The sequence below is a fragment of the Oncorhynchus nerka genome, linkage group LG13 (genome assembly GCF_034236695.1).
Source record: "Oncorhynchus nerka isolate Pitt River linkage group LG13, Oner_Uvic_2.0, whole genome shotgun sequence".
In the NCBI taxonomy this organism is placed as follows: Eukaryota; Metazoa; Chordata; class Actinopteri; order Salmoniformes; family Salmonidae; genus Oncorhynchus; species Oncorhynchus nerka.
This window is the reverse complement of record NC_088408.1, coordinates 15,472,193-15,616,371: the sequence shown is the minus strand read 5'-3', so window position 1 is coordinate 15,616,371 and position 144,179 is coordinate 15,472,193. Positions and strand designations below refer to the sequence as shown.

Below are 144,179 nucleotides of genomic sequence, written 5' to 3'. Positions count from 1 at the left end.
CTATATGAGAGACTACTACTACCTGAGAGACTACTACTATCTGATAGACTACTACTACCTGACAGACTACTACTACCTGAGAGACTACTACTATATGAGAGACTACTACTACCTGAGAGACTACTACTACCTGAGAGACTACTACTATCTGAGAGACTACTACTACCTGAGAGACTACTACTACCTGAGAGACTACTACTATATGAGAGACTACTACTACCTGACAGACTACTACTACCTGAGAGACTACTACTATATGAGAGACTACTACTATATGAGAGACTACTACTACCTGACAGACTACTACTACCTGAGAGACTACTACTATCTGATAGACTACTACTACCTGAGAGACTACTACTACCTGAGAGACTACTACTATCTGATAGACTACTACTACCTGAGAGACGCCACTCTGCATCTCAATAAACTGGCCCTGCATGGTATTCAGCTTCCCCTGCATTAGGTTCATTGCCTACTGCTAGTTGTTTACCTGTCTGTGGGCCCTCTGCATCATCTCATCACCTTGCAGACATCAGGAGGGTTTATCAGACTGAGGTTAAGAGACTTGGACTATCTTTAGGATTCTTTCTCACCCAATTCTCATTTCATTGGAAATGCACCTCAGTGCAGATGTTACATGTGTTACGTAGAAAAACCTTACCCTAATATGGGTCCATCATGGAATGATACTATACAATCATTGGGATGTCGACCTGCTCATGGCTTACTGATGGAGGAACATGAGCAAGATTTCAGGACAAAGCCTTGGTTTACCAATGATATGTTCATCACACCACAACTATTGAACTGTACAAATGAAGTCAATCCTTACTCCATTGGTGGTTGTTCATAGAGGACTTTTGGGAAAGTTGGCAGAATTTTGCAACCTTACATCAGACCAATCAGAAGCGCAGTGTATAAATAGTTACCTCGAGGAGCGTTATCCATGGTTTGCTTTCTCAGATAAAGCCAATTTAGTGATACACAACCCTTCAGGCAACTTTCTATCCTGTGCCTGGATAATGGAACCACAGAACTAGAATAAGATTATATTTCTATGGATGGAACATCAGAGGTATCCCTTCGTATTATGGCATCATAATCATAACTGCATCACCAATAGTTAAATCTAATCATAACTGCATCACCAATAGTTAAATCTAATCATAACTGCATCACCAATAGTTAAATCTAGGTCATCAATGTCATAGCAACCAGAGACTCTTCTATTGATTGTGACATAATCAATGAATAGTTCCATACAATTCCATATCATGTTGAATTCAGATTGAATAAGGAACATGTAGGATACTTAAACTAGTGCCTACAATCCTATGAGGATTAAATGTCCAATGCCAGAATCATGACACAGGACAGCACAAGGTCTAATGGAACACTGAGTATCAGGCATTTACACAGCGGATCTTTAAGATACATTCTAAAATCCACAAACTCAATACATAGAGCCATAAAATGTGCACGTTCTAAAATCCCCTGAAACTAAATACATAGAGCCGTAAAATGTGCACGTGTACAGAACCATCTTTGTTACACTAGCAATCTATAGTATAGTCCTTACTGCACATCTGCCTCCAACTCTGTTTTAGGCCCATCAATGTCTTAAAGAAATGTCATCACTAAACAACTGAATAAGTTCCTCTATAAATAGACCTGCAGCACATTACAGTTAGTGGATAGACATTGGGTTGAATTACAGTATTTTAGGGCATCACAGATTCCAGTTGGTGACCTGGATAATGTGGCTGCTGTTGGAATCCTCCTGCTCCTCCTCCTATGGAACAGGACCCAGCTGACCTCAATACATGTTATTATCATATCACAGTGTCCTCTTGGCATGATGCAGACATATCACTGTGTATATGTTTTGTCACTGCTATGGAACACAGTCTAAAGGCGTGCCACATGCTAGCCCCCTGGGAGCAGCATACAGTCAAGTGTTGTTGCTGTATGTTGACACCAAAACATCCCCAATGGGACCCCATGAATCCCCCATCACGACACACACTTATCACCGACAGATACAATTTGCACACTCACACATATACACACATATACACACGCACACACATGCACACACACACGCACACACACATTGTAGTGGCTGTGTGATGAGGATGCCGTGTCTCTCATAGAAAGCAGCAGGGTACGATGTGCCTCTAATCCTTTGTTATTAATTGTGTCTTAAACAAGCGGCGCCTACTCAGTCCTCCTGGTGTCAGCAGCACCCAGAGTATCCATGGAAACTGCAGGCTGGGCCCAGCTCATGGAGAGATGCAGTCTGTTGCCTGACAGGCAGAAAATGCCTCATGTAAATAGTGTGAATGAGAGTGCCCTCTAGTGTTATGTTCTTGCAAGTGCATGGAAGAGAATATAAAACAAGGGTCTTGATCAACTCAAACAGGGGAAATATGACGTATGGAGCATTGTGCTCTAGAATCAGAATTAGTTTGTTAGATATTTGATTGGTTTAGTCTAGTTTTAAAACACAAGTGAATGTGCATGTGAGAGCAAAAACAATGCTAGAGCAAAGGCCAATGTAAACAACACAAACCAGTGGAAAAAAATCATCTGCCATTTTGTATCCAGCAACACCATCTACCGGTGAGATTTGTTAATATATAAAAACATGAATCAGTCATTCACATCTATTACAGTTCATATCAGGAAATCAGTCAATTGAAATAGATTCATTAGGCCATAATTCATGGATTTCACATGACTGGGCAAGGGCGTAGGCCCACTTGGGAGCAAGGCCCAGTCAATCAGATTGAGTTTTTCCCCACAAAAGGGCTTTATTAGAGACAGAAATACTCCTCAGTTTCATCAGCTGTCCGGGTGACTGGTCTCAGACGATCCCACAGGTGAAGAAACCGGATGTCGAGGTCCTGGGCTGACGTGGTCTGCGGTTGTGAGGCCGGTTGTACGAACTGCCAAATTCTCTAGAACAACGTTGGAGGCGGCTTATGGTATAGCAATGAACATTCAATTCTCTGGCAACAGCTCTGGTAGACATTCCTGCATTCAGCATGCCAATGCTCCTTCAAAACGTCATACATCTGTGGCATTGTGTGTGTGACAAAACTGCACATTTTATTTTCCCCAGCACAAGGTGCACCTGTGTAATGATCATGCTGTTTCATCAGCTTCTTGATATGGCACACCTGTCAGATTTATAGATTATCTTGGCAAAGGAGAAATGCTCACTAACAGGGATGTACATTTGAGAGAAATAAGCTTTTTGTGTGTATGGAACATTTTTGGGATCTTTTATTTCAGCTCATGAAACATGGGAAAAACACTTTATATATTGCATTTATATATAGAACCCTTTAGGTTCAGTTACAACTGAAAAAATAAACAAAACATTGTGTATATTCAGCTGTAAACTATTTGGAACACAACGCCTGACACGTAACATTTTACTCGTGAAACAGATATGTTGAACTAGCTTGCTTGAGGTTTTGATATAACATATAGCCTAATACAGCTTTACTAAGAGCAAGGTGAGGTTTCTTGCATCTAAAAACAAGTATTATTAAATGTAATAAGAAAATGAAATAGATTAGAACAATGCATGGATAGTAAAGGGGGATTGAACATTAAAGTTTTGCTTCTAAAGTTCAGTACATTTCAGACAATATTTGTCGTGCTCACGAGCCAAAATGGGTCCCCGAAAAATATGCACAATTGTGTACTACATCATCCATTTTGTGTGATGTCATGTCCTGCAAAAAAAAAATGCAATTCGTATAATATGGTACGAGTTTGTAAGTGCTTAAGATCCCGACTGCATCTAAGTGTAAATAATAAATAAATAAATGATGTGTTTTGTATGGTGTGCAGTAAAACCTAAACGCATATTTTTTTGCAGCGCTTCATATCAATAACCATTCTACTTGGTAAGTGCACTAGAGTGCACATATCTAAAGATATAAAATACACTTTGCCAAATATACTTTCATGTGTAAAATTTGAACACCCTATGACATTTTCATTTAAAAAAAATACATATTTTACCAAATACTATTAAAGACTATAAGTGATTGCGATGAGGATTGTAGGAAAGTGATCCTTTCTCTCCTCATGACAGAGAACATTAGGTGACATTGGTCCCTGATGTGAGTATTACATCTACAGTAAAACTGTGTTTTTGTCTCCTGTTAATATAACATTTTCTGGTAAACATGTTTGTAATAAAATGTAAAAAAGAGAAATAATATAAAATCCTGATAAACAATAAAGGTCCTACAGCTGATGACAGGGTTGTGTGCAACTAAGCATTTGCATAACGTATGATATCTCCCCACCACTAGGAGGCTCTTTACTTCTTGTCTTTGACAGGCTGCTCAATAAGTTCCCCCTTGTGATACTTCTGTCCGATCCCATAAGGCACGTGTGCAGCGATGGTCCCCAGCTCCTTGGCTCCCTCAATGTGGAACATCTGGTCATCGAAAAATATGTGGGGACGGATCATTTGCAGGAGAGGCCCTTTGGGGGCCCCGGCTAGGAACAGGGCTTCGTCGATCTCCAGGCCCCAGCTCCTGAGGGTCTTGAGGACACGAGCCCCTGAGCTGGCTGCACTGCGGGCTGTTACCAGGTAGGTACGAATGGGGCAGGTCATACGCTCGTTCTTGGCGTAGAACTTTCTCTGGAGCTTCCCCAGCGCCTCCAGGAAACACTTCAAGGGACCCTGAGAGAAACAAATGAGACATAGGGTTAGCATAGTATTGTTTTTACTTTTTTCCAAAATCAAAGTAAATAATACATATCAATGGGTTATTGGGATAGTCCCCTATTATAGATGGTCTTTAGTTGTTCAAACTATCACCAAGATATTAACTGCCAATGTTGATATGCAACAACTTGGTACAATTAAGGGATTAGGGATAGTGTGACAGTTAGTTAAAAAGGTGGTTGCTAGTTAGTTGAAAATCTATAACCCCTGTATACACTCTTATAAAAAAGGGTCACAAAAGGGTTCTTCGGCTGTCCCCACAGGATAACCCTGTTTGGTTCCCGGTAGAACCCTTTTTGGTCCCGGGTAGAACCCTTTTGAGTTTCATGTAAAACCCTCTGTGGAAAGGGTTCTACCTGGAACCAAAAAGGGTTCATCAACCGGTTTCCTATGGGGACAGCCAAATAACCCCGTTACATTGTAGATAGCACATTTTTTCTAACAGTGTAGGAGACTCCAAATAAGGAAATCTGAAGAAAAAAAACAATGTCAAACATTTACATAAAATGTAGGTAGGTAGTACTTCAGAGTCCTCTCGTGATTACCTTTTTAAGAGGTATGTTCTCAAACTCCTGCTCGTGCTCAAAGAACTTATCCAGGCCACGTTGTTTCGCGATGATCTCTGACTCGTCAGAGAAGAGGACTGCGTCCCCGTCAAAAGCTACTTTCAGCTGTGTGTCAGAAAGCTGGTTCTCCACATCTCCAGATGCAAACATGGTCGCTGCAGCAATGCCTGTTTATAAAATATTATTTGGGTTTTATACATTCTCATAACAAATAATCTCATAATCTTTAAATATTAATAATAGTTAATAATCTTTAAATATTTCTGTTCCAAAGAAACGTGTCCATAAACCAGAATACACATTTTTTTGTTGCTGGAATTTATTTGTTGCTCGAAGCAGCAGTCCTTGTCCTAGGAATTGATTTGAATCTGGATTTGAATCTGGATTGGCCATTTCAGGCCTCAGATCAATCTAAGAGTATAACTATTGATTTTAAGATGACTCAACTGATCTCAAAATGTGAAAAACCTTGTTATATTCTTATTCATTGATTTAATTCTTACTAATAACCCCCATAAGTAGTGTCTAGTGCAGGTTTTCCCAAACTGGGGTACACGTAATGCCGTCGGGGGTACGACAAATAAATATCTGATTCACAATTTTTTAAATGAAAATAAAAAAAACAATTAGTAGCCTCGTTTCACTGGCAAAAATAAAATTAAACCATTTAGTGATCAGCGAAGTAACACAATGTCAAATACAGGTAGCCTAGTCAAATTAACATCCAATCACATTAACCCTTACTCTCTAACGGGAATTCCACTAACGGTCCGTATGTAGCCAAACATAGCTGCTGCTCATTCCGTTGACTTGAAAATGTATAAATGGTTAAAAAAAAAGTAAGGCCCGCGTCCATAGAGACACATACCAGCTCTACTGGTAGTACTGCTACTACCAGCAGTACTACATCTGTACCTGTCGACGACACAATTTGTTCTGCTTCCACAAGCACATCCAATGCTAGCATCAGTAATTTTACATTTGTTGTTAGCTCAGCTATTATGAACACTGACAGTTGTGAATCCGATGCAGCCGAAGAGCTACTGCCCCCTTGCCTGGGAAAGCACTGAACAACAGGACGTTGGACCATTGAGGAGGCGCTAATATGATGAGAACTACATTGATTTGTGGTTCACTTATATTGGGAGTAGTGCCTTTCCTCATCCACATTGTGTTATATGTGCAAAATTACTATGTCACAACTCAATGAATCCTTCACTCTTGCGCAGACATTTAGAAACAAACATGCCAATTTGAAAAATAAGCAGCGGGAGTTTTTGGAACAAGAATTAAGCAGCTCAGCGTTCAACACCAAAGTGCCCTCAAAGCTCAACACTAAGCTAAGGATCCTGGGTCTAAACACCTCCCTCTGCAACTGGATCCTGGACTTCTTGACGGGCCGCCCCCAGGTGGTGAGGGTAGGTAGCAACACATCTGACATGCTGATCCTAAACACTGGAGCTCCCCAGGGGTGCGTGCTCAGTCCCCTCCTGTACTCCCTGTTCACCCACAACTGCATGGCCAGACACGACTCCGACACCATCATTAAGTTTGCAGACGACACAACAGTGGTAGGCCTGATCACCAACAATGACAGGACAGCCTATAGGGAGGAGGTCAGAGACCTGTCCGGGTGTTGCCAGAATAACACCCTATCCCTCAACGTAATCAAGACTAAGGACATGATTGTGGACTACAGGAAAAGGAGGACCGAGCATGCCCCCATTCTCTTCAACGGGGCTGTAGTGGAGCAGGTTGAGAGCTTCAAGTTCCTTGGTGTCCAAATCAATAACAAACTAGAATGGTCCAAACACACCAAGACAGTCGTGATGAGGGCACGACAAAGCCTATTCCCTTCTAAGGAAACTAAAAAGATTTGGCATGGGTCCTGAGATCCTCAAAAGGTTCTACAGCTGCAATATCGAGAGCATGTTTGCATCACTGCCTGGTACGGCAATTGCTCGGCCTCTGAACGCAAGGCACTACAGAGGGTAGTGCGTATGGTCCAGTACATCACTTGGGCTAAGCTGCCTGCCAACCAGGACCTCTACACCAGGCAGTGTCAGAAGAAGGCCCTAAAAAATGTCAAAGACCCCATCCACCCCAGTCATAGACTGTTCTCTCTACTACCGCATGTCAGCGGTACCGGAGTGCCAAGTCTAGGACAAAAATGCCATAAGACTCCTGAACAGGTAATCAAATGGCTACTCTGACTATTTGCATTGTGTGCCTCCCAACCCCTCTTTTTACGTTGCTGCTACTCTCTGTTTATCACATATGCAAAGTCACTTTAACTATACATTCATGTACATACTACCTTAATTGAGCTGACCAACCAGTACTCCCACACATTGGCTAACCGGGCTATCTGCATTCTTTCACGCTACTGCTACTCTCTGTTCATCATATATGCATAGTCACTTTAACCAAATCTACATGTACATACTACCTCAATCAGCCTGACTAACCCGGTGTCTGTATGTACAGTGCCTTGCGAAAGTATTCGGCCCCCTTGAACTTTGCGACCTTTTGCCACATTTCAGGCTTCAAACATAAAGATATAAAACTGTATTTTTTTGTGAAGAATCAACAACAAGTGGGACACAATCATGAAGTGGAACGACATTTATTGGATATTTCAAACCTTTTTAACAAATCAAAAACTGAAAAATTGGGCGTGCTAAATTATTCAGCCCCTTTACTTTCAGTGCAGCAAACTCTCTCCAGAAGTTCAGTGAGGATCTCTGAATGATCCAATGTTGACCTAAATGACTAATGATGATAAATACAATCCACCTGTGTGTAACCAAGTCTCCGTATAAATGCACCTGCACTGTGATAGTCTCAGAGGTCCGTTAAAAGCGCAGAGAGCATCATGAAGAACAAGGAACACAACAGGCAGGTCCGAGATACTGTTGTGAAGAAGTTTAAAGCCGGATTTGGATACAAAAAGATTTCCCAAGCTTTAAACATCCCAAGGAGCACTGTGCAAGCGACAATATTGAAATGGAAGGAGTATCAGACCACTGCAAATCTACCAAGACCTGGCCGTCCCTCTAAACTTTCAGCTCATACAAGGAGAAGACTGATCAGAGATGCAGCCAAGAGGCCCATGATCACTCTGGATGAACTGCAGAGATCTACAGATGAGGTGGGAGACTCTGTCCATAGGACAACAATCAGTCGTATATTGCACAAATCTGGCCTTTATGGAAGAGTGGCAAGAAGAAAGCCTTTTCTTAAAGATATCCATAAAAAGTGTTGTTTAAAGTTTGCCACAAGCCACCTGGGAGACACACCAAACATGTGGAAGAAGGTGCTCTGGTCAGATGAAACCAAAATTGAACTTTTTGGCAACAATGCAAAACGTTATGTTTGGCGTGAAAGCAACACAGCTCATCACCCTGAACACACTATCCCCACTGTCAAACATGGTGGTGGCAGCATCATGTTTTGGGCCTGCTTTTCTTCAGCAGGGACAGGGAAGATGGTTAAAATTGATGGGAAGATGGATGGAGCCAAATACTGAAAGAAAACCATTCTGGAAGAAAACCTGATGGAGTCTGCAAAAGACCTGAGACTGGGACGGAGATTTGTCTTCCAACAAGACAATGATACAAAACATAAAGCAAAATCTACAATGGAATGGTTCAAAAATAAACATATCCAGGTGTTAGAATGGCCAAGTCAAAGTCCAGACCTGAATCCAATCGAGAATCTGTGGAAAGAACTGAAAACTGCTGTTCACAAATGCTCTCCATCCAACCTCACTGAGCTCGAGCTGTTTTGCAAGGAGGAATTGGAAAAAAATTCAGTCTCTCGATGTGCAAAACTGATAGACACATACCCCAAGCGACTTACAGCTGTAATCGCAGCAAAAGGTGGCGCTACAAAGTATTAACTTAAGGTGGCTGAACAATTTTGCACGCCCAATTTTTCAGTTTTTGATTTGTTAAAAAAGTTTGAAATATCCAATAAATGTCGTTCCACTTCATGATTGTGTCCCACTTGTTGTTGATTCTTCACAAAAAAATACAGTTTTATATCTTTATGTTTGAAGCCTGAAATGTGGCAAAAGGTCGCAAAGTTCAAGGGGGCCGAATACTTTCGCAAGGCACTGTAGCTTCGCTACTTTTATAGCCTCGCTACTTTTATAGCCTCGCTACTTTTATAGCCTCGCTACTGTATACAGCCTCGCTACTGTTATTTTCCACTGTTGTTTTATTTCTTTACTTACCTATTGTTCACCTAATACCTTTTTGCACTATTGGTTAGAGCCTGTTAGTAAGCATTTCACTGTAAGGTCTACCTGTTGTATTCAGCGCACGTGACAATTTTGATTTGATTCTTCAAACCACTGGAAACCAGGACAACAGGAGAGGATATTTTTCAAGTAATGGACAGCTTTGTGACATCAAATGGACTTTGGTGGTCAAGATGTGTTGGTATCTGTACTGATGGCGCAAAAGCCATGACAGGGAGACATGGTGGATTGCTCCCGACGCCACTTGGGTACACTGCAGCATCCACCAAGAGGCTGTTGGGTACACTGCAGCATCCACCAAGAGGCTGTTGCTAGAAAATGAATACCTGACAGCTTGAAAGATGTTTTGGACACTACAGTGAAAATGGTTAACTTTGTTAAAGTAAGGCCCCTGAACTCTTGTGTATTTTCTGCATTATGCAATGATATGGGCAGCGACCATGTAACGCGTTTGCAACATACTGAAGTGTGCTGGTTATCACGGGGAAAGGTGTTGACACGTTTTTTCTAAAATTGAGAGACGAGCTTAAAGTTTTCATTACTGACCATAATTTTCACTTGTCTGACCGATTGCATGATGACGAGTTTCTCACACGACTGGCCAATCTGGGTGATATTTGTTCTCGCCTAAATTATCTGAATCTAGGATTACAGGGACTCTCCGCAACTATATTCAATGTGCGGGACAAAATTGAGGCTATGATTAAGACATTGGAGTTCTGCTCTGTCTGCATTAACACAGATTAAACACGGGTCTTTCCATCATTGGATGATTTGTTTTGTGTGCAAATGAACTCAAGTTTACGGACAATGTCAAATGTGATATAGCGAAGCCTCTGAGTGAGTTTGGTGCGCAATTACGCAGGTACTTTCCTGAAACGGATGACACAAACAACTGGATTGGTTATCTCTTTCATGCCCTGCCTCCAGTCCACTTAATGATATCTGAACAAGAGAGCGTCATTGAAATTGCAACAAGCGGTTCTGTGAAAATTTCATTGAAATCAAAAGCCACTGCCAGATTTCTGGATTGGGCTACGCACAGAGTATCCTGCCTTGGCAAATAGCGCAGTTAAGACACTGATGCCCTTTGCAACCACGTACTGTACCTATGTGAGAGTGGATTCTCAGCCATCACTAAACTAAATACAGGCACAGACTGTGTGTGGGAAAAGACAGAGACTCTTTCCAATACAACCCAACATTGCAGAGTTATGTGCATCCTTTCAAGCACACCCTTCTCATTAACCTGTGGTGAATTATTCACAATTTTCAATGAACAAGTAAGGTTTTATATGTTAGATGGCTAAGTAAAGAGCAAAATGATTGATTATTATTATATTATTATTTGCGCCCTGGTCCTATAAGAACTCTTTGTCACTTCCCACGAGCCGGGTTGTGACAAAAACTCCCACTCATTCTTATGTTTAATAAATATATGTATAATGTGTGTGTGGCAGGCTTACAATGATGGCAAAAAACATTTGAGAGTGCGCTGACCCTTGTACTGGAGGGGGTAAATAAACACACGTTCAACTGTAACACACACATACACAAACATATACACACACATATATACAGTTGAAGTTGGAAGTTTAGATACACCTCAGCCAAATACATTTAAACTCAGTTTCACAATTCCTGACATTTAATCCAAGTAAAGCTTCCCTGTCTTAGGTCAGTTAGATCACCACTTTATTTTAAGAATATGAAATGTCAGTATAATAGTAGAGAGAATTATTTATTTCAGATTTTATTTCTTTCATCACATTCCCAGTGGGTCAGAAGTTTACATACACTCAATTTGTATTTAGTAGCGTTGCCGTTAAATTGTTTAACTTGGGTCAAACGTTTCGGGTAGCCTTCCACAAGCTTCAACAATAAGTTGGGTGAATTTTGGCCCATTCCTCCTGACAGAGCTCGTGTAACTGAATCAGACTTGTAGGCCTCCTTGCTCGCACATGCTTTTTCATTTCTGCCCACAAATTTTCTATGGGATTGAGGTCAGGGCTTTGTGATGGCCTCTCCAATACCTTGACTTTTTTGTCCTTAAGCCCTTTTGCTTGGGGTCATTGTTCATGTGGAAGACCCATTTGCAACCAAGCTTTAACTGATGTCTTGAGATGTTACTTCAATATATCCACATAATTTTCATGATCTCATGATGCCATCTATTTTACCAGTCCCTGCTGCAGCAAAGCACCCCCACAACATGATGCTGCCACCCCCGTGCTTCACGGTTGGGATGGTGTTCTTCAGCTTGGAAGCCTCCCCCTTTTTCCTCCAAACATAATGATGGTCATTATTGCAAACAGTTCTATTTTTTGTTTCATCAGACCAAAAGACATTTCTCCAAAAAGTACAATCTTTGTCCCCATGTGCAGTTGCAAACCGTAGTCTGTCTTTTTTATGGCGGTTTTGGAGCAGTGGCTTCGTCCTTGCTGAGTGGCCTTTCAGGTTATGTTGATATAGGACTCATTTTACTGTGGATATAGATACTCTTGTACCTGTTTCCTCCAGCATCTTCACAAGGTCCTTTGCTGTTGTTCTAGGATTGATTTGCACTTTTCGCACCAAAGTACGTTCATCTCTAGGAGACAGAACGCGTCTCCTTCCTGAGCGGTATGACAGCTGCATGGTTCCATGGTGTTTATACTTGCGTACTGTTGTTTGAACAGATGAACGTGGTACCTTCAAGCATTTGGAAATTGCTCCCAAGGATGAAGCAGACTTGTGGAGGTCTACAATTTTTGTTCTGAGGTCTTGGCTAATTTCTTTTGATTTTCCCATGATGTCAAGCAAATAGGCACTGAGTTTGAAGGTAGGCCTTGAAATACAGGCACACCTCCAATTGACTCAAATGATGGCAATTAGCCTATCAGAAACATCTAAAGTTATGACATCATTTTCTGGAATTTTCCAAGCTGTTTAAAGGCACAGTCAACTTCTGACCCACTGGAATTGTGAAACAGTGAATTATAAGTGAAATAATCTGTCTGTAAACAATTGTTATAAAAATGACTTGTGTCATGCATAAAGTAGATGTCCCTCCTACTTCCCAAAACTATAGTTTGATAAACAATACATTTGTGGAGAGGTTGAAAAACTAGTTTTAATGACGCCAACCTAAGTGTATGTAAACATCCGACTTCAACTGTGTGTGTGTGTGTGTGTGTGTGTGTGTGTGTGTGTGTGTGTGTGTGTGTGTGTGTGTGTGTGTGTGTGTGTGTGTGTGTGTGTGTGTGTGTGTGTGTATGTATATATACACACACACACACACACACACACACGTATGTAATTAAAATCCTCGATCACACTTGCAGGCCGTGTCATGGTGACATTGGCTAACTAATCTCATGCGTAAATACATGTCATCAGGTCTAAGTTGTCTCACGCCGAACTGCACATCTGCAGGATGTCAAATCAAAGCCACTCCTTCAATTTAAAGTAGGTTTTGACGAAAATTTAAATGTGTCATTTTCACAAAGTTAGGATAATAACACGTTCAACTACTTAAGACATTGGCTCCAATCTAGGATGTGCCTTAATGAACAACTAAAGGAATAATTCTTCACTTCTCTCATTGACTTCTCAAACCCCGGCCTGAACTGTTTGGTCTGTTTCACAAGCTTTCCTGGAAGTGTCGTGATGTTGTACAAGGAGCTACAGGAGGACAGGCTCATTGTAATGACTGGAAGGGAATAAACGGATGGGTAGCGTACACATCACACATGGAAACCACATGTTTGACTATGTTCCATTAATTCCATTCCAGCCATTACAATGAGTCACAATCTATTACAACAGCATCATCCATGCATTATATCCGTAGGCAATACTATAACGTGTTACCACAATGTACATCTACAGTTGTTTACTTAGTGCCATTGCTAAGCTAAACAAGTTAAATCTCTAGAGGCAAAAAAACAGTGTCATCACCACCTACCCTCCTCAATGGCCTCAGTGACTTTCTCTCCATCCTTGGAGAGGTACAGGTTGGTCATGTAGGCCTTCAGATATCCAATGGGGCTTTTCCCTCCAGTCATACAGAATCTCTCAATGGTTAAATCTGTCAGACGAAACAACAAAAACATTATCACCGTATAGAAATGTGATGTAAAGTCATCAGGGTGGTGGCCAAAGATGGCCACTACATATCAAGAACAAGAGGCCTAAACAATAAAAACAACATATTTGGTCAAAGGAGCAGCATTAAAGCTGCAATATGTAACTTTTTGGTGACCCAACCAAATGCACATAGAAATATGAGTTATAGATCTTTCCTTCTCATTGAAAGCAAGTCTAACAAGCGGTAGATATCTTCTATTTGTATGCTTCCTGTTAAGTACATTTTTTTCATCTTTTACTTTCGGTTTTGTATACCAGGTGAAAATACAATATTTTTGTTTATGGAAAATGTATTTCACAGCAGTTTAAATACTGACTGTTTGTTTCAAATTGTTTCGAATTTTAGCAACGAGAAAATGACGGAGCGATTTCTGCATATTGTACCTTTTAAATTGGATGTCCAATCATTCAATGGACCCCGAGAAAGAGCACCACCAACTGGTGCTGGTTTAAATATATAGGTACAACTGTCCAGGGCCAGAGAGAGGGATTGAGATAGGGTTTTTAACAGGCCCCATACTTTGCATTACAAAACAGGTGTGTCTTATAACATCGTAGGCGTGGCTGTAACATTGCAGTAAGAGTGGCAAAGCATGTCGGCGTGTTGTGCTAAATGACTTAAATGTAAATGTATGCGTGTTTTACGGACCGTAGTGGTTGATGCTGTTGATGAGGCGCACCCCGACCTGGGCGTGGTTATTAGTCATCAGGACGATGTCAAACAGCTCCTCACTGTCGGGGTAGAGCTGCCTCAGTCTGGAGTTTACCGTCATCAGAGCCTGCAGTGTGTGTGTGTGTGAGTGTGTTTTCAGGGATTAAGAAACGATGACACAACCTGGCTGGTTTGTATTAGACTAGACCAACTACAACCTGGCTGGTTTGTACTAGACTAGACCAACTACAACCTGGCTGGGTTGTATTAGACCAACTACAACCTGGCTGGTTTGTACTAGACTAGACCAACTACAACCTGGCTGGGTTGTATTAGACCAACTACAACCTGGCTGGGTTGTATTAGACTAGACCAACTACAACCTGGCTGATTTGTATTAGACTAGACCAACTACAACCTGGCTGATTTGTATTAGACTAGACCAACTACAACCTGGCTGGTTTGTATTAGACTAGACCAACTACAACCTGGCTGGTTTGTACTAGACTAGACCAACTACAACCTGGCTGGTTTGTACTAGACTAGACCAACTACAACCTGGCTGGTTTGTACTAGACTAGACCAACTACAACCTGGCTGGTTTGTATTAGACCAGCTATAACCTGGCTGGTTTGTATGAGACTAGACCAACTACAACCTGGCTGGTTTGTACTAGACTAGACCAACTACAACCTGGCTGATTTGTATTAGACCAACTACAACCTGGCTGGTTTGTACTACACTAGACCAACTGCAACCTGGCTGGTTTGTATTAGACCAACTACAACCTGGCTGGTTTGTATTAGACTAGACCAACTACAACCTGGCTGGTTTGTATTAGACTAGACCAACTACAACCTGGCTGGTTTGTATTAGACCAACTACAACCTGGCTGGGTTGTATTAGACCAACTACAACCTGGCTGGTTTGTATTAGACCAACTACAACCTGGCTGGTTTGTATTAGACCAACTAAAACCTGTCTGGTTTGTATTAGACCAACTATAACCTGGCTGGTTTGTATTAGACCTACTACAACCTGGCTGGTTTGTATTAGACCAACTATAACCTGGCTGGTTTATATTAGACTAGACCAACTACAACCTGGCTGGTTTGTATTAGACCTACTACAACCTGGCTGGTTTATATTAGACCAACTACAACCTGGCTGGTTTGAATTAGACCAACTACAACCTGGCTGGTTTGCATTAGACTAGACCAACTACAACCTGGCTGGTTTGTATTAGACCAGCTATAACCTGGCTGGTTTGTATTAGACCAACTATAACCTGGCTGGTTTGTATTAGACCAGCTATAACCTGGCTGGTTTGTATTAGACTAGACCGACTACAACCTGGCTGGTTTGCATTAGACTAGACCAACTACAACCTGGCTGGTTTGCATTAGACTAGACCAACTACAACCTGGCTGGTTTGCATTAGACTAGACCAACTATAACCTGGCTGGTTTGTATTAGACCAGCTATAACCTGGCTGGTTTGTATTAGACCAACTATAACCTGGCTGGTTTGTATTAGACTAGACCAACTACAACCTGGCTGGTTTGTATTAGACTAGACCGACTATAACCTGGCTGGTTTGTACTAGACTAGACCGACTATAACCTGGCTGGTTTGTATTAGACTAGACCGACTATAACCTGGCTGGTTTGCATTAGACTAGACCGACTATAACCTGGCTGGTTTGTATTAGACCAGCTATAACCTGGCTGGTTTGTATTAGACTAGACCAACTACAACCTGGCTGGTTTGTACTAGACTAGACCAACTACAACCTGGCAGGTTTGTACTAGACTAGACCAACTGCAACCTGGCTGGTTTGTATTAGACCAGCTATAACCTGGCTGGTTTGTATTAGACTAGACCAACTGCAACCTGGCTGGTTTGTACTAGACTAGACCAACTGCAACCTGGCTGGTTTGTATTAGACCAACTACAACCTGGCTGGTTTGTATTAGACTAGACCAACTACAACCTGGCTGGTTTGTATTAGACTAGACCGACTACAACCTGGCTGGGTTGTATTAGACCTACTACAACCTGGCTGGTTTGTATTAGACCAACTACAACCTGACTGGTTTGTATTAGACCAACTACAACCTGGCTGGTTTGTATTAGACCAACTATAACCTGGCTGGTTTATATTAGACTAGACCAACTACAACCTGGCTGGTTTGTATTAGACCTACTACAACCTGGCTGGTTTATATTAGACCAACTACAACCTGGCTGGTTTGAATTAGACCAACTACAACCTGGCTGGTTTGCATTAGACTAGACCAACTACAACCTGGCTGGTTTGTATTAGACCAGCTATAACCTGGCTGGTTTGTATTAGACCAACTATAACCTGGTTGGTTTGTATTAGACCAGCTATAACCTGGCTGGTTTGTATTAGACTAGACCGACTACAACCTGGCTGGTTTGCATTAGACTAGACCAACTACAACCTGGCTGGTTTGCATTAGACTAGACCAACTACAACCTGGCTGGTTTGCATTAGACTAGACCAACTATAACCTGGCTGGTTTGTATTAGACCAGCTATAACCTGGCTGGTTTGTATTAGACCAACTATAACCTGGCTGGTTTGTATTAGACTAGACCAACTACAACCTGGCTGGTTTGTATTAGACTAGACCGACTATAACCTGGCTGGTTTGTACTAGACTAGACCGACTATAACCTGGCTGGTTTGTATTAGACTAGACCGACTATAACCTGGCTGGTTTGCATTAGACTAGACTGACTATAACCTGGCTGGTTTGTATTAGACCAGCTATAACCTGGCTGGTTTGTATTAGACTAGACCGACTACAACCTGGCTGGTTTGCATTAGACTAGACCAACTACAACCTGGCTGGTTTGCATTAGACTAGACCAACTACAACCTGGCTGGTTTGCATTAGACTAGACCGACTATAACCTGGCTGGTTTGTATTAGACCAGCTATAACCTGGCTGGTTTGTATTAGACCAACTATAACCTGGCTGGTTTGTATTAGACTAGACCAACTACAACCTGGCTGGTTTGTATTAGACTAGACCGACTATAACCTGGCTGGTTTGTACTAGACTAGACCGACTATAACCTGGCTGGTTTGTATTAGACTAGACCGACTATAACCTGGCTGGTTTGCATTAGACTAGACCGACTATAACCTGGCTGGTTTGTATTAGACCAGCTATAACCTGGCTGGTTTGTATTAGACTAGACCAACTACAACCTGGCTGGTTTGTACTAGACTAGACCAACTACAACCTGGCAGGTTTGTACTAGACTAGACCAACTGCAACCTGGCTGGTTTGTATTAGACCAGCTATAACCTGGCTGGTTTGTATTAGACTAGACCAACTGCAACCTGGCTGGTTTGTACTAGACTAGACCAACTGCAACCTGGCTGGATTGTATTAGACCAACTACAACCTGGCTGGTTTGTATTAGACTAGACCAACTACAACCTGGCTGGTTTGTATTAGACTAGACCAACTACAACCTGGCTGGTTTGTATTAGACTAGACCGACTACAACCTGGCTGGGTTGTATTAGACCTACTACAACCTGGCTGGTTTGTATTAGACCAACTACAACCTGACTGGTTTGTATTAGACCAACTACAACCTGGCTGGTTTGTATTAGACCAACTATAACCTGGCTGGTTTATATTAGACTAGACCAACTACAACCTGGCTGGTTTGTATTAGACCTACTACAACCTGGCTGGTTTATATTAGACCAACTACAACCTGGCTGGTTTGAATTAGACCAACTACAACCTGGCTGGTTTGCATTAGACTAGACCAACTACAACCTGGCTGGTTTGTATTAGACCAGCTATAACCTGGCTGGTTTGTATTAGACCAACTATAACCTGGCTGGTTTGTATTAGACCAGCTATAACCTGGCTGGTTTGTATTAGACCAGCTATAACCTGGCTGGTTTGTATTAGACTAGACCGACTACAACCTGGCTGGTTTGCATTAGACTAGACCAACTACAACCTGGCTGGTTTGCATTAGACTAGACCAACTACAACCTGGCTGGTTTGCATTAGACTAGACCAACTATAACCTGGCTGGTTTGTATTAGACCAGCTATAACCTGGCTGGTTTGTATTAGACCAACTATAACCTGGCTGGTTTGTATTAGACTAGACCAACTACAACCTGGCTGGTTTGTATTAGACTAGACCGACTATAACCTGGCTGGTTTGTACTAGACTAGACCGACTATAACCTGGCTGGTTTGTATTAGACTAGACCGACTATAACCTGGCTGGTTTGCATTAGACTAGACCGACTATAACCTGGCTGGTTTGTATTAGACCAGCTATAACCTGGCTGGTTTGTATTAGACTAGACCGACTACAACCTGGCTGGTTTGCATTAGACTAGACCAACTACAACCTGGCTGGTTTGCATTAGACTAGACCAACTACAACCTGGCTGGTTTGCATTAGACTAGACCAACTATAACCTGGCTGGTTTGTATTAGACCAGCTATAACCTGGCTGGTTTGTATTAGACCAACTATAACCTGGCTGGTTTGTATTAGACTAGACCAACTACAACCTGGCTGGTTTGTATTAGACTAGACCGACTATAACCTGGCTGGTTTGTACTAGACTAGACCGACTATAACCTGGCTGGTTTGTATTAGACTAGACCGACTATAACCTGGCTGATTTGCATTAGACTAGACCGACTATAACCTGGCTGGTTTGTATTAGACCAGCTATAACCTGGCTGGTTTGTATTAGACTAGACCGACTACAACCTGGCTGGTTTGCATTAGACTAGACCAACTACAACCTGGCTGGTTTGCATTAGACTAGACCAACTACAACCTGGCTGGTTTGCATTAGACTAGACCAACTATAACCTGGCTGGTTTGTATTAGACCAGCTATAACCTGGCTGGTTTGTATTAGACCAACTATAACCTGGCTGGTTTGTATTAGACTAGACCGACTACAACCTGGCTGGTTTGCATTAGACTAGACCAACTACAACCTGGCTGGTTTGCATTAGACTAGACCAACTACAACCTGGCTGGTTTGCATTAGACTAGACCAACTATAACCTGGCTGGTTTGTATTAGACCAGCTATAACCTGGCTGGTTTGTATTAGACCAACTATAACCTGGCTGGTTTGTATTAGACTAGACCAACTACAACCTAGCTGGTTTGTATTAGACTAGACCGACTATAACCTGGCTGGTTTGTACTAGACTAGACCGACTATAACCTGGCTGGTTTTGTATTAGACTAGACCGACTATAACCTGGCTGGTTTGCATTAGACTAGACCGACTATAACCTGGCTGGTTTGTATTAGACCAGCTATAACCTGGCTGGTTTGTATTAGACTAGACCGACTACAACCTGGCTGGTTTGCATTAGACTAGACCAACTACAACCTGGCTGGTTTGCATTAGACTAGACCAACTACAACCTGGCTGGTTTGCATTAGACTAGACCAACTATAACCTGGCTGGTTTGTATTAGACCAGCTATAACCTGGCTGGTTTGTATTAGACCAACTATAACCTGGCTGGTTTGTATTAGACTAGACCAACTACAACCTGGCTGGTTTGTATTAGACTAGACCGACTATAACCTGGCTGGTTTGTACTAGACTAGACCGACTATAACCTGGCTGGTTTGTATTAGACTAGACCGACTATAACCTGGCTGGTTTGCATTAGACTAGACCGACTATAACCTGGCTGGTTTGTATTAGACCAGTTATAACCTGGCTGGTTTGTATTAGACTAGACCAACTACAACCTGGCTGGTTTGTACTAGACTAGACCAACTACAACCTGGCTGGTTTGTACTAGACTAGACCAACTGCAACCTGGCTGGTTTGTATTAGACCAGCTATAACCTGGCTGGTTTGTATTAGACTAGACCAACTACAACCTGGCTGGTTTGTACTAGACTAGACCAACTACAACCTGGCTGATTTGTATTAGACCAACTACAACCTGGCTGGTTTGTACTAGACTAGACCAACTGCAACCTGGCTGGTTTGTATTAGACCAACTACAACCTGGCTGGTTTGTATTAGACTAGACCAACTACAACCTGGCTGGTTTGTATTAGACTAGACCAACTACAACCTGGCTGGTTTGTATTAGACTAGACCGACTACAACCTGGCTGGGTTGTATTAGACCTACTACAACCTGGCTGGTTTGTATTAGACCAACTACAACCTGACTGGTTTGTATTAGACCAACTACAACATGGCTGGTTTGTATTAGACCTACTACAACCTGGCTGGTTTGTATTAGACCAACTATAACCTGGCTGGTTTATATTAGACTAGACCAACTACAACCTGGCTGGTTTGTATTAGACCTACTACAACCTGGCTGGTTTATATTAGACCAACTACAACCTGGCTGGTTTGAATTAGACCAACTACAACCTGGCTGGTTTGCATTAGACTAGACCAACTACAACCTGGCTGGTTTATATTAGACTAGACCAACTACAACCTGGCTGGTTTGTATTAGACCTACTACAACCTGGCTGGTTTATATTAGACCAACTACAACCTGGCTGGTTTGAATTAGACCAACTACAACCTGGCTGGTTTGCATTAGACTAGACCAACTACAACCTGGCTGGTTTGTATTAGACTAGACCGACTATAACCTGGCTGGTTTGTACTAGACTAGACCGACTATAACCTGGCTGGTTTGTATTAGACTAGACCGACTATAACCTGGCTGGTTTGCATTAGACTAGACCGACTATAACCTGGCTGGTTTGTATTAGACCAGCTATAACCTGGCTGGTTTGTATTAGACTAGACCGACTACAACCTGGCTGGTTTGCATTAGACTAGACCAACTACAACCTGGCTGGTTTGCATTAGACTAGACCAACTACAACCTGGCTGGTTTGCATTAGACTAGACCAACTATAACCTGGCTGGTTTGCATTAGACCAGCTATAACCTGGCTGGTTTGTATTAGACCAACTATAACCTGGCTGGTTTGTATTAGACCAACTATAACCTGGCTGGTTTGTATTAGACCAGCTATAACCTGGCTGGTTTGTATTAGACTAGACCGACTACAACCTGGCTGGTTTGCATTAGACTAGACCAACTACAACCTGGCTGGTTTGCATTAGACTAGACCAACTACAACCTGGCTGGTTTGCATTAGACTAGACCAACTATAACCTGGCTGGTTTGTATTAGACCAGCTGCAACCTGGCTGGTTTGTATTAGACCAACTATAACCTGGCTGGTTTGTATTAGACTAGACCGACTATAACCTGGCTGGTTTGTACTAGACTAGACCGACTATAACCTGGCTGGTTTGTATTAGACTAGACCGACTATAACCTGGCTGGTTTGCATTAGACTAGACCGACTATAACCTGGCTGGTTTGTATTAGACCAGCTATAACCTGGCTGGTTTGTATTAGACTAGACCGACTACAACCTGGCTGGTTTGCATTAGACTAGACCAACTACAACCTGGCTGGTTTGCATTAGACTAGACCAACTACAACCTGGCTGGTTTGCATTAGACTAGACCAACTATAACCTGGCTGGTTTGTATTAGACCAGCTATAACCTGGCTGGTTTGCATTAGACTAGACCGACTATAACCTGGCTGGTTTGTATTAGACCAGCTATAACCTGGCTGGTTTGTATTAGACTAGACCAACTACAACCTGGCTGGTTTGTATTAGACTAGACCGACTATAACCTGGCTGGTTTGTACTAGACTAGACCGACTATAACCTGGCTGGTTTGTATTAGACTAGACCGACTATAACCTGGCTGGTTTGCATTAGACTAGACCGACTATAACCTGGCTGGTTTGTATTAGACCAGCTATAACCTGGCTGGTTTGTATTAGACTAGACCGACTACAACCTGGCTGGTTTGCATTAGACTAGACCAACTACAACCTGGCTGGTTTGCATTAGACTAGACCAACTACAACCTGGCTGGTTTGCATTAGACTAGACCAACTATAACCTGGCTGGTTTGTATTAGACCAGCTATAACCTGGCTGGTTTGTATTAGACCAACTATAACCTGGCTGGTTTGTATTAGACCAACTATAACCTGGCTGGTTTGTATTAGACCAGCTATAACCTGGCTGGTTTGTATTAGACTAGACCGACTACAACCTGGCTGGTTTGCATTAGACTAGACCAACTACAACCTGGGTGGTTTGCATTAGACTAGACCAACTACAACCTGGCTGGTTTGCATTAGACTAGACCAACTATAACCTGGCTGGTTTGTATTAGACCAGCTGCAACCTGGCTGGTTTGTATTAGACCAACTATAACCTGGCTGGTTTGTATTAGACTAGACCGACTATAACCTGGCTGGTTTGTACTAGACTAGACCGACTATAACCTGGCTGGTTTGTATTAGACTAGACCGACTATAACCTGGCTGGTTTGCATTAGACTAGACCGACTATAACCTGGCTGGTTTGTATTAGACCAGCTATAACCTGGCTGGTTTGTATTAGACTAGACCGACTACAACCTGGCTGGTTTGCATTAGACTAGACCAACTACAACCTGGCTGGTTTGCATTAGACTAGACCAACTACAACCTGGCTGGTTTGCATTAGACTAGACCAACTATAACCTGGCTGGTTTGTATTAGACCAGCTATAACCTGGCTGGTTTGTATTAGACTAGACCAACTACAACCTGGCTGGTTTGTACTAGACTAGACCAACTACAACCTGGCTGGTTTGTACTAGACTAGACCAACTGCAACCTGGCTGGTTTGTATTAGACCAGCTATAACCTGGCTGGTTTGTATTAGACTAGACCAACTACAACCTGGCTGGTTTGTACTAGACTAGACCAACTACAACCTGGCTGATTTGTATTAGACCAACTACAACCTGGCTGGTTTGTACTAGACTAGACCAACTACAACCTGGCTGGTTTGTACTAGACTAGACCAACTGCAACCTGGCTGGTTTGTATTAGACCAAATACAACCTGGCTGGTTTGTATTAGACTAGACCAACTACAACCTGGCTGGTTTGTATTAGACTAGACCAACTACAACCTGGCTGGTTTGTATTAGACTAGACCGACTACAACCTGGCTGGGTTGTATTAGACCTACTACAACCTGGCTGGTTTGTATTAGACCAACTACAACCTGACTGGTTTGTATTAGACCAACTACAACATGGCTGGTTTGTATTAGACCTACTACAACCTGGCTGGTTTGTATTAGACCAACTATAACCTGGCTGGTTTATATTAGACTAGACCAACTACAACCTGGCTGGTTTGTATTAGACCTACTACAACCTGGCTGGTTTATATTAGACCAACTACAACCTGGCTGGTTTGAGTTAGACCAACTACAACCTGGCTGGTTTGCATTAGACTAGACCAACTACAACCTGGCTGGTTTGTATTAGACCAGCTATAACCTGGCTGGTTTGTATTAGACCAACTATAACCTGGCTGGTTTGTATTAGACCAGCTATAACCTGGCTGGTTTGTATTAGACTAGACCGACTACAACCTGTCTGGTTTGCATTAGACTAGACCAACTACAACCTGGCTGGTTTGCATTAGACTAGACCAACTACACCCTGGCTGGTTTGCATTAGACTAGACCAACTATAACCTGGCTGGTTTGTATTAGACCAGCTATAACCTGGCTGGTTTGTATTAGACCAACTATAACCTGGCTGGTTTGTATTAGACTAGACCAACTACAACCTGGCTGGTTTGTATTAGACTAGACCGACTATAACCTGGCTGGTTTGTACTAGACTAGACCGACTATAACCTGGCTGGTTTGTATTAGACTAGACCGACTATAACCTGGCTGGTTTGCATTAGACTAGACCGACTATAACCTGGCTGGTTTGTATTAGACCAGCTATAACCTGGCTGGTTTGTATTAGACTAGACCAACTACAACCTGGCTGGTTTGTACTAGACTAGACCAACTACAACCTGGCTGGTTTGTACTAGACTAGACCAACTGCAACCTGGCTGGTTTGTATTAGACCAGCTATAACCTGGCTGGTTTGTATTAGACTAGAGCAACTACAACCTGGCTGGTTTGTACTAGACTAGACCAACTACAACCTGGCTGATTTTTGTATTAGACCAACTACAAACTGGCTGGTTTGTACTAGACTAGACCAACTACAACCTGGCTGGTTTGTACTAGACTAGACCAACTGCAACCTGGCTGGTTTGTATTAGACCAACTACAACCTGGCTGGTTTGTATTAGACTAGACCAACTACAACCTGGCTGGTTTGTATTAGACTAGACCAACTACAACCTGGCTGGTTTGTATTAGACCAGCTATAACCTGGCTGGTTTGTATTAGACTAGACCAACTACAACCTGGCTGGTTTGTACTAGACTAGACCAACTACAACCTGGCTGATTTGTATTAGACCAACTACAACCTGGCTGGTTTGTACTAGACTAGACCAACTACAACCTGGCTGGTTTGTACTAGACTAGACCAACTGCAACCTGGCTCGTTTGTATTAGACCAACTACAACCTGGCTGGTTTGTATTAGACTAGACCAACTACAACCTGGCTGGTTTGTATTAGACTAGACCAACTACAACCTGGCTGGTTTGTATTAGACTAGACCGACTACAACCTGGCTGGGTTGTATTAGACCTACTACAACCTGGCTGGTTTGTATTAGACCAACTACAACCTGACTGGTTTGTATTAGACCTACTACAACCTGGCTGGTTTGTATTAGACCAACTACAACATGGCTGGTTTGTATTAGACCTACTACAACCTGGCTGGTTTGTATTAGACCAACTATAACCTGGCTGGTTTATATTAGACTAGACCAACTACAACCTGGCTGGTTTGTATTAGACCTACTACAACCTGGCTGGTTTGTATTAGACCAACTACAACCTGGCTGGTTTGAATTAGACCAACTACAACCTGGCTGGTTTGCATTAGACTAGACCAACTACAACCTGGCTGGTTTGTATTAGACCAGCTATAACCTGGCTGGTTTGTATTAGACCAGCTATAACCTGGCTGGTTTGTATTAGACTAGACCGACTACAACCTGGCTGGTTTGCATTAGACTAGACCAACTACAACCTGGCTGGTTTGCATTAGACTAGACCAACTACAACCTGGCTGGTTTGCATTAGACTAGACCAACTATAACCTGGCTGGTTTGTATTAGACCAGCTATAACCTGGCTGGTTTGTATTAGACTAGACCGACTACAACCTGGCTGGTTTGCATTAGACTAGACCAACTACAACCTGGCTGGTTTGCATTAGACTAGACCAACTACAACCTGGCTGGTTTGCATTAGACTAGACCAACTATAACCTGGCTGGTTTGTATTAGACCAGCTATAACCTGGCTGGTTTGTATTAGACCAACTATAACCTGGCTGGTTTGTATTAGACTAGACCAACTACAACCTGGCTGGTTTGTATTAGACTACCGACTATAACCTGGCTGGTTTGTACTAGACTAGACCGACTATAACCTGGCTGGTTTGTATTAGACTAGACCGACTATAACCTGGCTGGTTTGCATTAGACTAGACCGACTATAACCTGGCTGGTTTGTATTAGACCAGCTATAACCTGGCTGGTTTGTATTAGACTAGACCAACTACAACCTGGCTGGTTTGTACTAGACTAGACCAACTACAACCTGGCTGGTTTGTACTAGACTAGACCAACTGCAACCTGGCTGGTTTGTATTAGACCAGCTATAACCTGGCTGGTTTGTATTAGACTAGACCAACTACAACCTGGCTGGTTTGTACTAGACTAGACCAACTACAACCTGGCTGGTTTGTACTAGACTAGACCAACTGCAACCTGGCTGGTTTGTATTAGACCAACTACAACCTGGCTGGTTTGTATTAGACTAGACCAACTACAACCTGGCTGGTTTGTATTAGACTAGACCAACTACAACCTGGCTGGTTTGTATTAGACTAGACCGACTACAACCTGGCTGGGTTGTATTAGACCTACTACAACCTGGCTGGTTTGTATTAGACCAACTACAACCTGACTGGTTTGTATTAGACCTACTACAACCTGGCTGGTTTGTATTAGACCAACTACAACATGGCTGGTTTGTATTAGACCTACTACAACCTGGCTGGTTTGTATTAGACCAACTATAACCTGGCTGGTTTATATTAGACTAGACCAACTACAACCTGGCTGGTTTGTATTAGACCAACTACAACCTGGCTGGTTTGAATTAGACCAACTACAACCTGGCTGGTTTGCATTAGACTAGACCAACTACAACCTGGCTGGTTTGTATTAGACCAGCTATAACCTGGCTGGTTTGTATTAGACCAGCTATAACCTGGCTGGTTTGTATTAGACTAGACCGACTACAACCTGGCTGGTTTGCATTAGACTAGACCAACTACAACCTGGCTGGTTTGCATTAGACTAGACCAACTACAACCTGGCTGGTTTGCATTAGACTAGACCAACTATAACCTGGCTGGTTTGTATTAGACCAGCTATAACCTGGCTGGTTTGTATTAGACTAGACCGACTACAACCTGGCTGGTTTGCATTAGACTAGACCAACTACAACCTGGCTGGTTTGCATTAGACTAGACCAACTACAACCTGGCTGGTTTGCATTAGACTAGACCAACTATAACCTGGCTGGTTTGTATTAGACCAGCTATAACCTGGCTGGTTTGTATTAGACCAACTATAACCTGGCTGGTTTGTATTAGACTAGACCAACTACAACCTGGCTGGTTTGTATTAGACTAGACCGACTATAACCTGGCTGGTTTGTACTAGACTAGACCGACTATAACCTGGCTGGTTTGTATTAGACTAGACCGACTATAACCTGGCTGGTTTGCATTAGACTAGACCGACTATAACCTGGCTGGTTTGTATTAGACCAGCTATAACCTGGCTGGTTTGTATTAGACTAGACCAACTACAACCTGGCTGGTTTGTACTAGACTAGACAAACTACAACCTGGCTGGTTTGTACTAGACTAGACCAACTGCAACCTGGCTGGTTTGTATTAGACCAGCTATAACCTGGCTGGTTTGTATTAGACTAGACCAACTACAACCTGGCTGGTTTGTACTAGACTAGACCAACTACAACCTGGCTGGTTTGTACTAGACTAGACCAACTGCAACCTGGCTGGTTTGTATTAGACCAGCTATAACCTGGCTGGTTTGTATTAGACTAGACCAACTACAACCTGGCTGGTTTGTACTAGACTAGACCAACTACAACCTGGCTGATTTGTATTAGACCAACTACAACCTGGCTGGTTTGTACGAGACTAGACCAACTACAACCTGGCTGGTTTGTACTAGACTAGACCAACTGCAACCTGGCTGGTTTGTATTAGACCAACTACAACCTGGCTGGTTTGTATTAGACTAGACCAACTACAACCTGGCTGGTTTGTATTAGACTAGACCAACTACAACCTGGCTGGTTTGTATTAGACTAGACCGACTACAACCTGGCTGGGTTGTATTAGACCTACTACAACCTGGCTGGTTTGTATTAGACCAACTACAACCTGACTGGTTTGTATTAGACCAACTACAACATGGCTGGTTTGTATTAGACCTACTACAACCTGGCTGGTTTTCTATTAGACCAACTATAACCTGGCTGGTTTATATTAGACTAGACCAACTACAACCTGGCTGGTTTGTATTAGACCTACTACAACCTGGCTGGTTTATATTAGACCAACTACAACCTGGCTGGTTTGAATTAGACCAACTACAACCTGGCTGGTTTGCATTAGACTAGACCAACTACAACCTGGCTGGTTTGTATTAGACCAGCTATAACCTGGCTGGTTTGTATTAGACCAACTATAACCTGGCTGGTTTGTATTAGACCAGCTATAACCTGGCTGGTTTGTATTAGACTAGACCGACTACAACCTGGCTGGTTTGCATTAGACTAGACCAACTACAACCTGGCTGGTTTGCATTAGACTAGACCAACTACAACCTGGCTGGTTTGCATTAGACTAGACCAACTATAACCTGGCTGGTTTGTATTAGACCAGCTATAACCTGGCTGGTTTGTATTAGACCAACTATAACCTGGCTGGTTTGTATTAGACTAGACCAACTACAACCTGGCTGGTTTGTATTAGACTAGACCGACTATAACCTGGCTGGTTTGTACTAGACTAGACCGACTATAACCTGGCTGGTTTGTATTAGACTAGACCGACTATAACCTGGCTGGTTTGCATTAGACTAGACCGACTATAACCTGGCTGGTTTGTATTAGACCAGCTATAACCTGGCTGGTTTGTATTAGACTAGACCAACTACAACCTGGCTGGTTTGTACTAGACTAGACCAACTACAACCTGGCTGGTTTGTACTAGACTAGACCAACTGCAACCTGGCTGGTTTGTATTAGACCAGCTATAACCTGGCTGGTTTGTACTAGACTAGACCAACTACAACCTGGCTGGTTTGTACTAGACTAGACCAACTGCAACCTGGCTGGTTTGTATTAGACCAACTACAACCTGGCTGGTTTGTATTAGACTAGACCAACTACAACCTGGCTGGTTTGTATTAGACTAGACCAACTACAACCTGGCTGGTTTGTATTAGACCAGCTATAACCTGGCTGGTTTGTATTAGACTAGACCAACTACAACCTGGCTGGTTTGTACTAGACTAGACCAACTACAACCTGGCTGATTTGTATTAGACCAACTACAACCTGGCTGGTTTGTACTAGACTAGACCAACTACAACCTGGCTGGTTTGTACTAGACTAGACCAACTGCAACCTGGCTGGTTTGTATTAGACCAACTACAACCTGGCTGGTTTGTATTAGACTAGACCAACTACAACCTGGCTGGTTTGTATTAGACTAGACCAACTACAACCTGGCTGGTTTGTATTAGACTAGACCGACTACAACCTGGCTGGGTTGTATTAGACCTACTACAACCTGGCTGGTTTGTATTAGACCAACTACAACCTGACTGGTTTGTATTAGACCTACTACAACCTGGCTGGTTTGTATTAGACCAACTACAACATGGCTGGTTTGTATTAGACCTACTACAACCTGGCTGGTTTATATTAGACCAACTACAACCTGGCTGGTTTGAATTAGACTAGACCAACTACAACCTGGCTGGTTTGTATTAGACCAGCTATAACCTGGCTGGTTTGTATTAGACTAGACCGACTACAACCTGGCTGGTTTGCATTAGACTAGACCAACTACAACCTGGCTGGTTTGCATTAGACTAGACCAACTACAACCTGGCTGGTTTGCATTAGACTAGACCAACTACAACCTGGCTGGTTTGCATTAGACTAGACCAACTTTAACCTGGCTGGTTTGTATTAGACCAGCTATAACCTGGCTGGTTTGTATTAGACCAACTATAACCTGGCTGGTTTGTATTAGACTAGACCAACTACAACCTGGCTGGTTTGTATTAGACTAGACCGACTATAACCTGGCTGGTTTGTACTAGACTAGACCGACTATAACCTGGCTGGTTTGTACTAGACTAGACCGACTATAACCTGGCTGGTTTGTATTAGACTAGACCGACTATAACCTGGCTGGTTTGCATTAGACTAGACCGACTATAACCTGGCTGGTTTGTATTAGACCAGCTATAACCTGGCTGGTTTGTATTAGACTAGACCAACTACAACCTGGCTGGTTTGTACTAGACTAGACCAACTACAACCTGGCTGGTTTGTACTAGACTAGACCAACTGCAACCTGGCTGGTTTGTATTAGACCAGCTATAACCTGGCTGGTTTGTATTAGACTAGACCAACTACAACCTGGCTGGTTTGTACTAGACTAGACCAACTACAACCTGGCTGATTTGTATTAGACCAACTACAACCTGGCTGGTTTGTACTAGACTAGACCAACTACAACCTGGCTGGTTTGTACTAGACTAGACCAACTGCAACCTGGCTGGTTTGTATTAGACCAACTACAACCTGGCTGGTTTGTATTAGACTAGACCAACTACAACCTGGCTGGTTTGTATTAGACTAGACCGACTACAACCTGGCTGGGTTGTATTAGACCTACTACAACCTGGATGGTTTGTATTAGACCAACTACAACCTGACTGGTTTGTATTAGACCAACTACAACATGGCTGGTTTGTATTAGACCAACTACAACCTGGCTGGTTTGTATTAGACTAGACCAACTACAACCTGGCTGGTGTGTATTAGACCAACTACAACCTGGCTGGTTTGTATTAGACTAGACCAACTACAACCTGGCTGGTTTGTATTAGACCAACTACAACCTGGCTGGTTTGTATTAGACCAACTACAACCTGGCTGGTTTGTATTAGACCAACTACAACCTGGCTGGTTTGTACTAGACCGACTATAACCTGGCTGGTTTGTACTAGACTAGACCAACTACAACCTGGCTGGTGTGTATTAGACTGAAAGCCACGGCTCCAATAAGCCACGCATCCAATCTGATAGACAGGCACGTCTACAATATATTATCAAAAAGGCTCAACATTGAATACCTCCCATCACAAAAATATTCCTTTTCAAACCTTTACACAAGGGTTCCTCGAATTAACTTTTCAGAGGGGTTCCTCAAGGAAACCTTTTTCAACTGGAAAGGTTCTGTAGGTGTGGCAACCCTAAAGGTTCTTCCAGGCACCTTTACTTCTAAGAGTGTAGAACAGTTTAAATAGGGGAAAACAAGAATATTCTGCCAAAGTGTCATTTATGCATTCATGTATAGAGGGTGTGCATAATTGTGGGAAACAATATTGCCTATTGTAATTCTGAGCAAAACACTATTCTAGATGCATTACACAAATTCCATCTAGGCCTAAAGACATTGGCATCACAGTGAATGAAGTTTCCTTTTCACCCACAATACAGAATCTATATGAAGTCGTAGTGCAACCCCACCCTCTTATACTCCCATATACAGACATGCAAGTTGTCCAAATCTTTAGTTAATTCAATCCCTCTAATATACCTTCACAAGGGGAAACGCAACACCTGGCATGAGTGGCTCATTCTCGTGCTCCTGTTGATTCATGTAGGCCATATACTTCTCGACTCCCTCTTCCTCATAGATCTTCCGTTCCTCATCCATGTTGAAAAGTGTTCGAGAGGAGACGGCGATTGTCACGGCATTCTGGGGTTTGGGCTATTTGGAAAACAAGATTATAAAGCAAAAGTTTTTGTCAAATAAATTAGCAATATTGTATACGTGAAGATAGTGATTTTATAGGCAAAAGGCAAACAGCTGCATATGTAAAAATGTATCACTTACGGGTTTAAGTTTCTTTGTTTTTAAACTGTCAGAACAGGCTGATGCTGTCCAGTCCTTTTCCTCTCCAGCGTTAGTGTCTGCTGGATCGGTAGGTTTGATTTCACTCATATTTGGCCTGGGATGGAAAAGTTTTAGGTCTGGTAGATCCGTAACACTGATTCCAAATGTAGATGGACAGACCAAGCGATGACACCTTTATGGAAATGTTTGGATGGGCGTGTCTAACTCTGTTGTTCAGCATCCTCTTACAACAGATCTGATATGTCATATAACTCGCAAACACTCATGGGATAGGCTAAAGGTTGCTTTGACTATCACTGCTCAAAAATGCAACTCCTTTGCCAGTTGACTTCACCTATATTGTGGTCTGTCTAACACGTTCTGACAGAGCTCAGAATGTGTTATGGACAGCTATATATACAAGCACTTCGCTACACTTGCATTAACATCTGCTAACCATGTGTATGTGACAAATACATTTTGATTTGACCTGCTTACATATTGGAAGCAAAATATTTTTATTTAGTTAAAAGATGAGAAATAATAATTGTAATCAGAATAAACAATTAACATTTAAATATTATTAGTAACAGAATAAATAGCAGAAGAATTACTGCATATTAAATAATGCTGTAATTTAAATCTGTATACCCCATGTAGGCTACTGCCCCTTTAAGAGCTAGAAATAATTTTGTACCCTATTTTGTGATTCTCACTAAATATATTGTTGTTTTCTCACACTATTCAAACCCAAAAAGTGAATATCGCGATTATAAAGCTCTCTTTATAGATCACATATTTCAAACAAATAATCTGAACTAAAAACTCCACACATATTTTGGAATTTATTTGCATCCTTGAAAATCGCTAATCAATATCCAAAAACAGTACACAATTTTCTCTGCGAACCTATATACATCGTCATCTTCTCTTTTTTTGTGGCACCAATGTGAGGGTTTATGGCAGGGGAAACGGTGCTGCAGTATTCTAGTGTGTGGTGCGGGTGTGATGAGAGATCCGGTGGAATTACGACGATACGAGCGCTGATGCCTTGATCCACAGGCGAAATCCCAGGTGGGACGGGGGTACACAAGCCCCCCATCCTGGGAAAAATATGATTTGTACCCCCCAATATATCACTGGAAACATAACTATGTAATTTCAATAATATTCATAATACGCAATGAAAGCACTTGCGCTGATTGTAGACACTTATTAGCTCGTTTATACGTTTCAAAAGATTGCGACCCCCACCCTTTGCCTCACAATGGTTTGATCCACTGCCTCCCACCCCCCAACCCTCAGCAGTGGCACAAGATGCAGGTACTGTGCATGTGTGGGAATCTGACGGAATCTACCACTCAATACAAGAAAACACATTTAATAACCGTCACCAGTCTTCATTTTCGCTGCATTCTATTACAGGTCACACTATGTTAGCTGATGTTTGCTAGCTAGCTACAGTAACATCAACCAGTGTGTGCAGCTCTTTGAATTTGAGTCAATGAGAGAAACTAGCAATGCAATGTTGTGTGTTCCTTAACTGGCAAGGTAACAGGGTTCGTGTTTACCGTCTGAAAGTCACTTAATACACGTAACTAACGTGATGTTAATCCAGTCAATCGCACCATAATGATGTTTTATGTTGTCAGGGTTCACACACACACAATAGCTGAATTTGCACAGCCAGCGAGCAAACTAAAGCAAACATTAGCTAGCAAGCTAGCTAGTACCTATTCAATTTACGTGGAGTCGTCAAATATTCCATCTTTGACATCGTGTTTATTCCAAGATCAGCATGTAGCTGTAGTGCTTCGACGTCCCTGTGATAAGGTTAGCGATAAACTGAACTCCAAACGGACATTACTCTTCTGCCATTGTCTTAAATATATTTAATGGTCTCGTTGCAAAAGCTAAATTGTCGTTTGGGGAATTTGAAGCACCTGTGTGCCGATCTTGAGTAAACTGACGATAGCAAAGATTATAGCAAACGCCACCGAAACGGAATTAGTGCTCGCTAGCTCTGCAAATTCAGCTATTGTTGGAAGCCAGCCACTAAAAACTATATTACAATTCCAAAAGGTTGCAGCATACGTTGTGTAAATGGTGAACTCATACAGCTGTCAACCCTTATCACTGCAATCCGTTTGATATTTGCTAGCTGACCAGCTAGCTACCTTTTAGATTGAAGCCCATCTAGAATGATAGAAGATGATAGAAGCCCATCTCCTACTGGTAATAACCTGAACACTGTGTGTGTGTAGCCAGCCAGGTAGAAAAAGGACAGAGTACTTTTCAGGACACTAAAACGCAAAGTAAGAACCCTAGTAGCCTAATATCTCAAAAACTAGTTGATAAAATGCTAATAAGAAAGTGAAATGCTAATAGAAATGTTTCAAAATGATGTCATTAGGCATATCAGGCAACAGATGGCACACAGACAGCAGAGCTGGGGACAGATGGGCAGAGACAGGGATTCTCAGGTAAGTTTGTTGAGTCTTTGTTTGGCAACATTATGAAAGGTTTTTTAGACTTGTAAAATAGGACATAATTGGAAAATGCCATGGACACCCCCACTCTCAACTTAAACTGCTGACTGAACTAAGATTTGTTTAAGGCAATGGTATTGCCTTTGTGATTAATTGTGTAGTTTTGGGTACCGGTAGTTAGGAGTATGGCAAACACCTTATTTATTTTCTAGGATTCAGACTGTGAGGCAGTGAGGGTGGTGAAAGGGGAAGAGCCAGGGAGAGAGACTTCAGAGGACGGTGTCACAGCTACGGCAGGACCAGGTATCAACCTGGTTGCCAACAGCACCAGTATAGGGAACAGTGGCACTGCATTGTCCAGTTACCTCAGTTATGGAACAAAACCATATCAGCCACACCCACAATTTATAGAACCGCAAACTCTTGCCAACAGAGTGTTGACGTTTCAAGAGAGATGGCTTTGCGATTTCCCCTGGCTACCTTATAATCCATCAATGAAAGGAGTGTTGTGTTTTCACTGTAGCCAAGGGTTTTCAAGCCAGCCATCTTTTGGCCAAAGAGCAGATGCTGCCTTCATTAGTGCAGGATTTAGGAACTGGAGAAAAGCCATTGTAAAATTCACAGCACGTCAAAACTGCCAAACCCACCACCACTGTGTAACTGTAACAGCACATCAAAACTGCCAAACCCACCGCCACTGTGTAACTGTAACAGCACATCAAAACTGCCAAACCCACCGCCACTGTGTAACTGTAACAGCACATCAAAACTGCCAAACCCACCACCACTGTGTAACTGTAACAGCACATCAAAACTGCCAAACCCACCGCCACTGTGTAACTGTAACAGCACATCAAAACTGCCAAACCCACCGCCACTGTGTAACTGTAACAGCACATCAAAACTGCCAAACCCACCGCCACTGTGTAACTGTAACAGCACATCAAAACTGCCAAACCCACCGCCACTGTGTAACTGTAACAGCACATCAAAACTGCCAAACCCACCGCCACTGTGTAACTGTAACAGCACATCAAAACTGCCAAACCCACCGCCACTGTGTAACTGTAACAGCACATCAAAACTGCCAAACACACCGCCACTGTGTAACTGTAACAGCACGTCAAAACTGCCAAACCCACCACCACTGTGTAACTGTAACAGCACATCAAAACTGCCAAACCCACCACCACTGTGTAACTGTAACAGCACATCAAAACTGCCAACCCACCGCCACTGTGTAACTGTAACAGCACATCAAAACTGCCAAACCCACCGCCACTGTGTAACTGTAAAAGCACACCAGCGAAATCCAATCAGTGTCCAGTTATCCTGTGCATGGGGTTAACAGAAGAAATGATGAAAGCTACCTTGCACTGTATGAGAAAGCAACAACATTGATTGACTCCATTGAGACACACTCAAGACGATTTGCTGGCAAAACAGTGGATCACTATAAGGCAGAATTTTTTCAAGTGTTGGATGGTGTGGAGGTTCAGTTTGGCGACTGTTTTGACCAGGACAATCTAAATGTCCTGCAAACGTTGGAAAGAGCGCTTCTCACGGGGAAATTGGATGAGTCTCTAGATCAGTACCCAGAGCTGAACATAGATTCTCTTTCAATGCAGTTGCCTCTCTTTTGCAACAAATCCCCCTGTAGCAGCAGTGGAGAGGCAGCAGAGGTCCTCAGGAAGCTTCCAGTGGAGGTGTGGGGGTTGGTTGACCAAGTTGAGGTGCTGATCAGAATTTTTTGTTTGTGGTGCCAGTGTCTTCATGTGAGGCTGAGAGGAGTTTCAGTGCACTCTGCAGGTTAAAGACTTGGCTACAGGCTAGCATGGGCCAAGAGAGACTCAATGGCGTAGTTGTCTATAATGTACATAAAGACAGGCTGGGCAAATGTTCGGTTCTTTTGTTCAGTAGTGTAGCAGTGGTTCTCAACCTTTTTTGGGTACTGGAACCCCTGCATATTTTGAGGCAAGGCAGGCAAGGTTTTGAGTGGTCCTCAGGGACCTCCACCCCCTCTATATTATATGTGAAGTTACTGGTATCCTTGTGGTGATGCATACGTTCATTACACTTTTTTTTTTCATGGAACCCTTGCAATTACACCACTGACCAATAGGGGTCCACGGACCCCTGTTTGAGAACCCCAGGTGTATAGTATATTTGTTCTTTTGTTTAGTAGTTTTCAGTTTTTAGTACATGACAGTACACATACTAATTATTCATTTTGTTATTCTTATTTAAAATTGCATATTTTGTGTGACATACTTGTCCATAGCTGCTGTTTGAAGAGTTGAGACACTGACTGAACAATAAATCAGTATTTTTGAAGGATATTTTGGTAAATTTTTGGGGGTTATTCATTGAAGTAGTTCTTTCACTTTTATAATTGTACTTATTTTGAGCTTTTTGTTCTTGTAAAGCTGTTGTAGTAGACTCAGGCCAGTGGCACATATTTAATGACTATATAAATGTATCAGAAAAAGTCTAATGAAAAGGTCAATTCAATACGGAGACCAACTTTGTGATGGTTCTCAATGGAGATTCTTTTAGATGACATCACACCATATTCATTGTATTTATGAAAACTGCACCCATACACAGTGTACAGTACCATTGCCACCTACTGCCCTTTCTTGGTATTGCTGGTTGTAAGTACAAATACCTGCATACATACTGTACTGATAAGGAACACTGCTATAACTATTATTATTAGTAGTATGATTTAAAAATGTGAACAAGTTGGGACAACCCTTCATTTAACTAGTGTACCTGTCAATTATCCAGTTGTAGTAAATATGGTTCCATACACACACACGCTATAACAAATGCTCTATACACACGTACACATGGATTTTGTGTTGTAGATATGTGGTAGTATAGGCCTGAGGGCACAGACTTAACACGTTGTGAAATATGTTGTGAATGTATTGTATTGTTTTTAAAAATGGTGTAACTGCCTTAATTTTGCTGGACCCCAGGAAGAGTAGATGCTGCCTTTGTAGGATCTAATGGGGATCCATAATAAATACAAATACAAAGATATTTACCTTATTAAGTCACAGGCAAAATTCAAATATATGAGCATTTTTGCTCAATTGTGAATTGAGTTTGAAAAACAATAGTGTGAGAACGTAAATATTGAAGTTTGCCTTTGCAACAGAAATAGCCGTGTTGATCAAACAAGAGAGTTTAGTTTGCTGAGACCCACAATTTAGAATACTGTGTTGGTTTAAAATACATCTGGCTTTCGGCATGTATTTTACTTTATTTGAGTTAATTTACTTCTCAGGAACCAGTTTACAATTAAAACATATACTGGTTTTCACAGGCTGAAATATGATGCATTAAACCAGATATAGCAACAAAAAAGTGAATGGATTTGTTTTGTAGTCTGTGGTTACTCAGGACAGATTTGAGAACCCACTGTCTGGTCTAGCCTGGACAAATCAAGTTTGTACTGTATGTGCTAACGTTCCAATCCTTGCCCCTTTTTGTCATAACAATCATGTTGCTCCATTGTTTGGCAATGACACGAGTACATGGAGTGGAATTTGGCCTTAACAGATTCTGGATGTCTGGTCCATTGTTTGGCAATGACACGAGTACATGGAGTGGAATTTGGCCTTAACAGATTCTGGATGTCTGGTCCATTGTTTGGCAATGACACGAGTACATGGAGTGGAATTTGGCCTTAACAGATTCTGGATGTCTGGTCCATTGATCGGATTTGGACTGAAACAGGAGAGGAGTCAAAATGGACTCTAAGTACAACAATTAACAAACCTGTCTCAACCAAAGTAAAAAAATATATAGCAGCCATCTGTCAATAATGAAATCATTTCCATAGTTGAGAATATTACTATATTATTATAAGGACACAAGGTGAGACCCAGATGCAAACACAGGAGGCAGATGGTTAGAGTCCAAGATGTTTATTCACAATCCAAAAGGGGGAGGCAAGAGAATGGTTGTGGACAGGCAAAAAAACAAAACATGCTGGTTGACTTGAACGTACAAGATGAACTGGGACAGAGACAGGAAACACAGGGATAAATACACCAGGGAAAATAAGCGACAACTGGAGGGGGAGGAGACAATCACAAGGACAGGTGAAACAGATCAGGGCGTGACAATTATAGCTCATCCAACTTAAAACGTATACATCTGTAAATTGAGAGGACTTGTCAAAAGTTTTAGTTAGCCTATTAAGTTTACTACAACTTGTAAAGTAAGGTATTTCAGCTCTGTCCCATGAAATCTGAATTCCCTTCATCCGTCTCAGTGATATAAGGTTATTATCAGCAACAAGCAGAGGTTAGACACCAAGCTGGCTAAAAGATGAACCAAGATGGCGACGTGCCTGTAACATTGCTATGGAGAAACTGAAGGGAGGGAGGAGAGGCCAGGGGTGTGATGGGATGATCAAGCAGGTGATTTAGAAAGATTAGAACACATAGAATGTGGTTGGAATAAGATAAATATCAGGTTTCAGGTAAGACCCAAGTGCAGACTGTGTTGAAGTAACAATGTTTATTGTAACAACCGGGGCAGGGAAACTACAGGTCAAGGCAGGCAGGGGTCGGTAATCCAGAGTAGTGGGCAAAGGTACAGTACGACAGGCAGGCCCAGGTCAGGCAGGGGTCGGTAATCCAGAGTAGTGGGCAAAGGTACAGGACGACAGGCAGGCCCAGGTCAGGCAGGGGTCGGTAATCCAGAGTAGCGGGGCCAAGGTACAGGACGACAGGCAGGCCCAGGTCAGGCAGAGGTCGGTAATCCAGAGTAGTGGGGCCAAGGTACAGGACGACAGGCAGGCCCAGGTCAGGCAGGGGTCGGTAATCCAGAGTAGTGGGGCCAAGGTACAGGACGACAGGCAGGCCCAGGTCAGGCAGAGGTCGGTAATCCAGAGTAGTAGGCAAAGGTACAGGACGACAGGCAGGCCCAGGTCAAGCAGAGGTCGGTAATCCAGAGTAGTGGGCAAAGGTACAGGACGACAGGCAAGCCCAGGTCAAGCAGAGGTCGGTAATCCAGAGTAGTGGGGCAAAGGTACAGGACGACAGGCAGGCCCAGGTCAAGCAGAGGTCGGTAATCCAGAGTAGTGGGCAAAGGTACAGGACGACAGGCAGGCCCAGGTCAAGCAGAGGTCGGTAATCCAGAGTAGTGGGGCCAAGGTACAGGACGACAGGCAGGCCCAGGTCAAGCAGAGGTCGGTAATCCAGAGTAGTGGGGCCAAGGTACAGGACGACAGGCAGGCCCAGGTCAGGCAGAGGTCGGTAATCCAGAGTAGTGGGGCCAAGGTACAGGACGACAGGCAGGCCCAGGTCAGGCAGAGGTCGGTAATCCAGAGTAGTGGGGCCAAGGTACAGGACGACAGGCAGGCCCAGGTCAGGCAGAGGTCGGTAATCCAGAGTAGTGGGCCCAATGTACAGGACGACAGGCAGGCCCAGGTCAGGCAGAGGTCGGTAATCCAGAGTAGTGGGGCCAAGGTACAGGACGACAGGCAGGCCCAGGTCAAGCAGAGGTCGGTAATCCAGAGTAGTGGGGCCAAGGTACAGGACGACAGGCAGGCCCAGGTCAGGCAGAGGTCGGTAATCCAGAGTAGTGGGGCCAAGGTACAGGACGACAGGCAGGCCCAGGTCAGGCAGAGGTCGGTAATCCAGAGTAGTGGGGCCAAGGTACAGGACGACAGGCAGGCCCAGGTCAAGCAGAGGTCGGTAATCCAGAGTAGTGGGGCCAAGGTACAGGACGACAGGCAGGCCCAGGTCAGGCAGAGGTCGGTAATCCAGAGTAGTGGGGCCAAGGTACAGGACGACAGGCAGGCCCAGGTCAGGCAGAGGTCGGTAATCCAGAGTAGTGGGCCCAATGTACAGGACGACAGGCAGGCCCAGGTCAGGCAGAGGTCGGTAATCCAGAGTAGTGGGGCCAAGGTACAGGACGACAGGCAGGCCCAGGTCAGGCAGAGGTCGGTAATCCAGAGTAGTGGGGCCAAGGTACAGGACGACAGGCAGGCCCAGGTCAGGCAGAGGTCGGTAATCCAGAGTAGTGGGCAAAGGTACAGGACGACAGGCAGGCTCAGTCTGGACAGGCAAGGGTCGACACCAGGAGGACGAGAAAACAAGAGAAGCGCTGGTTGACTTGAACAAACAAGACGAACTGGCAACAGGCAGACAGAAAACACAGGTATAAAAACACTGGGGATAATGGGGAAGATGGGTGACACCTGGAGGGGGGTGGAGACAAGCACAAGGACAGGTGAAACAGATCAGGGCGTGACAAGAAATGAGGAAAGAGAAGAGAAAATGAAATACGTGATGACATTGTAAGCATTCCAAACTAAAAGGGAGATACAGCAAAGATTATACCCAACCTGATCTGACAAAAAGACATACCAACTGCAATACAATTCTTCGTTTGCTTAACTGAATCAGAAATGTATATTAGCAGAACTTTCCTGTCCAAAAGTAGGGTAAACTAGAAAATCAGCGTACTAAGGAAATGTAAAGCCACTGTAAAATCCACTGAACAATATGCACAAGTGTGTACAGAGCTATATCTACTACACTAGTTTGTAAAGAAATAGCATATATTTTTTTTATGTTTTATTGTATGTGCTCTGTAGTGAACATAAGGAATAGGTCAATAGAACATATGAACCATTTTACATTACAGTAAAAGGGTACAGTATAGAAAACATAGACACATCCTGATGTACAGTAAATAGGACATTACAGTAAAAGGGTACAGTATAGAAAACATAGACACATCCTGATGTACAGTAAAAGGCTACAGTGTAGAAAACATAGTTGACACATCCTGATGTACAGTAAAGAGGACATTACAGTAAAAGGCTACAGTGTAGAAAACATAGTTGACACATCCTGATGTACAGTAAAGAGGACATTACAGTAAAAGGCTACAGTGTAGAAAACATAGTTGACACATCCTGATGTACAGTAAAAGGCTACAGTGTAGAAAACATAGTTGACACATCCTGATGTACAGTAAAGAGGACATTACAGTAAAAGGCTACAGTGTAGAAAACATAGTTGACACATCCTGATGTACAGTAAAGAGGACATTACAGTAAAAGGGTACAGTATAGAAAACATAGACACATCCTGATGTACAGTAAAAGGCTACAGTATAGAAAACATAGACACATCCTGATGTACAGTAAAGAGGACATTACAGTAAAAGGCTACAGTGTAGAAAACATAGTTGACACATCCTGATGTACAGTAAAGAGGACATTACAGTAAAAGGCTACAGTGTAGAAAACATAGTTGACACATCCTGATGTACAGTAAAGAGGACATTACAGTAAAAGGCTACAGTGTAGAAAACATAGTTGACACATCCTGATGTACAGTAAAAGGCTACAGTGTAGAAAACATAGTTGACACATCCTGATGTACAGTAAAGAGGATATTACAGTAAAAGGCTACAGTATAGAAAACATAGACACATCCTGATGTACAGTAAAAGGCTACAGTATAGAAAACATAGTTGACACATCCTGATGTACAGTAAAAGGCTACAGTATAGAAAACATAGTTGACACATCCTGATGTACAGTAAAAGGCTACAGTATAGAAAACATAGACACATCCTGATGTACAGTAAAGAGGACATTACAGTAAAAGGCTACAGTATAGAAAACATAGTTGACACATCCTGATGTACAGTAAAGAGGATATTACAGTAAAAGGCTACAGTATAGAAAACATAGACACATCCTGATGTACAGTAAAAGGCTACAGTATAGAAAACATAGTTGACACATCCTGATGTACAGTAAAAGATGAAAACATAGTTGACAGTAAAAAAGGCTACAGTATAGAAAACATAGTTGACACATCCTGATGTACAGTAAAGAGGACATTACAGTAAAAGGCTACAGTATAGAAAACATAGTTGAAAAAGAGGACATTACAGTAAAAGGCTACAGTGTAGAAAACATAGTTGACACATCCTGATGTACAGTAAAGAGGACATTACAGTAAAAGGCTACAGTATAGAAAACATAGTTGACACATCCTGATGTACAGTAAAGAGGACATTACAGTAAAAGGCTACAGTATAGAAAACATAGTTGACACATCCTGATGTACAGTAAAGAGGACATTACAGTAAAAGGCTACAGTATAGAAAACATAGTTGACACATCCTGATGTACAGTAAAGAGGACATTACAGTAAAAGGCTACAGTATAGAAAACATAGTTGACACATCCTGATGTACAGTAAAGAGGACATTACAGTAAAAGGCTACAGTATAGAAAACATAGTTGACACATCCTGATGTACAGTAAAGAGGACATTACAGTATAAACAAGCTCTTATTTTGCTCTAATTGTATTGAATCAAATGTTACACTGCTCTGAAAACTCACCATACTATTTCTGAGATATTTTACTTGCTAGAAGCAGAATAGAATATCAAACTAACAAATAATATAATGACACAACAACACACACTTAGGCCAGGATTGAATCTGATTGTAGATTTGGACAATGCGCCATTAGCCGACATATGTCGTGTTTACTGTGAATATGGTCTCCACGAACGTGGGCACATTGCCTTTAAAACCTGCATTGCTGACAAAGCACGATCAAATTGAATTCCGGCCTTACCTTTCTTCTTACCATAAACTGTTCTAATTAAGTTGGCAGCCATTTTTTTAAAACAGAAAGATAAAGTTATCCAGGTCACACATGTGATATCATTGAAAAGCCCAGAATGTCTCTCAAAGGGAAAACAGGACCTAACACAGTGGCATATATGTCCTCAGAGATTAAGACCAAAAACAAATGTCTATTAGAGTGGACAAAATGTAATTGCTGGGCCTCAGGAAGCTATAAATAGACATGTCATTATCATATCAGTTTCCTGTTGGCATTATGCAGCCATATCACTGTGTGTGTGTGTCACTACTATGTAACAGTCTAAAGACGTGCCACATGCTAGCCCCCTGGGAGCAGGATACAGTCAAGTGTTGTTGACATCCCCAATGGATCCCCATCCTGACACATACGTATAACCAACAGATACACTATCCATGTCTGATCATCTCCTAACATTCAGACTCTAGGGGAATCCACACATTATATTCAGTGCCCTAAAAAAGTATTTCCCACTTTCTGATTTTCTCTATTTTTGCAAATCTTCAACCAAAACCTAAAATTAGATAAGAGGAACAAATAATAAAAAATGTGATACTGATTTCATTTTTTTTTTATAAACAGTTATACAACAGCCAATGTCCCCGTGTGATAAAGTCATTTCCCCTTTACAATCAATAACTGCTTGTGCCACATTTTGCTGCAATGACCACAACCAAACATTTCCTGTAGTTGTTGTTCAGCCTCTCACATCACTGTGGAGGAATGTTGTCCCACTCTTCCATGCAGAACTGCTTCAACTCAGCGATATTTGTGGGTTTTTGAGGATGAACTTCTTGTTTCAGGTCCTGCCACAACATCTCAATTGGGTTTGTATCAATGTGTGGATAATACATAAAAACATGAATCAACCATTCACATCTATTTTAAACCTTTATTTAACCTTACTGCAATATGCACATGATAAATCTTTATGTTAAGTTACAAGTGAAAAAATACAGACTGGATATTCTTAAAAATAGACATTTGAATAATTCCTAAAATATGTGTTAACACACAAAGAAGAAAACATACAATATAGACTGTCCTTATACATACTGTATATTCAACTGTAAACTATTTGTAACAAAATACCCGACATGTAACATTTTACTAGTGGAACAGGTATGTTGAGCTTGCTTGTGATGTTGATATAACCATCATATAGCCTAATTCAGCTTTACTAAGAGCAAGGTGAGGTTTCTTGCATCTAAAAACAAGTATTTTTAAATGGAATAAGAAAATGGAATAGACTAGAACAATGCATGGATAGTAAAAATAATGATTGAACATTAAAGTGTTGCTTCTAAAGTTCAGTACATTTCAGACAAGTTTTTAAAGTCGTGCTCACGAGCCAAAATGAGTCCCCGAAAAATATGCACAATTGTGTACTACATCATCCATTTGGTATGATATGTCATGTCCTGCAAAAACAATTATTTAATTGTTTGCAATTTGAAAATTTTACGAATTCCAATTCGTATAATATGGTACGAGTTTGTAAGTGCTTAAGATCCCGACTGCATCTAAGTGTAAATAATAAATAAATAATGTGTTAATGTCTGTTTTGTATGGTGTGCAGTAAAACCAAAACGCATATATTTTGTTCAGCGCTTCATATCAATAACCATTCTACCTTGTAAGTGCACTAGAGTGCACATATCTAAAGATATAAAATACAATTTGCTAAATATACTTTCATGTGTAAAATTTGAACACACGATACAAAATTTGATCACACTGACATACATTTTCATAAAAAACTACATATTTTACCAAATACTATTAAAGACTACAATGTGATGGTGATGAGGATTGTAGGAAAGTGATCCTTTCTCTCCTCATGACAGAGAACATTAGGTGACATTGGTCCCTGATGTGAGTATTACATCTACAGTAAAACTGTGTTTTTGTCTCCTGTTAATACAATATTCTCCGATAAAGATGTTTGTAATAAAGTGTAGAAAAGAGAAATAACATAAAATCCTGATAAACAATAAAGGTCCTACAGCTGATGACATGGTTGTGTGCAACTAAGCATTTGCATAACGTATGATATCTCCCCACCACTAGGAGGCTCTTTACTTCTTGTCTTTGACAGGCTGCTCAATAAGTTCCCCCTTGTGATACTTCTGTCCGATCCCATAAGGCACGTGTGCAGCGATGGTCCCCAGCTCCTTGGCTCCCTCGATGTGGAACATCTGGTCGTCAAAGAATATGTGGGGCCGGATCTTCTGCAGGAGAGGCCCTTTGGGGGCCCCGGCTAGGAACAGGGCTTCGTCGATCTCCAGGCCCCAGCTCCTGAGGGTCTTGAGGACACGGGCCCCTGAGCTGGCTGCACTGCGGGCTGTTACCAGGTAGGTACGAATGGGGCAGGTCATACGCTCGTTCTTGGCGTAGAACTTTCTCTGGAGCTTCCCCAGCGCCTCCAGGAAACACTTCAAGGGACCCTGAGAGAAACAATGAGACATATTTTTTACTTTTGTCCAAAATCAAAGCATATAATACATAAATGGGTTCCACTTTATTGGGCTAGCCCCCTATTATCGATGGTCTTTAGATATGCAACAACTTGGTAGGCATAAGGAAAGGGTTAGGTCTAGTATTAGGCATAGTGGGATAGTTAGTTAAAACGTTTGTTGCTAGTTAGTTGAAAATCTATAAGCCCTCTACAGGGAGATAAGGAAATCATGGAAATCTGACAAAAACGACCATGTCAAAAGCTAACATAAAATGGAGACGTATTCTGCTTCAGAGTCCTCTCATGATCACCTGTGCAAGTGGTTTGTTCTCAAATTCCTTCTCGTGCTCAAAGAATGTGTCCAGGCCGTGTTGTTTCACGATGATCTCTGACTCGTCAGAGAAGAGGACTGCGTCCCCGTCAAAAGCTACTTTCAGCTGTGTGTCAGAAAGCTGGTTCTCCACATCTCCAGATGCAAACATGGTCGCTGCAGCAATGCCTGTTTATAAGACATAAGGGGCTTATACATGCTCATTACAAGTCTTACAACGCTTTACAATAGTTATGGCTAGATGGTATAAAGCTACGGAAGTTACGCAAAAATTGCCATTCTCTCGCTGTGCGATTTGCCAGTTTCTGTTACTATGGCAACAGCTAGCTAGAGAGTTAGGTTAGTTAGCTAGCTATGAGTCACGAGGCGATGACAATTAGCTGACAGAGGGCAATAACGACAACACGCCAAGCCAGTGTGAATGACCAGTGCACCGGCATTGTGCTTCTCACTGGACAGCTGTACTTTCACTGAGTCGCCGGTAGCTAGTATAACGTGAACAATTTGTGTTTATTTTTGTCTAGAATTTATGTCTTGTACTACCCAAGAAATAACTCATACTTGTAAGCATCTAGATGTCACTGTGATACAGTCTACCCAATGGGGTGAACATGAATGGCAACAACACCGGGACACGATATACTTCATCCTGCAACTACTGTGGAACTAGCTACCTAGGATGACAGGGGGATGACATTAGGAGGTGACAGTTACAGCAAGCACACGCATACAAGCAACAGTATGAGTAATTTCATCAAAAATAAACAATCGTCAGTTTTATTAACTGAAACTGCACAATTATGTTGTGCGTAAAACTAACAGTGAAATCCGACTCATCCTCTCCAGAATTAAGTCTGAACTCTTATGGTAGTTCAATTGTAAACTCGTCCTTGGCTGTATATCATCTGGTCACAACCCATTACAACAGCATCATCCATGCATTACAGCTGTAGGCTATACTATAAAGTGTTACCACAATGTACATCTACAGTTGTTGACTTAGCATCCAGTCCATCCTAAACCAGAAGCATCACCACCTACCCTCCTCAATGGCCTCAGTGACTTTCTCTCCATCCTTGGAGAGGTACAGGTTGGTCATGTAGGCCTTCAGATATCCAATGGGGCTTTTCCCTCCAGTCATACAGAATCTCTCAATGGTTAAATCTGTCAGACGAAACAACAAAAACATTATCACCGTATAGAAATGTGATGGTATGGTCATCAGGCTGGTAGCCAAAGATTGCAACTACATATCATGAACAACAGCATATAAACATTAAAAACAATATATTTGGTCAAAAGAACAGAATAAAGATGGATGTCCAATCATTCAATGAAACATGAACATACTTTGCAAAGCAGGTGTCTTATGACATTGTGGGCGTGGCTGTAACATTGTAGGCGTGGCTGTAACATTGTAGGCGTGGCTGTAACATTGCAGTACGAGTTTCAGAGCGTGTTTTACGGACCGTAGTGGTTGATGCTGTTGATGAGGCGCACACCGACCTGGGCGTGGTTATTAGTCATCAGGACGATATCAAACAGCTCCTCACTGTCGGGGTAGAGCTGCCTCAGTCTGGAGTTCACCGTCATCAGAGCCTGCAGAGTGTGTGTGTGTGTGTGGGTGTGTGTTTTCAGGACAGAATTGACACAGGGATTAAGAAACAATGACAAAACTTATCTGGTTTGTACTAGAGCAACTACTTCTAGGGTGTTGCTTCAGAATATTCAGTCCCAAATTGTAACATGTGCACACACCAGTGGCGACACGTCATTCAGGACAGGTGGGGCAGATACATATACAGTGGGGCAAAAAAGTATTTAGTCAGCCACCAATTGTGCAAGTTCTCCCACTTAAAAAGATGAGAGAGGACTATAATTTTCATCATAGGTACACTTCAACTATGACAGACAAAATGAGAGAAAAAAAATCCAGAAAATCACATTGTAGGATTTTTAATGAATTTATTTGCAAATTATGGTGGAAAATAAGTATTTGGTCAATAACAAAAGTTTATCTCAATACTTTGTTATATACCCTTTGTTGGCAATGACAGAGGTCAAACGTTTTTTTGTAAGTAAGTTAAGGTTTTCACACACTGTTGCTGGTATTTTGGCCCATTCCTCCATGCAGATCTCCTCTAGAGCAGTGATGTTTTGGGGTTGTTGCTGGGCAACACGGACTTTCAACTCCCTCCAAAGATTTTCTATGGGGTTGAGATCTGGAGACTGGCTAGGCCACTCCAGGACTTTGAAATGCTTCTTACGAAGCCACTCCTTCGTTGCCCGGGCGGTGTGTTTGGGATCATTGTCATGCTGAAAGACCCAGCCACATTTCATCTTCAATGCCCTTGCTGATGGAAGGAGGTTTTCACTCAAAATCTCACGATACATGGCCCCATTCATTCTTTCCTTTACACGGATCAGTCGTCCTGGTCCCTTTGCAGAAAAACAGCCCCAAAGCATGATGTTTCCACCCCATGCTTCACAGTAGGTATGGTGTTCTTTGGATGCAACTCAGCATTCTTTGTCCTCCAAACACGACGAGTTAAGTTTTTACCAAAAAGTTCTATTTTGGTTTCATCTGACCATATGACATTCTCCCAATCTTCTTCTGGATCATCCAAATGCTCTCTAGCAAACTTCAGACGGGCCTGGACATGTACTGGCTTAAGCAGGGGGACACGTCTGGCACTGCAGGATTTGAGTCCCTGGCGGCGTAGTGTGTTACTGATGGTAGGCTTTGTTACTTTGGTCCCAGCTCTCTGCAGGTCATTCACCAGGTCCCCCCGTGTGGTTCTGGGATTTTTGCTCACCGTTCTTGTGATCATTTTGACCCCACGGTGTGAGATCTTGCGTGGAGCCCCAGATCGAGGGAGATTATCAGTGGTCTTGTATGTCTTCCGTTTCCTAATAATTGCTCCCACAGTTGATTTCTTCAAACCAAGCTGCTTACCTATTGCAGATTCAGTCTTCCCAGCCTGGTGCAGGTCTACAATTTTGTTTCTGGTGTCCTTTGACAGCTCTTTGGTCTTGGCCATAGTGGAGTTTGGAGTGTGACTGTTTGAGGTTGTGGACAGGTGTCTTTTATACTGATAACAAGTTCAAACAGGTGCCATTAATACAGGTAACGAGTGGAGGACAGAGGAGCATCTTAAAGAAGAAGTTACAGGTCTGTGAGTGCCAGAAATCTTGCTTGCTTGACCAAATACTTATTTTCCACCATCATTTACAAATAAATTCATAAAAAATCCTACAATGTGATTTTCTGGATTTTTTTCCCCTCATTTTGTCTGTCATAGTTGAAGTGTACCTATGATGAAAATTACAGGCCTCTCTCATCTTTTTAAGTGGGAGAACTTGCACAATTGGTGGCTGACTAAATACTTTTTTGCCCTACTGTATATTACAAGTGCCCTTCCAAGAAGGGTCAAGGTTATTGGTCACCAGAAATTATGTCAAATCAAGTTATATGTACAGTAGCTTTGATTGTGAAAGTAAGATGTTGACATGCTCAGTCCAATCTTAGCTAGCAGTCATCATCATGAATCAAGTCGACAATCTACTGGAAAATCCTTTTAAATCCTTGTCATATGAAAATAAATAATGAAGAGAAAATATAGATCAAATGTATCAGTGCTCATCGGCCATTGGACATAAACATTACACAACAAGTTAGAGATGGCAAATTCAACAATGAGTGGTTTGGAAGGAATTGGTGACAGCGGCTAACTGCAAGCATTGCAACTGGGAAGTCGGGAATAAACAGAGCAAACTGGGAAAATCCGTTTTGAATGGTCATTCAATTCTCTTTGCCCACGGAGGACCGCCACGCCACTTTCCTGTTCAAGCATATCACAACAACGTGAGTCCAAACATGTCTTATGCTGCTTCATAAATGATGTAGGATGCCAGAGAGATGTGTATACTGTCGCTAAGAAAGTAATACTAAGTGTATATTGTGGGTAAGCTGTTAGTAGCCCATGTGCCTCACCCTACTAATTTGGTCTATTTTCACCAACGCGGTATTGTAAACACATCGTTCGTGGCCGGTGTTTGCTTGTTTGCAAACTTGTTTTGTACAGCTTTGACAATGCTACTGATAGTAGTGATGGTGCTTGGCTTGCACGTGTAAATTCATCACACACAACATTGTATAATAGAATTGTGTTATTTGACGTGTCAAATTAAAAGTTATTTAACCCGTCATATAGTGTTATATGACGTGTATCTTTTCTGACACGCAAAGACCCAAACGGTGTTCAATGTGCCTCACCCTAATAATTTGGTCTGTTTTCACCTCTTAATTTTTCGCCTACTGTTCTAACTTGGTGGTGCACATGTAGCCTAAAACCTGTTTTAGAGAAATGTCATCATTGAATATTGTAAGAGCTTTCATTGTCTATTTATATGCCCCCTTTATTTATCCTATGGTTCTGACCTGGTGTACAGGGAGAACACTGTGAGAACGGCCCACGTTCTGAATTCTGTTGCTGTACATTTCAAAAGTGCTGAACAAATAGTTATAATGACTATGTCCGTCGTCGCTGGCTCATTAATGTCTTAATCGAAATTACAGATTGCTTCTTATGTGCTTGTCGTCCCCGTATGCCATAGTTTGTACATCTCAATTGTCAGTAGAAACCACATTTGTTTAAGCAAGTCAGCCATATCAGCTATGTTTTTTTTTAAGTCAGTAAATGAGGCCGAATGAACTGTTTCGCTGCCAGACAAGACTCCACTGATAGCCAGGTGTAGCAGTGGTAAGGTGTTGGGGCTGCTGTTGGAACAGCTTTATGTCGGCCCTAACAGTTTGTGGGCACCGTTATAGTACAATTAATGTATTGTTTAGTGTTGTGTTGTGTTTTTGCTGGCATACATCCCACATGATCTACATGGTAAAATCGCCACTGGCACACACAAACACAGATTATCTGAAGGGGTCTTTTATCTGAAAGGGACATTTGTCATTCTGCTATAGATTACAACATGGCCTAATCCTGTGCTTGCATACCATTATAGAGCATGGGAAGAAGAACCAGAAGAACACGCCACAGTATTTTTTATTTAACCTTCATTTAACTAGGCAAGTCAATGAAGAACAAATTCTTATTTTACAATGACGGCCTAGCCTGGCCAAACCCTCCCCAAACCCGGACGACACTGGGCCAATTGTACGCCGCCCTATGGGACTCCCGATCATGGCCTGTTGTGATACAGCCTGGGATTGAACCAGGGTCTGTAGTGACACCTCTAGCACTGAGATGCAGTGCCTTAGACCACTGCGCCACTCGGGAGTGTCATTCATGCGTTGATGGTGCATAACAGTGGGAAACAATATTGCCTATTGTAATTCTGAGCAAAACACTATTCTAGATGCATTACACATTGTATCTAGGCCTAAAGACATTGGCATCACAGTGAATGAGGTTTCCCCTTCACCTCCACTAAGGAATCCACATGCAATTGTAAAGCAACCCTACCCTCTGACTCTCCCACGCACAGACATGCAGGTAGGCCATACCCTTAGCTATCTTAATACAATCCCTCTAATTTACCTTCACGAGAGGAAACGCCACACCTGGCATGAGCGGCTCATTCTCGTGCTCCTGTTGAAATGTCACATACTTCTCGACCCCCTCTTCCTCATAGATCTTCCGCTCCGCAACCATGTTGAACAGGGTGCGAGAAGAGACGGCGATAGTAACGGCATATTGGGGTTTGGGCTATTTGGAAAACAAGAATAGTAAAGAAAAAATTACGATACAAGAGATTAGCTAATAGTATACTATAGACCCGTGTAGACACTTATTTTATCTGCACAGGCAAATAAGAACGGTTTATGTATCACTTACGGGTCTAGGTTTCCTTGTTTTTAAACTGTCAAAAAAGGCTTTTGCTGCGGCCCAGTCCTTTTCCTCTCCAGCGTTAGTGGCTGCTGGATCCGTAGGTTTGATTTCACTCATATTTGTCCTGGGATCGAAAAGTTCAAAGTCTGATAGTTCCGTTACAGTGATTCCGAATGTAGAAGATCAGAACAAGCGGCCACAGGCTGGTTTGCGGAAACGTTTGAGAGGTTTCGACGGGCGTGTCTTTTTACCCATGATGCTCATTCGAAAAAAAGGAAAAACTCCAAAATGTACATAATAATTAGTTTTAATCACATTACCTGGCTACTTTTTGCATATCGGCCAACCCGCCATATCGTTATATGGAATTTTATCTGGGTGTTTTTACCAATAATTACACAGTAATACATCATTGGGGGGTAAACAAGTTGAATGGAACAACTGACCAATAGGCCTGTTGATAACTACACAATTTTCATTTAATTTATGAAACTTTGAATATTACAATAGTATAACTTTATATAACTGTATGCAGCAATACATAACATAGGCTATGTGATACACAAATATAATTAATTGATGTTGCACTATCATATTTTTATACATAATCCATCATACTTTCTAAACATGCAATTATAAAGATAAGTAGCTATTGCAAATAACCTACAATTTTGCATTGCACAGGTAGGATAAAGTCAGTGTGCGGTGCTCATACAAATCAGTCTGATCTCGCGAGTTTACTTTCGGCTTCGCTAAACGCAACGAGAGCGCAGCGGTCAGGATGGTCTTGGATCAGGCTATCAAACAATGCCCCCCTCCTTCAAACACAATAATAACCTCTCCCCAGTTTTCACCCCCTTGCTTTGGTTCAATCTGGAACAGAACATAATGGCGGTTGATGGTAAGTAGCCGGCACAGGTGACCTGCTGTACTCATATAACTTGCATGGGACAGAGCTAGAATGCTTAGTGACAATACCATTTATTCAGCCAAATAGATGTCTAGTAATGATATACATGCACATTGCAGTGTCTCGTCAGCTTGTGCTGTAGCCTACGTAGCCTGCAGAGATGCTGAAGAGTAGCCGCAAAGATGTTGTGGGATGCGCCGCGTGACACTTTTCTGTACCACACGAAGTGGTCCTGAAGTGGACAGCGATGATCCAAAATAAATGTGACTCGGTCATCACGCATGAACGTGTGCGAGTCCTCATAAATGGTTCGTTAGAAACAGGATAGCATAGCCTAGTAAGTGTTCAAGTTTATTATAGGATAATGGAATGTGAACTTTACTACTGTTGAAGCCAGATAAATGTTGTCAAAGGTAAACTCCTACAATGCCTACATTCAAGGCTGCATGGCTGCTTCTGCGCAATATTGTATCATACACATATATAGGCTACTTGGTCACGTGTTCTCGCACGTTGGTTGGTTGCTATCCGGTCTCAGTACTGAAAGTGTTGCCGTCACACCTGGCAAATGCAATGCTGTGAGAGAGAAGAGAGGAAAGAGTCACTGTCAGCTGGTGAATGTGCTGGTCTTTAGCCAATGCAAATCTATACTTTACTGGTCACCGGTGTAAAGACAGATGTTTATCAATTACTTATAGCTTTTGTGTAGCCTATATCAATTTTTTATGGGGCAGGCTTCGGCTCACAACACAACATTTCATTGAGCGCAAATAGGAAGCATTTTCTGTAGGCTACAGCTGTTGCAGAGGATATAAAAGCTGCCTATTTTACGACGCTTTTTGTTTTTACCTGACTTGTTTGCTGCATGGTTGATATAAAACATAGAAGAAAAGAGATAGAAAGAGTAGACTACGGGTCATATACTGTCAAAGTAAAAACATCATACATTTTTAAGCAGTAGCCTGTGTTGCACTATTAGAGCCCGTGTTGCACTATTAGAGCCCGTGTTGCACTATTAGAGCCCGTGTTGCACTATTAGAGCCCGTGTTGCACTATTAGAGCCCGTGTTGCACTATTAGAGCCCGTGTTGCACTATTAGAGCAACCTCCGTTTATTTTTTCTCTGCAAAAATGTCGATGGGAAAGGAGAGCTTTAATCAAGCTGGCTAAGACTGAGTGCATAGGTTGATTTTTGTGAAAGGTCAGGAGTCAGGCTGCTCTGACTGCCCTTGTTGCCTTATTGACCTCAGGGATGTCTTTTTATGTCCTGTGTCTGTAAACTCACCCTCCATAGGGAGTATAGTACACACGCAGTAGTGTAATATGAGGGTGAAAAGTCAAGAGCCTGAACTACAGTAAGACTAAGAGCTATAGTACACTCTCACTGTAGCCACTCAGAACATTAAGTCCTACATAACATAGTGCCAAGTGTGTGTGTACAAATAAATGATTTATTCCGCAAAGGGACTCGGCTCCACCTCGTCCGCTGCTTTGTCCATTATTTCCAAGGTAATGTGCTGAACGTCTGCATTCATCCCTTCCATTTACTCTGTATACTATAAATTAAACAGTTTTAAGGACAGACACAGTTGTTCCATTCTAAAACCCTATTCAGTTAGGATTCCTCAGAGTTATCAAGTGTTTAATTACATGTAATATCTCTATGAGATTAGTTGGTTGGAGTTAATTAGTGTGTCACCTGCCTCTAATAGCCTTGGTTTACCTCTATGGGAGAGGCTGTGGAGGAACCATCATAGGGACCGACATGTGGCACCCTTGAGACACATAGCAATATCTTAACCCCTCACCCCTGACGCTCCTATCCCTTTAACCCCTAGGTGGTGGAGGGAGGAGCTGTGGCGTGCATGAGCTCATCTGTGCCAGAAGAGGTAAGATCAGGGGCGTCCTGTCTGTTTACATATCTGTCGGTCTGTCTTTCTATCGCTCTGTCTGTACTCCATTGTACTCTATGTATCTGTGTCTGTCTGCTTGACTGTACTTGTATCCCCCTTAAAAATAGAGAGATGGCTCCATCAAAGCAGTAGCTATCTAACATGCTCATTTGGATCTTTGGAGTACACATGCAGTGCATTCAGAAAGTATTCAGACCCCTTTACTTTTTCCACATTTTGTTACGTTACAGCCTTATTCTAAAATGTATTAAATAGTATTTTCCCCTCATCAATCCACACACAATACCCCACAATGTCAAAGTAAAAACAGGGTTTAATTAATGTTTGCAAATGTATATCCCATATACATAAGTATTCAGACCATTTACTCAGTACTTTGTTGATGCACCTTTGGCAGCGATTACAGCCTCAAGCCTTCTTGGGTATGACTCTACAAGCTTGGCACACCTGTATTTGGGGAGTTTCTGCCATTCTTCTCTGCAGATCCTCTCCAGCTCTGTCAGGTTGGATGGGGAGTGTCGTTGCACAACGATTTTCAGGTCTCTCCAGAGATGTTCGATCAGGTTCAAGTCCAGACTCTGGCTGGGCCACTCAAGGGCATTCAGAGACTTGTCTCAAAGCCACTCCTGTTTCCCTAAATCCTGACTAGTCTCCCAGTCCCTGCCGCTGCAAAACATCCCACAGGATGATGCTGCCACCACCATGCTTCACCTTAGGAATGGTGAAGGTTTCCTCCAGATGTGACACTTGGCATTCAGGACAAAAAGTTCAATCTTGGTTTCATCAGACTAGAGAATGTTGTTACTCATGGTGAGTCCTTAAGGTGCCTTTTGGCAAACTCCAAGCGGGCTGTCATGTGCCTCTTACTGAGGAGTGGCTTCTGTCTGGCCACTCTACAATAAAGGCCTGGTTGGTGGAGTGCTGCCGAGGTGGTTGTCCTTCTGGAAGGTTCTCCCATCTCCACAGAGGAACTCTGGAGCTCTGTCAGAGTGACCATTGGAATCTTGGTCACCTCCCTCAGGTTCTTCTTCCCTGATAGCTCAGTTTGGCTGGGTGGCTAGCTCTAGGAAGAGTCTTGGTTGTTCCAAACTTCTTCCATGTAAAAATGATTGAGGCCACTGTGTTCTTGGGGACCTTCAATGCTGCAGATTTATTTTGGTACCCTTCCCCAGATCTGTGCCTCAACACAATCCGGTCTCGGCGCTCTACGGACAATTCCTTCGACCTCGCGGCTTGGTTTTTGCTCAGACATTCACTCTCAACTGTGAGACCTTATAGAGACAGGTGTGTGCCTTTCCAAATCATGTCCAATCAATTGAATTTACCACAGGTGGACTCCAACCTAGTTGTAGAAACATCTCAAGGATGATCAATGGAAACAGGATGCACCTGAGCTCAATTTTGAGTATCATAGTGAAGGGTCTGAATACTTAAGGTATTTCTGTTTAAAAAATTTAATACATTTGCAAAAATGTCAAAAAACCTGTTTTAGCTATGTGATTATGGGGTATTGAGTGTAGATTGATTTTTTTTACCTTTATTTAACCAGGCAAGTCAGTTAAGAACAAATTATTATTTTCAATGACGGCCTAGGAACAGTGGGTTAACTGCCAGAACGAACGGGGCAGAACGACAGATTTGTACCTTGTCAGCTCGGGGGTTTGAACTCGCAACCTTCCGGTTACTAGTCCAACGCTCTAACCACTAAATTAATTTAATGTATTTTAGAATACGGATGTAACATAACAGAATGTGGAAAAAGTCTAGGGGTTTGAATACTTTCCGAATTCACTGCATGTAGGATCTTAATTTGATTACTCTTTTGTTGCTGAGAATGTTTCTGCACTGCAGGAAATGCAAACTTGTAGTGTATTCAAGGTTAAAAAGGCTTCTAAAGTTTGTAATTTCCACTTTAAAATGTCGGCCTTTATTGTTCGTAATGAAAAATGTATCAACCCCTACAAAAAATGTATGTTCATTATAATCCACGTAATAATTCACATTTCTTGTTGCTACAGGATTATTTTCCTGCCGCAGCGAACTGTCTCAAATTAAGATCTTACATATGTAGAGGGATACTCAATAGTTATAGTTACAAACTTCTTGAAGATTCTACTGCATATCTGGTTGTGAATCATTTATGGGTGGCATATCAAGTTTTAAAGCTCTTCTCTAGAGAAAGCAGCAGTATTCATGATTTATTTACCACAGAGGTTTTGTTTTCGTATGTGGGGGTCCATGTGTAAGCAACGTTTCCACTACGCGCACTCTACATTTCCTGTGGTGACCTCAAACACACTTACAATGGCGCCCTGATAGTGGGTCCTGCCATTGCTACCATGCTCAGCTAGCCTGAATGCAAACAATGAATTATGCAAAGAGGAAATATTAGAATACACATTTTTATTTTCTTCTAATCAGTCGTTTTATTGTCCTATCTAAGAATCTCAGATAATCACATGACTCCTTGAATTAGAATTGTGTGGACAAACCTGGTACACATTTGTCAGAGTAACTCGGCTGTCAACATATACAGTGCCTTGCGAAAGTATTCGGCCCCCTTGAACTTTGCGACCTTTTGCCACATTTCAGGCTTCAAACATAAAGATATAAAACAATATTTTTTTTGTGAAGAATCAACAACAAGTGGGACACAATCATGAAGTGGAACGACATTTATTGGATATTTCAAACTTTTTTAACAAATCAAAAACTGAAAAATTGGGCGTGCAAAATTATTCAGCCCCTTTACTTTCAGTGCAGCAAACTCTCTCCAGAAGTTCAGTGAGGATCTCTGAATGATCCAATGTTTACCTAAATGACTAATGATGATAAATACAATCAACCTGTGTGTAATCAAGTCTCTGTTTAAATGCACCTGCACTGTGATAGTCTCAGAGGTCCGTTAAAAGCGCAGAGAGCATCATGAAGAACAAGGAACACACCAGGCAGGTCCGAGATACTGTTGTGAAGAAGTTTAAAGCCGGATTTGGATACAAAAAGATTTCCCAAGCTTTAAACATCCCAAGGAGCACTGTGCAAGCGATAATATTGAAATGGAAGGAGTATCAGACCACTGCAAATCTACCAAGACCTGGCCGTCCCTCTAAACTTTCAGCTCATACAAGGAGAAGACTGATCAGAGATGCAGCCAAGAGGCCCATGATCACTCTGGATGAACTGCAGAGATCTACAGCTGAGGTGGGAGACTCTGTCCATAGGACAACAATCAGTCGTATATTGCACAAATCTGGCCTTTATCAAGAAAGCCATTTCTTAAAGATATCCATAAAAAGTGTCGTTTAAAGTTTGCCACAAGCCACCTGGGAGACACACCAAACATGTGGAAGAAGGTGCTCTGGTCAGATGAAACCAAAATTGAACTTTTTGGCAACAATGCACAACGTTATGTTTGGCGTGAAAGCAACACAGCTCATCACCCTGAACACACCATCCCCACTGTCAAACATGGTGGTAGCAGCATCATGGTTTGGGCCTGCTTTTCTTCAGCAGGGACAGGGAAGATGGTTAAAATTGATGGGAAGATGGATGGAGCCAAATACAGGACCATTCTGGAAGAAAACCTGATGGAGTCTGCAAAAGACCTGAGACTGGGACGGAGATTTGTCTTCCAACAAGACAATGATACAAAACATAAAGCAAAATCTACAATGGAATGGTTCAAAAATAAACATATCCAGGTGTTAGAATGGCCAAGTCAAAGTCCAGACCTGAATCCAATCGAGAATCTGTGGAAAGAACTGAAAGCTGCTGTTCACAAATGCTCTCCATCCAACCTCACTGAGCTCGAGCTGTTTTGCAAGGAGGAATGGGAAAAAATTTCAGTCTCTCGATGTGCAAAACTGATAGAGACATACCCCAAGTGACTTACAGCTGTAATCGCAGCAAAAGGTGGCGCTACAAAGTATTAACTTAAGGGGGCTGAATAATTTTGCACGCCCAATTTTTCAGTTTTTGATTTGTTAAAAAAGTTTGAAATATCCAATAAATGTCGTTCCACTTCATGATTGTGTCCCACTTGTTGTTGATTCTTCACAAAAAATACAGTTTTATATCTTTATGTTTGAAGCCTGAAATGTGGCAAAAGGTCGCAAAGTTCAAGGGGGCCGAATACTTTCGCAAGGCACTGTATACTTCGTTAGTTGGATGTCAAACGTTCATGTTCTTTCACTTTTAATGACTGATTTTGTCAACTGCTTTTTAAAATATATTGTGGCTGTTACCTGGATACCAGATTCAGCCCTAACGCTCTGGACTTCAGTTGACGTACTGTACATAGATTGGCCCAAGCAACCCTACACACTCACCTCCACCACCCGCTTACACACACACACACACACACACACAGTATCCATGAACTTCACTCACCACCAGCCTCCATGACCAGCAGCCTCCATGACCAGCAGCCTCCATGACCATCATCTCCATTGTTTTATTACAGTACTCCTTAGTGAGTGCAGAGTGGGACAACGTGGGGCTCAGGGCCACATATTCAAAGGATCAGGTCCCATGCTCATATAATCACCTTCATTAACATCTAAAAAGGCAAAATTGCTCCTCTATCAGCACTTGGACTTTGTGAACACAGGCTCAGATCAGGTTAGCATGGGGTGGCTAACGCTCAGCTAGCATCTGTCAATGAGAGAGGCATCCTGTTACTGCAGGTGTTTGAATTATTTAGGGGCAGTTGACATGTACACAGCAGTACACACCACACTCCGGTTAGGGACAGGGAGAGGGACATACAGTACAGTTGTGCCTGGCTTTTGGACTTCAGGGACACTTCAGGACCTAACTTGACTCAATTACCAGAATTGTCGCCAGTGAGAGAGGATAGGTACTGTAACTGTGTTAGGCGTTGTTGAGAATCGAGGAATTTTTGTACCAAACTGAAAAGATCACCACATGGTCTCCAAGTGTTGTAACAGCTTTTGCTTATGTTAGACTCAATATTAGGATCATAACCAATTTGTATGTTTTTGGACTTTTTAGCATTTTCTTTGTGTAGGATTCAATAATTGTCTTGGATAACCAGATTACCACTAAGAGGAACAACACTGCTGTTTTGACAGAATGGAAGACTTCGGTGTAGGCTAGACGGTAGGGGCTTCAGACACATACTCAATGTAAACAAATGAAAAGCTGCTAGAATGGAGAAGGTGAGCTGTGCCCGTGGGTTTTTCTTCTCTTATCTCTCTCCCTATCTTTCACTCTTTTCGCTGAGCTTTGACTATCAGTCTATTCGTTTGGGAGAGGAGGACACAGGAGAAGGCACTACTTCTTGTCAGTTGTCAGGCTTCAGTGGTGTCTGCCTGTTGCCATGGTGAGAAGAATAGATACTCCATGAGAAGTAGTTCCTTTTAAACTCAGTCAAATCAAATCTAAGTTTATTAGTCACATGCGCTGAATACAACAGGTATTCACCTTACAGTGAAATGCTTACTTACAGGCTTTAACCAATAGTGCAAAAAAAGGTATTAGGTGAACAATAGGTAAGTAAAGAAATAAAACAACAGTAAAAAGACAGGCTATATACAGTAGCGAGGCTACATACAGACACTGGTTAATCAGGCTGATTGAGGTAGTATGTACATGTAGATATGGTTAAAGTGACTATGCATATATGATGAACAGAGAGTAGCGTAAAGAGGGGTTGGTGGGTGGTGGGACACAATGCAGATAGCCCGGTTAGCCAATGTGCGGGAGCACGGGGGAAGAGGGCAAGAGGTTGGCTGAATGGTGGGCCTTTTCTCTGGAGATGTAGTGTGAACGAGAGCTGTAATGACTTGACTCCTCAGGCAATAGAAGTTTTCATATTGATGATCGTCCACCCACAATACTCTACCAATGACCCTTCATAGTTCCTGAATTGTTCTCAGTGTTCCTGAATTGTTCTCAGTGGCAGTGCATGTGCACATCAGATCAACATTCAGCCTCTCATGTAGACTTTTGAAGTATGTTCTGAACTTTTCTTTCCTCTGGCAGCTCTGTTCTATTTTTGTAATTCAACAGCCACTCATGCACCAGTGGCTTTTCAATGGCCTGTACACCGAGTGTACAAAACAAAAGGAACAATTGTTATTTTGATGACATAGACTTATTGATGTCACCGGTTAAATCCACTTCCATCAGTGTAGATGAAGGTGAGGAGGCAGGTTAAAGAAGGATTTCTAAGCCTTGAGACAATTGTGTATGTTTGCCATTCAGAAGGGTGAATGGGCACAACAAAATATTTAAGTTCCTTTGAACGGGGTATGGTAGTAGGTGTCAGGTGCACCAGTTTGAGTGTGTCAAGAACTGCAACGTTGCTGGATTTTTCAGGCTCAACAGTTTTCCATGTGTATCAAGAATGGTCCACCACCCAAAGGACATCCAGCCAACTTTACACAACTGTGGGAAGCATTGGAGTCAACATGTGGAAAGCTTTCGAGACCTTGTAGAGACAAATTAAGACTGTTCTAAGGGCAAAAGGGGCTGCAACTCAATATTAGGAAAGTGTTCTTTTTTTTTTTTTTACACTCAGTGTATATTGTCCATTATTAGCTAACTGTACTGTACTGGTGAAGCTAACTGTACTGTAATGGTGAAGCTAACTGTGCTGTACTGTAATGGTGAAGCTAACTGTACTGGTGAAGGTAACTGTACTGTACTGTAATGGTGAAGCTAACTGTGCTGGTGAAGCTAACTGTGCTGTACTGTAATGGTGAAGCTAACTGTGCTGTACTGTAATGGTGAAGCTAACTGTGCTGTACTGTAATGGTGAAGCTAACTGTACTGTACTGTAATGGTGAAGCTAACTGTACTGTAATGGTGAAGCTAACTGTACAGTACTGTAATGGTGAAGCTAACTGTACAGTACTGTAATGGTGAAGCTAACTGTGCTGGTGAAGCTAACTGTACTGTACTGTAATGGTGAAGCTAACTGTACTGCAATGGTGAAGCTAACTGTACTGTAATGGTGAAGCTAACTGTACAGTACTGTAATGGTGAAGCTAACTGTACTGTACTGTAATGGTGAAGCTAACTGTGCTGGTGAAGCTAACTGTACTGTACTGTAATGGTGAAGCTAACTGTACATTTACATTTACATTTAAGTCATTTAGCAGACGCTCTTATCCAGAGCGACTTACAAATTGGTGCTTTCACCTTATGACATCCAGTGGAACAGCCACTTTACAATAGTGCATCTAGGTCTTTTAAGGGGGGGGGGGGGGGGAGAAGGATTACTTTATCCTATTCTAGGTATTCCTTAAAGAGGTGGGGTTTCAGGTGTCTCCGGAAGGTGGTGATTGACTCCGCTGTCCTGGCGTCGTGAGGGAGTTTGTTCCACCATTGGGGGGCCAGAGCAGCGAACAGTTTTGACTGGGCTGAGCGGGAACTGTACTTCCTCAGTGGTAGGGAGGCGACTGTACTGTACTGTAATGGTGAAGCTAACTGTACTGTAATGGTGAAGCTAACTGTACTGTACTGGTGAAGCTAACTGCACTGTACTGTAATGGTGAAGCTAACGGTACTGTAATGGTGAAGCTAACTGCACTGTACTGTAATGGTGAAGCTAACTGTACTGTACTGTAATGGTGAAGCTAACTGCACTGTACTGTAATGGTGAAGCTAACTGCACTGTACTGTAATGGTGAAGCTAACTTTACTGTAATGGTGAAGCTAACTGTACTGTACTGTAATGGTGAAGCTAACTGTACATTTACATTTACATTTAATGGTGTACTATACTGGTGAAGTTATCATGTTTCTACTATAGTATACTGGTGAAGTTATCATGTTTCTACTGTACTATACTGGTGAAGTTATCATGTTTCTACTGTACTATACAGGTGAAGCCATCAGGTTTCTCTACTCAGCATTCTCACACAGTCTCCTTCCCTGGTCTCTGTTTTTGTACTGTAATGGTGAAGCTAACTGTACTGTACTGTAATGGTGAAGCTAACTGCACTGTACTGTAATGGTGAAGCTAACTTTACTGTAATGGTGAAGCTAACTGTACTGTACTGTAATGGTGAAGCTAACTGTACGGTAATGGTGTACTATACTGGTGAAGTTATGTTTCTACTATAGTATACTGGTGAAGTTATCATGTTTCTACTGTACTATACTGGTGAAGCTATCATGTTTCTACTGTACTATACTGGTGAAGCTATCATGTTTCTACTGTACTATACTGGTGAAGCTATCAGGTTTCTACTGTACTATACTGGTGAAGTTATCATGTTTCTACTGTACTATACTGGTGAAGCTATCAGGTTTCTACTGTACTATACTGGTGAAGCTATCAGGTTTCTACTGTACTATACTGGTGAAGTTATCATGTTTCTACTGTACTATACTGGTGAAGTTATCATGTTTCTACTGTACTATACTGGTGAAGCTATCAGGTTTCTACTGTACTATACTGGTGAAGCTATCAGGTTTCTACTGTACTATACTGGTGAAGCTATCAGGTTTCTACTGTACTATACTGGTGAAGTTATCAGGTTTCTACTGTACTATACTGGTGAAGTTATCATGTTTCTACTGTACTATACTGGTGAAGTTATCATGTTTCTACTATACTATACTGGTGAAGTTATCATGTTTCTACTGTACTATACTGGTGAAGCTATCAGGTTTCTACTGTACTATACTGAAGTTATCATGTTTCTACTGTACTATACTGGTGAAGTTATCATGTTTCTACTATACTATACTGGTGAAGTTATCATGTTTCTACTGTACTATACTGGTGAAGCTATCAGGTTTCTACTGTACTATACTGGTGAAGTTAGCATGTTTCTACTATACTATACTGGTGAAGTTAGCATGTTTCTACTATACTATACAGGTGAAGCTATCAGGTTTCTACTGTACTATACTGAAGTTATCATGTTTCTACTGTACTATACTGGTGAAGTTAGCATGTTTCTACTATACTATACTGGTGAAGTTATCATGTTTCTACTGTACTATACTGGTGAAGCTATCAGGTTTATACTGTACTATACTGGTGAAGTTATCAGGTTTCTATTGTACTATACTGAAGTTATCATGTTTCTACTGTACTATACAGGTGAAGCCATCAGGTTTCTCTACTCAGCATTCTCACACAGTCTCCTTCCCTGGTCTCTGTTTTTGTCTTCTTCTGTCTCTATATATGTCTGTCTTTTATTCTCTCTCCTCTCCTCTCCTCAGTGTCTCCAGAGCTGCTAGGAGTCCTATCCTCCATTGCGGCCTTCGTGGCCTTGATGGCTCTATTTTTTCTTTACGTCAGCAACAAGCTGTCAGTGGAGAGTGCCAGCGAGCTGCCATGCCTCGACAACTATAGGCCCAACCAGCAAGGTAAACACATCAAGTGGTACAACACTCAAAGTCTGTAAGCAGTTTGTTTATTGTTCTATGGTCCTAGGCTAGTTTCCTGGACACAGATAAAGCCTAGTTCTGGAATGAAAAGCTAATTTATTGATTCAGGTTTAGGCTTAATGTAGGTTCTGGGGATTGTCCCAAAATAATAGAAATAAATGCATATCTGATTGTCTGACAAACAATCACTGTTACGATACATGCTTGTGGATGAGAAGGTCATGCATAGACATTATCCACAAATTGTCCTCCTCATACATGTCTAAAGTGTAAGTCATGGATTTCAGACAGTAATACCTGGCCCACACACTCTAATGAACCAAATGTCCCAGCCAGAGTCTGTGATGAGATGATGAGATAATCTAGAACCCACCAGACAGTGTGGAGAAGGACAGCCACCACAGCCGTCAGCAAGTCCACCTAACATGGCGTTCTTCAAGAGCTTTGGGCAGAACCTACCATCTGTAAACATCTCCTCCATCTTGGATTCAGTCAGCAGCAGAGTGGACGACCTAGCCAGTGCTGTCAGTGATGCCACCTACAGCGTCAGTGACCAGCTGACCGAGCTCAGCGACCAGGTCATCAAGAAGGTGCAGACGGAGGAGGAGGAGGCTGCAGAAGCGACAGAGGGGGCCCAGGACAGCAAGGAAGGAAAGGCCCAGGAAGGGATAGCAGACTCATTCAGGAGCAAAATAAAGAGGCAGGCTTCTGAGGCCTGCTCAAGCTTGGCAGACTACAGCTCCAACCTCAGCCAATCCAATGACTCGAAGAATAACCAATCGAGTGACGTGACAGCAGAGGACTATGTTCCAGCCCAATTGGAATGGGTGTGGAAAGATGGAGGCTGGCGAGTGGTAAAACCAGGGGAGAGTTCTGCAGAGGACAAGGAAAAGGAGGAGAAAAGGAAGGAGGAGGAAAAGACGAAGAAAGAGGAGAAGGAGAAGAGAAAGGCAGAGAAAGACAAGAAGAAGGAGGAGAGGCTGAAACAGGAGGAAGAGAAGAAAAATAGCCATCAAGAGACCATTGAGGAAGAGCCTGAAGATAAAGAAACCAGCTCATTGCCGAAAGAGACCCACACTGCTAGTCAGAACAAAGAGTGCCAGAAAGAGGACAAATCCAATGGGATCCACCAGAGTGACGACCATAGTGATCCACCACAATCTCTTTGCCCTGAGGAAGAGTCGAGAGCATCCCAAAAGAAAAACAAGGAGAAAGCTGAAGAGGAGGAAGAGAATGAGATGAGTCCCGAGGGAGATGGAGAGACTGAACCTGCTATGTCTCCCGCTTCTAAGAAAAATAAGAAAAAGAGTGACAAGAAGAAAGAGAAAGTGAAAGGGAAGAAAGAGAGCAAGAAGACGAATAAAGAGGATAAAGGTGAGAGGGTGTGCTGCTTCCTACCTGCTCTCTTCTACCACATTCCCCCTCTTCTTCACCTCTACTCTTCATGGCTGTGGCCTGTGACCTGTGACCTAACTGTTACTCAGTGTTTAGGGTTCTAAACAAATTAAGTTTTTAACAGTCATGGATGGATCAAAATACATCTGTCTGTGGCTGTCATGTTCACGTGTTTTAGTTCTCACGGTTCTACCTATTTCTCTCAATGATTGTTGTAGATGTGACATCATGGATACAGGGAGAGAGTTTACCAGTTAGAAATATGATCATTCTCTTCTATGATGTTCGGCTAAGATCAACTGTAGTGTACGATTTTATCAGTTTTATATCTAATACGTCCTCTATCTGGAAACCATTAAATAGATAGAACAGGGAGATGGAATAGGGGCTTGAAAAGTTAAAAACACATCCTCTATGATCAGGGCCAATATCCACATAGCATCTCAGAATAGCAGTTCTGGTCTATGATCCCCACCCTGTATAATCTGATTCATTATGAAATCAAAGGCCAAACTGATCCTAGATCAGCACTCCTGCTCTTGTGAATACTGGCTCTGAGAGTGGAGTTGTGTCTTATGCTGGGCTGATTGTGATGAGGCACTACGATCTTGTGTGTGTATGTGTGTGTGTGTGTGTGTATCGGTTTGCACCTATCCAGAGCAGAGCTGCCCAGAGCGTGGCTCTGAGGAGGACAGTGAAGAGGACAGACCAGGGGGACACTCTGAACCCTCAGCCCAGCATAGAGCCTCAGTCTGGGACAACCGACACAAACACACCAGTGACCACAGCAGTGAGGCCTCCGCCGGACAAGGTGAGAAACTCACAGATGTGACAACTTACATAGAAAGACTCACACACACACACAGGCAGACAGTCACACGCAGGCAGACAGTCACACGCAGGCAGACAGTCACACGCATGCTATGTCTGATTGGCAGAACACACATTAATCTTTGAAACATTTCCCAAGAGACCTATCAAACATATCCATAACTGTCTTACACAGCCAACAGCATCCAGCGGATGAGACGAGGCTCTCCTCTCAACGAGCTCCAGCCACCCCCGTATCAGGACGAGAATAGTCCGGTCCGGGTGTCTCGCTCACGTTCTGGGGTGGGGGGTCTGGGGGAGTCGTCCCCAGACGTTAATGGTACACAGCGCTCCAGTGAGGCCAGCGTTGACCCGGACACTGAGAGTTACCTCAACAAGGGCTATGATGAGGATGTACCTAGTGACAGCACTGCCGTCCTGGGACCAGAGGTGAGCTAGGACATAGACGCTCGTATGCCAGATGGGGAACTGTTAGCATGTCCCATAGGGAAATGTGTCACGCTAGCCGGACACGCTCAGTTGCATACCGGATATCTAGCAAATGCAACCAACATAAGCCTATTGGCTAGTACTCTGTTTGGCTATGATAGGCCTACCATCAGTCTCTTACCCCTCACTCACCCAATGCCATGTCCTGCTTCATGACGCCCCCCTCACTGTGTGATGTCACAGATGAAGACTGACTGACAGATTCAGTCAAATCCATCTTACCATCCTTTCTTTCTTTCTCTCTCTCTCTCTCTCTCTCTCTCTGTCTCTCTCTCTCACTCTCTCTCTTTTACCCCCTCTCCCCCACAGGATGGTTCACCCTCCCGTCTCCCCTTCACCCAGTGTTGTGTCCTGCTCTAAGGGCCTATATCTAACCTCACTCTGTGATGTCACAGATGAGGACTGAATCCAACAGATTCATGAATTTCAATGCATCTTTTCCTCCCCTCTATCGTCTTCCTCTCTTTCTCTTTATTTCACCCCTCCAAGGATGGTTCAACCTCCCATCTTCACGTAGGCTATGAGCCGGAGCCGCTGGCCAAGTACGGCACACTGGACGTGGCCTTCGAGTACGACTCGGGCGAGCAACGCCTTGCCGTCACTGTCACCGCAGCAACCGACATCCCCGCACTCAAACAGACAGGGAACATTGCGTGGCAGGTGGGGGATAAACAAACTAACACTTTACCGTTGTACTTGTCTGTCTTGCACTCACCCTTAAATGTATTTCCTTACTAGCACTGAATTTGTGCAGATGGTGGTTATTTTGAAGAACGTTTGACTTGCAGTGATTGTTTCATGTGGTAGTACCTACCTTAGTACCTACCTTAGTTGTACTGAGTCACCCTGGATAAGAGCTTCAGCTTCAGTTAAAATGATTTTGAAATGATACAAAAAAGAGGCGTAATATATTATAACCCTTATTATAATACATTATGAAGGCTCATTCATGCATATAGCAAGTTCGAAAGCATTATAACTATAATAAAAAATACTACGTGCCATTTAGCAGACACTCTTATCCATATCGACTTAAACTCATGCGTGCATTTCATATGGGTGGCCCCAGCGGGAATCAAACCAACGATCCTGAAGTTGCCAGTGCTATGATCTACCGACTGAGCCACAGGATCGCAAAAGTACAGGAACTTTCAATAAATTCCCTGGTTTCCCGAAATCCCAGTTGGAGGATTCCTGGAATCAGCAGGAAATCAGCAGGGAATCAGCAGAGAATCAGCAGGAAATCAGCAGGGAATCAGCAGAGAATCAGCAGGGAATCAGCAGGGAATCAGCAGAAAATCAGCAGAGAATTAGCAGGAAATCAGCAGAGAATCAGCAGAGAATCAGCTGGAAATCAGCAGGGAATTAGCAGAGAATCAGCAGGGAATCAGCAGGGAATTAGCAGAGAATCAGCAGGAAATCAACAGAGAATCAGCAGGAAATCAGCAGAGAATCAGCAGAGAATCAGCAGAGAATCAGCAGGAAATCAGCAGGGAATCAGCAGAGAATCAGCAGGAAATCAGCAGGGAATTAGCAGGAAATCAGCAGAGAATCAGCAGAGAATCAGCAGAAATCAGCAGAGAATCAGCAGGAAATCAGCAGGAAATCAGCAGAGAATCAGCAGGAAATCAGCAGAGAATCAGCAGGAAATCAGCAGAGAATCAGCAGGAAATCAGCAGAGAATCAGCAGGAAATCAGCAGAGAATCAGCAGGGAATCAGCAGAGAATCAGCAGAGAATCAGCAGGGAATGAGCAGAAAATCAGCAGAGAATCAGCAGAGAATCAGCAGAGAATCAGCAGGAAATCAGCAGGAAATCAGCAGAGAATCAGCAGGGAATGAGCAGGAAATCAGCAGAGAATCAGCAGGGAATGAGCAGGAAATCAGCAGAGAATGAGCAGGGAATCCGGAATCCTCCAACCATGATTCTGGAAAACCAGGGAATTTATTGAACGTTCCTGGAATTTTGCAACCCCACACAGGATACATGTATGTTTTAAGTCAAATGTTATTTGTAAATATAAATGTAGGTGCACCTGGTGCTGCTGCCCACTAAGAAGCAACGGGCCAAGACGGGGGTGCAGAGGGGGCCGTGTCCCATGTTCACAGAGACCTTCCGCTTCACCCGGGTGGAGCAGGGGGCGCTGGCGGACCACGCCGTCAGGTTCCGTCTCTACAGCGTTAGGAGGATGAAGAAGGAGAAGGTGCTGGGAGAGAAGGTGTTCTACTTGACCAAACTCAACCTGCAGGGCAAGATGGCGCTGCCCGTTACACTGGAGCCTGGCACAGGACTAACGGTGAGTGGCTGGGGAGATAGGGCTGGGAGATGGAGAGGGGCGTGTGTGTGTGGGAGGAGTCTGTTTGTGCAATTTCTCGCCATAGAAGTCTGATTTGTATGATATGAACGAAGATAAATGACCAGTAGAAGCTATCGTTTAAAATGCATGCACTATAATGGTACAGTATCTCGTAGACTGACCCTTAGACAAACCATAGTCTCAAACAATCCAAGCCATCCAGTTGCATTGTACTGATTCCCACCAAGGCCACTCTCATACCAAGGCCTCTCTGTAGCTCTGTATGTGGTGTTAGCTGTCCTCTCCTGTCTCCCTATACAGGGCTGTGGATCGTTGGTGAGTGTGTCTCGCAGCGTGGCAGCTTTGTCCTACCGCTCTACATGGGACTCCACACCAGAGATCCTGCTGGGCCTCATCTATAACTCCACCACTGGCAGGCTCTCTGCAGAGGTCATCCAGGGCAGACAGTTCAACAACACAGCCTCAGACAAACCTCCCAGTGAGTGGACATCACATATGGATGACATCACATATGGATGACATCACATATGGATGACATCACATATGGATGACATAACATATGGATGGGCTCTCTTCTATTTTAATAATGGTATGTAGAAGTAGTAGGGTAGCTATAGTAGCAGGGTAGCTATAGTAGCAGGGTAGCTATAGTAGCAGGGTAGCTATAGTAGCAGAGTAGATATAGTAGCAGGGTATCTATAGTAGCAGGGTAGCTATAGTAGCAGGGTAGCTATAGATGCAGGGTAGCTATAGTAGCAGGGTAGCTATAGTAGCAGGGTAGCTATAGTAGCAGGGTAGCTATAGTAGCAGGGTAGATATACTAGTAGGGTAGCTATACTAGTAGGGTAGCTATACTAGTAGGGTAGCTATACTAGTAGGGTAGATACAGTAGTAGGGTAGCTATACTAGTAGGGTAGCTACAGTACTAGGGTAGCTATACTAGTAGGGTAGCTGTAGTATCAGAGCAGATATAGTAGTAGGATAACAATAGTAGCAGGGTAGCTATAGCAGCAGGGTAGCTATAGTACCAGGTTAGCTATACTAGTAGGGTAGTTATAATATCAGTGTAGCTATAGTACTAGGGTAGCTATAGTATCAGGGTAGTTATAGTAGTAGGGTAGCTATAGTATCAGGGTAGTCATAGTACTAGGGTAGCTATACTAGTATGGTAGCTATAGTATCAGGGTAGCTATAGTATCAGGGTTGCTATCCTAGTAGGGTAGCTATAGTAGTAGGGTAGCTATAGTACTGGGGTAGCTATAGTATCAGGGTAGTTATAGTAGCAGAGTTGCTATACTAGTAGGGTAGCTATAGTAGCAGGGTAGATATAGTAGCAAGGTAGCTATAGCAGCAGGGTAGCTATAGTAGTAGGGTAGCTATAGTAGTAGGGTAGCTACAGTAGTAGGGTAGCTATAGTTATAGGGTAGCTATAGTAGTAGGGTAGCTATAGTATCAGGGTAGCTATAGTAGTAGGGTAGCTATAATGGCAGGGTAGCTACAGTATTAGGGTAGCTATAGTAGCAGGGTAGGTATAGTAGTAGGTTTGCTATAGCAGTAGGGTAGCTATTGTAGTAGGGCAGCTATAGTAGTAGGGTAGCTATAGTAATAAGGCAGCTTTTGCAGCAGGGTAGCTATAGAATCAGGGTAGCAATAGCAGCAGGGTAGCTATAGTATCAAGGTAGCTATAGCAGCAGGGTAGCTATAGTATCAGGGTAGCTATAGCAGCAGGGTAGATATAGTATCAGGGTAGCTAGAGCAGCAGAGTAGCTATAGTATCAGGGTAGATATAGTATCAGGGTAGCTAGAGCAGCAGAGTAGCTATAGCAGCAGGGTAGCTATAGTATCAGGGTAGCTATAGTAGTAGGGTAGCTACAGTAGTAGGGTAGCTATAGTTATAGGGTAGCTATAGTAGTAGGGTAGCTATAGTATCAGGGTAGCTATAGTAGTAGGGTAGCTATAATGGCAGGGTAGCTACAGTATTAGGGTAGCTATAGTAGCAGGGTAGGTATAGTAGTAGGTTTGCTATAGCAGTAGGGTAGCTATTGTAGTAGGGCAGCTATAGTAGTAGGGTAGCTATAGTAATAAGGCAGCTTTTGCAGCAGGGTAGCTATAGAATCAGGGTAGCAATAGCAGCAGGGTAGCTATAGTATCAAGGTAGCTATAGCAGCAGGGTAGCTATAGTATCAGGGTAGCTATAGCAGCAGGGTAGATATAGTATCAGGGTAGCTAGAGCAGCAGAGTAGCTATAGTATCAGGGTAGATATAGTATCAGGGTAGCTAGAGCAGCAGAGTAGCTATAGCAGCAGGGTAGCTATAGTATCATGGGTAGCTATAGCAGCAGGGTAGCTATAGTATCAGGGTAGCTAGAGCAGCAGAGTAGCAATAGTAGGGTAGCTATTGTATCAGGGTAGCTAGAGCAGCAGATTAGTTATAGCAGCAGAGTAGCTATAGTATCAGGGTAGCTAGAGCAGCAGAGTAGCTATAGCAGCAGGGTAGCTATAGTAGTAGGGTAGCTATAGTAGTAGGGTAGCTATAGCAGCAGGGTAGCTATAGTAGTAGGGTAGCTATAGTAGTAGGGTAGCTATAGTATCAGGGTAGCTATAGCAGCAGGGTAGCTATAGTATCAGGGTAGCTATAGCAGCAGGGTAGCTATAGTATCAAGGTAGCTATAGCAGCAGGGTAGCTATAGTATCAGGGTAGCTATAGCAGCAGGGTAGATATAGTATCAGGGTAGCTAGGGCAGCAGAGTAGCTATAGTATCAGGGTAGATATAGTATCAGGGTAGCTAGAGCAGCAGAGTAGCTATAGCAGCAGGGTAGCTATAGTATCAGGGTAGCTATAGCAGCAGGGTAGCTATAGTATCAGGGTAGCTAGAGCAGCAGAGTAGCAATAGTAGGGTAGCTATTGTATCAGGGTAGCTAGAGCAGCAGATTAGTTATAGCAGCAGAGTAGCTATAGTATCAGGGTAGCTAGAGCAGCAGAGTAGCTATAGCAGCAGGGTAGCTATAGTAGTAGGGTAGCTATAGTAGTAGGGTAGCTATAGCAGCAGGGTAGCTATAGTAGTAGGGTAGCTATAGTAGTAGGGTAGCTATAGCAGCAGGGTAGCTATAGTAGTAGGGTAGCTATAGTAGTAGGGTAGCTATAGTAGTAGGGTAGCTATAGTATCAGGGTAGCTATAGCAGCAGGGTAGCTATAGTATCAGGGTAGCTATAGTAGTAGGGTAGCTATAGTAGTAGGGTAGGTATAGTATCAGGGTAGCTATAGCAGCAGGGTAGCTATAGTAGGGTAGCTATAGTATCAGGGTAGCTAGAGCAGCAGATTAGTTATAGCAGCAGAGTAGCTATAGTATCAGGGTAGCTAGAGCAGCAGGGTAGCTAGAGCAGCAGAGTAGCTATAGCAGCAGGGTAGCTATAGTAGTAGGGTAGCTATAGTAGTAGGGTAGCTATAGTAGTAGGGTAGCTATAGTAGTAGGGTAGCTATAGTATCAGGGTAGCTATAGCAGCAGGGTAGCTATAGTATCAGGGTAGCTATAGTAGTAGGGTAGCTATAGTAGTAGGGTAGGTATAGTATCAGGGTAGCTATAGCAGCAGGGTAGCTATAGTAGGGTAGCTATAGTATCAGGGTAGCTAGAGCAGCAGATTAGTTATAGCAGCAGAGTAGCTATAGTATCAGGGTAGCTAGAGCAGCAGGGTAGCTAGAGCAGCAGAGTAGCTATAGCAGCAGGGTAGCTATAGTAGTAGGGTAGCTATAGTAGTAGGGTAGCTATAGCAGCAGGGTAGCTATAGTAGTAGGGTAGCTATAGTAGTAGGGTAGCTATAGTAGTAGGGTAGCTATAGTATCAGGGTAGCTATAGCATTCCTGGGTTGAAGTAGTACTGCATTGGTTCCATTGTGCCAGGCAAGCTCAATCAAGTGCAGCTTAAGTATTTGAAAGAAACAAATGCTATTTGATCCCAGGTCTGTACATGAGACAGGAATGGGAGGCATTGCTCTCTTCTGCTATAAGACATAGTTGATCATGTTATTGAGTAGGGTAGCTATAGCATTAAAATCCATAGATTTGAATAACATAGCTATAGTATCAGGGTAGCAATAGCAGCAGGGTAGCTATAGCATTAAAATCCATAGATTTGAATAACATGTTTTATTCATGATGGTGGAATAAACTCTATATTCTTGCCTCTTATTTACTTACTTTCACAGTGTTTTATCCTCTCTAAACTGTCTTTCCTTTTATCCTCTCTAAACTCTCCTTCCCTCTGTTTTCCTCTTCTCTCCTCGTTCCTTCCTGGCTCTCTGTGTTGTGTCCCAGACGGTCTGTTTTGTTGTATAAAACAGCTAATAGGGGGACAACTTTATATCATGAGAGGTGAGTCCTCTGCTCTCAATCCATACACCTGTTCTATCTATACCAGAGACTCTGTGTCTGCTCCTCTCCGATAATGTTGGCATATCGTGAAAGAGAACCTGAAAAATTTCAGGGATTGAAAATGACACTCTATCCACAGGCCGTTCTTCACTGTTATGTTCATTAATCTTCACTAGATGGCAGCCTCCCCCTTCTCTCACTCCCTCCCTCCCTACGTCCCCAGACACCTATGTGAAGCTGACTATGCTGGACTCCAAGGGCAAGGAGATGTCCAAGTGCAAGACGTCGGTGTGCCGCGGTCAGCCCAACCCCACCTACAAGGAGACCTTTGTCTTTCAGGTGAGAGAGACAGAGAGAGAGACAGTGAGATAGACAGAAAGAAAGAGACAGAGAGAGTGAGACAGAGAAGGGATATAGAGACAGAGAGAAACAACCCACCCCATCTCTGTTGTCTTCCAGGTGGCCCTCTTCCAGCTCTCCGAGGTTTCCCTGGTGGTGTCGGTGTACAGCCGAAGGAGCAGCATGAAGGCCAGGGAGAAGGTGGGCTGGCTGTCCCTGGGGCTCAACAGCACTGGAGAGGAGCAGCAGGCACACTGGAGCCAGATGAAGGAGGCCGAGGGACAGCAGGTGTGCCATTGGCACACGCTCTTGGAATCTTGAACAGGTCTTGATGAGAATCACCAGATTTGATCTTGTTAACAAAGAATAATCTGTATAAATATATGTGAAATGAAATGGTTAAATAGGAGGAGGAATACGTTGGAGGAAGAGGAAGATTGCGGGGTATGTTGACCTCAGTGTCTCGAGAGAGAATGGGTTCCATGACCTTCATTCAGAGAAGCAGACGAGGAGCTGTGAGGAACCATCCACCTATACTATGGTGTGGGATGTGTGTGAGGGTGCAGCACTTTGAGAAGCACGTGGATTCCACTTGGAGTCTCCCGTTCACTGACAGCTGCTTTACTACTCTTTCATCTGTAAACCAGCCACTTAATCTGAGACAGACGGCTCTGGTTGACAGACTGGTCTGGTGCTAAACTCCCAGCTCCAGTCATGGTCGATGGGATCATCAAATTAGACTCATCTTTGTAATAACCTCAAAGGTGAAATGGACACCTCTGGCCATGAAATGGACACCTCTGGCCATGAAATGGACACCTCTGGCCATGAAATGGACACCGCTGGTCATGAAATGGACCATTCAGTCTCAGATTGAGAACAATTTTGTCATTAATTTCCCAGATTCTGGTCCACAATAGTATATCTTCATGTAATTGTTTACAGAAGATGATCAAAATACGACCATACATACAGTATCTCCTACAATGGACCATGTTCATCCCCTGAACCGAAGACCAAAGAGTGTGGAGAAGAACAACGACTTCAACAACCGTTCTTCCGGGGTTGTACTGAATGACTAGAAGGGACAAAGCCCCTCAGACATGGCAATTTGACTGGAACAACTCACGGGTTCACTCAATATGGCTGACAATTCTACGGTACTGTCCTCAAATGACACCAGCATATCAGACATTTCTCATCTGAAGCTCACAGCCATCGACAACGAGGATGATGCAATGGAATAGTGTTACCATGACTGTTAGAGCCAGCTGGGCCTGTCACAGTCTGCAACAACTACAGTGCCTAGATAAAGTCTACAACCCCTTTGGATTTCTTAAACTGTTATTGTGTCACAAAGTGGTATTAAAATGGATTTTATTCCATTTTTTTGGTCAACGATCTACACAAAATACGATGAAATGTCAAAATGTATTTTTATTTTTTAAGATTAATGGGGGAAAAAAGTGCAATACTTGACTATTGACTTCTATATATTGTGCTGTATGTATGGGGGACAGAGGAAGGGGTAGTCATTAACAAATAATGTCAACTACTATTATTTCACACAGTGAGTCCATATAACTTATGTGATTTGTTAAGCCACAGTTTACTTCTGAACTAATTTAAGCTTGCTTAAACAAAGTGGGTGAATACCTATGCAACAACTGTATTTTTGTTATTTAATTTGTAAAAATGTGTAGAATCTTCTTTTAATTTTGACATTATGGAGTATTTTTCAATCCCACTTTGTAATGCAACAAAATGTGGAAAAAAGTTCAAGGGGGTTTAGACTTTCTATAGGCACTGTATGCTAATGAGCAATGCTTATTTATTCACTGTTTACATTCTCGTTACATTATGCAATATCCATTTGACAAATTCATTTTTCGTCTTATTTTAGGGGTTTCTTTTTACGGCTGTTTCATCTCCCGATGCATTGTTTGTTACACGTCTTTTTGTTGTGGTCGTCTGAATCATCATTTGAGAATAGAAAAACAGTATTAGTTTTGTTGTGGCTCACTGGGTTGTCTTTTAAACATTGTTGCAGAATCAAAACACAATACTGTACCCCAGTGGTCAACAACCTTTTCTGAGTCAAGATCACTTTCTGAGTCAAGATCACTTTCTGAGTCAAGATCACTTTCTGAGTCCAAATCACTTTCTGAGTCAAAATGCAAGCTGAGATCTACCGCTCAGATTTTTTTTTAAAAACATGACTGAAAAATCTTAAGCCTATGCAACATTAACCAATTAAAAACAGTTCTGTAGCAATGAGGCCCAATACATTATCACTGCATTGGCTATGCTTGAATTGCCCTGCCAATGTTGTTTCTCAGGTCATTTTGAAATTAAATTTAGAACATTTAGGTATATGATCACACTGGTAATAGATCATTTGTTGTATTACTTGTGAGACACAAATTAGCATAATAATTAGCTTGCATCTGATGGTCAATCTGAGGGGAGGGAGGGAGGAGAGGGGAGGCTGCCTCTCACTCACGGTCCCTCCGCCCTCCTTCCCTCTGTGGAGAAAAGGGGACAGTCTTCCAGCTGATGGTGAAACTCAAATCACACTGCATTACTTCTGCCTCATGCACAAATGAATGTTGTTACTCCTATGACCAGAGAAAGTGAAATATTCCTCGATTTAAAATAAGACAAGCAGCTAATAATAATAAGGCAAGCTTATGGAAACACTTTGTGAAACTCATCCATTGCAGCTGCAGTGCTGGTGGCTTGTAAAGGTGTTGATGTGTTCACATTGTTGAATAAGAACTAGAACATAAACTTACATGTAAAAACAACAGCTCTTCACTGTATTCGTTGGGTCTCTTTGCTGTGCAACAAGACTTCTATTTAAAGTCTATGGCTCGAGAACACTGTGCAGACACCATGGTCAGAGCTATCTGGTTGGCCAGCGGTGTGCCTATAGGGGCACTTGATTGGCTCTCTGGGAACAATTTACCTTCCTGGTACTAGGGCTGCAGAACCAAATGCACATACCGCCAACAGCGTGAAACGCATAGAAGGCTTTATCGTTGTTTTTTTACAGAAATAGTTGGTGATCGACTAGGAATGCCTTGGCGATCGACCGGTTGGTGGCCAATCCAGCACCTTTAATGTGTCACAAATTAGAGCTATTGTGTCACCCTGCATGAATGTCACGACATCTCCACACTATGTTCTTCCATGTAAATATAATCTAGTTATTCTATTTCTATTTAGATAATCCCTGGTGAGGAATAGACCTACTCTGTATGACAAGCAGCATTCCACACAGTAGTATCATGACACGTGTCCTGCTGACTCTGAAGCAGGACGTGACACACATTTGACTGTGAAACATGTTGGAAGAGGTGAACACTAGTAGTAGCACCCATGTTTTACTGTAACAAGAACCTCCTCCTCACTCCTGGCTGGAGCAGCGGGGTGCGGGGGTGTATTCTCTCATCTCTCCTTCTCTCTCTGTGATGTCAGAGCCTTAGTGTTTAGTTCAGGCATGTTGCCCAACACCCCACTCACATTGGGCCAGGTGTCCTGCAGCAAACAGCCATACCTCACAACACAAAGTCCTGTGGAATGGAGTCATTGTGACAATCTCAATTGCATACTCCTCACGTCCACTCTCCTCGCCTCCTCAAAACCCGATTGGATGAGAAAACCAGAGCTCGCTCCCCTGTGACCTTCTCTTCCAATGGGTTTTGAGGAGGCGAGGAGTATGCAATTGAGATTCTCCCATGGTGAGATTGGTGACACATTGCTCTAGTCTAGTTTGAGACCCAGTTTGCTGACTGAACTAAATCCCATAGTCTATCTTGCAGTATCATCGACTAAGCTGAACAAGCTCATGAAGTGGCTAATAACATGTGGGTGGAGAGAATGAAGCATTGCGTGTCAGGAATGTAGGCCTACTGTTCTATTTCTGCGGTAAAGGAGGAGACGGAGCTGGACAACAAAAGAACGACACGAGTCAGAGCCATGTTTTTAACCAACTTTAATTCCATGTTTGGCCTTCAATGGTTTGTTTTACCCTGTCATCATTGGTCAGTCTGGTACAGAACAGGGCTGGCAGTAGTAGTTGCAGGTGCTAGTCCAGGGCCATATTCATTAGCGAACACAAGCAAACAGCTTTAGTGTTGTAAATTAAAACTAAATCAAAACAAGCCTTTCTTATTGGACTAAATCCATATATTTCCTCTGCTTCAGTCTGTTTGGTGTATAATGAACAAGACCCAGGGTTGGGTGAGGGACAGTCACAGGAGCACAGTTTCAGAACACTTAAACACCTGGTTAAAGGAACGAGTGTCAGCTTTTTCCTGGCCCTCTTTCCTGGCTTGTTGCCATGGAAAAACCTGTGCCACTGGCCCCGAAGAAAACTGAAAGGGGAAGGATGGAGGTGGGACTTTCAAAGCACTGTGTGAGATGTCACCCGACCAGACCCCTCCCTGCCGAAGGAAATGTCAGAAGTCTGTGAGCCAGGTAATTATGCAGGCAAAATCGGGAGCTCAAACTGAAGCTACTGCACCTTATTGCAAATGGATTGACCCAGAGTAATAAAACCGGTTTAACTGAGCACATACCCAGACTGTTGTTGTCTCAAAGTCCTGATCTCAGATCAGTTTTGCTTTTCACCTGAAATGATCCGGTTAAGATTGGTGCAGGCTAGAGCTGATCCCAGGCCTGCATTTTAGGGCAAGTTTTACAACGTGCAGTCAATGACACATCGAGCTACCGCTTTCAAAGAGCAGGGACACTAAATCCCACTACGACCTCTGACGAGCCGTCAACCAGGCAAAGCCTCGATACAGGACTAAAATCGAATCCTACTACACCGGTTCTGACACTCGATCGTTTGCAAGCTCCGCCACATCCAAGGATTACAAAGGGAAACCCAGTCATGAGCTGCCTAGTGACGGAAGTCTACCAGACAAGCGAAATGCTCGCCTAGAGGAATGCACGAGAGCACCAGCTGTTCCGGACGACTGTTTGATTTCGCTCGCCATAGCCGATGTGAGGAAGACCTTTAAACAGATGAACATTCACCGCGGGGGCAGATGGGTTCACAGGACGGGTACAAAGAGCATGCTCTGATCAGCTGGCCAGTGTCTTCAGACATTTTCAACCTCTCCAGGACCCAGTCTGTAATACCTACATGTTTCAAGCAGACCACCATAGACCCTGTGTCCAAGAATGCCAAGGTAACCCGTCTAAATCACTATCGCCCCGTAGCACTCGGCTGTAGTAGAGCGGGTTGAGAGCGTCTCGTTCCTCGGCATCCACATCACTAAGGAATTAACATGGTCCAAACACACCAACACAGTCGTGAAGAAGGCACGACAACACCTCTCCCCCCCCCCCCAGGAGGATGAAAAGATTCAGCATGGGCCCTCGGATCCTCATAAAGTTCTACAGCTGCACCAGCTTGACTGGCTGCATCATCACTTGATATGGCATCTGCTTAGCATCCAACCGCAAGGCGCTACAGTGCGTGAGGCCCAGTACATCACTGGGGCTGAACTTCCTGCCATCCCAGACCTCAATAACAGGTGGTGTCAGAGGAAGGCCCTAAAAAATTGTTAGACTCCAGCCACCCAAGTCATAGACAAGCGGTACCTATGCACCAAGTCTGAAACCAATAGAACCCTGAACAGCTTCTACCCCAAACCTTAAGATTGCTAAATAGTGAACCAAATAGCTACCCAAACTATCTGCACTGACCCCCTTTTGCATCCTCTTGACTCATCACATACGCTGCTGCTAGTGCTTATTATCTATCCTATTGCCAAGTCACTTAATCCCTACCTATATGTACATATCTATCTCAATTACCTCATTCCCCTGCACATCAACTCCGTACTGGTGCCCCGTGTATAAAGCCAAGTTATCTTTACTCATTGTGGATTTATTCCTGGTGTTATTATCGTTCTATTGTTCTCTCTACATTGTTGGTAAGTAAGCATTTCACTGTTAGACTACACCAGTTCTTTACAAAGCATGTCACAAATAACACTTGATTTGGTTTTCGTTAGTGTTGTAATGGGGCCCACTGATGCCGGGTCAGTCGGGGGAGCAGGTTCCGTTGTCAGAGCTAATGGCCAAGATCACATTCCATTTTATTGCAGTCATTTCTATTCACAAACCCCTTTAGAAGCAAGCCTTAGAAGATCCATTTAATATATTCAATTAAATAAATATACAGAAAGTATATGTGGGGCGATAATGTTGAGTTCTATAAAAGTAGCCTCCCAGAGTAAGACCGATCCTATTTTCTGATCAACAGTGTTGTCATCTCTCCTGAATCATCTCAAATAAAGGATGCATTGTTAGTTTATATCATCCAGTCAAATGAATGGAATGAAGCCAGAAAAGGTCAAAGTACATGAAGTAATAAGGGCTGCATAGTACAAGGGCGGGCGCTGCTATTTTCATAGCCGGGGGACCTATTTTTGGGGGAGATGTGGGGGGGTGGCCAAGGTGGAAGAGTACCGTCTAAAGGGGGGGGGTACCAGACTGCATTGTGCACTTTACAAAACATTGTGCTGTTTTTCAGCATATAACATCGTACCTATTTGGCAAAAAAAAACATTCATTGAGCATGAAATCGTTCTGAAATGAAACTTGAGGGACCGACATGGAGACGCTGTACAGAGAAGAAGCTCCTTTTGAAGGTTCAAACTGAATGGAACTGTAACCTTCGACATGATTGGACCGTGATGATGAGAGACAGAAACACCAAAACATCTTCAGAGTCGAAATAAGCTTATTTTTCAATTCCTTGTACAATTGATGCTCCTGCGGAAGTTTCCCCTAGGTCCAGATCTGGAATCAGCTTCCCCTCTCTAATCCTAACATTAACCATTAGTGGGAGAAGTTAAAAACTGACCCAAGATCGGCATCTAGGGGCAACGTCACCCTACTCCATTACTGAACACTTAATTAGGACTACTCAGACATTTAACAATAACCATTGGTAGACCAATATCACTAACATCCAAAAAGTCAGGAAAAAAGCCAAGGTCTGACTTTACACCAATGTAGTCTGCTGTAGGCTTAATGAATGTGTTAGGTAATGTGATTCCAACTAATACAGTTTCCTATTAATATTTTACAGATTTTTCTGGTAAACTTGTAGAACTTGTGGCATAATGGTCCTGTAGTCTCCATCTGAGGTCATTTAAAGACAGAATGACAAAGACCACTTTCTAGCTTAGTTTAGGTCTGCCCATAGACATATAATCTACTGTGACATGTTCTGAGGGCCTTTACCCGTTCTAGTGATTCTATGGGTCAGCTAATAACAAGAGGTTCTGGTGACGACTGACCATCCCACATGGAGATTTACACTACTAAACACCATGTAAAAAAAGTAAGATCATTGAATAGAATACTTCTGCGACCTTCAGTGCTTCTCTCACGGTTTCATATACAAGAGTAGAGTAAATACATGTCAAATTAGTTTACAAATATAAAATAAACGACAAAAAACAAAACAATTTGTGCAATGACAAATGGTATGCCTTTGTTTCTCTCTCAAAGGGTGAAATGTCTAGCTAGTAATTCAGGAGCTCAGGGCTGGCCCACGTGGCAGTCCACTGTCTCATTCTCGCCCTGTGTCAGTTTAAAACCAGTCCGTTGTCTAGCTAGTAATTCAGGAGCTCAGGGCTGGCCCACGTGGCAGTCCACTGTCTCATTCTCTCCCTGTGTCAGTTTAAAACCAGTCTGTTGTCTAGCTAGTAATTCAGGAGCTCAGGGCTGGCCCACGTGGCAGTCCACTGTCTCATTCTCTCCCTGTGTCAGTTTAAAACCAGTCCGTTGTCTAGCTAGTAATTCAGGAGCTCAGGGCTGGCCCACGTGGCAGTCCACTGTCTCATTCTCTCCCTGTGTCAGTTTAAAACCAGTCCGTTGTCTAGCTAGTAATTCAGGAGCTCAGGGCTGGCCCACGTGGCAGTCCACTGTCTCATTCTCTCCCTGTGTCAGTTTAAAACCAGTCCGTTGTCTAGCTAGTAATTCAGGAGCTCAGGGCTGGCCCACGTGGCAGTCCACTGTCTCATTATCTCCCTGTGTCAGTTTAAAACCAGTCCGTTGTCTAGCTAGTAATTCAGGAGCTCAGGGCTGGCCCACGTGGCAGTCCACTGTCTCATTCTCTCCCTGTGTCAGTTTAAAACCAGTCCGTTGTCTAGCTAGTAATTCAGGAGCTCAGGGCTGGCCCACGTGGCAGTCCACTGTCTCATTCTCTCCCTGTGTCAGTTTAAAACCAGTCCGTTGTCTAGCTAGTAATTCAGGAGCTCAGGGCTGGCCCACGTGACAGTCCACTGTCTCATTCTCTCCCTGTGTCAGTTTAAAACCAGTCCGTTGTCTAGCTAGTAATTCAGGAGCTCAGGGCTGGCCCACGTGACAGTCCACTGTCTCATTCTCTCCCTGTGTCAGTTTAAAACCAGTCCGTTGTCTAGCTAGTAATTCAGGAGCTCAGGGCTGGCCCACGTGACAGTCCACTGTCTCATTCTCTCCCTGTGTCAGTTTAAAACCAGTCCATTGTCTAGCTAGTAATTCAGGAGCTCAGGGCTGGCCCACGTGGCAGTCCACTGTCTCATTATCTCCCTGTGTCAGTTTAAAACCAGTCCGTTGTCTAGCTAGTAATTCAGGAGCTCAGGGCTGGCCCACGTGACAGTCCACTGTCTCATTCTCTCCCTGTGTCAGTTTAAAACCAGTCCGTTGTCTAGCTAGTAATTCAGGAGCTCAGGGCTGGCCCACGTGACAGTCCACTGTCTCATTCTCTCCCTGTGTCAGTTTAAAACCAGTCCGTTGTCTAGCTAGTAATTCAGGAGCTCAGGGCTGGCCCACGTGACAGTCCACTGTCTCATTCTCTCCCTGTGTCAGTTTAAAACCAGTCCGTTGTCTAGCTAGTAATTCAGGAGCTCAGGGCTGGCCCACGTGGCAGTCCACTGTCTCATTCTCTCCCTGTGTCAGTTTAAAACCAGTCCGTTGTCTAGCTAGTAATTCAGGAGCTCAGGGCTGGCCCACGTGACAGTCCACTGTCTCATTCTCTCCCTGTGTCAGTTTAAAACCAGTCCGTTGTCTAGCTAGTAATTCAGGAGCTCAGGGCTGGCCCACGTGACAGTCCACTGTCTCATTATCTCCCTGTGTCAGTTTAAAACCAGTCCGTTGTCTAGCTAGTAATTCAGGAGCTCAGGGCTGGCCCACGTGGCAGTCCACTGTCTCATTCTCTCCCTGTGTCAGTTTAAAACCAGTCCGTTGTCTAGCTAGTAATTCAGGAGCTCAGGGCTGGCCCACGTGACAGTCCACTGTCTCATTCTCGCCCTGTGTCAGTTTAAAACCAGTCCGTTGTCTAGCTAGTAATTCAGGAGCTCAGGGCTGGCCCACGTGACAGTCCACTGTCTCATTCTCTCCCTGTGTCAGTTTAAAACCAGTCCGTTGTCTAGCTAGTAATTCAGGAGCTCAGGGCTGGCCCACGTGGCAGTCCACTGTCTCATTCTCTCCCTGTGTCAGTTTAAAACCAGTCCGTTGTCTAGCTAGTAATTCAGGAGCTCAGGGCTGGCCCACGTGGCAGTCCACTGTCTCATTCTCTCCCTGTGTCAGTTTAAAACCAGTCCGTTTAGAATGACAGTTTGAGTTTGTCTTGCAGAGTCAAGTTAAGTCACTGTCCTTGGACAGGCAGTGTTGCCAGCGTCCTCTCCTCTTTCTCTCTGCAGGCCCATAACAAGCTAAATGAAATCTGTAGTAGTTGATGATGTAACACACATGAACGACATGATGAAGAATACAATTACGTAAAAAAAAAATGAAAAGGCTTCTTGATTGGCAGAGGTTCTTCTCAGCTTCCAGTGAAGGTGTGGTCTGTCTCATTCATCCTAGATCCATTCCTGGGTTTAAGCCCTCATCCCAAAACCTCCCTCTTTCTCAGAACCAGTCCTGTCTGCTCTCTCTTCCGTCCTGCCCGAGTTCCTCAGTCTCTAGCTCCGTTCTGCCCAACGTTCTTAGCTGGGCCTAGCCATGGGCTAGATGAACTTGAAGCACTTAGTCTTGTCGTGGGGCAGACGCGTCTTGAAGAGCACAGAGTCCACGCGGAACTGCGTGTAGAGTAAGGGCATGTAGCCGTACACCTTGACAAAGAAGTTGATGCACTTGTGGCGCTCGTGGAAGTGAGAGTCGTCATGCGACAGGGCCTGCGGGCAGCCGGGGCAGCGGAAGGTCCAACGAGATGTCACCTGAGATGGGGAGAGAGAGGGAGTGTGTGAGACAGGGTGTGAGTGTGTGAGACAGGGTGTGAGTGTGTGAGACAGGGTGTGAGTGTGTGAGACAGGGTGTGAGTGTGTGAGACAGGGTGTGAGTGTGTGAGACAGGGTGGGAGTGTGTGAGACAGGGTGGGAGTGTGTGTGTGACAGGGTGTGAGTGTGTGAGACAGGGTGGGAGTGTGTGAGACAGGGTGTGAGTGTGTGAGACAGGGTGGGAGTGTGTGAGACAGGGTGTGAGTGTGTGAGACAGGGTGGGAGTGTGTGAGACAGGGTGTGAGTGTGTGAGACAGGGTGTGAGGGTGTGAGTGTGTGTGAGACAGGGTGGGAGTGTGTGAGACAGGGTGTGAGTGTGTGAGACAGGGTGTGAGTGTGTGAGACAGGGTGTGAGTGTGTGAGACAGGGTGGGAGTGTGTGAGACAGGGTGGGAGTGTGTGAGACAGGGTGTGAGTGTGTGAGACAGGGTGGGAGTGTGTGAGACAGGGTGTGAGTGTGTGAGACAGGGTGTGAGTGTGTGAGACAGGGTGGGAGTGTGTGAGACAGGGTGTGAGTGTGTGAGACAGGGTGTGAGTGTGTGAGACAGGGTGTGAGTGTGTATACATATCTAATTACAATGTAACAACCACTTCTATTGCTTTGTTGATACGGTGAACATGCAGTCGTAACATATGGTCGTACACGGAGTATACCAAGCATTGCGTTGCACCTCCCCTTGCCCTCAGAACAACCTCAATTCATTGGGGCATGGACTCTACAAGGTCTCAAAACTGTTCCACAGGGATGCTGGCCCATGTTGACTCCAATGCTTCCCACAGTTGTGTCAAGTTGGCTGGATGTCCTTTGGGTGGTGGTGATACATACGGGAAACTGTTGAGGGTGAAAAACCCAGCAGCGTTGCAGTTCTTGACAAAAAAAGGTGTGCCATACCCAGTTCAACAGGAACTTAAATATTTTGTCTAGCCAATTCACCCTCTGAACGGCACACATACACAATCCATGTCTCAATTGTCTCAAGGCTTAAACATCCTTCTTTAACCTGCCTCCTCCCCTTCATCTTCACTGATTGAAGTGGATTTAACCGGTGACATCAATAAGGGATCATAGCTTTCATCTGGATTCACCTGGTCAGTCTATGTCATGGAAAGAGCAGGTGTTGTTAATGTTTTGTACACTCAGTGTGTGTCAATGAATACTAGCACAGAAAGCTATTGGGCCAGTAACTGAAAGGTCGTTGATTAGAATCCCTGAGTCGACTCGGTGAAAAATCTGCCACTGTGCCCTGAAGAGAGGCACTTCAGATCTAATTGAAAGGCCCTCTGGATAAGAGTGTCTGCAAAATGACAAATGTAATTGTCCACGACACACAAGATGGAGGCTTACTGCATCTCTTAAGGCTGATTTTCCAGAAAAATCCAAGTCACTTAGTTACAGGAGTTTACTTCCACTGCCTGCACTATTCACCAGCCTAATTCCTACCAGATAATTCCTGTCAAGTTACACACTCCATCAAAGCATGTCCTTAAATTCCCAAACTAATTTGTAGAAACACCTCAGAATCAAGGCTCTGTATATCAAAGGGGCTAAAACTGAGGGTCTCACAACTTCCACTTGGCTCGGTTGGTATAATTAGTCCACTAGCCATAAATCTGTAAATACTAGTCAGAAATGTCTTGCAAATAGATTTAGAGGGAAACACAAGCTTAGGGCAACAATTCAATCTCGCTGTGTTCTGATTTATAATTCACAACAGCATAACGAACATGTCAGGTTGAGTAATGGTCGGTCTAAGTGAGCAGAAAAATAAATCAGCAGGGCCCGGGGTGTGTGTGTTTTTGAGAGTACCTGTGTGTGTTCAAAATGTGTACGTTCGGTGTGGGTGTGTGTGCCCACTGACCTTGATAGGGGGCTTGCGGGTGATATGCGACACCAGGAAGTTCATGGCGATGTCCTCACAGTTGATGTACTCATCCACCATGTCGCGGATGGCCTGGGGCATCACGTACGAGTACAGGTACGCATAGTACTGCAGCAGAGGATCAACCAGAGTCATGTTCATTAGGGCACATAACATTTGAAACATTGGGATGAGTAAGACAGGCGAGTTGGCAGCAGAGTTATGTCGCATAGAGGTCAGGGGTCACAGGGTTGAATGATGGGAGAGGGGGAGGGACTGTACCTTGTGAAAGAAGGCGGCGCCCGTCAGTACCATGGACAGTTCACAGGAGTAGTTAGAGTTATAGAGCCATGACTGGTGGTTGACGTCCCAGGCATGGAACCTCCCAGGGAAGCCCACGATGCGGTCCCTGGCCTCCCTCCACACTCTGATCAACACAACAACACATAGAGAAACACGATTACTGACCAGTCTGATAAACCCAGCAACACGTAGAGAAACACGATTACTGACCACACTCTGATCAACACAACGACACATAGAGAAACACGATTACTGACCAGTCTGATAAACCCAGCAACACGTAGAGAAACACGATTACTGACCAGTCTGATAAACCCAACAACACATAGAGAAACACGATTACTGACCAGTCTGATAAACACAACGACACATAGAGAAACACGATTACTGACCACACTCTGATAAACACAACAACACATAGAGAAACACGATGACTGACCAGTCTGATAAACACAACGACACATAGAGAAACACGATTACTGACCACACTCTGATAAACCCAACAACACGTAGAGAAACACGATTACTGACCACACTCTGATAAACACAACGACACATAGAGAAACACGATTACTGACCATAGTCTGATAAACACAACGACACATAGAGAAACACGATTACTGACCACACTCTGATAAACACAACGACGCATAGAGAAACACGATTACTGACCACACTCTGATAAACCCAACAACACATAGAGAAACACGATTACTGACCAGTCTGATAAACCCAACAACACATAGAGAAACACGATTACTGACCAGTCTGATAAACACAACGACACATAGAGAAACACGATTACTGACCACACTCTGATAAACATAACAACACATAGAGAAACACGATGACTGACCACACTCTGATAAACACAACAACACATAGAGAAACACGATTACTGACCAGTCTGATAAACCCAACAACACGTAGAGAAACACGATTACTGACCACACTCTGATAAACACAACGACACATAGAGAAACACGATTACTGACCATAGTCTGATAAACCCAACAACACATAGAGAAACACGATTACTGACCATAGTCTGATAAACACAACGACACATAGAGAAACACGATTACTGACCACACTCTGATAAACACAACGACACATAGAGAAACACGATTACTGACCACACTCTGATAAACACAACGACACATAGAGAAACACGATTACTGACCATAGTCTGATAAACCCAGCAACACATAGAGAAACACGATGACTGACCACACTCTGATAAACACAACGACACGTAGAGAAACACGATTACTGACCATACTCTGATACAAACCAGACTGTTATACAGTTACTAACCATAGTCTGATACAAACCAGACTGTTATACAGTTACTAACCATACTCTGATACAAACCAGACTGTTATACAGTTACTAACCATAGTCTGATACAAACCAGACTGTTATACAGTTACTAACCATAGTCTGATACAAACCAGACTGTTATACAGTTACTAACCATACTCTGATACAAACCAGACTGTTATACAGTTACTAACCATAGTCTGATACAAACCAGACTGTTATACAGTTACTAACCATACTCTGATACAAACCAGACTGTTATACAGTTACTAACCATACTGATACAAACCAGACTGTTATACAGTTACTAACCATACTCTGATACAAACCAGACTGTTATACAGTTACTAACCATTCTCTGATACAAACCAGACTGTTATACAGTTACTAACCATACTGATACAAACCAGTTACTAACCATACTCTGATACAAACCAGACTGTTATACAGTTACTAACCATTCTCTGATACCAACCAGACTGTTATACAGTTACTAACCATACTCTGATACAAACCAGACTGTTATACAGTTACTAACCATTCTCTGATACAAACCAGACTGTTATACAGTTACTAACCATACTGATACAAACCAGTTACTAACCATACTCTGATACAAACCAGACTGTTATACAGTTACTAACCATTCTCTGATACCAACCAGACTGTTATACAGTTACTAACATACTCTGATACAAACCAGACTGTTATACAGTTACTAACCATACTCTGATACCAACCAGACTGTTATACAGTTACTAACCATTCTCTGATACAAACCAGACTGTTATACAGTTACTAACCATTCTCTGATACAAACCAGACTGTTATACAGTTACTAACCATACTGATACAAACCAGACTGTTATACAGTTACTAACCATACTCTGATACAAACCAGACTGTTATACAGTTACTAACCATACTCTGATACAAACCAGACTGTTATACAGTTACTAACCATACTGATACAAACCAGTTACTAACCATTCTCTGATACAAACCAGACTGTTATACAGTTACTAACCATACTGATACAAACCAGTTACTAACCATACTCTGATACAAACCAGACTGTTATACAGTTACTAACCATTCTCTGATACCAACCAGACTGTTATACAGTTACTAACATACTCTGATACAAACCAGACTGTTATACAGCTACTAACCATACTCTGATACCAACCAGACTGTTATACAGTTACTAACCATTCTCTGATACAAACCAGACTGTTATACAGTTACTAACCATTCTCTGATACAAACCAGACTGTTATACAGTTACTAACCATACTCTGATACCAACCAGACTGTTATACAGTTACTAACCATACTGATACAAACCAGTTACTAACCATTCTCTGATACAAACCAGACTGTTATACAGTTACTAACCATACTGATACAAACCAGTTACTAACCATACTCTGATACAAACCAGACTGTTATACAGTTACTAACCATTCTCTGATACCAACCAGACTGTTATACAGTTACTAACATACTCTGATACAAACCAGACTGTTATACAGTTACTAACCATACTCTGATACCAACCAGACTGTTATACAGTTACTAACCATTCTCTGATACAAACCAGACTGTTATACAGTTACTAACCATTCTCTGATACAAACCAGACTGTTATACAGTTACTAACCATACTCTGATACCAACCAGACTGTTATACAGTTACTAACCATACTGATACAAACCAGACTGTTATACAGTTACTAACCATACTCTGATACAAACCAGACTGTTATACAATTACTAACCATACTCTGATACAAACCAGACTGTTATACAGTTACTAACCATACTGATACCAACCAGACTTATACAGTTTTATTCAATTATGTAGAGGAAAAGTCAGCATTATACAGGGGGGAATGAGCGGAGAATTTCATCAAAATGTGACCACAATATATACATATTGTACTGTACATGAAGGCCTATAATGAAAATGATTTAGCTGACAACAAGGTCTCTACAGCTCATCAGCAAAGACAGCAATCTACAAGGAGAAGAGCTGTATAGAGGTATGTGTTGTGCATTCGCTTCTCTCCCACACACTGCACCCACCCTCATCTCTGGGGGGGGTGTCCTCTTTGCATGCACACACACCTCTTCTGGAGTTACCTACATTTCTACTTCTGGTGAACAGAGGAATTCTCCATAAGTGCACACACGTCAAGTATATACTCCTATCAAACATCAGACCTTTTCCTTGGCGATCTAGCACATTCTCATTACATGCATGCTTTATAAATTCCCAGTGGAGCGGTTGTTCTAAGTTAGGAGAAACATTCCAGGAGAGTTCTAGATGATGGGGTAACAGTCCAGGAGAGTTCAAGGTGAGGATAAACATTCCAGGAGAGTTCAAGGTGAGGAGAAACATTCCAGGAGAGTTCAAGGTGAGGAGAAACATTCCAGGAGAGTTCTAGGTGAGGATAAACATTCCAGGAGAGTTCAAGGTGAGGAGAAACATTCCAGGAGAGTTCAAGGTGAGGAGAAACATTCCAGGAGAGTTCAAGGTGAGGAGAAACATTCCAGGAGAGTTCAAGGTGAGGAGAAACATTCAAGGAAGTTTCTAGGTGAGGATAAACATTCCAGGAGAGTTCAAGGTGAGGCGAAACATTCCAGGAGAGTTCTAGGTGAGGAGAAACATTCCAGGAGAGTTCTAGGTAAGGGGAACCATTCCAGGTCAGTTCCAGGAGAGGAGAAACATTCCAGGAGAGTTCAGGATAATTCTTGACAAATGACACCATTCATACAGTGCAGCATTTTGCCTGCCCAGACATGATGCAGTGGCTAACCTTTAGATGATGCACAGAGTGCTGTTCACATAATCACAAGTCCCCACTTGGGCTTTAAACGGTACTTAAAGCTACAGCCTGGGATTTAAAGCTGTTCAATAGTAAATTAAATCCTTGATATTTACCCATTGATCCTTGAAGAATGTAACTTATAAATGTCTGAGGGACATAGCATAACCATGTCTTTATCATAACCCAAAATATAGGCTGAGGTTTTATTTCTCCGTTGTTTAAGAACAGCAAGAATGTAAACAATGCATAGCTTCAAAATATGGTTAAGATTTTGTAAAAATATGTTCAGTCATTGCATGTAGAGCGCCGTCTATGGATTTGGGAGGGGTTACATTTCCCTAGCACGGCCATTTTGTTGTTTATTTTTATCCAAGAACGTAGTTTTACATATGGTATTACAGTGCATTCGGAAAGCATTTTTTTGTTTAATTACAGACGTATTCTAAAAATGATTAGATACTCCGCTCAGGTGCATCCTGTTTCCATTGATCATCCTTGAGATGTTTCTACAACCTGATTGGAGTCCACCTGTGGTAAATTCAATTGATTGGACATGATTTGAAAAGGCACACACGTCAATATAAGGTCCCTTAGTTGACAATGCATGTCAGAGCAAAAAACAAGCCATGAGGTCGAAGGAATTGTCTATAGAGCTCAGAGAAAGGATTGTGTCAAGGCACAGATCTGAGGGAGGGTACCAAAATATGTCTGCAGCATTGAAGGTCCCCAAGAACACAGTGGCCTCCGTTGTTCTTAAATGGAAGAAGTTTGGAACCACCAAGACTCTCCCTAGAGCTGGCCGCCCGGCCAAACTGAGCAATCAGGGGAGAAGGACCTTGGTCAGGGAGGTGACCAAGAACCGGATGGTCACTCCGACAGAGCTCCAGAGTTCCGCTGTAGAGATGGGAGAATCTTCCAGAAGGACAACCATCTCTGCAGCACTCCACCAATCAGGCCTTTACGTTAGAGTGGATACGCGGAAGCCACTCCTCAGCCCGCCTTGGAGTTTGACAAAAGGTACCTAAAGGACTCACAGATCATGAGAAACAAGATTCGCTGGTCTGATCAAGGAAACGTCTGGAGGAAACCTGGCACCATCCCTACGGTGAAGCACGGTGGTGGCAGGATCATGCTGTGGGGATATTTTTCAGCGGCAAGAACTGGGAGACTTGTCAGGATCGAGGGAAAGATGAATGCAGCAAAGTAGAGAGAGATCCTTGATTAAAAACTTGCTCCAGAGAACTCAGGACCTCAGACTGGGGCAAAGGTTCACCTTCCAACAGGACAACGACCCTAAGCACACAGCCAAGACAACGCAGGAGTGGCTTTCAGGACAAGTCTCTGAATGTCCTTGAGTGGCCCAGCCAGAGCCAGGACTTGAACCCGTTGAACCCGACCGAACATTTCTGGAGAGACCTGAAAATAGTTGTGCAGCGACACTCCCCATCCAACATGACAGAGCTTGAGAGGATCTACAGAAGAAAATGAGAGAAGCTCCCCCAGTACAGGTGTGCCAAGCTTGTAGCGCCATACCCAAGACTCGAGGCTGTAATCACTGTAAAGGTGCTTCAACAAAGTACTGAGTAAATGGTGTGAATACTTCCCGAATGCACCTTATATATTCAAGGTGAGGCAAGTCTAGCTCGTGTGGTGCTTGAAAATTCAACATGGTCCATTTTTCTCTTGTTGATCTGTCAGGGTCAGTGAGATGTGTTTGTTTTGTATGGTATATTCTGTGCTTCTTCCTGGGGTCCACACAAAGCATGAAATAATACAGGACATTAATAGACAAGAACAGCTCAAGGACAGAACTACATAAATGTAAAACGTCCCACACAACCTACATATCAGTACATACACACAATATCTTTGATGGAAAGGAGTTCCACGCAATCATGGCTCTATATAATACTGAAGGTTTATTTTTTATTGTTCTGGATTTTGGGACTGTGACAAGACCCCTGGTGGCATGTCCGGTGGGGTAAGTGTGTGTGTCAGTGCTGTATGTAAGTTGATTATGCAAACATTTTGAATTTAACAATGTTTCTTATAAAAACAAGAAGTGATGCAGTCAGTCTCTCCTCTACATCTAGCCAAGAGAGACTGACATGCATGGTATTGATATTAGCTCTCTGAATGTTAGAGTTTAAAAAAATATTTTGGAATAAGTGTCAATTCACACATTTTTCATTATATGTAGACAGATAATCTGTCTGCTGGGTTCCAAAGAAAAATGTATCTTTATAAATCTATTAAACACAAAACATATGGCACTTTCTTTTTCCAAAGAACTTTGGCTCTAATGACTGGTCCCAACACAGACCCCCCCCCCCCCCCCCTCACTGACCTGAACCCAAACATGATCTCGTCGTGGCGGAGGTGGGCGTCGTCGTCGATGGACAAGATGGCTTCCGTCTCCACGACGTCCCAGGGCAGGAACCGGTTGTTGAGGCTGTTCTTCTCCGTGCGCACCACCTGCAGGACAGGAGACATGTTAAAGGGATAGTGCAACATCTTAGCCCTTTTGTCTACTTCCCCAGAGTCAAATTAACTCAGGGATGAACTCATGGATACCATTTTTATGTCTCTGTGTGCAGTTTGAAGGAAGTTGAAGGTATTTTCTGGAGCCATCGCTAACTTGTGTTAGCATAAAGACTGGAAGTCCACAGGAATCTTCACTGAAAAAACATATTTTAGCATTTTGTTTATTAGTTCATTTGTAATACAATCCCAATAATGTGTGCATGCCAGCAGTCACATTTTCAAAATAGAGGACTTCCAGTGCAGAGCAAAAACAGTGTGTTGTGCATCCTTTGAGTCCTAATGTGGAATGTCATTAAAGTAGGCCTAGAGCACAGGGTAGTAAACCATGGGCCAAACCACTCAGCCCCCCTTTCTCAACAACATTCTTAGACTAACCGCTCTTTAAAAACATGAAGGTATGTCCATTAGCAATAAATATTGAAGAGGATTTTAAAATGTGTCAACCAATTAGGCTATTAATTCAAGATCATTCAACTATCCTCCCATCACAACCCCCTGCAGAGAGGGAATCTCGCCCACAGGCTGTGTCATTTGGGGTTCTTGAATATTCTGTTTAACTTCTCAACTACTATAAAAGCCAGACCTTTTCTGTGGACTAAACATGTTCTATTTCCTTTTATATCAGTGGGTGTATTTTGACTGGCTGGCCTGCAGACCTGTAGGGAAAAGCTTCAAAGCGAAGCAGGGAGAGCAGATCAAATCAGCTTCAGGAGCTAGCCTGATGTACTAGAGCGCACTCTCTCAGACACACAGCCTCAGACTGCTGCACCACATCACAGGTTGAGGTTACACTTTTTGCATTTCAGAGTATTCTCTCCCATTCAATAATATTTTTCATTCTGAGCAGTGAGAGCACTAAGCAGCAGGGGTATGTTTGGTATTCAGCGAAGGTGGAAGGTACTCACCACGATGGGCAGGCCGATGTCTGGCCACAGCAGGTCGTCTGAAGGAGGCTTGGGGGAGTTCCACACCACCACCACCTTGTTGAGGTAAGGCAGCCCGTTGAGCCTCTCCAGGGAGTTCATCAGAACCTCCTCTCTCTCATAGGTCAGCATGACCACGGTGAACTGCTCCCGGGGCACGTTCCCACCCAGCGCTGCCTGAAACTCCTTCCCCGAGCCACCCGTGCCACTGCCAATGGGGCGGAAGCCCGTGCCCGAACCCAGGAACTTGGCCTCCGAGGGCAGCACCGGGTCCAGCGGCGTGTGAGGGAAGAGGTGGAAAGGCCCCGGGGCGCGGTTCCAGGTCTGGTAGGTGTCGGATGCTGTGTAGGTGAAGTTTCGAAGGAAGCGTGGTGAGGCGTAGGGTGGCTCCGTCTCCACGGGACCCAGGTCCAGGTCGCCATTGTCGCCCATGTTAGCGTCCGTGCCCGCCATCTTGCCCGCCTTGTGGGGGATCTCCTGGGCAGGTTCCTCGTGGATGGGCGCGGGGGGCACCTGGATGCGGGTCCGGACGCTAGCCAGAATTGTGCCCAGGACGTTCTCTGAGGTAGAGAAGTAGGTTTCCCACAGGAAGCGGCCCTGCCGCCGCATGGCCAGCAGGTCATTGTCTGATAGGCTGCGTAGCAGGAAGTGCAGCTCGGTGATGCGGGGCTTGGGCACCATAATGGCCGCCTCGCTCCAGTGGACCAGCTGATGGTAGGGCAGCCTGGCATGATCCCCCAGTACCACAGGGATGGCCCCCACCTCCAGGGCCTCAAACAGCCTCATGCCGTTACCCGCTGAGGCCATCAGTTGACCATCCCCGGGGGAGATGACCAAGGCAAAGGTGGAGGCCTTAAGAACCTCTAGCCGCTCCTCCCTCTCCCCACACAGGGCCCACTCTGTGGGCAGGCTGGGCTGCGGGCTCTTACAGGTGAACTCCACCAGCACCCGGTCCAGGCGGCTGTCCTGCACTGCCTTAAGCGTTCCGATGATGCGATCGTCGTAGTCGGCTGGCGGGTCTCCCTCCATCTCCTCCTCAAAGGACTGAGGCGGCCCCTCCTGCAGGCTGCTCCTCAGAGACTCCACTCTCTCGCCCTGGAAGGTAAACAGGTACTTCCTCTTGACGGGCACCTGGGGTGGCACCTCCAGGAAGTTGGGCTCAGAGAGGGCGTGAACCAGTGGGGACACCACCAGGTCAAAGCCCTCGCGGTACTGCTGCTCAAGAAAGGTGGACTGGGCCACTGCCGCCCGGCCCGTGCTCACATTGTACAGGAAGTTCTGTGTCATGGACTTCCTGGAAAGGTGGACCAGGAGATGGTTGTGTCCGTCAGACCTCCAGTACGGCAAAGCCTTCAGCTGCTTCTCCAGCGCTGAGGGGGCCGGGAGGGGGGAGGAAGGAGACTCCTGCAGCTCCCCCACCAGCACCACATACAGACAGGCGATGCTGGGGTTGTCCGTCACGTAGATGCTGCTCTTCACCGAGGTGGCGAAGGCCTGCCTGACCAGCGGGTCCAAGGACTCACCCCAGGGGTAGGAGGCCGTGTCGTAGACGTACACAGGGAAGCCCGAGGTCATCGGGCAGCGGGCGTAGTCGAAGCAGGAGCGCAGGCGGCAGACGTGGGCAGACTTGGGCGGGGGTAGTCCTGGGTCGTCCTTGTCAGGTAATAACCTCACGGGAAGCGAGAGCTTGGGCTGGTTCTGAGCCATCAGCTCCTTGTATGAGTGCTCCGTCTGGCTGATAACGTTCTTCAACTGCAGCAGGTCCTGCTTGGCACTGTCGATGCTACGCTTGCACGCTTCGATACGCAGGTTGAGTCGGACGATCTCCCCGTTCAGCTCCTGCCGCTTGGCCTCCAGCTGAAGCAGCTCCTCGCTGACCGACTCGCGGATGCGGCACAGGTCCTGCACGTGCTTGGCTTCGCACAGCTCACCGCCGGGCCGAGGGCCGAAGATGCGCTTGTCGGGGCCGCCTGCCTCGTCGATGGTGGTGAGGTAGTAGTGGGCAATGAGCGGGAAGAAGACCAGGATGAAGAAGAGCATGAAGCTGAGCCAGGTGAGGCGCACGCGCCGCAGCACCCACGGCTGGCCACCAGCCCCCACCCCGCCACCGTTACGCTGCATCATGAGTTAGGGTCACTGGGCTCAGTGCCGCACCGGAGAGTCTACTAGTCTACAGGAATCAGCAGCCATGGTGCAACCTCGTCAACATGGTGAAAGTGTGGACGCTAAACCATCAGTTGTTCACCGACTTGTTTTTTCCTTATAAAATGTAGATCTACTTGATCTTGGTTTTGCTTTTGGTATCAGATGTCGGTGGACCTCACCTTTATCCTGCAGGTGTGCCATAGTTCAGACAAGTCAATGCCATCATTCCTTTTGTATGATGTAGTTGTATTCCTGACCTATGTAAGCACAGTGTCGGAGAGGGGAGCCCCTTCTGGGAAACGCCTTGGACGAGATCATGGCTGTTCATAGTGCAGCAGAGTGTCATCATCGGTCGGCCGCTCCTTCCCAGGTTGTGCCCATTATCTGGGTCCGAGTGGGTCTGCCGAAGAGCGAAAGGCCTCCAAATGTCAAAACCTAAAACAGATACAGAAAAACTATGTCAAAATGAGAATATATAAGGTCCCTAAAGGCCTGCACATACTGTAGGATATTGCAGTCTCAGTTGCTGGCGCTGGCACATACGCAGATTAAATACACATCTGCAGTTGACGTAGCCTACATTGGTTGACATAGCCTCGCAAGCCAATCGCAGAATGTGATGACAGAACGGAAGCAAAATGTACCATCTGGCCAGGTTGATAACAAGATTGTAATTTGGTAACATCGCACAGTGTGACGTAATAATCGTAAAAGACAATCTGATTTACAGAGTGGGAAGGCCTTTGGCTGGCATTCTTAGTATATCAGATTAATAAACTCACGGAAAGTTTAGCCTTCACATCATAGTCCAAATAGGCATCAAACCAGAACAATACACTCACTGATGATGTCACTAGGATAAATAACATTGTCAAGAATTCAAATGTGTGCTTTTGTGTGAGTGACAGATGTTTAAAGTTCATTTAAAAGTCCTATATACTGCATAATTTACTGCATTACAACACACAGCCTAGTTTTTCATTTCTCTCTACAGGCCTGAGATCAGTAAATTATCTGAAAAGCAGCACTGGGCGTACTGTATCAAAACTGCTGACAAGGTAAGATTCTAACAACAGCATCTCCTTCCTCGACTCTACATCCTTATTTGGAACGAGGGCTTTCTCCTCCTCACCAGCTTTCACATCACAGGCTACATCACTTACCAGACAGGTCTTCCTCCTGAACAGCTCAAAAACAAAAGAGGCTGCAGGATCACAATACCGACTAGGCTTCTCTGTGTTGGGGTAAACAGCAACAAAAAAGGTTTAGGTTTGCTATCAGCAGATAAATCCTAGTGCAGATAAGAGACTGATTCAGCGTAAAGGGCAGTGGTGAACGGGAGGACACCTAAAATAAAATGTTGGGTATTACTCCTCAGACAACAGCCCTAATGCATCAGTGAAGAATGAAAATAGCCTACTCTCTGGCAGACCAAAATAAAAAAAGGCATAGAACACAAACTAATCAATGCTGGTTCCAGTCTCTAACAAGGTCACGGTGTAGTATCTTCACTGCTACACCTGCAGATATTAGTGGCTAGGTCTTATCAAATAGGCCTGAACGCTAAACCCACAACATCCTGATCTGGCTAAGATCACAGAATGGAAATCAAATTGGAGAGTTCACACTGACATATATCTTCATAAAAGACGAAGTGTGATGGAGTACGTGTTTACCTTGGCAACAGAAAAGGTTCATTTGTTGATGAGCCTGAAAAACTCCTAGCCCTGACGAAGACTGCACCAGTCATTGGACTAGTCTGCAGATGTGGCTTCTCTGGCTCCCCCTAGTGGATATACACTACACAAGGCTCATCTTGTTTGGTAAACTACTCTGGTTCCCCCTAGTGGATATACACTACACAAGGCTCATCTTGTTTGGTAACCTACTCTGGTTCCCCCTAGTGGATACACACTACACAAGGCTCCTCTTCCTTGGTTAGCAACTCTGGCTCCCCCTAGTGTATATACACTACACAAGGCTCAGCTTGTTTGGTAAACTACTCTGGTTCCCGCTAGTGGATATACACTACACAAGGCTCCTCTTGTTTGGTAAACTACTCTGGTTCCCCCTAGTGGATATACACTACACAAGGCTCCTCTTCCTTGGTTAGCTACTCTGGCTCCCCCTAGTGGATATACACTACACAAAGCTCCTCTTCCTTGGTTAGCTACTCTGGTTCCCCCTAGTGGATATACACTACACAAGGCTCCTCTTCCTTGGTTAGCTACTCTGGCTCTCCCTAGTGGATATACACTACACAAGGCTCCTCTTCCTTGGTTAGCTACTCTGGCTCCCCCTAGTGGATATACACTACACAAGGCCCCTCTTCCTTGGTAAACTACTCTGGTTCCCCCTAGTGGATATACACTACACAAGGCTCCTCTTCCTTGATAAACTACTCTGGCTCTCCCTAGTGCATATACACTACACAAGGCTCCTCTTGTTTGGTAAGCTACTCTGGCTCCCCCTAGTGGATATTAGGGATGCACCGGTACAGTGGTCCCAGGGTTCCGTATGCATCACAGTTTGTGGGCCACAGTAACTGTATGGTTTCGGTATCTTTAAATGTAAGATCATTATTTTTAAACACATCGCCCTTTAAGGAGAAGTTTATCTAAAGTTCCATGTATAATAGTCGTATCTTTATCAATGTTTATTATGAGTTTTTCTATAAATTGATGTGGCTCTCTGCAATATCACCACATGTTTTAGAACTTCTGAACATAACGCGCCAATGTAAATTCCGATGTTTTTCTGTGGCTTGGTGGTGACCTAACATAATTGTTTGTGGTGCTTTCGCTGTACATCATTTTTGAAATCAGACACTGTGGCTGGATTAACGAGAATTGTATCTTTAAAATGGTGTAGAATACTTGTATGCTTGAGATTTTGGTTGTTTTGATTTTGGCTCCCTGCACTTTCACTGGCTGTTGCGGTGCGGTTCCGCTAGCGAGGGGGTTCCCCTAGAACCCCAGTCCTAGACAGGTTAAGTTCTAGACTTCAGCTGAATCTGGTAATGAATGGTGTGGCTGTTGAACAAGTTGAGGAAACTAAATTACTTGGCGTCAAACATGGTCAAACATGTCTAGACGTCTTTTGTCCTCGTCTTGTCGTGTCCCGTATATATATATATATTTACAACTTTTTTCACATACATTTTATTTTCCATCAACTCATCTTCAAAACACTCCTGCAACCCGCCTCACCAATTTATATTTATAAAAAAGTATTATTTACCTCAAATCTGTAATCCTCCAAGAAGCTAGCCAGAAGCTAGCCCAGAAGCTAATCAGAAGCTAGTTCAGAAGCTAGTTAGCTTCTTTACTGGCAAATCGTTAGTATTCAGCTAACCACGGTTTGTGGTCATCAGCTATCCTTTAGCTCGAAAATCTATCGCCAGTTTTGTACGGCGCAGCGCAGCACGGCTCGGAACGGAACATACCGGACCAATTTTTCTCTCCATGTCCCTGGATTTCAACTGCTCTCTGGACATTCATACCTGGATCTCACAGCTAGCTAGCTGCTATCCGTGTGACTATCGTCTTTTGTCGATTCCGGAGCAAACATCAATTATCCGGAGCTAGCCAGCTCCGTCAATCACTCCTGAGTTCCATCAATCACTCCTGGGCTGCAGTCACCTATCCGGACCCGTTTTACTGCCTACGCGGAGCCCCACCGGGCCTTCACAACTGGACTGCCGACGTTATCTACCCGAAGGAGTTATCCGGCTGGCTCCTCCGTCGCGACGTTACCTGAACGCCCACCTGCGGCCTGCTAACCGTTAGCTGTCTTACCGGCTGCTATCTGAATAGACAATTGGACAATTTATTTATTTTTATTATTATTATGTTTTCTTCTTGGGCCGCTATAACTATATCTATTGTTTTTATTTTTCTTGTTGTTGTGTGATTTGGATTAATCCCCTCTACCACACGGAACCCCACTAATCTACTGACGGAACGCAAGAGGTGGCTAATAACAGACCTCCATCCTATGCTAGCTTGCTACCGATGGCCTGGCTAGCTGTCTAAATCGCCGTGACCCCCAACCAACCTCTCCACTCACTGGACCTTTTTGATCACTCGACTAAGCATGCCTCTCCTTAATGTCAATATGTCTTGTCCATTGCTGTTCTGGTTAGTGTTTATTGGCTTATTTCACTGTAGAGCCTCTAGTCCTGCTCACTATACCTTATCCAACCTATTAGTTCCACCAGCCACACATGCAATGACATCTCCTGGTTTCAATGATGTTTCTAGAGACAATATCTCTCTCTTCATCACTCAATACCTAGGTTTACCTCCACTGTATTCACATCCTACCATACCTTTGTCTGTACATTATACCTTGATGCTATTTTATCGCCCCCAGAAACCTCCTTTTACTCTCTGTTCCAGACGTTCTAGACAACCAATTCTTATTGCTTTTAGCCGCACCCTTATTCTACTCCTCCTATGTTCCTCTGGCGATGTAGAGGTGAATCCAGGCCCTGCAGTGCCTAGCTCCACTCCTATTCCCCAGGCGCTCTCTTTTGATGACTTCTGTAACCGTAATAGCCTTGGTTTCATGCATGTTAACATTAGAAGCCTCCTCCCTAAGTTTATTCTATTCACTGCTTTAGCACACTCTGCCAACCCGGATGTTCTAGCTGTGTCTGAATCCTGGCTTAGGAAGACCACCAAAAATTCAGAAATTTTAATTCCAAACTACAACATTTTCAGACAAGATAGAACTGCCAAAGGGGGCGGTGTTGCAATCTACTGCAAAGATAGCCTGCAGAGTTCTGTCCTACTATCCAAGTCTGTACCCAAACAATTTGAACTTCTACTTTTAAAAATCCACCTGTCTAAAAACAAGCCTCTCACCGTTGCCGCCTGCTATAGACCACCCTCTGCCCCCAGCTGTGCTCTGGACACCATATGTGAACTGATTGTCCCCCATCTATCTTCAGAGCTCGTGCTGCTAGGCGACCTAAACTGGAACATGCTTAACACCCCAGCCATCCTACAATCTAAACTTGATGCCCTCAATCTCACACAAATTATCAATGAACCTACCAGGTACCTCCCCAAAGCCTTAAACACAGGCACCCTCATAGATATCATCCTAACCAACTTCCCCTCTAAATACACCTCTGCTGTCTTCAACCAAGATCTCAGCGATCACTGCCTCATTGCCTGCATCCGTAATGGGTCAGCGGTCAAACGACCTCCACTCATCACTGTAAAACGCTCCCTGAAACACTTCAGCGAGCAGGCCTTTCTAATCGACCTGGCCGGGGTATCCTGGAAGGATATTGATCTCATCCCGTCAGTAGAGGATGCCTGGATATTGTTTTTAAATGCCTTCCTAACCATCTTAAATAAACATGCCCCATTCAAGAAATGTAGAACCAGGAACAGATATAGCCCTTGGTTCTCCCCAGACCTGACTGCCCTTAACCAACACAAAAACATCCTATGGCGTTCTGCATTAGCATCGAACAGCCCCCGTGATATGCAGCTATTCAGGGAAGCTAGAAACCATTATACACAGGCAGTTAGAAAAGCCAAGGCTAGCTTTTTCAAGCAGAAATTTGCTTCATGCAACACTAACTCAAAAAAGTTCTGGGACACTGTAAAGTCCATGGAGAATAAGAACACCTCCTCCCAGCTGCCCACTGCGATGAAGATAGGAAACACTGTCACCACTGATAAATGCACCATAATTGAGAATTTCAATAAGCATTTTTCTACGGCTGGCCATGCTTTCCACCTGGCTACTCCTACCCCGGTCAACAGCACTGCACCCCCAACAGCAACTCGCCCAAGCCTTCCCCATTTCTCCTTCTCCCAAATCCGTTCAGCTGATGTTCTGAAAGAGCTGAAAAATCTGGACCCCTACAAATCAGCCGGGCTAGACAATCTGGACTCTTTCTTTCTAAAAATTATCTGCCGAAATTGTTGCCACCTCTATTACTAGCCTGTTCAACCTCTGTTTCGTGTCGTCTGAGATTCCCAAAGATTGGAAAGCAGCTGCGGTCATCCCCCTCTTCAAAGGGGGGGACACTCTTGACCCAAACTGCTACAGACCTATATCTATCCTACCATGCCTTTCTAAAGCCAAGTCAACAAACAGATTACCGACCATTTCGAATCTCACCATACCTTCTCTGCTATGCAATCTGGTTTCAGAGCTGGTCATGGGTGCACCTCAGCCACGCTCAAGGTCCTAAACGATATCTTAACCGCCATTGATAAGAAACATTACTGTGCAGCCGTATTCATTGAGCTGGCCAAGGCTTTCGACTCTGTCAATCACCACATCCTCATCGGCAGACTCGACAGCCTTGGTTTCTCAAATGATTGCCTCGCCTGGTTCACCAACTACTTCTCTGATAGAGTTCAGTGTGTCAAATCGGAGGGTCTGCTGTCCGGACCTCTGGCAGTCTCTATGGGGGTGCCACAGGGTTCAATTCTTGGACCGACTCTCTTCTCTGTATACATCAATGAGGTTGCTCTTGCTGCTGGTGAGTCTCTGATCCACCTCTACGCAGACGACACCATTCTGTATACTTCTGGCCCTTCTTTGGACACTGTGTTAACAACCCTCCAGGCAAGCTTCAATGCCATACAACTCTCCTTCCGTGGCCTCCAATTGCTCTTAAATACAAGTAAAACTAAATGCATGCTCTTCAACCGATCGCTACCTGCACCTACCCGCCTGTCCAACATCACTACTCTGGACGGCTCTGACTTAGAATACGTGGACAACTACAAATACTTAGGTGTCTGGTTAGACTGTAAACTCTCCTTCCAGACCCATATCAAACATCTCCAATCCAAAGTTAAATCTAGAATTGGCTTCCTATTTCGCAACAAAGCATCCTTCACTCATGCTGCCAAACATACCCTTGTAAAACTGACCATCCTACCAATCCTCGACTTTGGCGATGTCATTTACAAAATAGCCTCCAATACCCTACTCAACAAATTGGATGCAGTCTATCACAGTGCAATCCGTTTTGTCACCAAAGCCCCATATACTACCCACCATTGCGACCTGTACGCTCTCGTTGGCTGGCCCTCGCTTCATACTCGTCGCCAAACCCACTGGCTCCATGTCATCTACAAGACCCTGCTAGGTAAAGTCCCCCCTTATCTCAGCTCACTGGTCACCATAGCATCTCCCACCTGTGGCACATGCTCCAGCAGGTATATCTCTCTAGTCACCCCCAAAACCAATTATTTCTTTGGCCGCCTCTCCTTCCAGTTCTCTGCTGCCAATGACTGGAACGAACTACAAAAATCTCTGAAACTGGAAACACTTATCTCCCTCACTAGCTTTAAGCACCAACTGTCAGAGCAGCTCACAGATTACTGCACCTGTACATAGCCCACCTATAATTTAGCCCAAACAACTACCTCTTTCCCAACTGTATTTAATTTATTTATTTATTTTGCTCCTTTGCACCCCATTATTTTTATTTCTACTTTGCACATTCTTCCATTGCAAAACTACCATTCCAGTGTTTTACTTGCTATATTGTATTTACTTTGCCACCATGGCCTTTTTTGCCTTTACCTCCCTTCTCACCTCATTTGCTCACATTGTATATAGACTTGTTTATACTGTATTATTGACTGTATGTTTGTTTTACTCCATGTGTAACTCTGTGTCGTTGTATCTGTCGAACTGCTTTGCTTTATCTTGGCCAGGTCGCAATTGTAAATGAGAACTTGTTCTCAACTTGCCTACCTGGTTCAATAAAGGTGAAAAAAAAAAAACATAGATTCAATGGTTGTAAAAATGGGGAGAGGTCTGTCCGTAATAAAAAGATGCTCTCTCAAGCAAGTTCTGCAGGGTCTAGTTTTGTCTTATCTTTATTATTGTCCTGTCTAGACCTAATTAATGCAACTGGCCCAGAACAGAGCGGCACGTCTTGCTCTTCATTGTAATCACAGGGCTGATATAAATACTATGCATGCCAGTCTCTCTTGGCTAAGAGTTGAGGAGAGACTGACTGCATCACTTCTTTTTATAAGAAACTTGTTTTCATAGTCAACTTACACACAGCTCTGACACACACGCGTACCCCACCAGAGGTATTTTCACAAATTCAGAACAAATTTAAGAAAGCGTACAGTATTATATAAAGCCCTTATTGCATGGAGCCATCTCATATTGCGCAAATAAACAGCAAACCTGGTTTCAAAAAACAGATAAAGCAACACCTCACAACGACTCTCCCCTATTTGACCTAGATAGTTTGTGTGTATGCATTGACATGTGGGCTACGTGTACCTTAATAAAATATATATATGTTGTTTTGTCCTTGAGCTGTTCTTGTCTATTGATGTTCTGTATTATGTCATGTATTGTGTTGGACCCCAGGAAAAGTAGCTGCTGCTTTTGCAACAACTAATGGGGATCCTAATACAATACCAAATACTGTATGATTCAGTGCAGTATGCCGGTCAGAATTGATTAAAAAAGGTAATGCATGCCTACATATTAAGAAAGAGGTAAGAGTGGTTGTCAGGCAAAAATGATATGAAAATGTTTTCCCATTGTGACGTTTAATGTACAGTTACATTCACGTGTTGCCTGACACGTGCTATTGACTTCACAGCTGGCGATGCCTCATCGCGATTGGTTATTCCCCATAATTCTATGACTTGGTAAATGAACGTCATCACTTCAGTGCCTTCAGAAAGTGTTCACACCCCTTGAATTGATCCACATTCCTTTGTGCTACAGCCTGAATTAAACATTTATTGAATTGATATTGTTTTTGTCACAGGCCTACACACAATAACCCATAATGTCAAAGTATAATTATTTTTACAAATTAACTTCTTGGATATAGGGGGCGCTCTTTTAATTTATGGATAAAAAAACGTTCCCATTTTAACCTGTTAAGACTCTAGGGGCAGTATTTCATTTTTGGATAAAAAGACGTGCCCGTTTTAAGCGCAATATTTTGTCACGAAAAGATGCTCGAATATGCTTGGAATTGATAGTTTTGGAAAGAAGACAGTCTTACGTTTCCAGAAATGCAAAGATTTTCACTGTGAGTCCCTTAGAACAAATGCTTCGGGCAAAACCAAGATGTATGACCGACCAGGAAATGCACAGGATTTCTGAGGCTACGTTTTCCATGATCGCCTTATATGGCTGTGAATGCGACAGGAATGAACGGACTCTTTCTCTTGTTTCCCCAAGGTCTTTGCAGCATTGTGACGTATTTGTATGGATATCATTGGAAGATTGACCATAAGGGACTACATTTACCAGGTGTCCCGCTTGGTGTCTGCGTGGCAATCGGTGCGCAAAAGTCAGGTCCCGGTATTTTTCCATTCAAATCTCAGAACAAACCAGGCTACAAGGACGGTGCTTTCAATGGAGAGAAATATAACAAACCACCTTCAGGATTGATTCAAACAACGTTTTCCATGTTTCAGTCGATATTATGGAGTTAATTCGGAAAAAAGTTCGACATGTAGGTGACTGAATTTTCGGTTAGTTTCGGTAGCCATATGCATAGTAACAAAAGGTAACGATGTGTCCTACACAAGAATCTTTCAGGAAAAACTGGACATCTGCTATGTAACTGAGAGTCTCCTCATTGAAACATCTGAAGTTCTTCAAAGGTAAATTATTTTATTTGATTCCTTGGCTGGTTTTTGTGAATATGTTGCGTGCTAAATGCTAACGCTAATGCTAAGCTAGCTATCACCACTCTTACACAAATTAGTGATTTTCTCTGGTTCTAAAGCATATTTTGAAAATCTGAGACGACAGGATTGTTAAGAAAAGGATAAGCTTGAGAACAGGCATATTTATTTCATTTCATTTGCGATTTTTAGAAATCGCTAACGTTGCGTTATGCTAATGAGCTTGAGGCTGTAGTTACGCTACCGCATACGGGTTTGGTCGGACTATGAGGTTAAACAAGATATTTTGTCACGAAAAGATGCTCGACTATGCATATAATTGACAGCTTTGGAAAGAAAACACTGACGTTTCCAAAACTGCAAAGATATTGTCTGTGAGTGCCACAGATCTAATGCTACAGGCGAAACCAAGATGAAACTTCAAACAGGAAGTGAGCCAGATTTTTGAGGCGCTGTGTTCCAATGTCTCCTTATATGGCTGTGAATGCACCAGGAACGAGCCTACACTTTCTGTCGTTTCCCAAGGTGTCTGCAGCATTGTGACGTATTTGTAGGCATATCATTGGAAGATTGACCATTAGAGACTACATTTACCAGGTGTCCGCCTGGTGTCCTCCGTCGAAATTGGTGCGTAATCTCCAGCTGCATGTATTTTCCCATGTGATTCAGAGGAGAAACCAAACTGCCACGAATGACTTATCATCGAATAGATATGTGAAAAACACCTTGAGGATTGATTCTAAACAACGTTTGCCATGTTTCTGTCGATATTATAGAGTTAATTTGGAAAAAAGTTTGGCGTTTTGATGACTGAATTTTCAGGGTTTTTTCTCAGCCAAACGTGATGAACAAAACGGAGCAATTTCTCCTACACAAATAATATTTTTGGAAAAACTGAACATTTGCTATCTAACTGAGAGTCTCCTCATTGAAAACATCCGAAGTTCTTCAAAGGTAAATTATTTTATTTGAATGCTTTTCTTGTTTTTGTGAAAATGTTGCCTGCTGAATGCTAGGCTTAATGCTATGCTAGCTATCAATACTCTTACACAAATGCTTGTTTAGCTATGGTTGAAAAGCATATTTTGAAAATCTGAGATGACAGTGTTGTTAACAAAAGGCTAAGCTTGAGAGCCAATATATTTATTTCATTTCATTTGCGATTTTCATGAATAGTTAACGTTGCGTTATGGTAATGAGCTTGAGGCTATAATTACGATACGGGATTGCTCGTCGCAACAGGTTAACCTCTTCAGTCGACCCTCTACTTTTTTGAACATTCTGTTAAAAATCGCGCAACATTTCAGCGCCCTGCTACTCATGCCAGGAATATAGTATATGCATTTGCTTAGTCTGTGTGGATAGAAAACACTCAGACGTTTAAAAAACTGGTTAAATCACTGCTGTGGCTTTACCAGAACGGCATTTACATCGAAAAGCACAGGAAAAACTGATCACTGAAAATGGGGAAAATATATCCATGCGCTACTTGAACCCATTGATAAACGTGAACCACAATTAATTGACTGAGGTTGCAGTACCTACAGCTTCCACAGGGTGTCTAGAGTCTTGTCATTTCCCTTCGAGTTTTTTCTTGGTCAAACACATACAGGACACCGTATCTAATCCGGTCTAGGACCGGATATTTTCGTTGAGTTTCTAGCCGGACATTTTTCCAGACGGACAGCTAATGATCTTTACATCGCCTCCTGATGAATTTTATCGCTTATTAACGTTTACTAATACCTAAAGTTGCATTACAAACGTATTTGAAGTGTTTTGTGAAAGTTTATCGTCGACTTTTTGAATTTTAAAAAAATGACGTTACGTTTTGAAACGATGTTTTTTCGTTTATCACACAGTCTACATATAACGATATCTAGGCTTTATATGGACCGATTTAATCGAAATAAAGACCCAAATAGTGTTTATGGGACATCTAGGAGTGCCAACAAAGAAGATGGTGAAAGGTAATGAATGTTTTCTATTTTATTGTGCGGTTTGTGTAACGCCGAAATGCTAATTATTTTGTTTACGTCCCCTGTGGGTCTTTTGGGGTGTTGCATGCTATCAGATAATAGCTTCTCATGCTTTCGCCGAAAAGCATTTTAAAAATCTGACTTGTTGCCTGGATTCACAACGAGTGTAGCTTTAATTCGATACCCTGCATGTGTATTTTAATGAACTTTTGAGTTTTAACTAATACTATTAGCATTTAGCGTAGCGCATTTGCATTTCCAGAGCTCTAGTTGGGACGCAAGCGTCCCGAGTAGAAGCAACAGGTTAAATAATACTGAAAAGCTGAAATGTCTTGAGTCAATACGTATTCAACCCTTTTGTTATGGCAAGAGTACAAATGTGCTTAACAAGTCACATAAGAAGTTGCATGGACTCTGTGTGCAAAAATAGTGTTTTCCATGACTACCTCCTGTCTGTACCCCACACATACTATTATATGTAAGGTCCCTCAGTCAAGCAGTGAATTTCAAACACTGATTCAACCAGAAAGACCAGGGAGGTATTCCAATGCCTCGCAAAGAAGGGCACCTATTGGTAGATTATTTAAAAAAAGAGATATTGAATATCTCTTGAGCATGGTGAAGTTATTAATTACACTTTGGATGGTGTATCGATACACCCAGTCACTACAAATGCTTTCTTCCTGGCTCGATTGCCGATGAGGAAACTCAGGGATTCGGACTCAGGGATTTCACCATGAGGCCAATATGACTTTAAAACAGTTAGTTTAATGGCAGTGATAGGAAAAAACTGAGGATGGATCAACAACATTGTAGTTACTCCACAATATGACCCTAATTGACAGTGAAAATGAAGCTTGTTCAGAATAAAAAATATTCCAAAACATGCACACTGTTTGCAGCAAGGCACTAAAGTAATACTGCAAAAAATGTGGCAAAGCAATTCACTTTTTGTCCTGTGTTATGTTTGTGGCATATCCAATAAAGCACATTACTGAGTACTACTCTCCATATTTTCAAGCGTAGTGGTGGCTGCATCATGTTATGGGTATGCTTATAATCAGGACTGAGGAGTTTTTTTTAGGATAAAAAATCAAACCTGACTGGTGCTAAGCACAGGCATACTCCTAGAGGAAAACCTGGTTGTCTGCTTTCTACCAGACACTGGGAGATGTATTCACCTTTTAGTAGGACAATAACCTAAAACATAAGTCCAAATCTATACTAAAGTTGTTTACCAAGAAGACGGTGAATGTTCCTGAGTGGCCGAGTTACAGTTTCGACTTAAATTTGTTTGAAAATCTGAAAATGGTTGTCTTGCCAAGATCAACAACCAATTTGACCGAGCTTGAAGAATTTTGAACTAGAATAATCAGCAAATGTTTCACATCCAGGTGTGGAAAGCTCTCAGGCAGTTACCCAGAAAGACTCACAGCTGTCATCTCTGCCAAAGGGCATATTAACATGTATTAACTCAATGGGTTTAATACTTATCTAAATCAAGATTATGGTTTACCTTTTTTTTTTTTTTACAAATGTTATAATTTTTCTTCCGCTCTGACAGAATATTTTGTGTAGAAATGTTTTTTTTTGTGTACTTTTACCCCATTTTCTCCCCAATTTTCTGATATCCAATTGGTAGTTAGCCTTGTCCCAACGCTGCAGCTCCCCTATGATTCGGGAGAGGTGAAGGTTGAGAGCCATGCTTCTTGACACACTGCTTGCTTAACCCGGAAGCCAGCCGCACCAATGTGTCGGAGGAAACGCGTCAGCTGGCAACCGAAGTCAGCTTACAGGTGCCCGTCCTGCCACAAGGAGTTGCTAGAGAGCGTTGAGACAAGGAAAGCCCAGCAGGCCAAACCCTCCCTTAACCCGGACAATGCTGGGCCAATTGTGCACCGCCTCATGGGTGTCCCGGTCATAACACAGCCCGGGATCAAACCCGGGTCTGTGGTCACACCTCAGACCTCTGCGCCACTTGTGTGGCCCTAAGAAATACATTTTAATCCCACTTTGTAACAGAACAAAATCTGGAAAAAGTCTATGGGTGTATTTCCTTTGGGGTACCTCAAACTGTCATGGTTACCAGCTGAGAAACTTTTGAGTTGATTTTACTCTTACTTCAGAGTTTGTCTGAGCAGTGTCTTAACATCATCGAAAAACCTACTCAGAACTGGGAGGTTTTTTTGTCTTAAAACAGGTTTTACCAGGCTTCCCAGGACCTTTTTTGAGATGCTTTTTGAATACGGTCCCTGGTGGTTACTATTTTTCTGGAAGTTTGATGTTTCGTGAGCCAATGCTAAATAGCGTTTGCGAAATGACTGGAAGTGAACAGGTATGGTAGCGAATGTTTTGGTTAAGTAGAAAAACAGCTTAATTAACAGAATCTTGCAGTATCCCTTTAAACTTTGTCTGGAGGGTAAAGCCAGTGTGTGACGCTTGTCCTGCTAGTCTAGACCTGTCTGATTTTCACCATAAAGATATAAGCCTAAAGCCTTCCAGGCTCACAAGGCCTAGATTCACCCTTTTCATCATTCTAGACTCAATGACCACTTTTCACACCCTTTTATCATACTAACGTCATCGCGTTGCCTTGTCACTGTCCCCTGACACACATTATATCACTTGACAAAGTTAGCCAACATAGCTCATGAGTTCATAGGAGCGTTTTTTATACGGCCGAAATGAAATTAATTTGGAGAATCGCCAATGCGTAGACTGCGCCGTTCCCAGATCTGAGCACCGATGTGCTTACTAACCCATCGACTGGCTGCTCAACAGTGAAAATATCCTTTATCTGGGTCATCAAACAGACTCTGCCTCTCCCTCCTCCCGCCCTGGCCTCCTGATTTGAAAATGTTGCAGAATTCTGGCCCCCTGAAATAGAGCTAGCCCAAGCTCTCACACATTATCGGCCGGCAGCTTTACATATTCCTGTTGATGTAGCCGCTTGAAGGTGAAGGCAAGGGCACCACATCTTAATGCATGCATTGTAATGCAATGTGTTCTGGGCTGCCTCTGTCTGGACACCACCTCAGCACTGTCATCTATTAGGAGCATAACATAAAACTGCCTCGCAACACGTGCCTATCCCATTGATTCTCACATAAACTGTGGCTGGCTTGATCGATACGGTCTGTGCGTTTGTGTGTGTTCCACATCCATACCCTACAGGTTAAATTGAACTCGGTAGTAGAGGGTCAAGACTGTACTCTGAGGATTAGCCAAATCCTGCCGTTGTAGATGAGACTCGGTGTGTGTGTGTTTCACCCCAGGGCTAACGTCAACACTAAATCTGTGTGTTCACAGCCCCAGATTAGAGGTGGCGATGGTTTGGCTCCGAGAGGCTGCAGCATCTGTCTCCCATTTACTCTGGAGATCTGCATCACTGGCCTGAAACCTCGCAGTGATTAATCTGAGGCTCCTGATAGGCCCTCTTAACACCGTTGATCTACGTGCATGTGGGTGGAGTCTGGTTTTTTGGGGGGAGGGGGGGGGGCGGACTCTTTGCTGTGTTCCACCCAAAGAGGAAGTCCACCTTGTGTAGTGTATATCCACTAGGGGCTTGGGAGCCAGAGTAGCTTACCAAACAAGAGGATCCTTGTGTAGTGCATATTCACCAGGGGGAGCCAGAGTAGCTTACCAAACAAGAGGAGCCTTGTGTAGTGTATATCCACTAGGGGGAGCCAGAGTAGTTTACCAAGGAAGAGGAGCCTTGTGTAGTGTATATCCACTAGGGGGAGCCAGAGTAGTTTACCAAGGAAGAGGAGCCTTGTGTAGTGTATATCCACTAGGGGGAGCCAAAGTAGTTTACCAAGGAAGAGGAGCCTTGTGTAGTGTATATCCACTAGGGGGAGCCAGAATATCTTTCCAAGGAAGAGGAGCCTTGTGTAGTGTATATCCACTAGGGGGAGCCAGAGTAGTTTACCAAGGAAGAGGAGCCTTGTGTAGTGTATATCCACTAGGGGGAGCCAGAGTATCTTTCCAAGGAAGAGGAGCGTTGTGTAGTGTATATCCACTAGGGGGAGCCAGAGTAGTTTACCAAGGAAGAGGAGCGTTGTGTAGTGTTTATCCACTAGGGATGCAACGGCACACAGTTGGTTGTCGAACCGTTCTGTACGCCCCCTACTGTTCAATACGCACACATGAACCGCGAAATTACGTTATGCCTGTCATTTTCCAATATTTTCCAAAACTTGCTTATTGTGCTGCAGACTAGACGCACATTGTACATTTAGATCCACAGAACCAGACGCGCAGCTTGTGAACAGGCAGCTGCTTGGGACCCCAGGCCGTTAGGGGGCTCCTGAGAGCTGACAAACTACTCCACAGCAATGTCTCCAAATGTGGCAACCACAGTGACCGCAACCCCTCCCCCTTACACAACCAATGGACGATCTCAGTAGGAATCCTCCATAAAGGGGCCCCATGAAGAAGGGGGTAAACTAAAAACACATATTCTCTCAGCTCCAATGTGACAATGGCGAGTGCTAGCGAGACAGAGTGAAGCAAATTTGAAGAGGCACCGCAGTCTTTCAAATCCGCTGTGTGGAAACATTTTGGATTCAGCGTTCAATACGATGACGAGGGTAAGAAGACCGTAAACAAAGTACAGTTTGCACACATTTCTTTGCCAGTGTTGGCTACTCGAGTGGAAACACTTCTAACATGTCATTTACATCGCCATCACCCTTGCAGGTGGAGCTGGAGTAAGGAGAGTCCACTCGTTAGTGAAAACACAACAATCTCTCGCTGCTGCCTTCCAACAACAATTTGCGACAAATTCAGAAAAACATAAAGAAATAACGAAAGCAGTGGGAGTGTTCATAGCTAAATATTTGCAGCCCTATTCGGTGGTTACTGACTCAGGATTTCGTCACCTGATGAAACAAATTGGACCGCGTTACAATGTTCCCTCCTGCACGCATTTCGGCAGCAAAGTAATTCCCAAACTCTGAAACATCACGGAGAGAAATTGAAAATGAATTGACACAGACACCCTATCTAGCTCTCTCCAAGGATAGTTGGACCTCCAGAGCAACTCAAAGTTTCCTCACTGTGATGGTTCACTATGTACTGGAAGGTACCTCACTGTGATGGTTCACTATGTACTGGAAGCTACCTCACTGTGATGGTTCACTATGTACTGGAAGCTACCTCACTGTGATGGTTCACCATGTACTGGAAGCTACCTCACTGTGATGGTTCACTATGTACTGGAAGCTACCTCACTGTGATGGTTCACTATGTACTGGAAGCTACCTCACTGTGATGGTTCACTATGTACTGGAAGCTACCTCACTGTGATGGTTCACTATGTACTGGAAGCTACCTCACTGTGATGGTTCACTATGTACTGGAAGCTACCTCACTGTGATGGTTCACCATGTACTGGAAGCTACCTCACTGTGATGGTTCACTATGTACTGGAAGCTACCTCACTGTGATGGTTCACTATGTACTGGAAGCTACCTCACTGTGATGGTTCACTATGTACTGGAAGCTACCTCACTGTGATGGTTCACCATGTACTGGTCTGGGAGATGAAGAGCTGCGTGTTGCAATCTCTTCCCCTGTATGAGAGTCATACAAGAGCACACTTACCCCTAGAATGAATGAATGCTGTGACTGAGTGGAAGTTAGAGAGACCAAATATCACTATCCCTGCCACTACAGATAACGCACAAAACATTGAACGCCATCCGTGAAGCTGATGGGTTTGGGCCCCACATTGGATGTTTTGCACACATTCTCAACCTCGCAGGCAAGAGGACAGTCTCTCAAGGCAGTGTCCCGCTTCCTGGGGAATTTCAGAAAAGTGGGGCCTTTTTTCCACAAAAGCACCACTGCTCACCAAGTTGTGACGGACAAGCAAGAGATGCTAGATACAGTTGAAGTCGAAAGTTTACATACACTTAGGTTGGAGTCATTAAAACTTGTTTTTCAACCACTTCACACAATTTTTACAACAATTGTTTACAGACAGATTATTTCACTTATAATTCACTGTATCACAATGCCAGTGGGTCAGACGTTTACATACACTAAGTTGACTGTGCCTTTTTATACAGCTTGAAAAATTCCAGAAAATGATGTCACGGCTTTAAAAGCTTCTGATAGGCTAATTGACATCATTTTAGTCAATTGGAGGTGTACCTGTGGATGTATTTCAAGGCCTACCTTCAAACTCAGTGCCTCTTTGCTTGAAAATCAAAATAAATCAGCCAAGACTTCAGAAAAAAAATTGTAGACCTCCACAAGTCTGGTTCATCCTTAGGAACAATTTCCAAACGTCTGAAGGTACCACGTTCATCTGTACAAACAATAGTAAGTATTACCACCATGGGACCACGCAGCCGTCATACCTATCAGGAAGGAGACGCGTTCTGTCTCCTAGAGATAAACGTACTTTGGTGCGTAAAGTGCAAATCAATCCCAGAACAGCAGCAGAGGACCTTGTGAATATGCCAGAGGAAACAGGTACAAAAGTATCTATATCCACAGTAAAAACTAATCCTATATCGACTTAACCTGAAAGGCCACTCAGCAAGGATGAAGCCACTGCTCCTAAACCGCCATAAAAAAGCCGGACTACGGTTTGCAACTGCACATGGGGACAGATATCGTACTTTTTGGAGAAATGTCCTCTGGTCTGATGAAACTGTTTGGCCATAATAACCATCGTTACGTTTGGAGGAGAAAGGGGTAGGTTTGCAAGCCGGAGAACACCATCCCAACCTTGAAGCACGGGGGTGGCAGCATTGTGTTGTGGGGATGCTTTGCTGCTGGTGCACTTCACAAACTAGATGGCATCATGAGGGAGGAAAATTATGTGGATATATTGAAGCAACATCTGAAGACATCAGTCAGGAAGTAAACTTCTTGACGCTATCCATCCCTTAAGCGGGATAATTGTCATCAGCAACCGCTGAATAGCATAGCGCCACAGTCAAATAATGACAAAAAATATTCATATTCATGAAATCACAAGTGCAATATTGCAAAACACAGCTTAGCCTTTTGTTAATCCACCTGTCGTCTCAGATTTTCAATTTATCCTTTACAGCGAAAGCAATCCAAGCGTTTGTGTAAGTTTATCGATCGCATGACAAAACATTAAGTACACTTAGTATCAGGTAGCTTGGTCACGAAAATCAGAAAAGCAATCAAATTAATCGTTTACCTTTGATGATCTTCAGATGTTTTCACTCACGAGACTCCCAGTTACACAACAAATGTTCCTTTTGTTCCATAAAGATTATTTTTTATATCCAAAATACCTCCGTTTGTTTGTCGCGTTATGTTCAGAAATCCACAGGAAAGAGCGGTCACGACAACGCAGACAAAAATTCAAAATAATATCCATAATGTCCACAGAAACATGTCAAACGTTTCTTTATAATCAATCCTCAGGTTGTTTTTAAAATATATATTCGATAATATATCAACCGGGAGTGTAGGTTTTTCAATAGGACAGGGAGAAACAATGGCCGCTTTACTCTGTTGCACAAAACTCACTCTGAGAGCCCCCACCTATCCACTTACGCAATGTGATCTTTCTCGCTCATAATTCAAAATAAAAGCCTAAAACTATGTCTAAAGACTGTTGACACCTTAGGGAAGCCATATAAAAAGGAATCTGGTTGATATCCCTTTAAATGGAGGATAGGCATGCATAGGAATAGAGAGGTTTCAAAATAAGAGGCACTTCCTGATTGGATTTTCCTCAGGTTTTCGCCCGCAATATCAGTTCTGAAACTTTAGAGTGTTTTCTATCCTAATCTGACAATTATATGCATATTCTAGTTTCTGGGGCTGAGAAATAGGCAGTTTCAAATGGGTACGTTTTTTAGCCAAAAATGAAAATACTGCCCCCTACACGCAAAAGGTTAAAGATTGGTCGCAAGTTGGTCTTCCAAATAAACAATGACCCCAAACATACGTCCAAAGTTGTAGCAAAATGGCTTAAGGACAACAATGTCAAGGTATTGGAGTGGCCATCACAAAGCCCTGACATCAATCCTATAGAACATTTGTGGGCAGAACTGAAAAGGTGTGTGCGCGCAAGGAGGCCTACAAACCTGACTCGGTTACACCAGCTCTGTCAGGAGGAATGGTCCAAAATTCACCCAATTTACTGTGGGAAGCTTGTGGAAGGCTCCCCGAAACATTTGACCCAAGTTAAACAATTTAAAGGCAATGCTACCAAATACTAATTGAGTGTATGTAAACCTCTGACCCACTGGGAATGTGATGAAATAAATAAAAGCTGAAATAAATCATTCTCTTTACTATTATTCTGACATTTCACATTCTTAAAATAAAGTGGTGATCCTAACTGACCTAAGACAGGGAATTTTTACTCTGATTAAATGTCAGGAATTGTGAAAAACTGAGTTTAAACGTATTTGGCTAAGGTGTATGTAAACTTCTGACTTCAACTGTATATCAAAGCACAAATGAATCCATGATGTCACAACCTGTTGGAATACCATACATGACATGCTGGAATGTTTTGTGGAACAGCAACTGGCCATCTACTCTGCTGTATTGGACAAGGCTGTGAAGAAGTCGGTCAAAGACATAGCCATGCTGACTGACAGTGAACTGAAGCTGGCAGAAGAACGCATTCAGCTACTCAACCCCCCTGAAAACAATGACGGGTCTCATGAGCAGTGAAACAAGTCCCACCTCATCAATGATTCCCCCTCTAAAGACAATGATTCTCAACTCCATGGCACCAGGTCCTGAGGACAGTGCAACCATCAGGGAGGCCAAGGCAGCCATCACTCAGGACTTGGAGAGAAGATACACAGACCCAGATCTTCTAGACTACCTTCACAGAGCTACAGCCCTTGCTGCTGTGACAGAGACTACAAGGATCTAAACAAAGAAATTGTGGTGCATGAACATCAGGTATTTTATCTTTCTTTAAATGATTTTTTCATATTGTTTTTTGTTTTTATCATGTGCATTGTGATGAGATGTGTGTCACTTACACGTAATAATATGTTTGCCATTTTTCTTGCCATTTCAGGCAAAAGCAGGGCCATCCACAGAGGAAGAAAATCCATCCTCATTATCCCCTCCACAAAAGAAGACTCCCATGTCAGAGTTATTTGGGGAGCATTTCAGAGGAGCAGACCAAGCCCTTTTCTACAATTATTGAGGAAGTCCCCACATACAAGGCAGCAGAATGCCTTCATGTGGATGATGATCCTTTTGTGTGGTGGAAAACAAACCAGTCAAAGTTCCCCCATGTTGCAAAACTTTCACCATGTTGCAAAGCCTCCGTGTCCCGGAATCTCTCTTGCAAGTGAGTTTTCTCCACCGCAGGGGACATTGTCAGTGCAAGCCGTTCTCGTCTTGCTTCAGAGAATGTTGACATGCTTATATTTTTACAGAAGAACCTCAACATGAAGGAATAGATATCTCATATGGGGTGCCAACTTGATGTTGCACTTTATTTTTTACATGTAATATTGCCTATTCAAATATGTACCCTGTTTATTTAAAATAGACAAGGCAAAGGACCTACATTTACATTTAAGTCATTTAGCAGACGCTCTTATCCAGAGCGACATACCTACAGGTTGTCAAAGCTAAGAAGCACTTTTAATTTGAATATTTTTCTCCCCTTGATTTCATACAGTAGAGACAGAATCCAGGCCGTCAGTCATGCTGCCATTTTTCTGAATGTTAAGCTTGATTTGTCTTTAGGCAAAATAAAGAGTTCATCGTTTAACCTCTTGCAGCTCCCCCCCTACTTTGTGCAATTTCTGCCTGAAGACATACCCAAATCTAACAGCCTGTAGCTCAATCACAGAACCAAGGATATGCATATTCTTGGTACCATTTGAAAGAAAACACTCGGAGGTTTGTGTAAATGTGAATTGCATGTAGGAGAACACACAATAGATCTGGTTTAGATAAAACAATGAAAAAAAATACATTTTTATTGTTGTATCATCATCTTTAAAATGAACAAGCTAAAACAAACATTCAGATAGGATGATGGGGAAAATTTCAGTGAAAAATATAAGACGGCAACAGTTTCAGAATGATAACTTCCAAAATGAGTGTGCTACATGACATTTATCATGAAGTCACCCAGGTTTCCCACACAAGTAGCCCAAATGTACCCAAGTGGCCAAATTGGTGAAGGTATACATTTTGAAACAAATAACTATATACAAAATACCAAAATGGTATTCTAACTCACCCCCCCCAAAAAATTGAGATTATTTTTTTTTTTTTGAAAAAAATAATTATTGATTAAAAAATATGGAAAAAAATATATATACATTTACAAAATAACATGGGTAACTATTTACACACTTTCAATATTTGGAAGACACTCAGTCCTCTATCAAATCAAATCAATTTATATAGCCCCAGCCTAAAACCCCAAACAGCAAACAATGCAGGTGTAGAAGCATGGTGGCTAGGAAAAACTCCCTAGAAAGGCAAAAACCTAGGAAGAAACCTAGAGAGGAACCAGGCTATGAGGGGTGGCCAGTCCTCTTCTGGCTGTGCCGGGTGGAGATCACAGTGGTTGTAGAGGGTGCAACAGGACAGCACCTCAAGAGTAAAAATGAACAGTTTAGGGTTCCATAGCCGAAGGCAGAACAGTTGAAACTGGAACAGCGGCAAGGCCAGGTGGACTGGGGACAGCAAGGAGTCATCATGCCAGGTAGTCCTGACGCATGGTCCTAGGGCTCAGGTCCTCCGAGAGAGAGAGAAAGAGAGAGTTAGAGAGAGTATACTTAAATTCACACAGGACACCGGATAAGACTCCCATTCGGAGTCAGTGTCACTGTGAAAGAAAATGTTCAGTTAGAGTAGTTTCACATATGAGCCCTCTATCAACAGATATAATAAACACACATATATATTTATATATATAGATTTGAAGGTTGAAAGTTGAAGATTAGGTTGAATATATTATTATTACCTGCTAGATCTACTGTCTCTTTTATATTATGACATTTCAGCTAGATCTACGGTCTTTATTATATTACAACAGACCAGCTGTATCTACTGTCTCCATTTCACTTTGGCCATTGATGTGGTCCTGCCCTCTCCACAACAGCCTCAAATAGGCTATTTCATGTGGGTTGGGGTGGGGCGGCAGACACACGCATCTCCCATTTCATGACATTACATGTTTATATATTGCTTCTAAATAAAAAATAAAATTCCATATTATTAATTTCAAACAAGGGCATTAGCATGATAAGAACTTACCAGTCCAAAACGATGTCCTCTCCCGTTCAAGAAAAAGCAGTTCACAAAATGTTTCGTGTTAGGCTATAAAAACGGATTGTATCAAACAAAATATAATTCATTGTGTAACAATGAGCATTGGAATTGCAAACAGACGAAGATCGTCAAAGGTAAACAATTTATTTTAATGCAGTTTGTGATTATGTTACGCCTGTGCGTTACATAATTGTATGGGGTTCTATGCTCAGATAATCGCATCGTATCCTTTCGCAGTAAATCCTTTTTTAAATCTGACAACGCAGTTGGATTAGCAAGATTCTAGGCTTTCGATACGTGAGACACTTGTATTTTCATGAATGTTTAATATGACTATTTATGTAGCGATCACCATAAGTTGTGGAATTTCAGCCCGCTAGCGGGTTCCGTGTGCAGAGAGGTTAACGGTTTCAGTGACTTCATTAGCTGTGTTTGCTGATGCGTATATGGTTGAATCAACAGCATACATGGACACATCCTTTGTTTAATGGCAGGTCATTGGTAAAAATAGAAAAGAGTAGAAGGCCTAGAGAGCTGCCCTGCGGTACACCACACTTTACATGTTTGACATTAGAGAAGCTTCCATTAAAGAAAACCATGAGTTCTATTATATATATAGCTCTGAATCCACAATATGGCAGAGGTTGAAAAGCCATAACAAAAGTTTTCAACAACAGGTTATGGTCAATAATATCAAAAGGCTGCACTGAAATCTAACAGTACAGCTCCCACAATCTTCTTATTATAGTAGTATGACGGTTGTTAAAATTGGAATTTAAATATTACCATTATATCAACACACTCGTCACTCCCATTCAATATTTAAACATGTTAACCCTCGCACGGCTGCCGGCCCAGACGGCATCCCTAGCCGTGTCCTCAGAGCATGGACAGACCAGCTGGCTGCTGTGGTTATGGGCATATTCAATGTCTCCCTATCCCATTCTGCTATCCCCACATGCTTCAAGATGGCCACCATTGTTCCTGTAGCCAAGGCGGCAAAGGTAACTGAACTTAATGACTATCGCCCCGTAGCACCTTTGTCATCATGAAGTGCTTTGAGAAGCCAGTTAAAGATCATATCACTAAGTTACCTGACACCCTAGACCCACTTCAATTTGCTTACCGCCCCAATAAATCCACAGACGATGCAATCGCCATCACTCTACCCTATCCCATCTGGACAAGAGGAATACCTATGTAAGAATGCTGTTAATTGACTACAGCTCAGCATTCAACACCATAGTACCATTCAAGCCATTCAAATCATTCAAACCATTCAAATCATTAAGCTCGAGGCCCTGGTTCTGAACCCCATCCTGGGCAACTGGGTCCTGGACTTCCTGACAGGAATTCACCAGGTGGTGAAGAAACGTCACCTCCACTCCACTAATCCGCACCACACAAGGGTGCGTGCTCAGCCCCCTCCTGTCCTTCCTGTTCACCCATAACTGCATGACCAAGCACGCCTCCAACTCAACACAACAGTAGTGGGCTTGATTACCAACGATGACGAGACAGCCTACAGGGAAGTGATGAGAGCTCTGGGAGTGTGGTGCCTTGAAAACAACCTCTCAATCAAAGTCCACAAAACAAAGGTGATGATCGTGGACTTCAGGAAACAGCAGAGGGTGCACCCCCCTATCTACATCGACGGGACCGCAGTTCCTGGGCGTACACATCACCGACAAACTGAAATGGACCACCCACACAGACAGTGTGGTGATTTTTTTTTATTTTACCTTTATTTAACTAGGCAAGTCAGTTAAGAACAAATTCTTATTTTTAATGACGGCCTAGGAACAGTGGGTTAACTGCCTGTTCAGGGGCAGAACGACAGATTTGTACCTTGTCAGCTCGGGGGTTTGAATTTGCAACCTTCCGGTTATTAGTCCAACACTTTAACCACTAGGATACCCCGCAACAGAGCCTCTTCAACCTCAGGAGGCTAAAGAAATTTGGCTTGTCACCTAAAACCCTCAAACTTTTACAGATTCACAATTGAACGCATCCTGTATTTCCTCTGACATATTGGTGTGGATGGCTTCCGGGTTAAGCAGGCATTGTGTCAAGAAGCAGTGCGGCTTGGTTGAGTCATGTTTCGGAGGACGCCTCTCCTGAGTCTGTACGGGAGTTGCAGCGAATGGACAAGACTAACTACCAATTGAATACTACAAAATGGTGAAAACCTTTCAACTTGACTTGTAACAATACATTCCTAACAAATTTGCTCGTAAGTTGGCTGAAAATTGTTGGGAGTTCACATTAGGATTGCTTGCCGGGCCCTCCATCTTACATCACCCCCCAGAAAAAAAGTCTTCCGACATGATTTAAACATTATTCAGAATTCTCATCGGTTTTAATTAAGTAATAACTCGTAAAATAGAGAAGTGAGGTGTAACTTTGCATTGCAAAATCTAATGCAAAATCCATGTTTTATTTATGCTTCATACCCTCTAATGCTTTTCAGATAGTCAGTGGAATATCGCAGAATACCCTGCACAGTACACCACTTGTCCCTCTAGTCAACACGACTAGTGCCTTCACACACAAAGGGCAACAGCCCACAGTCGATGCGATAGCTGGCGGTGAGAACTTCATCAAAATAAACAAGCATTGCATAAAAACGTATTTACATGCAACAGAAATGATGAATAAACAAATGCATTAGAAAACAAAGATATGTATTGTTAAAAAGGATTCTAAACTGACAGCTAGCTAGCTGGAGTGGGCAAGTAAGCTGGTTCTACTGTTGGACATACAGTACGTGCTGATGGCTCAACATGCAGGCTGTTTTGTACTGTGATTGGTCAACAACGACTGCACTTCAAAAATAGAGTAGAATCCTATTTTCTCCACCAAGTCTGAGCGGCTTCCACAGGCACAGCAGAGCACTCCACTTGGATAGAATTACACCCCCCGCCTAAGCTGAATTGAAAATGAATGTGCCACCCCATCCGCACTGTCTGTCAGCTCCTTCAGTGCCTCTAAATGTTTCAACAGTCTCTCTGCACACTGTGGCTAGGTGAGTGAGAGAGAGCCTAAAGGCACGTCTTGTGGAGAGAAGGAAGAAAGGCAGAGAGAGCTGTTACATCCAGAGAGAGGGATATTAGATTTGAGTGGACTCAGACATTGGGACATTGCCTCTACTAGATTTGGGGATGACAGGAAGCGAGATTTAGTAGCTTGTCCACAGTGTACAGTACGTAATACATGTACAGGGCGGCAGGTAGCCTAACGGTTACAGCGTTGGGCCAGTAACCGAAAGGTCACTGGATGGAATACGAGTAAACAGGGTGAAAATTTGGTTGATGTGTCTTTGAGCAAGGCACTTAACCCTAATTTGCTCTAGGGGCACTTTCAAATTTCCTACATTGTAGAACAATAGTGAAGACATAAAAACTATGAAATAACACGTGGATTCATGTAGTAACCAAAAAAAGTGTTAAATCAAAATATATTTCAGATTCTTCAAATAGCCACCCTTTGCCTGGATGACAACTTCGCACTCTTGGCATTTTCTCAACCAGCTTCACAAGGTAGTCACCTGGAATGCATTTCAATTAACATGTGTACCTTCTTAAAAGTTAATTTGTGGAATTGATTTCATTCTTAATGCATTTGAGCCATTTAGTTGTGTTGTGACAAGGTAGGGGGATACAGAAGATAGACCTATTTGGTAAAAGTCCATATTATGGCAAGAACAGCTCAAATAAGCAGAGAAACAACAGTCCATCATTACTTTAAGACATGGAGGTCAGTCAATCAGGTACATTTCAAGAACCTTTAAAGTTTTTTCAAGTTCAGCTGCAAAACCATCAAGCGCTATGATGAAACTGGCTCTCAGTTTAATCATAGCGAAACTGAAAAAAAGACCCATAGTTACCTCTGCTGCAGAAGATAATTTCATTAGTTTACCAGTCTCAGAATTTGCAGCCCAACTAAATCCTTCACAGAGATCAAGTAACAGACACATCTCAAAATCAACTCTCAGAGGAGACTGTGAATCAGGCCCTCATGGTCAAATTTCTTCAAAGAAACCACTACTAAAGGACACCAATAATAAGAAGAGACTTGCTCAGGCCAAGAAACATGTGGAAAATAGTGAAAATGAAGAAAACCCCTTTTTTAAACATATTTCTGCAACACTATTGCAGAAAGGCTGAACAGTGTGAGGTCTGCCTACTAATTTAGAATGTGAATTTGACTGAGAGCAAGACAGACCGACCGTGAGAGAGCCACAGAGGGCAGACCGAGGAGAAATCACAGTGTGTATTTTTACTAAGGCCCAGTGTACTGTGTGCACTCCTCCAGAAGGGCACTCTAAACTATTCAGACGGTGACTTTGATCTCTCTGTCATTCTTCAGTTCTTGAATCAGTGTTGTAAAATAGCAGCTCTGCAAAGCGCAACAACTCATTATATAAGGCTGCATTAGTACCCGGGCTGACTTAATAGTACAGGGCAAAGCATGCTGCCCGTTGGGGACAGTGGTCCTTGGTATACCTCGAGGGGCCATCGTTGAGCCGATATATGGCCGCCATAAACAGTGAACAGCACACGAGGTACTTAGTGATCCAGAATGCACAGATTTTCTGGAGTTTCCTAAGGCATCAACTGGCACGGTGCTCTGCTGATGAACACATGACCACAGCAGATGACACTATGTGTCCCAAATGGCACCCTATCCTCTACATCGCGCATCACTTTTAACCAGAGACCCCATGGGCCCTGGTCAAAAGTAGTGCACTATATTAGGCAATAGGGTGCAATTGGGGAAGCAACCAATGTGTGAGTAGTGAGTAAGTGTATTTTTTTTAGAAAAGCTCTACCTGGGCCTGTGCATGTCTGATTTCCTAATAGCATCCCTCCCTGTGTGTTTTCAGTAAACTACCAAGTGAATTCACTGGTATGTTGCAGCAACCTTGGAGAGTATTCTCTGAGAAGAAAAACGAGGAAGACAGCTGTGGAGTAGGGCACAGGGCTGTACAGGGAGGGGTGTAGAGGAAGACGAGAGGAAGGCAGCTGTGGAACAGGGCACAGGGCTGTACAGGGAGGGGTGTAGAGGAAGACGAGAGGAAGGCAGCTGTGGAACAGGGCACAGGGCTGTACAGGGAGGGGTGTAGAGGAAGACGAGAGGAAGGCAGCTGTGGAACAGGGCACAGGGCTGTACAGGGAGGGGTGTAGAGGAAGGCAGCTGTGGAACAGGGCACAGAGCTGTGGGGGGGAGAGGAAGGCAGCTGTGGGAGGGAGAGGAAGGCAGCTGTGGAGCAGGGCACAGGGCTGGACGGGGAATTGGAGGGTGAGAATAGGAGAGCAGCAGCTGTTTCAGCTATGGCTCATGCCTCATATGCAGCCAGCTGACTGGAAGCCACCTTGAGGGCCTCTCTCTTGCAGAGTTAGTGGAACCACAGTGACATGGCTAGATGGGATACATCTTATGTCAAAAGGTTGCATTTCAGAGAGAATTTTAGCATTTTATCTAACTCACCCTTTTCATTACCTTAACCTCATTCTCCTAACCTGCTACATTAATTCTCCTATGCTTCTGCAAAAAGTATTTTCTGATGGTAGCTGTATACTATCTACTCAAAAGCCAGAACAAGACAGAGGGAGAAACACAGATAACCTTCCTCTTGTAGGACTCCTCATTAATAGCAGTCAGATATTTCTGCGCCAATAAATAACATTTAGCTAGTTTGTGATAAGACAGTCTCGGTGGTGGTGCATTGGAGCCTTGCATACAATAGTGATTTGAGTGCGCTCCTTGTGGTCCACCTCATACTGCACACAGTGTGTGTGTGTGTGTTACATATGGTGCGTACAGACTGTTCCACTGACAGATGGGCCTGGGTGCCTCCAAGCCAGCTCTCTGAATATGACAGAGATTAGAGCAGTTTCAGTGTCCCACTGGGAAAGGTGGACAAGAATAGAAGCAGAAGCGCTTCAGTTAGCATGTTGAGAAAGACTATGGGAAATATTGAATAAGGTGCAACCTGCAGTGTTTTTATCAAACGTATGCAAAAACATGGGTGGTAAAATACTGAAAGAAAAATATAAGATCTAAACCATATGCAACAATTTAAATGATTTTACTGAGTTAAAGTTCACTTAAGGAAATCAGTCAATTGAAATAAATTAATTAGGCCCTAATCTATGACTTTCACATAACTGGGCAGGGGCGCAGCCATGGGTGAGCATAGACCCACCCACTTGGGAGACAGGCGTACTTTCTGGGGTGCTAGGCCCAGCCAATCAAAATTTGTTTTTCACCACACCAGGGCTTTATTAGAGACAGAAAAATACTCCTCAGTTTCATCAGCTGTCCGGGCAAGAATGTGCTTTTACACCTGCATTGCTTGCTGTTTGGGGTTTTAGGCTGGGTTTCTGTACAGCACTTTGAGATATCAGCGGTTGTACGAAGGGCTATATAAATACATTTGATTTGATTTGTCTCAGACGATCCCGCAAGTGGAAAAGCCAGATGTGGTGGTCCTGGGCTGGAATGATTACAAGTAGTCTACGTTTGTACGTACTGCCAAATTCACCAAAATAACACTGGATGTGGCTTATGGTAGAGAAATTAATTTTAAATTCTCTGGCAACAGCTCTGGTGGACATTCCTGCAGTCAGCATGCTAACTGCACTCTCCCTCAAAACTTTTGACATCTGTGGTACCGAGTTGATTGACAAAACTGCACATTTTAGAGAGTGGCCTTTTATTGTCCCCAACACAAGGTGCATCTATGTAATGAACAGTGGTGGAAAAGGTACCCAAATGTCATACATGAGTAAAAGAAAAGAAAGTCATCCAGTAAATAGTAAAAGTTGTAGTCAACCAGTGAATTACTACTTGAGTAAAAGTCTAAAATAATTTTGTTTTAAATATACTTAAGTATCAAATGTACAAGTATAAATCATTTAAAATGGCCTATATTAAGCAAACCAGACGGTACAATTTTGTAAAATTTGATTTAGGATAGCCAGGGGCACACTCCAACACCTGACATAATTTTCAAAACTAAGCATTTGTGTTTAGTGAGTCAGCCAGATCAGAGGCAATATGGATGACCAAGGATGTTCTCTTGATAAGTGCCTGAATTTAACAATTTTCCTGTCCTGCTAGACATTCAAAACCTAATGAGTACTTTTGGGTGTCAGAGAAATTGTATGGAGTAATAAGTACATTATTTTCTTTAGGAATGTAGTGAAGTAAAAGTACTCAAGAAAATAAATAGTCAAGTTAAGTACAGATTCCCCCAAAAACTACATAAGTAGTACTTTCAAATATTTTCACTTAAGTACTTTACACCACTGGTAATGAACATGCTATTTAATCAGCTTATTGATATGCAACACCAGTCAGGTGGATGGATTATGTTGACAAAGGAGAAATGCTCAATAACAAGGATGTAAACACATTGGTGCACAAAATGAGAGAAATAAGCTTTTTGTGCGTATGGAACATTTCTGGGATATTTTATTTCAGCTCATGAAATACAGGACCAACGCTTTATGTGTTGCACCCTCCAGTACAGTTTATTCCAGAAATGTCTACAGTGGTGGTGAGGCACCTAAAAACCCAAGCCTGAAGAAAATTATAAACAAAAGTAGTTAGTCCAGGGTTTCCCAAACTCGGTCCACGAGACCCCAAGGGGTGTATGTTTTGTTTTTTGGGGGTCCCGGTGAGGAAGAAGAGGTGGTGGTGTTTGGGGGTCCCGGGGTGAGGAAGAAGAGGTGGTGGTGTTTGGGGGTCCCGGGGTGAGGAAGAAGAGGTGGTGGTGTTTGGGGGTCCCGGTGTGAGGAACAAAAGGTGGTGGTGTTTGGGGGTCCCGGTGTGGAAGAAAAGGTGGTGGTGTTTGGGGGTCCCCAGGGGGGAGGAAGAAGAGGTGGTGGTGTTTGGGGGTCCCGGTGTGAGGAAGAAAAGGTGGTGGTGTTTGGGGGTCCCGGTGAGGAAGAAGAGGTGGTGGTGTTTGGGAAACTGAGTTAGTCTGACAGCCGTTTGAAAGACTGAGCCCAATGCCTAGTGTGGAACAAAACAAATAGGCCTTAGGCATGAAAACTACAGTGTGAAAAGCTGTTAAATGGAAAGCAAAAAAATCTATTGATGTTTTCTGCTGTAAAACTGCTGTCAGCACAAGCACCCTCTCAGTCAGGAGTGACGCGTCGATAGAGACATGCTTCAGGTTTCTTTTTGGCGACCGTGAGAGGGAAACAGACGGGGTTCTCCGGTTTTTCAGTGTAGAACAGCACTTGTCTAATAAGCTCAAACAGACAAGTTAGAACACTATAGGTAATAAATACATGGTCTGTATGATGCATTGCCAGGCTGAGCATCCATCTTAAGGGAATTCACACACTAAAAAGCTGACTGACCACAATCAAATTACAGACAAAGGCCTCATGGTCCTCGTTAAATGATGTGCCTGCCTAATAAGGCTATTTATTTAGTCTCGACTCCTTGGCTGCTGTGTGAAACTTCCCCCTCGCAGACAGACATTAATAAGCCCCTTCCCCCTGTCACTCACAACAAAGACTAAAGATCCTTTCTTATTATCTGAAAAAAAAAGCAGTTTCAACTTTTTGCATTTGAGGTTTGGTCCAACTGAATCAGTCATATGGTCATTGAAACACACAGACATTATTTTACTGATGAGAACTTAACCTTTCTATCGACACCCTTTATATGTCTCAAATAGCAACATTTTAAAACAGACCATACTAAAAATGGCAGTATCAAACGAACACGATTGTAGAGAATTAATGCTCCATTCCTGTCAGGTGCGGAATTGCGGTACCACATATGGCTTAGCAGCATTTTTCAGGTCAGTCACATTTATTCAACAGAAAAGACAGCTAGCACATAAATGTCTGGTGAAAAATTTGAAATTGAGTTTATTTTATTTTTTACATTGGATAAAAGTACACAGTCGGAGTTACAAAATGCTATATCATACACTACAGTTGAGGAACAATGGGAAAGTGATTATGCTTTGAAAGTTGATGAACTTGTTACTCCACTTTAGAGAAAATGTCTCTTGAATGTTTTGGTACACCGACTGAAGAGCTCCTCTTTGTCTACACTTATTCAGCATCCTTCACACCCACTTAAGCCTAAGCCCCACCCATCTCGTTGAGGATTCAGGTGAGGCCATGTGCTAAACAGAGTGAGTAAGGTACAGTAGTAAACAAAAGATTTCAAGACTAAAAGTACCCTACATCCTAATATGACTTAGGTGCAGGTCATGTTGTTCTTCACTTTACCATCAATGGTAAACATACCACATAAAATCAAACTTTAAATTTGTCACATGCAGAGGATATAGAAGGTGTAAACAGCACAGTCAAAAACAGAAAGACTCCAGATTCAAATATTTAGATATTAGATCATGCTTACCCATACACAGTTTACATTTTTGGGTCATGAGAAAGAAATTCTATAACCACCCCCCAGCCACATCTAGCTAAGTGGATGGATCACTATTGTCTAGACATGTACACATGTTCATTGGCAGTCATCACCTCCAGACACACCTGGCTAACTTGATGGGTCATGAATAATCTGGCGAAGTAGAATCTTCTGTTTAGACATGTAGCGAGCTACTGACTAGATAAAATAATGAGCCATAATCCCAACCTATACAGTAGTACTAGCAATGCAAATTGATTGCAATAGCTAGCATGAAAAGCAGATTTTTTTTATTTTAATTACCCCTTTTTCGCCCCAATTTTATGGAGTGGCCGTGTATCCTCCAAAACACAACCCAAACAAGCCACACTTCTTGACACAATGCCCGCTTAATTCAGAAGCCATCCACAGCAACGTGTCGGAGGAAACACCGTGCACCTGGCAGCCGTGTCAGCGTGCACTGTGCTCGGCCTGCCACAGGAGTCGCTAGTGCGTGATAGGACAAGGACAGCCCTGCCGACCAAACCCTCCCTAATTCCGGACAACGCTGAGCCAATTGTGCGCCGCCCCATGGGTCTCCCGGTCGCTGCCAGCTGCAACAGAGCCTGGACTCGAACCCAGAATCTCTAGTGGTACAGCTAGCACTGTGATGCAGTGCCTTACACCACTGCGCCACTTGGGAGGCCTATGAAACGCTGTAGTATGAATCTGCAGGGAGCAAAAGCTAACCAACTAGAGTCCAATATTAGCTAGCTAGTTAACATTAGGCTATAAATAGCAAAGCAAATGGATTTCTGAGATACTAATAAAATGACTACACAGATCATACACATAACGTTAGCTAGCGAGCCAGCAAGCTAACGTTCTCTAGCTAACAGTACGATTTAACTTACAACGAAAACTGACAAAATTGGAAACATATAATATCAGAAAATGTAGCAAGACTAGTACCTGTATACATGGATGAACGCTTCACGGCAGACTGGAAAACCTTTAAGTAAGACGTCCTGTAACGTTAGTTTTGTTTGTACAGCTAGTTTGGACAAAGTTGTGTCAAGTCACTCCGGTTCACACTGACCGTGTGCAAAAAGTAATCGATCACAACTTTTTCCCACTGATCTTTGTCGATGGTGCTTGTTAAATTCAGGGCAGCAATGCTGTTGAGAGTAATAGCGACACTTTTGCAGTTGGCCATGGATAATTCTACAGGGCATTCGGAAAGTATTCAGACCCTTTGACATGTTCCACATTTTGTTACGTTACAGCCTTATTCTGAAATTGATTCAATTGTTTTTCTCCTCAAATCAACACACAATACCCCATATTTCAGAGACGTCATTTCCGGTCACAACTTGCAGGCTTGTTTTCGAGTTGCTGTGCGTTTTGTTGCCAACCTATTTTGCCTATTTTGCTACCTGACAACTTTACGGTTTTCACTTTTTAATTACCGTTCATATATTTATTTATTTTTTCCTCAACTTTTTCACTCCGGACGCTTTATCTGGACACGATTCGTCAGGACCTCCAACAGCCGAAGCTAAGTAGTAACATTAACATGATGCCTTCTAATTGCAGCCGCTGTGCTCGCCTTTCGGCGAGGATAGCTGTACTGCAAGCCCAGCTTCAGACGCAATCGTTAGGCAAGGGTAATTTTAGTGTAGGAAAGGATGAAACAGCGTCTGTGCCACCAGTAAGTACAGATAGTAGTATAAATCCCCTGGCACAGTCCCCGCAGCCGGACAATTTTCTCACGGTTTCTGGAAGGAAATGCTGTAGGAACGCTCAACCGGTGTCGCTCATTCAGCCGACAGAAACTTTCAACCGGTTTTCCCCATTAAGCAGCGGGTCGGTGTCAGAGGCCGAGTCTTCTCTGGTCTCTACTCCTCCCGTTACGGGGTCTGAGACGCCGAAGCTTCCCACCATTAGCTCTGACAAATTGAAAACTCTAGTCATTGGCGACTCCATTACCCGCAGTATTAGACTTAAAGCGAATCATCCAGCGATCATACACTGTTTACCCGGGGCAGGGCTACCGACGTTAAGGCTAATCTGAAGATGGTGCTGGCTAAAGCTAAAACTGGCGAGTGTAGAGAGTATAGAGATATTGTTATCCACGTCGGCACCAACGATGTTAGGATGAAACAGTCAGAGATCACCAAGCGCAACATAGCTTCTGCGTGCATATCAGCTAGAAAGATGTGTCGGCATCGAGTAATTGTCTCTGGCCCCCTCCCAGTTAGGGGGAGTGATGAGCTCTACAGCAGAGTCTCACAACTCAATCGCTGGTTGAAAACTGTTTTCTGCCCCTCCCAAAAGATAGAATTTGTAGATAATTGGCCCTCTTTCTGGGACTCACCCACAAACAGGACCAAGCCTGACCTGCTGAGGAGTGACGGACTCCATCCTAGCTGGAGGGGTGCTCTCATCTTATCTACCAACATAGACAGGGCTCTAACTCCTCTAGCTCCACAATGAAATAGGGTGCAGGCCAGGCAGCAGGCTATTAGCCAGCCTGCCAGCATAGTGGAGTCTGCCACTAGCATAGTCAGTGTAGTCAGCTCAGCTATCACCATTGAGACCGTGTCTGTGCCTCGACCTAGGTTGGGCAAAACTAAACATGGCGGTGTTCGCCTTAGCAATCTCACTAGGATAAAGACCACCTCCATTCCTGTCATTACTGAAAGAGATCATGATACCTCACTTCTCAAAATAGGGCTACTTAATGTTAGATCCCTTACTTCAAAGGCAATTATAGTCAATGAACTAATCACTGATCATAATCTTGATGTGATTGGCCTGACTGAAACATGGCTTAAGCCTGATGAATTTACTGTGTTAAATGAGGCCTCACCTCCTGGCTACACTAGTGAGCATATCCCCCGTGCATCCCGCAAAGGCGGAGGTGTTGCTAACATTTACGATAGCAAATTTCAATTTACAAAAAAAAAAAAAAAAAAAAAAAAAATGACGTTTTCGTCTTTTGAGCTTCTAGTCATGAAATCTAGCAAGCCTACTCAATCACTTTTTATAGCTACTGTTTACAGGCCTCCTGGGCCATATACAGCGTTTCTCACTGAGTTCCCTGAATTCCTATCGGACCTTGTAGTCATTGCAGATAATATTCTAATCTTTGGTGACTTTAATATTCACATGGAAAAGTCCACAGACCCACTCCAAAAGGCTTTCGGAGCCATCATCGACTCAGTGGGTTTTGTCCAACATGTCTCTGGACCCACTCACTGTCACAGTCATACGCTGGACCTAGTTTTGTCCCATGGAATAAATGTTGTGGATCTTAATGTTTTTCCTCATAATCCTGGACTATCGGACCACCATTTTATTACGTTTGCAATTGCAACAAATAATCTGCTCAGACCCCAACCAAGGAACATCAAAAGTCGTGCTATAAATTCACAGACAACACAAAGATTCCTTGATGCCCTTCCAGACTCCCTCTGCCTACCCAAGGACGCCAGAGGACAAAAATCCGTTAACCACCTAACTGAGTATCTCAATTTAACCTTGCGCAATACCCTAGATGCAGTTGCACCCCTAAAAACTAAAAAAATGTCTCATAAGAAACTAGCTCCCTGGTACACAGAAAATACCCGAGCTCTGAAGCAAGCTTCCAGAAAATTGGAACGGAAATGGCGCCACACCAAACTGGAAGTCTTCCGACTAGCTTGGAAGGACGGTACCGTGCAGTACCGAAGAGCCCTTACTGCTGCTCGATCATCCTATTTTTCTAACTTAATTGAGGAAAATAAGAACAATCCGAAATTCCTTTTTGATACTGTCGCAAAGCTAACTAAAAAGCAGCATTCCCCAAGAGAGGATGACTTTCACTTTAGCAGTGATAAATTCATGAACTTCTTTGAGGAAAAGATTATGATTATTAGAAAGCAAATTACGGACTCCTCTTTAAACCTGCGTATTCCTCCAAACCTCAGTTGTCCTGAGTCTGCACAACTCTGCCAGGACCTAGGATCAAGAGAGACGCTCAAGTCTTTTAGTACTATATCTCTTGACACAATGATGAAAATAATCATGGCCTCTAAACCTTCAAGCTGCATACTGGACCCTATTCCAACTAAACTACTGAAAGAGCTGCTTCCTGTGCTTGGCCCTCCTATGTTGAACATAATAAACGGCTCTCTATCCACTGGATGTGTACCAAACTCACTAAAAGTGGCAGTAATAAAGCCTCTCTTGAAAAAGCCAAACCTTGACCCAGAAAATATAAAAAACTATCGGCCTATATCGAATCTTCCATTCCTCTCAAAAATTTTAGAGAAGGCTGTTGCGCAGCAACTCACTGCCTTCCTGAAGACAAACAATGTATACGAAATGCTTCAGTCTGGTTTTAGACCCCATCATAGCACTGAGACGGCACTTGTGAAGGTGGTAAATGACATTTTAATGGCAACGGACCGAGGCTCTGCATCTGTCCTCGTGCTCCTAGACCTTAGTGCTGCTTTTGATACCATCGATCACCACATTCTTTTGGAGAGATTGGAAACCCAAATTGGTCTACACGGACATGTTCTGGCCTGGTTTAGATCTTATCTGTCGGAAAGATATCAGTTTGTCTCTGTGAATGGTTTGTCCTCTGACAAATCAACTGTAAATTTCGGTGTTCCTCAAGGTTCTGTTTTAGGACCACTATTGTTTTCACTATATATTTTACCTCTTGGGGATGTTATTCGAAAACATAATGTAAACTTTCACTGCTATGCGGATGACACACAGCTGTACATTTCAATGAAACATGGTGAAGCCCCAAAATTGCCCTCGCTAGAAGCATGTGTTTCAGACATAAGGAAGTGGATGGCTGCAAACTTTCTACTATTAAACTCAGACAAAACAGAGATGCTTGTTCTAGGTCCCAAGAAACAAAGAGATCTTCTGTTGAATCTGACAATTAATCTTAATGGTTGTACAGTCGTCTCAAATAAAACTGTGAAGGACCTCGGCGTTACTCTGGACCCTGATCTCTCTTTTGAAGAACATATCAAGACCATTTCGAGGACAGCTTTTTTCCATCTACGTAACATTGCAAAAATCAGAAACTTTCTGTCCAAAAATGATGCAGAAAAATTAATCCATGCTTTTGTCACTTCTAGGTTAGACTACTGCAATGCTCTATTTTCCGGCTACCCGGATAAAGCACTAAATAAACTTCAGTTAGTGCTGAATACGGCTGCTAGAATCCTGACTAGAACCAAAAAATTTGATCATATTACTCCAGTGCTAGCCTCTCTACACTGGCTTCCTGTCAAAGCAAGGGCTGATTTCAAGGTTTTACTGCTAACCTACAAAGCATTACATGGGCTTGCTCCTACCTATCTCTCTGATTTGGTCCTGCCGTACATACCTACACGTACGCTACGGTCACAAGACGCAGGCCTCCTAATTGTCCCTAGAATTTCTAAGCAAACAGCTGGAGGCAGGGCTTTCTCCTATAGAGCTCCATTTTTATGGAACGGTCTGCCTACCCATGTCAGAGACGCAAACTCGGTCTCAACCTTTAAGTCTTTACTGAAGACTCATCTCTTCAGTGGGTCATATGATTGAGTGTAGTCTGGCCCAGGAGTGGGAAGGTGAACGGAAAGGCTCTGGAGCAACGAACCGCCCTTGCTGTCTCTGCCTGGCCGATTCCCCTCTTTCCACTGGGATTCTCTGCCTCTACCCTGTTACGGGGCTGAGTCACTGGCTTACTGGGGCTCTCTCATGCCGTCCCTGGGGGGTGCGTCACCTGGGTGGGTTGATTCACTGTTGTGGTCGGCCTGTCTGGGTTGGCGCCCCCCTTGGGTTGAGCTGTGGCGGAGATCTTTGTGGGCTATACTCGGCCTTGTCTCAGGATGGTAAGTTGGTGGTTGAAGATATCCCTCTAGTGGTGTGGGGGCTGTGCTTTGGCAAAGTGGGTGGGGTTATATCCTTCCTGTTTGGCCCTGTCCGGGTGTCCTCGGATGGGGCCACAGTGTCTCCTGACCCCTCCTGTCTCAGCCTCCAGTATTTATGCTGCATTAGTTTATGTGTCGGGGGGCTAGGGTCAGTTTGTTATATCTGGAGTACTTCTCCTGTCCTATTCGGTGTCCTGTGTGAATCTAAGTGTGCGTTCTCTAATTCTCTCCTTCTCTCTTTCTTTCTCTCTCTCGGAGGACTTGAGCCCTAGGACCATGCCCCAGGACTACCTGACATGATGACTCCTTGCTGTCCCCAGTCCACCTGGCCATGCTGCTGCTCCAGTTTCAACTGGCCTGGGCCCTAGGACCATGTCCCAGGACTACCTGACATGATGACTCCTTGCTGTCCCCAGTCCACCTGGCCATGCTGCTGCTCCAGTTTCAACTGTTCTGCCTTACTATTATTCAACCATGCTGGTCATTTATGAACATTTGAACATCTTGGCCACGTTCTGTTATAATCTCCACCCGGCACAGCCAGAAGAAGACTGGCCACCCCACATATGCTCTCTCTAATTCTCTCTTTCTTTCTCTCTCTCGGAGGACCTGAGCCCTAGGACCGTGCCCCAGGACTACCTGACATGATGACTCCTTGCTGTCCCCAGTCCACCTGACTGTGCTGCTGCTCCAGTTTCAACTGTTCTGCCTTATTATTATTCGACCATGCTGGTCATTTATGAACATTTGAACATCTTGGTCATGTTCTGTTATAATCTCTACCCGGCACAGCCAGAAGAGGACTGGCCACCCCACATAGCCTGGTTCCTCTCTAGGTTTCTTCCTAGGTTTTGGCCTTTCTAGGGAGTTTTTCCTAGCCACCGTGCTTTTACACCTGCATTGTTTGCTGTTTGGGGTTTTAGGCTGGGTTTCTGTACAGCACTTTGAGATATCAGCTGATGTACGAAGGGCTATATAAATAAATTTGATTTGATTTGATTTGATAAGGTTGTATGTGCAAATGTATTAAACATTTAAAACTGAAATAATACCTTTACATAAGTATTCAAACCCTTTACTCAGTACTTTGTTGAAGCACCTTTGGCAGCGATTACAGCCTTGAGTCTTTTGGGTTTGACGCAACAAGCTTGGATCACCTGTATTTGGGAAGTTATCCAATTCTTCTTTGAAGATCCTCTCAAGCTCTGTCAGGTTGGATGGGAAGAGTCACTGCACAGCCATTATCAGGTCTCTCCGGAGATGTTTGATCGGGATCAAGTCCACTCAAGGACATTCAGAGACTTGTCCTGAAGCCACTCCTGCGTTGTCTTGGCTGTGTGCTTAGGGTCGTTGTCCTGTTGGAAGGTGAACCTTCGCCCCAGTCTGAGGTCCTGAGCACTCTGGAGCAGGTTTTCATCAAGGATCTCTCTGTACTTTGTTCCGTTCATCTTTCCCTCGATCCTGACTAGTCCCTCTGTCCCTGCCGCTGAAAAACATCCACAAAGCATGATTCTACCACCACCATGCTTCACCGTAGGGATGGTATTGGCCAGGTGATGAGCTGTGCCCGGTTTCCTCCAGACGTGGCGCTTGACATTCAGGCCAAAGAGTTCAATCTTGATTTCATCAGACCAGATAATCCTTTAGGTGCCTTTTTGGCAAACTCCAAGTGGGGTGTCATGTGGCTTTTACTGAGGGGTGGCTTTCGTCTGGCCACTCTACCATAAAGGCCTGATAGGTGGAGTGCTGCAGAGATGGTTGTCCTTCTGGAAGGTTCTCCTATCTCCACAGAGGAACGCTGAAGCCATGTCAGATTGACCATCGGGGTTCTTGGTCACCTCCCTGACGAAGGCCCTTCTCCCCCGATTGCTTAGTTTGGCCGGGCGGATAGCTCTAGGGAGTCTTGGAGGTATCAAATGTCTTCCATTTAAGATGGAGGCCACTGTGTTCCCGGTGGACCTTCAATGCTGCAGAAATAAATGTTTTGGTACCCTTCCCCAGATCTGTCTCGACACAATCATGTCTCTGAGCTCTACGGACAATTCCTTCGACCTCGTGGCTTGGTTTTTGCTCTGACATGCACTGTCAACGGTGGGACCTAATATAGACAGGGGTGTGCCTTTCCAAATAATGTCTAATCAATTGAATTTACCATGTGGACTCCAATCAAGTTGTAGAAACATCAAGGATGATCAATGGAAACAGGATGCAAATGAGCTCAATGTAGAGTCTCACAACAAAGGGTCTGAAAACTTATGTAAATAAGGTATTTGTTTATTTTTTAATACATTTGCTAAAATGTATAAAACCTGTTTTCACTTTTCATTATGGGCTAGTGTGTAGACGGATGAGGAAAATATAATACATGTTAGAAAAAGGCTGTAACATAACAAAATGTGAAAAACGTGAAGGGGCCTGAATACTTTCTGAAAGCACTGTACAGTGGCACACAGACACACACACACACCTCTCAATCAGGTTTGACATCCACAAAGGTGCTCTGAATGTTAAGGCCACCACATATTAATTAAGTCTACCTGCCAAACAATGTCAGTGCAATGACCTTGAGCTTGGTCAACATAAATGTACAGTGGCTATCAACTCCACTCGGGTATACCTGAGCTGAACGGAGACCCACATGCCCTGTGAATCCCCTGGCAAGGCTGCCCACATCGGAGCAAGGCTGGAAGCGTCCCAATGAAAAAAGTTATGTAAAACAAATCAGCTGCACACACACACACCACGGCCAGCCCTAACAACAAAAAAACCTCCCTCTTGTTATCTGGCCAAGGCAGCCCTGTTTCCAGGGCCTCTATATCCCAGGCCAGGCTGCTAGCCCATCACAGATGGAGGCAGGTGCTCCCAACAGCTGCCAACCCCAGCCCACCCAATCCTGCAGCCACCCCATTCTCAAGACACTGATGGATTGTGGGAGAGCAGCCAGGGCGATAATGCCCTACCATGGGGGAATTACTACCTGATAGAGATGGGACCCAAGTCTTAGAGGGAAAATCCACCCAAAACCACTCATTCCTTTAATTTACAGTGTTAAATAAACACACAATATTTTTTGTGAACACATGTTTCATTTTGGCATTATATTAAGGTTGGTATCAACCACAATGCCAATTTTTTTTCTTCCAAATTAGCTCCATAATATCGACAGAAACATGGCAAACGTTTAGAATCCATCCTCAAGGTGTTTTTCTAATATCTATTCGATAATATATCCATCGGGACAATTCCTTTTTCTCTAGGACCGATTGGAGTAATGGCTACCTCTGCACTTTACGCGAGAATCTCTCTCGGAGCCACCATGTGACCACTTACGCAATGTGCCCCCATACGGCTATTCTCCAACAGAAATGCGTAAAACTACTTCACAATGCTGTAGACACCTTGGGGAATACGTAGAAAGCGTAAGCTTGTTGATGGTACATTCACAGCCATATAGGGAGTCATTGGAACGCAGCGCTTTCAAAACCTGGGGCACTTCCGGATTGGATTTTTCTCAGGCTTTCGCCTGCAACATCAGTTCTGTTATACTCACAGACAATATCTTTACAGTTTTGGTAACGTTAGAGTGTTTTCTATCCAAAGCTGTCAATTATATGCATATTCTAGCATATTTTCATGAGAAAATATCCCGTTTAAAACAGGAATGTTTTTTTTCCAAAAACGAAAATACTGCCCCCTAACACCAACAGGTTAAGGAGGGAAACCGATGGATTATTGAATGAAGCGCGCCAGCTAAACTGAGTTTTTGGGGATATAAAGGACATTATTGAACAAAAGGACCATTCGTTATGTAGCTGGGACCTATTGGAGTGCCAACAGAAGAAGATCTTCAAAGGTAAGGCATTTATTATATCGCTATTTCTGACTGTCGTGGCGCACCTACCTGGTTGAAATGTGTTTTTCATGCTTTTGTATGCAGGGAGCTGTCCTCAGATAATCGCATTTGAAATCTGACACAGCGGCTGGATTAACAAGAAGTTAAGCTTTTAATGAATGCTAAATATTTCTATTTCTGTCAATTGAATTTCGCGCTCTGCAATTTCACCGGATGTTGTCGAGGTGGGTCGTTGGCAGAACGCCTGCGCCAGAAAGTTTAAGTGCCTTTTCACAGGATATTATGTTCTGCTGTTCTGGAACCCCAATAAGAAAACACACTGACAGGGCTGCCAGTCAAAAATGTACCCTTGGCCCATGCTAGGTTGGCTAGCTATTTATTTTGAACTGTTTTCCTTTTTTTTTTCGTTTTCTTTTTTTTTACCCCTTTTTCTCCCCAATTTCGTGGTATCCAATTGTTGTAGTAGCTACGGGCTCGGGAGAGACGAAGGTTGAAAGTCATGCGTCCTCCGATACAACCCAACCAGCCGTACTGCTTCTTAACACAGCACGCATCCAACCCGGAACCCAGCCGCACCAATGTGTCGGAGGGAACACCGTGCACCTGGCAACGTTGGTTAGCGCGCACTGCGCCTGGCCCGCCACAGGAGTCGCTGGTGCACGATGAGACAAGGACATCCCTACCGACCAAGCCCTCCCTAACCCGGACGACGCTAGGCCAATTGTGCGTCGCCCCACGGACCTCCCGGTCGCGGCCGGTTACGACAGAGCCTGGGCGCGAACCCAGGGACTCTGATGGCACAGCTGGCGCTGCAGTACAGTTAAGGGCGCTTAACCACTGCGCCACCCGGGAGGAACTGCTTTTATCTTAAAACTTCTTAAGGATAGGGGGCAGCATTTCCACTTTTGGATAAATAGCGTGCACAATTTCAACTTCCTGCTAATCATGCCAGGAATATATTATATGCATATGATTAGTAGGTGTGGATAGAAAACACTGAAATTTCTAAAACTGGTTCAATCATGTCTGTGACTATAACAGCAAAACCCCAAGGAAAAACTGTTCAGATCCTTCTTCTTTTTCCCTCTGACCGTTCCCTCAGTTGTCTTTGCCAAGGGACATTTGATAGCGACCATTTTACAGTTCCTACGACTTCCACAGGATGTCACCAGTCTTTGGAATTGGGTTGGAGTTAATCATTGGTGCAACGAAGAAGAGGCACAACCTGCAACAACGTTACACTGTTGATAGTTATGCAAGAGGGAAAATGGTGCATGTTTTGTTTACTTGCTCTATTGAATACAGATTGCCCCGTCTACAATTTGATCGATTATTAACGTTTAAAAATACCTAAAGTTGTATTACAAAAGTAGTTTGAAATATTTTGGCAAAGTTTATAGGCAACTTTTGAAATGTTTTATAGTGACGTTGTGTTTTGGAAAGCTGTTTATTTCCGGATCAAACCTGCTTTATAAATGGACATTTTGGGTATACATGGACGGAATTAATCGGGGGAAAAAAGGACCAATTGTGATGTTTATGGGACATATTGGAGTGCCAACAAAGAAGCTCGTCAAAGGTAATGCATGTTTTATATTTTATTTCAGTGTTTTGTGTAGCGCCTGCTACGCTAGTTATTTTGTTTACAACTGGTTCAGGGGGGTGCATGCTATCAGATAATAGCTTCTCATGCTTTCGCCGAAGAGCATTTTAAAAATCTGACATGTTGGCTGGATTCACAACGAGTGTAGCTTTAATTGAGTACCCTGCATGTGTGATTTAATGAAAGTTTGAGTTTTATCGCGTTTTATTTGAATTTGGCGCAATGCATTTCCCGAGGCTATTGGCCACTTGAGACGATAGCGTCTCACTATCCCCAAGAGGTTATTAACACATACTGTATGTTTACCATGTGTGGCGGTAGGATTGCCATTGGGGTCCTCAAAAAAAAAAAGGAAAACATTTTTAAAAATAGGGCAGACGGGGCTCTGGGAAAACGTAGTTTGGGAGATAATGGATTAGCTAAGTAATCCCGGAAGTGAAGCAGGCCACGATTGAACATGCATGTACCTCTGCTATCCACTATCTCCACCAAGAGACAGATGAATTCTGACATCTCTCTCATACCAACATTCTCTTACACAGTGCAATGTCTCACTCTTCAAGTTCATTTAAATCAGCCTCTGATTCATTCACGTTCTCCACCTACAGTTGACATCTGTTCATGTTCTCTGAAACGCAATAAATTGAACTGCAGAAGTGAGTGGCTTGGCCCTATATAAATACATCTCGCACTGTCAGAAAAAGAGACAACATAAAACAGATGTTGACGAGTACGGCTTTAGAGCCCGCCCGGCAACACGAACACTCAAGGCCAAACACAGCCAAACTTCTGCACTCACTCAGCGTCGCCAGCGAGAAGGTCGAGCAGACACTGCAAAAGGCAACACCTCTGGATTTATTTGCTCATTTATTGTCATTAAGCTGGCTGAAGTAATTCCCCACACAATATTGCTGCATAAGGAAAGAATGAACCCTTTACACTTGTGGGAATTGGCCTATATGGATAGGGCTAAATTAAAATGTTTCTTACAGAAGAAATATGAAGCACATATGCATAAGCATGATAGCAATTGAAAGGGAATGATTACACCAAAGTTAAGGACATAACAGTTCACCTGACACGACTGAATCCAAACATTACACTTGATTTCATGTGCATTTTACATTCACTGTACTTTTCGCTGCATTTGTTGATTACAAAATTTGACGTAAGAATATTCCTGGAAATGTGGGGTAGGTGCAACATAGGACAACAAATTGACAAGGGTTTGAGTGAGAGGACTAACTTGTGTCTCCAAGCGGGAACACACCTCTCCAGAGTTCCTAAGTCATTTCAATGCACAATTATGATTCAAAGAAGTCTTCAATTATAAGGTGATTTTTTTGTAGCTCTCATAGCTGTGCTGTTGAGGAACTAGAGCAAGCACACTTTTTGCTTCCCACTTTCTGGTGTCCTTTGAAACATGCCCCGTCAAACCATCCTTAACACTGACCCGCTTAACCAAGAAGCAAGCCGCACCAATGTGCCGGAGGAAACACCATTCAACTGACGACCGAAGTCAGCCATGTAATTTATAACATGTTACTGTACAGCCACTGCATTCCAATTTAGGAGCTTATCAGTGTCCAAATCAGCCATTTTGTACAAGTGTAAAGGGTTAAAATGTTTAATGAAAGGCAGTGTGAAAACAAGAGCCCATGTCACAGCACAGTAATCGAATGCTGATTGTGTCAATATCACAACTTGCAGCTAAGGTTGATTACTTGGTGACCACAAGAGAAGATCATTGGGCGACACAGCTATCAAGCCCCTATGAGAGGATCAATAACCTTGTCCACTGTTAAAGGCTGTTGTCCCATGTGGTACATGTTGATTTATTCTCTTGCTGGGGTCCATGGGAAACAATTACATCACCGGTCTGTCACTACTGGGCAGAAGGTAGCCTAGCGGTTCGAGCCAATATCCGTATGGCCGCTAGTTCGAAACCCTGAACAGATTAGGTGGAAATCTGTTGATGTGCCCTTGAGCAAGGCACTTTCCCCAATTGCTCCATGGTCGCTGTTCACAATGTGTGAAAGTGTGAAAAAGTACAAATATAAAGACCCCCCCCGCGGCAAACTTCTATGAACTAAATCTGATGCTGCTGACAAGGTGGAACACTATTGAACCAATAAAACTATATACATGCCTAAGATTGTTTTAATGTGACCATCAACACCCCCCCCCCCCCTCTTCTACGTGTTCTATCAACTACAACCGGGTTTCTGTTATGAAAATGTGGAGCTGGACATTTGACCTGCAACATGTTCATTTACCGGACATTTGAGAAATTTCCTGGACCCATATGCATTGGGTGCGTAACCTAATTATGGCGTCCACCCACGATGCTCAGAATGACAGAAAACACATTTAGAATGTGGTCATTCAGATATGGCTGTGTGGGAACACTAACCTTGCCTATCAATTTAACTTTTTTTAAATGATGCTTCCAAAACTGTACCGCAGGCGCAAGCGACACCTGTTCATTTGTTTTACCTTTATTTAACTAGGCAAGTCAGTTAAGAACAAATTCCTGTTTACAATGACAACCCACTGTTCCCTGGTAGGTTAACTGCCTTGTTCAGGGGCAGAAAAACATATGTTGTACCATGTCAGCTCAGGGACTCGATCCAGAAACCTTTTGGTTACTGGCCCAACGCTCTTACCACTAGACTACCTGCCGCCGTTAATGTTCAGATTGATCGTTCTAAATAAACCTCCTCGGTATGGAAGATGCCTTCTTCCAATAACTCTTATGTGGAGTCATGATCAAGGGATAGCTAGGCCTATTACTGTTGATAATGCAACTATGGAGGAGTGTGCATATCCTAACTTGTTTTCAATAAAGTATCCATACTCCATCAGTCACAAGATACACATTAAAACATCATATGAAATCCAAATAGGCCACTAGCGGTAAGGCAACCTGAGGTTAGTCTTAGCCGTTACCACAATTAGTAGGGGGTAGCTTCATCTGGGACCTCTACTGAAGCTTAACGTAAAAGAACAGGACTGGGTTCCAAAAGCAGCAAAGATATTTTAGTTTCAGTGGAATCGTGACGAACGAAAGATGATCTTAGTGCTTCGAAGCTTTTGGGACACTCAGCCCAGAACAATATTACAAAATAGTAAGCTACAATGTATTGGTTCTAAATCCATGTTGTTGGTTTCACCCTTCATTGTACTGTACCATGATTCACTCTGCAATGGTAACGTTAGCCATTTGAATGGGAGTGTATCTATTGTGCCGAATAGCCAACTACAATGCAGCATGCACATTAAATGGACAAGCTACTTTTGGGTTGCATTGACTAGCTAGCTAACGATTTCCGATGCTTGCTACAATATACATACTTTTGGTTGCTTATAACACAAACATCAATGCCGTTTTGTAATTTCAAATTGATACATTGTTTTGCCATCAAACTAACTCTGACGTTGACGTGTGTCGGTCAGAGGGAGATCACAACAAACACGCTTGAGAGGGTACCAATAACGACACGACACACACGCAGTGCTAACCAGCTGGCGATAAGGTTTTTTCAGTGCACAATACTCGAGGCGAAATAAGTTAATTACGGAATAGCTACAGAAAGGAATAGACGTCTCCGCACAATAATACGACAATATAATGTGAATGAGAAAGGGGGGTCAATTAGCCAGCTAACGTTAGCCACAATAGGCATTTGCTTGCTAGCAGACAAACGTTAGCTTAGTTAGCTTGCTACTCACCCGGTATGAGGCTCCAAAATGTTAAAAAAATATATATATATACTTCAATCAGCTTCAAAACATATTTCGGGTTATACAAGTTGATAACAAAATGGCATGTTCGGTGTTAAGTTTTATTTTTGTAAGCATGTCCATGCCAATCGCGCGCTGTACGAGTAGCTAGATCCCCCTGTGTGCACGATCAAGGCTGCATTGTTGAAGGCTTGGCAAACCACTGAGGCATTCTGGGAGTAGGAGATGCTGAACCTTGGACACACTGTAGGTGAAGTGCTACACCTGGTGGCCATAAAGGGTAGACTGTATACTGAGCAGTTGGGAAAAAAATGTATTACTTTGACTTGGCAAGCCAGTTTAAGAAGAGATTCTTACTTACAATGTCGGCCTACACCGGTCAAACCCGGGGAAATTGTGCACCGCTCTATGGGACTCTCAATCATGGCGGGATTCGAACCAGGGTGTCTGTAGAGACAACTACAGCACTGCGATGCCTTAGACCGCTGCGCCACTCGGGAGTTGTATACGGTGTCTGATACTAGTGTAGTGCAAGCCAACACGATGTACTTAATGTACACGAAAAATAAAAGATTACATCCATAAACAGTCGATGTCATTATTTAAACAGTTAAAGGGGCAGTCTGCAGTTCAAACAATAACAAAGCAGAATATCTCGCCACTGATTTGGGGATGAGGTGGAGAAATGTAACAACTCTTCGAGTCATAGACAGAGAGCTCTGGATGCAAGGACTGATCATCCATCAATATTACAGTTTTAACCATGTTTCGAGGCTATACAGTGTTTGTTTACAATTACATTATTTATCAAAAAAGGAGTAAAACACGCTTAGGCCTATATTTTGGAGCCTGATGGGGTATGACAGTTGAACTAAGCTCAAGTTTAGTCTAAGTTGTATTCTTCAAGAATCAATGGGCATACATCATGAATTTAAAAGTACAAAAATGAATGTTGCAATCACAGATTTCCCCTTTAAATTATGTGAACTAAGGGGTATGTAGCAGGGGCATCATTTTTATTTGTCAAACGGTGGTCAAGCATCGATCACAATTTCAACAGAATATCCTCGATATTTATTGGAAAGGAGCATCAAG

The 144,179-nt window shown here is 43.3% G+C and overlaps 4 protein-coding genes across 4 annotated transcripts; 1 reads left to right on the top strand and 3 right to left on the bottom strand.

Annotated features, from left to right (window-relative positions):
- Positions 1-3,268: 3,268 nt before the first annotated feature.
- LOC115140444 (cytosolic 5'-nucleotidase 1A-like) lies at positions 3,269-31,900 on the bottom strand. Its single transcript, XM_029678774.2, has 6 exons — positions 31,731-31,900; positions 31,431-31,604; positions 14,367-14,496; positions 13,536-13,658; positions 5,305-5,492; positions 3,269-4,714 (listed from the first exon to the last, which is right to left on the bottom strand). The coding sequence occupies exons 1-6, from the start codon at positions 31,836-31,838 to the stop codon at positions 4,346-4,348; spliced, it is 1,092 nt and encodes a 363-aa protein (XP_029534634.1). The 5' UTR covers positions 31,839-31,900; the 3' UTR covers positions 3,269-4,345.
- An 11,862-nt stretch (positions 31,901-43,762) lies between these two features.
- Positions 43,763-51,756, bottom strand: LOC115139165 (cytosolic 5'-nucleotidase 1A-like). Its single transcript, XM_029676297.2, has 6 exons — positions 51,529-51,756; positions 51,232-51,399; positions 47,143-47,272; positions 46,715-46,837; positions 45,654-45,841; positions 43,763-45,331 (listed from the first exon to the last, which is right to left on the bottom strand). The coding sequence occupies exons 1-6, from the start codon at positions 51,637-51,639 to the stop codon at positions 44,963-44,965; spliced, it is 1,089 nt and encodes a 362-aa protein (XP_029532157.1). The 5' UTR covers positions 51,640-51,756; the 3' UTR covers positions 43,763-44,962.
- A 12,144-nt stretch (positions 51,757-63,900) lies between these two features.
- LOC115139164 (synaptotagmin-14-like) lies at positions 63,901-75,464 on the top strand. Its single transcript, XM_065026211.1, has 8 exons — positions 63,901-65,090; positions 65,770-65,922; positions 66,118-66,371; positions 66,921-67,091; positions 68,460-68,726; positions 69,048-69,225; positions 73,339-73,454; positions 73,575-75,464. Exons 1-8 carry the CDS (start codon positions 64,142-64,144, stop codon positions 73,773-73,775), a joined length of 2,289 nt encoding a protein of 762 aa, XP_064882283.1. The 5' UTR covers positions 63,901-64,141; the 3' UTR covers positions 73,776-75,464.
- A 1,970-nt stretch (positions 75,465-77,434) lies between these two features.
- Positions 77,435-143,272, bottom strand: LOC115139163 (exostosin-like 3). The gene is made up of 6 exons (XM_065026210.1): positions 143,073-143,272; positions 93,511-96,108; positions 92,409-92,536; positions 85,884-86,028; positions 85,602-85,730; positions 77,435-83,683 (listed from the first exon to the last, which is right to left on the bottom strand). The coding sequence occupies exons 2-6, from the start codon at positions 95,650-95,652 to the stop codon at positions 83,474-83,476; spliced, it is 2,754 nt and encodes a 917-aa protein (XP_064882282.1). The 5' UTR covers positions 95,653-96,108; positions 143,073-143,272; the 3' UTR covers positions 77,435-83,473.
- Between the last annotated feature and the right edge of the window lie 907 nt (positions 143,273-144,179).

What these genes read in the sequence shown, in the direction of transcription:
- LOC115140444 (XM_029678774.2), bottom strand. Translation starts at nt 31,838, where the DNA reads ATGAGTGAAATCAAACCTACCGATCCAGCAGACACTAACGCTGGAGAG. An exon ending in TTGCGTTTCCCCTTGTGAAG is followed by an intron (nt 14,497 to 31,430) that starts GTATATTAGAGG and finishes CACACACTGCAG; the next exon opens with GCTCTGATGACGGTAAACTC. An exon ending in AGAACATACCTCTTAAAAAG is followed by an intron (nt 4,715 to 5,304) that starts GTAATCACGAGA and finishes TGTTTCTCTCAG; the next exon opens with GGTCCCTTGAAGTGTTTCCT.
- LOC115139165 (XM_029676297.2), bottom strand. Translation starts at nt 51,639, where the DNA reads ATGAGTGAAATCAAACCTACGGATCCAGCAGCCACTAACGCTGGAGAG. An exon ending in CAACAGCATCAACCACTACG is followed by an intron (nt 46,838 to 47,142) that starts GTCCGTAAAACA and finishes TTCGTCTGACAG; the next exon opens with ATTTAACCATTGAGAGATTC. An exon ending in CACTGAGGCCATTGAGGAGG is followed by an intron (nt 45,842 to 46,714) that starts GTAGGTGGTGAT and finishes TCTTATAAACAG; the next exon opens with GCATTGCTGCAGCGACCATG.
- LOC115139164 (XM_065026211.1), top strand. Translation starts at nt 64,142, where the DNA reads ATGGCGTTCTTCAAGAGCTTTGGGCAGAACCTACCATCTGTAAACATC. An exon ending in CAGGGAACATTGCGTGGCAG is followed by an intron (nt 67,092 to 68,459) that starts GTGGGGGATAAA and finishes ATATAAATGTAG; the next exon opens with GTGCACCTGGTGCTGCTGCC. An exon ending in AGCCTGGCACAGGACTAACG is followed by an intron (nt 68,727 to 69,047) that starts GTGAGTGGCTGG and finishes CTCCCTATACAG; the next exon opens with GGCTGTGGATCGTTGGTGAG.
- LOC115139163 (XM_065026210.1), bottom strand. Translation starts at nt 95,652, where the DNA reads ATGATGCAGCGTAACGGTGGCGGGGTGGGGGCTGGTGGCCAGCCGTGG. An exon ending in ACATCGGCCTGCCCATCGTG is followed by an intron (nt 92,537 to 93,510) that starts GTGAGTACCTTC and finishes CCTGTCCTGCAG; the next exon opens with GTGGTGCGCACGGAGAAGAA. An exon ending in GAGATCATGTTTGGGTTCAG is followed by an intron (nt 86,029 to 92,408) that starts GTCAGTGAGGGG and finishes TGTGTTGATCAG; the next exon opens with AGTGTGGAGGGAGGCCAGGG.